Consider the following 144,179-nt stretch of genomic DNA (forward strand, 5'->3'; position numbering starts at 1 on the left):
AAGTTAATGTGTGGATGTTAGGTCTGATTATCTCTCCTTGTGGATTAATCAGACCTTACACATTCAGTGATATTGTTACTGGGCAGTTATCTGGAATTGTTAACGAATAATGCAGTTCCTACCACAAAAAATGTGTTTCTCGATACATTGGTATACTTTCAACAGGATGGTAGCATCTCTACATTTTTGCCCTCATGTCTGTGCCGGATGGTGAATTTCCCAAATGACTGATAGGTCACAGAGAAAATGCATTTGAATATTCCCAAAGGTGTCCAAGGACCACTCCGCTACTTTTTTTGGGTAGGGATAGTGAAAATTAATTTGTATGCTCAAAAACTACAAACACTGTAGGATTTGTAGAATATAAGAGAGAGCAGGCAAAATTATAGCTGATGTGCACTACTGTATGTCAAGCTGTTGAGAAATTACACTACTCATGTATGTGTGTTTGTAGTAAACATTTTGAACATCTGATGTAAATTCTGTTGTGGTACATTCCATGTCTATGTATCTAAAGTATTTGAAACCCTTTATGGTTCATGTTTACTCAGTAAACTTTCTGAGATATGTCATGCCAAAGTGTTTATACATAATTTTGACTCATCCTATAGTTTCTCACCTGTTTTCTTGGAATTGGACCTTTCTTCTAGTTATTTATCAAATCATGCACTCTTCTTTAGCTTGTTTTTGAGGATGATGTTGATTTACATCAAAAAGGGTTTGTTTTCTTTCAGATTTTTTTTTTTTTTTTCCTCCCACTATGTTTGGAAAAAAGATTATGCTTGCGGTTTTAGCTTTGTTGGCTTTTTAAATTACTTCATGTTTGGGGTTTTATATTCAAGAGTAAGTTTTAATTTAATTTTTTTCGTCAAGTTTTGAACCTTGTTGCTATCAATCCTAGTTCATTCCAACTTTGCTGTACTTAAATGTGACAAAATTAGATTGCAAAAAATTAAATAATGAAAATTTAAATAACCTGTACATGCTTTCAGTGCATTACAATTCCATTGCAACATATTTCTAACTTGCTGTTAATTGGAGTGGAATCTCAGCAATATTCTCACACAAAAGACCATGGGGTGTTTCCCAAAATGCAGAAATTTGTTGCTAAAAGATATCATGGAAGACCGTAAGGGATCTAAAAGAACTCCATACAACCTAGGAAGATAACCATTTACATCCATTCATATGGACAACCTTAGAGTTTGGCAACTAGAGAGTAATAACGGATTGTCTAATGTCAGCTGCAAAACTTCCTCTCTAATTTTTATATTTTAATTTTTTTTTATTATAAAAATTAATAGGAAAAATGCTTCAACAGGTACCAACATTTCATTTATCTATTCATGAAATTTACTGAAAGAAAATGTGCAAATATACACTAGCCACAAAAACATCGAGATATATATTTACAAAGTAATTAATAACTTAATTTTTGTTTTTAGACATCAAAACACATATGACTAGGAACTGCAATATATCAAGTACTGGATCTTTATCTCAGCTCTATTATGAACTTTCATTTCTCTACTAGTCTAGAAATATTAACATTAATGCACAAAAAAAACAAAGAAAAATCCTAAAACAGCCTTCAAACATTCAATGGTGTTTTGTGTGCTCATATCAAAAAATATTTTTGGACAGATTAACATGTGCCACATTTGTACTGGAGCTATGTAAAGGGAAACATGGGTCTGAAAGCGCTTTTTCAAAAATATTTATTAATAATTACCTTAATTATTAACAAATTAAAAAGAGAAGGGGTAACTTTCGTTCAATATTTACAGGGTAATAATACTATCAACAAAAAATATAGCATAAATTAGTAGACTTAAAAAATGAATAAAATGTTAGATATTTAATTTTTATTCTAAATTAACTTATCCAAAATACGATAATTATTGATAAATTACCATGACAATGATTTGTGCACAAATTTTTTAAAATTTAGCTATTACCTATTGCTAAATATTCTCACCCTTCTTTAAATACTAGTATAAATGCATATCAAAATGACAGTCATTTACAAGGACTTGAAATAAGTATATCTAATGAGTTCAATTAGGCCAAAGATAAATCTTATGGGAAGTGGCACCTTAATAAAAAGAAAATGCAAAATAAAATCTGCAATTAGTAACTATAAAAACAAAGGAGTAAACATACATTTCATTACACAAAAGTGATGTAACTTATGATGTAACAACCTAAACATTTCAATTTTTTTTTTTTAATAAAGGTTAAATAAACAAATATCTTATATTCTTAACTTTCTACTCCTAAGTGGTATAAACTCTGTTTGATCATGAATACTAATAATTATATATGTAGATTTTAAACCAAAAAGCGAGTGTAAACAAAAAGTATGTACAAAAAATTCTGGAACATTAAAGAATATGTTCCAGAATTTTTTGTACATACTTTTTTACATTCTTTAGGTCCAAAATAAGCGAAAAAAAAAAAAAAAAGAAAAAAGTTATATAAACATATGACTGATTCCAAGGAGATTCATATAATTTTTTTTTTGTTGTTTTTCATATAATTGATTATGAAAATCATTTGATTATGCCCATCACAACCTAGTATGAATCCACATTTTACTATTAGATCCTAAAATACATCCTAGAATTTTCTGAACATAATTTTTGAAACACACTTTATTATAGCTAAGAAATTAAATACAAAAAATCTCAAAATTTATAATGCAATTAACAATCATTAGAATAGTTAGAAAATCGATACATTCTCTAACACCAAAAGACTTACTTTTAATTAAAGCCATATGAATAGGTTATATATATATACAGGGTCATTATAAAGTCCTTGTGCAGTTTTAAATTTTCATAACTTCCATTCTATACATGATAAAATCAATCTGTAAAAAACGTTAGAAATGCAATTTAGTGACGTTTAGTATGTATTAAGAGTGATTCATTTATTTTATTGTAGTTTAGCAAAAATTTTATTATTATTTTTTTTTTTTTTGCAGAATTAAGCTTAGAGAAAGTAAATTGTGTGCTGTGGTTGGCCGAGTTAAAGTCTGTAATCGCAGTACAAAAAAGATTTAGAACCCATTACAACAAAGATGCAACCACACAGGAATTCCAAAATTAACTGGATGAAAAAGTTTAAAAAACAGGTTCCATCAATGATAAACCACGATCTGGAAGTGTAAGTGAGGAAAGTGTGGCATCTGTAGAACAATCTTTTACTGCAAGACTTGTTGAGAATTAACAATCCCAAGAATAAATGTATGTAAAACTGTAATAAATTCTTTCGCTTACCCTTTTTACAGATTGATTTTATCATGTATAGAACAGAAATTATGAAAATTTAAACCTGCAAAAGGACTTTATAATGACCCTGTACAGTTAATCATATTACTATTTCAATGTTGTTTCAAGGAAAAATAAAATTAAATAAAATTATTATACAACTGCCATTTAGTAAGTAACATTTTCACTATATATTAAAAAAAAAATGGTACATGTACAGGGTCGTTAAAATTAAAATATCCCTATGTGGAGGGCTCTGGAGCGAGTTCCAAGGCTCGTACTAAAAAAAAATTTGGACAACAGGTACAATAAAGAATGCGCTCGCCATTTATTGAAAAAAAAAAAAAAAAAATTAGTTACAAAATTTGTCACTGTATGGCGCATAACTATCTTAGTTACGATTATGCAAATAACTTAAGTTATTTGCATAATTGTAAGTTACTGCCACTACTCAGCTCTACTGTACTGTATAAAAGCAAAGCAGTCTTCAAAATCATATAGTAGATGTTTGCCTGCACTACAGCATCAATGCCAACAATGTTGCAGGAAAAGGTGCTATTAGTGAAGCTGTACTATCAGAACAGCAACAATGCAGCTGCAACTATCAGAGAATTCTGGTGTCAGAAGCGCATAAGGCACCTATGACTGTTTGCGCTGTCCACAAAATGATTGCAAACTTTGAAGCAACAGGACATCTTGGTGTTCAAGGTAGAGATCGAAAACGAGTGGACTCCTCTCGTGTTGAAGATGTGGCTATGGCTGTCATGGATTTATCAAGTCAATCTCCATGTGGTAGCGCAAGTGTGCCAGCTGTTTCTTGTGAAGTGGACATGCCGTATTCTATTGTAAGGCTAGTAATGCGTTAGGTGTTGCGGTACTATCCTTACAAGATGCACATTTTGTTATTTGTTATTTGTTTTTTTTTTTTTTAGGAGCATTAGCAACTAAGGCCATATTGCTCCGGGATATGCGGTGGTCATTCCCTGACCTTTCCACATCCTCCGTATTTGGTGGTGACGGGCTCGAACCCCGGTCTAATCAAGAAGTGTGTGCTATGCACTGCTGCTCCTTCCCACCTGGCTACGGAGGCGCCTACAAGATGCACATGCTACAGCAGCTAAAGCATGGTGATGCAGATATTCATTTCACATACGCACTTCAGTTTCTGGTGCGAATGACAGTGGATATCATTTGGCCTTGGAATATCCTTTGTAGTGATGAAGCCCACTTCTGCTTAAATGGACAAGTGAATGCGCACAACTGTTGCATTTGGGCAACAGAAAACCCTCGAGTTATCCAAGAGGTCCCATTGCATTCTCCAAAAGTGACATTGTGGTGTGGATTTACAGCCACATTCATGATTGGGCCATATTTTTTTTGAACAGGTAACACCGACTGGACCCTGCACCTGTTCTGTCAGCAATTTTGCAATACCAGAGCTGCAACGTGGGTGCCTTCAGGATACCATATTCATGCAAGATGGTGTGCCACCCCCACATCCACTGTTGTGTCCAAAGATTGCTAAGGCAACACTTTACAGATGAATGGGTCATCAGCCGTTGTTTCCAGACATCTTGGCCACTCTGATCACCGGACCTCACCCCATGCGACTTCTGTTTGTGGGTTTTTTGAAGAACCAGGTGTATCGGGAAGGATGTCAAACTCTGGCAGATCTGAAGGACAGCATTAGAGCCCTCTACATAGGGATACTTTAATTTTAATAATTTTAACAATCCTGTATTTACTTAAACTGGCATTTGCAAAAATATTCACTAATCTGTCGCTTTGTTTTATTTCTCCACTTAAGAACTTCAATAAAAATAAATATAAAACATAAAAATATTTTAACAAGAGTGCAAGTTGCTGAGATCAAAAATAAATATGCCTGATAAAACAAATAAGCATTTTCAATTTTAATGCCTTTTACATGGTTCATACCTTCTGGAATATTGAAATTCTGGGAAATTTTTTAAGCTATAACAGTCAGGAAAATGAAGAAAAAATTGGAAGCAGCTGCCACATAAATTAGTAAAACAAGATAAAGAAAAGTAGATAATGTTTATACCATTTTTCATAAAAGTTTGTCATATTTAGGTAGTTTTTCATTTTTTATTTAAACAAACACAAAAGATGGTTAATAATAATCATAACGTAACCCATCCCAAAATAAGGATTTTGTTGTAATTATTGCTGCCAGGCCCATAAGAATTTGGAATCATATTTACTTAAATTAACACTTGTTAAAATATTTATTAAGTGGAAAAAAACCTAAGAGCTGTAATAATATGTTGCACCCTATGTTTTTTAACTTTAATTTATTCATCAATTTAAATATAATGGTAATATTTATCAATTACACTACTAGAGCTAATCCAATGTTTAAAAGTGCAGCAGTTTTTCCTCATGAATTTTTTAAACTATATTGCAAAAAAATTTTTTCCTATATTCTATGAACATAAAAATGTTTATAGATTTTTTAAAATTATATATCAGTGACCTTGCAGCTAAAATGCAATGAGTGTCCTACATAGATCATCTGTCTATACTTTCTCTTGAAACGAAAAATTAATTCTCACATCATTAGAATAGAAATTACACTTTCTAAAAACAATATATAATTAAACTTACTAAAACTGTAGTCATTTGTCACCAACAAATTAAATAACTGTCCTGTTTAGCTGCAGTATATGTGACTGCTGCCATTATGTAAACACAGTTATATTCACATTATACATCTTTGTTCTCTGGATGAGTAAGACTCATGTTAGTGTTACAAATAACTATCTATACCTTCTGCATCTGTCATTATTTTATCTTTTTTTTACGTTGGCTTCATATGTAGGAGCAGAACTGTGCCTTACCAAGCCAAGCCTTAAAAAGACAGCAGAAATTTGCTGTATTTGTAACATGGTTTAGTGTTTCCTTTGTTCATAAGCTTCACACCACATCTGTCCCTACAGTAGTAAAGTCTATGACTTTAGATGAAAGTTACTAATTCTCCTTTTTTTCTCCCCCTTACAAAAAGACCTCCTTTTCTACAGCATGTATACAGCTGTGCATTTAACACTTGTTACACTTCAGAAATAACTGAATTACTCACTGGTATCAAGCTTTATCTCCTACCAAGGAGCAACATGATTTACCATCTACCAAAATAAAACATGTTGCTTTTGTTATCATTTCTGTAATCAGGCTAATGTATAACTGAATTTTTTCCTATATTCTATGAACATAAAAATGTTTATAGATTTTTTAAAATTATATATCAGTGACCTTGCAGCTAAAATGCAATGAGTGTCCTACATAGATCATCTGTCTATACTTTCTCTTGAAACGAAAAATTAATTCTCACATCATTAGAATAGAAATTACACTTTCTAAAAACAATATATAATTAAACTTACTAAAACTGTAGTCATTTGTCACCAACAAATTAAATAACTGTCCTGTTTAGCTGCAGTATATGTGACTGCTGCCATTATGTAAACACAGTTATATTCACATTATACATCTTTGTTCTCTGGATGAGTAAGACTCATGTTATTAGTGTTACAAATAACTATCTATACCTTCTGCATCTGTCATTATTTTATCTTTTTTTTACGTTGGCTTCATATGTAGGAGCAGAACTGTGCCTTACCAAGCCAAGCCTTAAAAAGACAGCAGAAATTTGCTGTATTTGTAACATGGTTTAGTGTTTCCTTTGTTCATAAGCTTCACACCACATCTGTCCCTACAGTAGTAAAGTCTATGACTTTAGATGAAAGTTACTAATTCTCCTTTTTTTCTCCCCCTTACAAAAAGACCTCCTTTTCTACAGCATGTATACAGCTGTGCATTTAACACTTGTTACACTTCAGAAATAACTGAATTACTCACTGGTATCAAGCTTTATCTCCTACCAAGGAGCAACATGATTTACCATCTACCAAAATAAAACATGTTGCTTTTGTTATCATTTCTGTAATCAGGCTAATGTATAACTGAACTGTGTGTTTTTAACCATATCTTGCATGAACCTACTTTAGCTATGCCAATTCTATTTGGGTAGAATAATTAAATTTGTTTTATATAAAAATGGTTAGATGTTTGTTTCTAGCCATTAGAAAACAAAGGCCAATATAACTTTCTGACAATAAAAAACCTGGAAATCGTGGTCAGAGAAAATAAGCTCAATAAGGCTAAATCGTGAAAAGTAAGAGAAATATTTCCGATTTCTGTATGAACCATGTATAAAAAATAAGGGCATATTTATCAATTTAAATGTATATAAAACTATCACATAACTATAAAATATAAATGTTATTTAGTATTATTTTTTTTATTATTATTATTTTATTTTAATAATTTTATTATATTTAGTATTATTTTTTATTATTATTATTTTATTTTAATAATTTTATTACATTTAGTATTATTTTTATTATTTAGTAAGCCAAATGATGCAAGGAAGCAAACTTTTTCTGCATCAGCCAAAAATAAATAAATAAAATAATAAATATTCATACTATTCCCATAAGGTAATCATCCAATTCTGCTTTAAACACTTAGTCAGACTTACTCCCTCCACTACACTGAGAGACCATGATTTATTTGTGCCATTTACTTACTATCTAAACATACTGTACAACTAATATTAAAACTGAGATGAACTTATGTTTACCAAATTTAAAAATTTCAGACAAAACAGATTAAAGTGTACATATGTTACTACTTGATTAAATATCATAGTCGTAGTTGGAAAGAAAAACAAACTGATGGTGCAGTATGGCTAAATGTGAAAAGGTTTCTGTAATGGAAAATTATCCAAAATGAGGCTGTCAGACGCCATGTTTCCCCTTTAGCTTTATTTAGGAATATATATGTATGTATACAATATTATACAAATACATATTACTTCTCACAGAAGTTTAATTCCCTGAAGATTTTGCCTTAAATTTTGCAGAACTTGCTTCTGCCTTTGTTCCTCTAATTTAAAAGCAATCTTGTTTGCTTTCTTCTCTATCCGTCGTTGCTGAAACACAATAAAAAACAAAAATAAGGTTAATTAAAACAAAATTATTTTAAACAAAGACAGGTTAAATTTCATGATCTAGATTAATGGTCTCTAACTTTATTAGGATTGAGATCTGATCTCAATCAGATCTATTTACAGCACAAGCTTTATGCTAAAGGTGTGGTGTGCTAATGAAAGAAAAAAGCTATAACAAATTTATATATGGAAATGGCATGATTAAAGAACTCTGGGAACTGCTGTGAAAGCCTTGCGCATTTTTGAACGAAAGCTGTGTATAAGTAAGAGACGACTTAAGTTTAATCAATTTAAATCTAAAAAGGGTTTAGGGCTGAAAGCCTCAGACGTGGAGAAATTTACTAGAGTGCAAAAACATCATTTTAGTTCATAGCAAATCACCAAAGTGGGTAAAATGGCAGCGTTTTTGTTACATCTCATATATTATGAGTTGTCTGTTATCAAACTACCTCAAATAAATAATGTTTCCCCAGTAGAGAAGGGAAGTGGTATCTGTCGAGAATAAGTAACATTAGTCCTTTCTACTGGGGAAGCGTTACTTAATCAAGGTAGTGCAATAATGGGCAACTCACTCTGAAGGCGTTCAACAATATGAGATTTAAAATTAATTATCTATAAATGGCAAATAAATAACAAAAATCCTATGTGCAAATAAAATTACAATTTAATTAACATCAGTAATTACGTGGCGTGTCAATTTAGATCCATATTTTTATACAGGGTGATTCTAAACAAGTGTGACAAAATTTAAAGGCATATTCTACACTTAAAATTTGAGAAAAAAGTCCTAATAAACATGGGTCCGCAAACTTCTTGTTTCTGAGATAAACTGATTTTAACGGCATGCATACATGTTGGCATAGGAAAAGGTGTTTCACAGTTCGTTGTATGGAGATTGTAAATGAAAACGGACTATATCCCTATCACTTGAAACGTGTACAAGCTTTTTTAGAACCTGATTATCAACGTAGACTATAATTTTGTCAATGGCGCTTGCATAAATGTGTAGAGAATCCTTACTTCCTTCATTATGTGTTCTTCACAGATGAGAAAATTTTCACAAGACATGGAATTATTAATTTCTATAACACTAATATTTGGAGTGAAGAGAATCTACATGCAATTATTGAAGCAAATCATCAGCATCAAATCTCCGTCAACATTCAGGCAGGCATCCTTGGAGATGCGTTGGTGGTTTCGTATGTTTTACCAAATAGGCTGACAAGATCTCTGTACTGAGAGTTGTTAGAAAATTTGGTAGAAAATGCACTTCCAAATTTATTAGAAGACATTCCACTCGAGAGAAGAATGCACGTGTGGTTCATGCAAGACAGAGCTCCACCACATCATTTCAGTCTTGTGGCCCGAGAATAACTAAACCATAACTTTCGTGAGAGGTGGATAGGTCGTGGTGGGCCAGTTGCATGGGCACCTCGATCATCTGATTTAAATCCCCTTGATTTTTATTTGCAGGGTCATTAGTGTACTCTAGTCCAGTAGGAAGCGTTGAAGAATTATGGGCACGCATTTTGAACATCTGTTTTGATTATTTGTGCAATTACAGTAAGCTATGTTCATACTAAAATAAAACTGATTTATATGCAAAACAAGAAGTTTGAAGACCCATGTTTATTAGGACTTTTTTTTCAAATTCGAGGTGTAGAATACGCCTGTAAATTTTGTGACACTTGTTTAGAATCACCCTATATAATGGTAGCTGTCGATGGATGCAAATTACAATTATCAGCCCACTTGAAGACAGTAAGTTAGTTGTAATATGTTATGATAAAACAAAATTCACCTAATACAACTTGATTTAAATGCTCTAAATGTTTCTGAGAAGTTCCTTTCTTTTTTCTCAAGGGAAGGGTGAAAAAAACAAAACAAAAGAGGAACACTACTTCAGTAATGGCTCAAACATCATCTAGCCATGGATGTTTTTTGCATATTTTAAAAAACACAAACTTGCTCGAAAATCATAAAAGACATGAATCCTGGAAATCTGGCAAAAAACTGCCAGGTATGCAATAAGAGTGCAAAACAAGTAACAATATAAATATAACATCAAGTGCCTGAAATTAATATGCTTACCTTTCTGTACTCTTTTACAGTAGCTTTCCTTGCACGCCTTTCCTCTGGAGTTTCATTTTTTGGCCTAATAGTACTTGCAACAGATCGTCGACTTGCCAGGCTCTTTCTTTCAGTTCCTGCTGCTTCATCTTCATCGCTACTCTGGTAGTTAGCTTCAGTTTCTTTCTCTAATTTCTTCAAATGTTGTTTTGTTAAACCTGTTTGATTAAGTGCATTGAGAGGTATTCCAGTCTTTGATGACACCTTGACTGCTTTGTCCTAAAGATTTTTAAATCATTATTCCTAAGTAACCAATAATAGTTTACACCAAGTAAAAATAACAGAAATTTGCGAGATCTAGACCCATTTTAACTACCTCGATATCTAACTACAGATTAAATAGGAAATTCATACATATGCAAGTCTCTTTAAATAACTTATTTTTTATTTACTAAATGCATACTTTTTTTTTTTTTTTTTTTTTGCACCTTACTGGACAAAAAAAAAAAAAAAAAAAAGGTATTTTCAAAAAAAAAAAAAAAAAACAATTAAAAATAATTAATTCAACTTCATCTAAATTTCACACCCACTTCACTCTGATACCACAAATCAGTCCTGCTGGACTATTTTCCTCCATGCCATCCCCCATCCTTTCTATATATCCACACCATCTTATGTTTGCTTTTGTCATATGGTCTTGCAAACTGCTGCCATCTATAAGTTCCAATTAGCTTTCTTAAAAATAATTTCTGAAGATTCTCATTTTTGATCAATTCCTTATTCAGTTGTAACTGCATATATTAAAACAGGCTTAAAAACTCCATTATAAACAAACAATAACACCCTTTAGCTAATTTCTTTTTGCTCCGAATAAGTTTAACTGGCTATTTTACACTTCCTGTTTTACCTCCTCTGTTGTTTATATCAAAGTCTAATTTTCTGTCTCCATTCTATCTCCTTGGTCCTGGATGCTGTCGCATACATTCTCTCAGATATGCCAAGCTATGCTTGCTATCTGGGAGTCAAAAATGCTAATGGAACTGATATTCGGGTGACACTCAAGTCAAGTGGATCTAATTTCAGCAAAGTCTGGTAGGTCTCTGACAGCCAAATCCTCTGCTTGTACCTTCACAATGGTGGGACCGTTAGTAACCCTGGATATAACCCCCATGTGCAAGTCCTGAAATACGCCACCTAGCACACTGTAGGTGACCACCCAAATGCAAACCAATGTAGGCAAGGGTTGAGGTGTGGAACCCACACCACATGGAGGAATGCTGCTCCTCTGTGTTACCAGACAATACTAGGTGGCAGATGACTCTCATCAACTGGTGCAATACCACCACTTTGCTTATTGGATGCTTGAAGTGGTGGTTGTTGTTGTTATTTGGTTTTTAGGAGCATTAGCAACTAAGGCCATATTGCTCCGGGGATATGCAGTGGTCATTCCCTGACCTTTCTGCATCCTCCGTATTTGGTGGTCATGGGCTCGAACCCCGGTCTAATCAAGAAGCGTGTGCTACGCACTGTTGCTCCTGCCCACCTGGCTACGGAGGCACCTTGAAGTGGTGGAACCCAGGTTTAGTCGCCACAGCAAAGCTCCAGCAAACACTCCCCCATCTCTTCATCATACAATGATTGATGTCTTTTGAGTTTATGATGGACATCACAGTGAGATCCAATCTTCCTTACATTTTGACGGTACAGCTCTAAAATGGTGTTTGCAGGCTGGCCAGTAGACAGTACACTGGACCAAACCTATTGGTTAAAAAACTCTCTAGGCGGCTACTATCAAAGTCTAAAAAAGTCTGCAGATAATGAAACAACTTTAGTATATCCACGCAACACCTCTATTGCTTATTGCTATGATACTGTAATATATAAGAACCTGCAGTATTCATATAAGTTTTTTTTTTGTTTTGTTTTGTTTTTTTGCAGTTTGTTATGGATTAACGAACTATGGATGTAATTCTGAAGACCAAAGAAGTCTTCAGAATTCTAATAAATAGGATAACCAGGATTCTTTTGTTCTTTTGAACAAAATGTTATTTTGTTACTTCTTATTGCTTTTTAAATTTTTTTTCTAAATTGAGAGAGGTTATTATCCCTGGGCCATACACATTGCATTGGAAATGAAAAATCTGCAGAATAAAGTTTACTTTTTTTATGGCTAACTATTCTCAGCTGTTTTTGTTAACAAACATAAGATACTTGCAGAATTTTAAAAAAAAAAATGCAGATTTTACTGTGAAAAGAAAAAGATATGAGAAAAACTGTTATTGAAAAAAAAAACTGCGTTAAATACTGTTACAATAGTGAGATAGTAAAAAAAAGTAAAGTGCAGCCATTATCAACCCACTGCAGGATGGAAGCCTCCTCAACAATTCATGCTGAGGGAAATGGACCATAATCTGCCACGCTGGTCCAGTGCGAGTTGGCAGATTGACCGTATTCAGCAGTCAGGGGCTTGAACCCCGGTCTACTCAAAGAGCGTGTGCTACTGCACTCGCGCTCCTGCCCACTCGGCTACGGAGGCCGTCAGTGAGATAGAGAAAGGATCAAATTGATGGATTTGCCATTGTAAACCCAGAGAGTTTGACAGTTATGCTATTCTTGCATGTGGTGCCTACATTTTTGTCTTGATCAGAATATTAACCATTTTTTGTATAGACCAACACCGATTTCCTCCGAAAACCGTGGCATACTGTAAAATTTGTGTCCATATTTGGAATTAACATAACAGAATTAATTTAAAAATTTACTTCCCTTTAATTTTACCAAAAACCTTATTGGCCAGTATAATCATACAATGCTTTACTCACACTCTCAAAATATTCATTAATAATTAGAGTAAGAATACTTACATTTTCTACGTAAATCATTCTTGGCAGATTCTTATGATTTGAATAGGAGCCTGCATCAAAATGAGAAAAAAGGTATATATTAGCATTTTTGAAAAAATAATGCAAAAATAATAACATTCTTGTAAAAACAGAAGGAAAAGGAATACGCAGTAAAAAATTTTAAATTAACACATATAAATTATACCATAATAATCTCAGAAGATCAACTGTATATCAAACTCTTCAATGATGTGCATACCATGACCAGCTTATTTTTAAGACAGTTCATATGATAACAAAAACTCAATACTCAATCATTATTGAATCTCTGGATCTTTATACAGGTATCATCCTGTTCTTTTGGTTCAATGAATAGAGAACTTTGAACAGTGAAATACAAATAATAAGATTTTAAGAAGCTGATAGAAGATTTTCATTTTGATTCTTGTGCAGTTTGTTTTAAATCTAGTTTTTATTGTCCACAATTCTGCTGTGAAGACAACACAAGTGAGAATAATGGCATAGGGGATGAAGCTGTAATATATAGACTAAAAGAAAGATGTACAAGATGGGACCAAAAGTTCTAGATTCATTACAGCAAGTTTGGTGATTCTGTCACTATTAGAAGCATTATAGTATATCCTGTGATTTTTCCTGGATCTCAAAAACATCATGAAATCACCCTTTCAGTAAAACTTTAGTTTTGAGAATAATAAGAAATCAGGGAGAGCTAAAACTGAAGAACATGAGGTGATGAGCCACAGTCATATTACTCTTGGAATGTCGAGAGCACGCCAACTTTTCTCTTCTTTTTTGATATTAATGGGGAACATACGTTAAGAATTTGTTTCACTGAGCTGACCAAATGCTGATTTCTACTTCTTTCCAAAAATATCAGCATTTATACGAAGAAGTTCTATAGATATTGGAAGATGTGATACAAAAATGTTTCAAAAGTGACAGAAGATAGTTATTAAATCATAATATTGCTCCTATTCTTGGCAATTGAATTATGTGTTGCAGTTTCTCCAAAAATAATGTAGTTGTAGTTTTAGTTCCTCCTGCCCCATCTTCAAAACCTAGCCCCCTGTGATTTCTTCTTTTCCCCGAAACAACTTTTACACTCAAAGAGTAGAGACTGCAGAGATTTAGGATAAACCACAGGCTGTACTGAAAGATATTACAAAACAGGTACTCTGGAAATGCCTCCAACGGTGGCAAATATATCAAGTCTAAATTACCTGGGGGGGGGGGTGATAACATGGAATACCCAGTAAGAAAGATTTCTTCTTTCAATTCAATCCAGGACCTTTTAAAATGCACTTTATACAATATTATAATTGGGGGGGGGGGGAATCTGCTCTGCTGGACATAATTCCATTAACAATGAAAATCAGAATATCCTGTAGTTCAAATATGCTATTCTGATCATCACCTTTTGGCAACCATGTAGCTTTTAATTTTCCATAACTTACCTAAAACCGGACTTAACTATGGTGTTAAATATAATGTAATCCCTGTATGCCAAGAAAAGTGATTACCAATCCACTCTCCTATTTAATTATATAGAATGATACTTAAGTTGTAACTTCTTGACAAAAGGTAATGTACGATAAAACTTACTCAAAACGGATTCGCAGTCCCATCTGTCTTCTTTTGACGCCACAGCAAATGTTGTAGGTACTAAGTCTCCTTCTTCCTCACTACTCTCTTCTTCTTCTGTCTCACCTTCTGCATCTATATCTTCAGCAGCATTTTTCGATTTTGGCTGGATTACATCCTTCAGGCATCTTAGGAAGCGATTAAAACAAAAACAGTAAAAAAGAAAAAAAAACGAGGCTTATCATGCTAAATTAAAAAAACACACACAACTCTAAGCTTGTTATGACCAGTACAGGAGGAATGGGGGAGGGGATCTAATGTACAGTGAAAAGGATGTTGCACGTGGAATCTAACTGATTTTTCATGATATAATACAGAGTACATGTGATATTCAAATTTTGTTTTTTTCATTAAGTAGAAGATATAGATCTCACTATCTAGCAGCAAAATTCTAAAACTGAATTGACAACATTTAGTTTTAGCTTGTTGGCTCATGAATTTGTTTTCAGACCAAGAAGTAGGTCAATAATAATTCACTACAGTTCTGGTGTCTACAAAATACTCTGTAGGAATATTTTCTGTTTTACTTTCATACCCTAAACAATCCCCACTGTTACCACATTAAGTGGCAACATTTCTAAATTCCTATTTGAAATTCTGTCACTGAATCGAAGGAAGGAAATGCTCTCTTTCTCTAAAAACCAGCATATGAATGCTAAAAATCCATTAAAAATCACATAGAAAGTAATACTGTAAAATCACAACATGTTACCATGGTTTAAATACGATCTGCAGAAATTTCCTGTTTTAGTCAGAGCAGTAACATGTTAGTGGGACACAAATGTACACTTTTTATTCTGACTGACCAATAAATTAATTCAGTTTAACAGAGTTAACATTTAATAATGTCCTTCAAGTTGCATTAAAACATATTATTTAAAGTTGTCAAAACATTTCATTTTATCTGTAATTTCTAACACATTATTAAATGTAAAATATTTTAGAACCTAACTACATACGGTATTTGTTGCTCCTTCTCATATTCCTCCAGTATCTGCTGCACAAGATGGCTATCCATAGTGAGACATCCCTGAATATCCTCCCCTTCAAGATTGCCAATCTGGTCATAATCATACTGTTCATACAACTGAAAATGCAATTACTGATATGTATCATGCTGTCCATAGATACAAATAAGATGCACACATATATATACATATACAGGTTTCATAGTATGTTAACTGTACTTTCAGGATCAATTCAGAGCCATAAAACAACGGAAAAAAGTTTATATAAGCATAAGCCAAAAATTTCTTTGTTTCATGAGTTAGAGCCTGATTTGTGTTCCAGCATTATCCACTTTACCTTTAAAGGCAGTGCTCAAAACAACCACCACTACATTTGAATACATGCCTGAACATGCCTTGTTGTGGGCTGCCTGATGGATTCAAAAATTCTAAGGCAATGTTTGGATTTGCTAGCAGCCTTGTTCTACACATTGGCAAAGCATTTCAGTGTTGTTAAATGGACATTGCATAAATGATGGATTTCAAAATACTACACATGGCTTAATATGGATTTCAAAATACTATATGGCTTGGCTTGCTCACTCCCTGGATGTGAATCCAATTGATTCCCATCCAGGGAGTGAGCAAACCAAGCAATAGAGTCTCCACACCCTATCATTTAAAGGAGAAATGTTTGTCAAAACAGTCTCTTGCTAACCAACTAAATAAAGCAGAGCACAGTCATACATACATTACATATGTCAGGCAGCAAGAGCAAGGTCATCTAATAAATTCCTTAAAAAATTGTAATAAGATTTTCTGGTTAAACCGAAAGACCAATTAAGCATTTGGCAATAATTCTTCCCAATATATTAATACAGGTAGTTCTCGACTTTACAAGTTAATTTGTTCCTAGCATGTGCTCTTAAAGCGAAAACTCATAAAGCGGGAATTTATTTCCCATAGACATAAGGTTAAAAATAGGGGTTACATTTGCAACAATGAAATTAGTTAGCTAATTAGTTTGTCTAAACAATGATTGATTTATCCAAAGAAATGAAAACGTAGCCTGTAAAATCAAGCAAATTATAATAATAGAGAAATTATTTACGACTTACAAATGTTAAAGAATGTTTTTTCTTCATCATCATCGACTAAATGCACACTCGTAGATCACTCATTATTGGCTTGGCACTCGTTGGTTTGTTGCACAAGGAGTCGTCTTCTTCAGAAATGTTTCAAGAGGTGGTTGTTTCCAAGATAATCTTCTCTTTAAATTATAAATTTCACGATTGCATACATAAGCATTTTTTAACGGCACACACAAATTGCAACTAACATGATTCATGCGGAGTAACAAATTTACGAAGCTTAAAAATAAGGAATGAAGAGAAGATTCTGAAAATTTGTTTTTTATATGATTGAAGATTTCAGTAAAGTTCCACATTTCACCGTAATAACGTAAAAAACCACAAAATTCCAGCTATTGGTATTTTCGCAAATGCAAGAAGATCGAGTTTACTACCGTTTATAATTGTTTGCTGTAACAGAAAAGCCCAATAAACGGGAAAGTGCAAACTGTTTTTATTGTTTTATGGTCGTGACCTCCAGAAATGTGCTTTAGAAAAATATCACAAAGGCATTCAAAAATTGATTCTTTTAACAGAACATATGGTAACAATGAAAGTGTAGTGCATTTTAATGATTTGAATTGGTAACTAATACAATTTACAAACCACACTCACGACCTTTTATATGACCTTAAGGTCATGCTCGTGACCTTAAAAATGACATTTTAAAGAGATAAATAGCTTAGTTATACGGTGAAAATTTCAACTTCCGAGATCTTGAAACAAATTACCAAAAAACAATGTGTTATTGGGTTCACATTACGATATTTTGACGATACGATGGGGTCTCTGGAACGATTAATATCGTAAAGCGGGGTACACTGTATTGTACAGCTATGCACATGGTTTGGAATGTGGTATTTATGAATGTTTAACATTCAATTTTTGCAATTAATGTTCATATTTTCGATTTTGTTGATACTTGATACTTGGGGGGGAAAAAAAACTCGTAAACTCGGGAACTTGTAAAGCAAGAACTGCCTGTACTACGTTATTGCTAGTGCTTGAATGGATGACTGTTCTGTCTAGTCAGGAGTGTTGTGAAAATTGATCACGCCACTGCACGTGAAGCCAGCCTTATCAAAAAAAAAAAAAAAAAAAAAAAAAATGGTGAGTAGAAAAGAGAACAGAGAGTACATTGTTGCAGGAACCAAGTACAAAAAGCATGTCGTGGTAGAAAATCAGCTTCAGTAAAGTCTGTAATATCTGAATGTGATACAGACAAAGGTGCTGACAAAGGTGTCAATCAGCTTTGTCACGACCTGCAGCAGTCAACGTGGGATGGAGTGTTTGCTACAAGTGATCCTGAATCTGTAAAATTCTCCATACAGTTGTGTTCTATGTCCCTTAATGTTGCTGTCATTCAAGTGGTGTCATCGCGATCGATTTTCTACAATATAATTCAGTAACTACTTCTCCAACCCAACAGTTCTAGTGCTGATTGGTCTACCACCATCTGAAACTCACTTGTTGAATGAGGCGCTTCCGTAGCCAGATGGGAAGGAGCAGCAGTGCTTAGCACACGCTTCTTGATTAGACCGGGGTTCGAGCCCGTCACCACCAAATACAGAAGATGCGGAAAGGTCAGGGAATGACCACCGCATATCCCGGAGCAATATGGCCTTAGTTGCTAATGCTCCTAAAAACCAAATAACAACAACAACAACTTGTTGAATGACCCTGTATCTCCAAGATCCTCTTCTGTGCTCTGAAAGGTCTTGTTATCTTTCAGAGAAATTTATTTTCTTGGTTTCAATAAGCCTTCATTCTTACTTCAAAGACACACTATCACTTAATACCACTAAAACTTTTTTTTGTTGCCTTCACCGAACTGTACTTGGAACTAATTTTACAGTAAGAAATTATGATTGCAAACACTAAAATACAGTTTCAAAATAAATTCAGCCTACATATGCCAGAATAGTAATTAACTTTCATACCTATGTACCTACTAATGCTGCTGCTATTGTAATGTGGTTTGCCTACCCAGAGAGTATCAGGCACTTTTTTACTGGATAATTTCAAGAACACAAAACTGGCTGTAAATTGGAAAGCTTTTTTCAAGAATACATTTATATGAACTGTTTTCACACCTTGAATCAATCCTGAAAGTATAGGACACCCCGTATATATGTTAAATATAGAATAAAAAGTGAATGAATGAATGTTAAAAACAGATTAAAAATTTATTGACTATTTATTACTAAAAATTTATTGACTATTTATTACTAAAAATTTATTGACTATCTATTACTAAAAATTTATTGACTATCTATTACTAATAAATCCTACTTAGTATTCTCAAATAAAAATGATTCTCAAATAAAACTCTCCATAATTCATTCCCTACTCCTGAAACACCATTTCAAGAAAAGTCCATTTCCCAAATTTATTTATTTACCAGCTAAGTTACCTGTTCTTCACCTACCTTTCTTAAATTTTTAATATATAATATCGGTGTAAAAACACCATAGACAACTCTTAAATGAAAACTACGATAGTAGTGTAAAAGGGCATCATTTCAACTGTATCTCATATTGTGCTAATCCTTCACGAGTTACCATGTATTGCACTGCCTCAAATAAGTAACACTTCACTAATAGAGATAGAGAAGACTATTGTTACTTATTCTCATTTGGCACCACCCAAATGGCACTGTTTCGAGGCTTGTTGGACTTTCATTGGTGGGTGGGCAGGCACCCTGGTATTTCAAACATGACAACCCAGTTATGAAGATAATCCCACAATATGAGAGATGCCAAAAGGTGTACATGATAATGTTTAAGGAAGACTAAATGCAGCGGGGCATAATATTTTTAAGAGTTATATTTATCTATATAATATCAGTGTAAAAGAATGTATTGTGAAGGATGAGCACAATATGAGATACAGTTGAAATGATGCCCTTTTACACTACTATCGTAGTTTTCATTTAAGAGCTGTCTATGGTATTTTTACACCGATATTATATAGATAAATATAACTCTTAAAAATATTATGCCCAGCTGCATTTAGTCTTACTTAAAACATTATGCAGCTTAGTCCTACAGATTTTAATTATTTCTTTGACACATACCACATTATGGGTATGGATACCGGATTATAAAATTTTAGTTACTATTGCTTATTACAATTTATTTCCAAATAATAAATAAATTTATTATTTATAGTTTTAAACAGTTTCCAAAACCATAAATTAGTAAGAAACACTGGAACAGGTGATCAGCTTTTTCTAAGATTTACATACAGTGACATTTTTCACTGTCTTCTGCTTGTTGAATTTAAAAAAAAAAAAAAAAAAATGAAAGATGTCTTGGATATTATAAAAATGCTAAATATAATTTTGTAAAATTACAAAATTATAAAAAACAGAACTTTTCTTCATATATCTGTGGCTAGCATTATTTACAATGCCTAGTAAATACAATGGTTTTAATGCCTACAGCAGAATAAACTTCACCTTTTACCCCAATTTCCCTTATTATGGCACTACTTTTAAACAAATGCCATTCATCAAAAGGTTCTTCTTCCATTTATTTAAAAGAACACAACTGTGATAGCTGTTTCAGGACTTACCAGACCTTCATCAGATAGCTTCTAGTGACGATTCCATGTAAACACACACATATATATATATATTTTTTTTTTCCAAAAGAAGATTTCCATAAATTCATTCAGAGTAAAATTAAAAATTTTTGGACATAAAATCTCAAGCTAGTGGTAACAGGTAATTGTGATATTATAATAAAAAAATCCACATTACCACCTCAGTCCAGTCAAGCTGAAGACTATTTTCCAACCAGTTTCAGCTATATTTTAGAACAGTGCAGAAAACAAACTCTTAAGATATTTTTTAAGTAAAAAAAAAAAACTATAGGAGTACCTTTTCAAATCTTTCATCAAGCAATTTCTGTGCATCAGTTCTTCTCAAAACAGATGATGTGAGTGAGTAATTTGTAAACCTGGATTTTGTTTCTTCTTCAGTGAATGAAAACTGAGTACCATTTAAGCTTTCAGCATCTTCTTCACCAGAAGGGAAGAAATCTGAATCATTTCCTAATCCCTCTGTGTCATCCATTTCATCATCTCTGAAATTAAAAAATATAATATAAAAAATGGACTCAAATTTTGACAGAATTTGATTTCAAATAAGAGAACTTTTGTTTCTTTATATATGGATTGATTTTTGTGTTAACATGTATGCTTTACTATTATAAATAAATAAGTTGTAAATAGTACACTTGCTTGGTTCTTAACTAATACCACACTTAAACAGACATTACATTCACAATTACATTAGCATTCATTATTTTTTTTTTTTTACTCCTTTTTAATGCCATGATATTAAGATTTATTAGATGTTTATTCATATAAAGTTTGTCAAGTGTAATTATCAAGATTTATTTTTATATATAAACATTTTTTAATGTATATCAATTGCATGAAGCTGCAAACTGTTATGCACTGGCAGCAACAATTTCTTATTTTTTTTGTCTTTCATTTTTTTATATTGTTATTGGATGTAATTAAGTTTTTATTTCATACCGTTCATTAGGAATGAATGGTAAAAAATAAAAACTTTACATATCTGTCCTACATGCCTTCTGAGCTACTTTGCTGATAAACAAAGTTAAAATATTCAAAGATATATAAAGTAGTAAACCTAATTACAAAACACTAGTTTCTCTTTGCAAAAGTTAAAACCTAAATATATTCTAAAATAACAAGTTAAATATATTATTTATGTTTAACATGTTATTTTAGAATATATTTAGATTTCAAAAGTAAAAATAATATAAATGACCATGCCATCTAGTTTCTTTTTGAAGTATGAAACCATGATAACAATAAAATCCATTTGCATTTGCTCAAATTTCTTAAATCTACACAAGTATTAAGACAACCCCCTGTCTCTCTATTGATGGGTGAAATAATTTATTCTTGTTAACAACTATATTAATACAATAATCTAAAATGATAATATGTCAAAGTTCATATATTGTCATTAAGCTACTGCTGAACATAAGCAATCGAGCAAAGAAAAGAGGAATTTTACTGCTTCTTATATTTAATTGTAGTTTCTCTTTGCAAAAGTTAAAACTTAAATCTATATATTAACGTCTTTCATCGTTTTGTTTTGTTTTTTTTTTAAATCTTTTCTTTTAGGCTTCTTTTGTTTTGTTAAACCCAAGGCAAGACAGCTATAATCCCATGAAGAAATGATGGCTTCTTGTAATGATGTTCAGTAATTCAGTGGTCAAACCTGAAAGTCTGTGAATGATGATGATGCAGAATGAGTGAATCAATTTTAGTTGGCACATGTATATTTGTTTCATATTCCTTCTGTAACTGTAGTTACTATTTTGTGTAATAAATGTTTTTGTTAATGATTGCTTCATGACATGCAGCTGATAATAGGTATTATCATAATTCATTCCAATAATAGGAGTACTTTGTCACAGATGAATGTAATAGTGTTATATAATTATTCTTTAAATTTAGGTTCATTTGTTCAGTGCACTACTGTTCATTTACTCTAAGTGACATTTCAGTGTTGCACAGATTACTACTTAAATTAGTTAAGAAGCTCCATAAGTGAATATTACTAGTCATCTGTAGAAAATTAATTTTAATTTTCCTTATATTGGTCTTATTATATTTGCATGATTTTTTTTTTTTTTAAGTTCTCATGATATAAATCACAAGGCCCATTTGATGGCTCATATTGATCTGTGATCAATATGAGCCACGTTTCACATATGAACAAGTGAAAACAAATGAAATTTTTACATACCCCTCTCTACCTTCAGTTATATCTTCATCACTTAGTGCTGCATTAGCTTTAATTACAAAATCATCTTCTAGGCAATTGTCTGGATCACTAAAATTAAAGTCATCATCCAAAGCTGCCACAACATCTGGATCCCAATCAACTAATGGCCCTACAAAAGTATAAATATGAATCAAACACTAATATTCCAAAACATTTAACAGATCATTCCATAACAGAAAATATATTTGCAAAGATTAACATGTGTAAAAATTCCTTACAATTACTGACAGACTGAATATAGTAATATTTCTTGCATGTTCTCTTGACTTAGGAAATAATCTCAAATTCATGAATTGGGATTTTAATTCAGAGAGCAAGCAATAAAGCTTAAATCTGTCAAAACAGAGAAGATACTGCCAATGATGCAATGTATAAATGAGCTATTGTGCCAAAAAGTTTATTCGCATTCTTAAAACATTTAACACATAGCTAAATGTGTATTTAACCATGGAAATAAAAACAGTGATCCATAGCAAACGATGAAAATAAAAGAGTAATCTACATTTCAATCAAGATAATAAAGATGTTATATGTAGAAGTTTATAAAATATTTTGATAAATGCACATATTTTTTCTTATTTTCTTCACCATGACCATCTATCCATCCCACATCTTGACTACCAATAGACAGATTTTTCATGAAAGTTTATATTTGGGCCTTTTAAAAAGATATGTCAAGCCATTTCAAATTTCATTAAAATCAGACCAAAAGAAAGCCAGCAATTATTATTATTATTTTTTTCTCCATCCTGATGTAATAACTCGACTCCCTGTGGATGGATTTTCATGAAATTTTATATCTGGCTCTTCTAGAATGACTAATCGATCCTATCCAACTTCATTAAAATGAGACCAACTGAAATCCAGCAGTTTGTGTGGGTTTTTTTTTTTTTTTTTTTCCATAAATAATGCATCAACTATCGATATATTGTAGCTGAAGCACTGGATATTATGTTTATTGCCATGTGCCATTTGCAGGAATTAAGGACAATGTGGCATATGTGCAGAAGCAAAATGTTTTCAGTTCATGCATAAAAGTCAGTGCTTTTTTTTTTTTTTTTATAAATCATGAATTATTACTATTTATTAATGTGTGCCTGAAATTTAATGCACTGTGTACATTAAGTAACTTGTTTTTTCTATATATAGTGTCCAATACTTATAATAATCAGTATATCCTTATAAAAATAAAACTTACAAGGTACAATTACCTCAACCAAAATTATATGTTTTGCATTTTACAAAACTTACAATGTTTTGAGTAAGCCACACAGGCTGAACTAGATGCAGTTTTCTGATGAAGCTCATCTTCATTTAAATGGTTTCATGAACAAATGCAATGTTTGTTATTAGGCTTTAAACTTCAACTTGTTGAAGGTATAGCCATTATTCCTAAAGTTTACCTCAGTGTTCCGAAGAATAACTTTATTCGTAGTGGAGGTTTCACCTAGACACCTCTGTCACTTTATTTAAACCATGTGACTATTTTATAAATAGAAATCAGTGCTTAACTTTCCATCACTCGTGCCCTCAATTTAACAAAAACACTTGTGTGGCATATGTTAGATGCCCCTTTTTGTTTTAATTATAAAAAAATAATTTTTATCTTTTTTACTGAACTGAAAATGAGGATATATTTAATTATGATATGCTAAACTCAATTTAAAAATATCAAAATAAAATAAATGAGAGCAATAGTAATAATAAAAAAAAGTTACCATATTTTTTAGAATTTAAGGTTACCCATCCCCCACTCCCATTTGAAACACAAACAACATTTGTATGGCAGACACAACATAACCATCTGTATTTTTGTAGGCTGTTCATGTTTAGACAGTGAAACCAAAGCTCTATAGAAAGACTAAACGCTTGTCGCTGGAATCTCACAGGCACCATGTGGGAATGGGAGTTGCCTAGAAGAAAGACGATGCTTTTGCTCACCTGGCATCTATTAAACACCAAACAAAAATTTAATGTCTCACAATTCATAGTATATTGAAATCAAAGCAGAAAACAGTGTATAACCAGCTAGAGAATATTGGTTGGCAAAGGTACGTGGAAGTATCTGATTTCATTTACAAATTTAAAAAAAAATAACGAAAATATTTAAAAAAGTGGCATATGTCAGGTGCCATATGAGCAGCAGAGGGTTAAAACGAATCTTTGCACAGTTGATGATTTGAAGGAAGCCATAAAGATATATTGTTAGAGTTTTCTTACGGAGGTGATATCACTAACACCTGATTCAAGATGGTATACAAAATTTTATTAATATACTTAAAGCTGAATATAACTTTTAAATGACCAAGTTCTACTTAAAAAAGTGAACCTCAACAAACTCTGAAAGCTCTGGCAATTAAAGGTGTAATGATGCTGTTTTTAAGGTGTATGTGAGGGGTAGAAGTAAATAAAATAAATGTGAAGGCGCCAGCACATTATGTATGTCAGTTACATACATAATGTATACATACATAACTGATATACATTATGTATATCAGTTACATACATGCACTAATAAGCCATAACATTATGGCCACCTATCTAATAGCATGCTGGGCTGCCTTTGGGCCATGTTAAGTCATTGTTGACTCTCCACAAGACTGCAGGTGTCCTCAAGTATACGGACCAGCTGGACAGAAGGATGTCACAGAGTTTGGCAATGAAGTGCAGCACTGACAAGGATAAGCAAATGCTGAGTTCCACCACATCCCACCAATCTTTGACAGGATTGATGTTGGCTCACAAGTGTATATATCATCAATTATGCAGAGCACTGTCTTGAAAGAGTTCAGTGCCATTTAGATACACAGTCACCACATATGGCAAAACTTGATCTAAAAAAAAATGCTGAGGTAGAATTTAGTAGTGAGGATGTGTTCAATGAGGATGAGAGGACTTGGTAATGTCCATGAAAACATGCCCATGAGAGCACAGCTGCTGGTCTATTTTCACCCAACCATCCGGTTGCAGCTAATCATCTGCTTGCCATTGAATATGCATCTGTCCATCGGCATGGTGGAGCTAGAACCTTGTTTCATTAGACCAGGCAACTCTCTTCCAATTGTCCAATGTCCAGGAACAGTACCCCTATGCCCACTGCAGGAGGAAGTGTCGATAACACTTGGCCATCATGGGAACACAAACAGGTCACCTACTCCATAGGCCTATCCACAAGAGCATCAGCTGGATGGTATCCTCAGAAACATTTCTGTGCTCCCTGGTTATAGTCTACCATTAATTGAGGAATTTTGAGCTGTCAGTTGTCTCAGACAGCACGTGTCAACCACCATTCACCTTGACTGTCAACCAGCGGTGGTTTCCCTGACCCGGCATGTTGGGTGGTTGAGTATCCCTCTTCAGACCATTACCACCACACCTTCACTGTGGTAGCCCTTCAACAGTCAACAATGCTTGCAGTTGCTAAGATGCTGGCTCCTGACTTCCTGGTGCCGCAAGTTATTCCCCATTCAAACTCTGTGCTGGTCCTTCCCTTTCCCCATTGCACAGGCTTCGTACTGACAAACTGACAGGCATTACCTGTGCTACCACTATATATATATATATAGTGCTGGTTGGTAATATTATTCTTCCTAAGTTCTGTGGGCTACCCCCACTGATGGAAACAGGTGTGGTCATGTTTTGGCTCACGAGTGTATATATCACCATTTTAAAAATAAGTGGTCTTGATTATACAAGCATGAGTAAAAGTAAGTTGGAATGCTGTTCAAGTTCCATATGAAACCTGATGCAAGGTTGAAACTGTTGATGAAAATGTGAAAATCGTAAAGAATATCCAATCTAATCTCCCAAAATCATAAGAACATCACAGTGAAACTTACCCAATGTTTATGAGAAAATCAAATAAGTTTTTCTTCCTTCTAAATTATTCATGATATGATCAGCTAAAGGGGAAGGGTGACACCATTCCTACTCCCAGCACATGAGCAGGTGATTCTCTGTCCATGTGCTGGGTCTGTGTAATCCTGTTAAATTCTAATTACCAAGAACTTGATTCGAGGCTGATATTGTCCTGGAGGGGAATCTGGTAAGCAATGAAATAACCAATTTTATAGGTCATATTTCTATACTGCCAAGTTTTTCAAGGTGTATGGAATTCTTGAGAGAGAAAATGTTAGGTGAGAAAAGTGGAGGCATCAGATACTTTAACAACTCATTTGGCTGCTTGTATTCAAGAGCGGTACATGCTTCTGACTACAGAATGAACAAGGAATCCTCCTTTATATGCTTTAATACTAACAAAAATATAAGACAGTTTGAAACTGTAATGATTTAAACCACTGAAAAAAAAAAAAAGTATTTCCTAATCTGTTTATTATCAAGGGCATTAACCATAGTGTATAAAATGCTACTACTGAAAATTCAAGTAAGAACACATCTTAATGCTTCTGTATATCTTTGTAACCTACATCATAATATTCTCTAATCCATTAAAAAATACCTGTTATAGGAGCTGCTTTATTTAGCAATCCCTCCGATTCTTCAACTGCAGATGGGAAAACAGAGGATGGAAGATTCATTTTAAGATCCTGTAAGGAAGGATATTATTAGTTTAATTATTAACACTTTTTTAAAATTATTAATTATAAAAAAATACACATAGTTGGCAATAAGTCACATACCACAGAAATGGCTGAATTATAATACCAAATATACTACTAAATCAATTTATTTCAAACTGATGAATGTCAACAAACAAACACCTGCAAATTCTATTGATGCAGGGTGCCTGAATCCTCTGTAATTTTTGTGCACTTCAATATAATAGTTTCCTTTAAATAGTTCTTAGGCATTCTTGGTAGACAAACTTAAAATGGCCCAATGGAAAAAACAGAGATGGTTGAAATGCTATAAAGGAGTGAGATCAAGATGACTATTTTGTCTTCTGATAATTTTTCTCATTATTTTATTATTTTAAATATTCCTTTAAAATAATGTTTTTTTTTGTTTTTTTAATTCTGTATGTATTAAAATAACCAAGATGGTGCCAGAGGCAAATGCATATATTAAATTTTGCTATAAGTATATCATTATAGGTGATAATTATAAAAGTTATTCAACCTGTAATAACAATGCCTGCAAGAATTGTTCCATCATCAAATCTGATGATGCACTTAGCTATAAAGTCAAAGACTGAAGTATATTCTGTGAATAAAACAATTAAAGACAAGATGATCACAAAGATAAATCTCTAGTGGAATTGTAAAAGAATACTAATGAGATTTGCATTAGATCATAGATGTCAAACTGTGGGGACTCAACAACTCTCTCACAGGGAGTGTTCACAATGAATCAGTGGGGGGATTGCAAGGTCAGGGATAGTTATAAAAGAAGTCAGCTGTGGTAAAAGTTTAAAAACTACGTTAAGGACTATACTAGAATAAGCTGGCATCGTGAATGCCTCCAAAACAGCAAACTACACACAGCACTCCTAACATCAGATCGTTTCAAACTAGACAGGGTGCTTCTAACATTTCACTGGATATCACCAGCGACTCACTTTTTTCTATTCCCGGTTTCAAGATGGATGTTGTTCAAGTTGGATGTATTGCATATTTATGTAAAAAAAAAAAAGGTAAAGTGCAGCCATTATCAACCCACTGCAGGATGGAAGCCTCCTCAACAATTCATGCTGAGGGAAATGGACCATAATCTGCCACGCTGGTCCAGTGCAGGTTGGCAGATCCCGCCAACGTATTTATGTAGTTGATTGCAAATAGAAAGAGAAAATGATGGTGGATTCATCCAGCAAATTCAAATAGGTTAAAAAAAAAGTTTTATATTATGTTTGAAACACACAGGAAGTCTTCCGAGAATTTTTTAAATTTTATTTTACAGAATGTTGATACAGAGTTCCTGTGTGTTTGAAACATACAGGAACTCTGTACCGATCTTTGCATCTATGCTTTATGTGCTGTACCGACAGGCCAACTCTCACTAATTGAAATATTACTCAAACGTTGTTTTCTTTGTTTGTAAAATTCTTTTATTTCTACCTGCTATTATTATTATTCGGAGAGATTAAGGTATTTGTAAGACTCTGTGTCTTACAGGATTACCTTCGGTAACATAAAGGGTAACTTCCTGTTTGATTTTATCGCACGGGACTTCTCAGAATAAAATACCCATGTTCCTGTCTTTCCACTACTCAACATTATTTCCAGATGGAATATTGACGAGTACTTTCTATCCTTTTGAAGCAGAAAACATTCTCCACTACCCACACTGTAACGGAGTACTTTTCATGCAGTAAAGGATTAGTGTTGTTTGATTTTACGAATGTTCATGAGAAGACACCAGTTTTCGAAGTTTGTAATGCCACTATCAATAAAAATATTTTCCTCAAATTTCGTTAGAAGATCAAATATACATCCAGAAAACGTACTGTACCGATATTTTGATTTTACGATTATTCCTTAAAAAAAATTACAATAAAGCAAACTTTTTTTTTTTCAAATGCACATCGTAGTGTTATCACTTTTACACCAGTTTCCAGTGTGCCTTCCGGTAGATGAATTTCCTTGATTTTGTGTTAATACACATTGAAGAAAGGAAGTACAATCTTTTCGTTTTTCAAAAACAATCCGTTGCAGTTCTTTCGGTCATGTTTTTTATGCCAAGAAACAGTTGTGTGCATTATTTTTTTATTATTATTATAATATATATTTTTTCCTGTATCATGCTGGCAACAACTCTGTACTTTTCGGCTTACTGCATGCTTTCATTGCTTTCACAATACTTTTCAAAAAAGAAAGACACCAAACGTATCTTTGAAACAAAAGGTTTTCAAAATTCATTTTGGAAGAAGACAGAGAGTGCACATGAGTCTCATTTGTTAACGCCGACATTAGTTGTACTGTTGCAGTGGATATTCTTCAACAGTGTTCCGATTACTGTTTTCATCTTATTTAATAATAGTAAGGTTCTTTATTAACTTAAATTATGTACATTTGTGATTCCGTACACAGATAACCCAGAATCTACCAATAAATTGTCTCTGCAGGTGAACAAACTTGTATTTCGTTAACTAATGAAACAGTACTAAAATAGAAGTAATATTTACAATAAATATAAGGTTCAGAACTGAGCTTTCTGATTATTCTCATCATTACAGAGTTCATCCCAGTTCGGAAATATTTCTTTTCCAGTTCCAATACAACACTTTGCCTTTATTTCTTTGTTGGAGTAGTCTTTTAATGATATGTTGTACAAGGGTGGCCTCCTCCTCACTTCACAAATAAACTCCTCTGTATCAAACATAGTTTCGCCAAAGTATAATAAACAAAGCAATTAAGGCCAACCACCCCTTACACAGGGAGAATGTCTCCTCAGGTTATGCAAACGCCAAGGTGTACGCACTTGTAACTCGTCCGAAAGCATTGGCAGGCATTTTACACCAGCTTATGTCGTCCTATGCACTGTTCGAAGTGCCCGTCTAGTTTGCATGCCTTTACCCTCTGCTTTCTGTAAAACTGGGCGTTGGAAAGCACCGTCAACACCACACTTCAAGCGCTCGTCTAGTATAGCCCTAAATGGCAATTTAATTAGATCCAAGAATCTGTCACTATTGATTACTTATTCGTAATTAAACTGAACAGATTAAAAATTTAACTAGCTACCATTTAATTTTCAGGTAGTGATGGACACAACTAAGAGTCATAATCGAAATAATCAATGAGATTTTCATAAATTATTATATGCAAATTAGTTTATTATGAAATTGACAAGAAAACAGGGGGGGGGGGAAGACAGTGGAGGGATTTTATCTGAAATTATCAAAACTAATGTTAAGAGGCTGTTACCACTTGGGTAATAGTTCCATGCTATATATATATATATATATATATATATATATATATATATATATACAGGCAACTCTCGGTTTACAAACAAGTTCCATTCCAAGACGTCGTTCGTTATATGTTTTGTTTGTTATGCATCCCTGAGCTTTTATGATACATATCGTATATGTTAGCAGCCATTTTAAAACCATGTACTAAACATCAAATGGTCTATACCAGTGGTGTGCAAACTATGGGGTGTGACCCCTAGAGGGGTCGCGGGATAAATTAAAGGGGTCGCGGCAATTTTTAAATAAAATTAGTTTTTGTGTACACAAAAAACAAAAAACCTGTTATTAAAATTACTTTTTCAATACTGTAAGTGTAGAGACCTTACTACTCGAACGAAGTCTGAGATACGAATGAACCCTATTGCCAGTCTTTATTTTTTAGGGTGGTTTCACGTGTGATGCAGGTGGCTTTCTTACTTATTGTCCTTGTGGATAATATGGCTTAATTTGCCCACTGGCTATGGACACACAGAAAGCAGCTGACTAGTGTGACTTCTCAGTATGTATTAATACTTCTCAGTACTACTCAATTGCTGAACCGTAATCCCTCTAGCTCTTAATTGGTGCTTCCTACAGCAAAAATTTCTGAAATTGCCTAAAGACCAGAGGAGAGAATATGCAGTGGCAGTAAATAGCAAGTCTGTTGCACGCACGCTTTATTCTTCTTCGTAATTTGGTGCTTTCACGTCAACTTGGATGTGTTTTTCATTCTTCTGCTACTTTTTATATTATCTTTGTTTTTAAGAAAACAAAAAAATATACACATTTTTATATATTTTACCATGGAAAATTGGGTAATCAGAACAAACAGTCGAAGAGTGACGACAATAATGTTGCTACAGATACATCAGAAACTGAAAGGGTAAGAAATGTATCATGTGAAATTTTGGACACTAACGTTATTTCAAGTGTAGTCAAACTCTTCAACGCGATTCCTATAACAACCACCAATTTCTGGTAGAGAGCCATCATATTCCAAATCAAAAAGAATGAAAATGAAAAGAAAATATCAAGAAAAATATATGAAGTACAGCTTTACTTTACTTAGTGTTGTTGATGATGAGCAACATCCTGCGTGCATAATATGTTACGAAAACTGGCTAATGAAAGCATGAAACCTATTAAATTAAAAAGACACTTACATACGAACCATCCAGAGATAATGAAAAAAACTGAATCCGTGTTCAAAAGACGACGACGACGCCATACAAGGTCTGAAATCTGTCATGAAGAAACACTGTAGTCCCTTGTAAAGCTTTTAGAGCATCGTTGGAAGTTTCATATTTAATAAGAAAAAAATTGAAATCACATACTATTGCTGAATCCCTTGTTCTCCCTGCTGCAATAAAAATGATTTCAATTATGGATGGAGAAAAGTATAGCAACGATTTAAATACCATTCTTCTATCCAGAGACAGTTATCACGAACAACATAAAATTCAGTTTGTTAAATCAATTGAGAGAAAGTCCAATTTTTGCAATACAGTTTAGATGAATTCACAGATATTTAAAACCTTGCTCAACTTATTGTATATGTCAGATACTGATATGAGGGAGATATTTTGGAGAATTTCTATTTTGCAAAGCTTTGGAAGGAAGAACGACGGGAGAGATTTTTGATGTTATAAACATTTTCTTTCAAACAAATATTGGCTAAAGTGGAACAACTGCTTTGCAATTTGTACTGATGGTGCAGCTGAATTAACAGGATAAAATAAAAGTTTGAAAGGCAAAGTAAAGGAAATTGCTCCAAATACAGTTTTGAATCATTGCGTTATACAGTACATAGGGAAGCATTAGTAGCAAACTAATTTGCACGAAGTTTTGAAAGATGCGATAAGGGTGATCAACTTTATTAAACAGTAGAAGCTTAAAAAGCAGACTTTTCACAATTCTTTGTAATGATGGAGAAAACACTTCTTTTAGATACGAAAGCAGGGTGGTTGTACAGTGGTAAAGTGTTGCGACATCAACTTTTGTTTTTATCTATCGGATAAAAATCAGAAACTTGCTCAATTGTTTACAAATCAAAAATGGCCTGGAAAACTTAGTTCTCTTGCTGATATATTTGAAAAACTTAATGATTTAATTTTAAGTCTTCAAGAACAGGGAACAAATATATTAATACTCAGTGATAAAATAGAAACTTTCAAAGGGAAACTTAATCTTTGGAAAACTGAATTTGAGCGTAATAATACTAAAATTGAAATGTTCCCATGCTTTTCTAATTTTGTTATAATATTCACATTTTACAATTTAGGGATATCATTGCCACCCAACTAACAATGCTAATTAAGAATCTGGTCATCCTACCTCGGGGTTTACACTGAGGAGTCGCATTAATTTTATATTTAATACAGGGGATCGGCAGCGAAATAAGTTTGGTGCCATTGGTCTATACAATACGTTTTATTGTAATGTATGTATGTGTTATGGTTTATTGTATACGATACGTAACGTAAAATAAAAGAACAAAAAAACAAGATATCGTACTTGTTAATTTTAATTAAAAACAAAGAGTTACAAAATAGAAATAAAGAAAACGAGTACAGCACTAACATAATATATGTACTGTACATATATATGTATTCAACTTTACTCGTCAGTATCTTCATCAGAGTTCAATATTTTCCACATAAGTGACACCAGGTGCTGATGAGATAGATGGAAGGGTGTCCGATAATGAAGAAACAGCTGGTTTCCACTTTTTTAAAATATGTTTTTATTGACGATTGCACAGTTAGTTCTTTTTTTAATTCAAAAATCTCACCATAGCATGCTAGACAGTCATAAATGCCTCTTTTCACTTTTGCAATTCTTTCCATATTTGCATCGTCTTCTTCAAAGATTGCCAACCCCTCAGAAATTGATTTAAAAGCTGCAGTCATTTTCTGCTTTGTAAATGTTCTGGGAGGCTGTGGAGTAACAGATTCTTCTGTTACTTCAGAATTTAGATGTGTCTCTATTTCAATTATTTCATCAGTTGTTAATTCCTAAAAATGCAAGTCCAAAAGCTCTCTCACATCAGTCACATCAAGGTCGAGGTCCATTTTATTGCCCAGTTCAACAATTTCTTCAGTCACGGGTTCTAATGGCTCCTCAAAATAACTTAAATTATTCACAAACTATGGACACAAGTTTTATTTTTTATTTTTTAGCTAATTTTATCAATTTTTATGATCCTTCCAGAAATTCCTTAAGTTCTTCTCCTCTCTGTCTATAAAAGCAATGGCTTGAGAAAATCTCCGCCTTAGGTAATATGCTGGAAGAGAAAGGGATGGGGAAACTTTCCTTTCCCAGATTCTAAGTGAACCAACGGTTGACTGTCTAAGATAACCTAGGCAAAGCAAGTGATGATCCTATTATATTATACTAGGGGGGAAATCACTGATTTCTTTCCCACGAGAAAACATTCTATGCTTGATTGATTTGATTTGGTAGTTGTTGGCGCATCGGCTTCTGTGGCCATATTGCACCTCCCAAGGTTTTTGCAGTACTTTGATCCAAGCCCGAGGCGGGAATCGAACCCGCGACCTTTGGGTTGCCGGGCAGGTACTTTACCCACTCGGCTACATTCTATGCAACGTGGCATGAAAACTAATGTTTTTTTACTGGCTAGATTAGTTTTATTAACCAAGAACAGTTCAGTATAATTATCATATAATAATTTTGTGATAATTATTGTAATAAATACATTTTTTAAAAGTTTATTTATTTAAATCTTACAGTTATGTTCACTATACATTTGGCATTTCATTTTATAAGGAACTCTATCGATTGGTGACTTTAAGAAATTTTGAATGATTTGTGACATTCATTATAGCAAATGTTCATAAATCGAACGTTCATAAACCGAGAGTTGCCTGTAGTATGGAATCAATTACTGAATGATTAATAATAATCGTGTTAAAAATAAATGATTATTAATCATTTGTTTTGCCTATAACCATACACTTAATACATTGCAGGTACCAAATATATTAGGTATATTAGCATCTCTCAATATAATATAAGATTTTTAATATAAGATTAAAAAGTAAACCTGACATAGCAAGATATTGGTAAATAAAAGGAAGACATCAGTACACTTTATGAAGAGAACTAAAATGCAATGCTATCACTAACATCAACTACTTTTATGATGTCACAACAGCTTGACAGATATGAAAGTGACAGCACTGGTTGCTATATGTTGTTGTTTGTTGTATGGTGCATTAACAACTTAGGTCATATTGCATCAGTGCATTGGCCCATGATGAACAAGTTCATAGGCCTATTTTTACATTGTGTGGGATGAAAAATTCAAATTCACTGGGAATTTCAGTTTTAACAAAGAAGATACCAATAATTGAGATTCTCTAAGAAAAAGTAAGTACGGTTCAGCAGATTTCACATTACACAACAATTTCTAATAACACACTAATGTAATTTGCGTATATCCACATCTTTGCTGCTCCAATCAAGTAAATCGACACTAGCTGGTCATTCTTCTTCTCTTTCTCCTAACTTACAAGAAATCAAATTATGTGCTAACATTCCACACATCTATACAAGTGTTGTTGTTGTTGTTGTTTGGTTTTTAGGAGCATTAGCAACTAAGGCCATATTGCACCGGGAATATGCGGTGGTCATTCCCTGACCTTTCTGCATCCTCCGTATTTGGTGGTGACGGGCTCGAACCCCGGTCTAATCAAGAAGCGTGTGCTACGCACTGCTGCTCCTTCCCACCTGGCTACGGAGGCGCCTCTATACAAGTGCAAATGAATATGCTATTTTTGTTTATCTCATTATATCAGGCTTCATCTCTTGAGCAGTGTAATGTTCTGGTGTGAGGCCAAACTAGCTTCATTTTTGCAATGCTGTAGATATAGCTTGTTGTTATGGTTTTTGAATGAGAGACAAATGAACAGCACAGTTTTCGACACATGGGTAAAACTTAAATTGAAGTAATTTTTTTTTTTACACTTTCTTTTCCCCCCTGTTTTTAATTATATTTATCAACAGATAAACTAATGGATAAAATTTTGTTTCACAAATCAATGCTAAGTAATATAAATTTGGTTACACTCTTCCATGCCTTGTATACACATTGTTAAACATATAAATCAGAAATAGTTTATACAATTTAAATTATCTTTTCTCACAACTCATGTAAATTCAAGTAACCTGATTATAATTTTGATACCAATTTTGATATTTAAAGTATTTATTTATTTAATAAGAGACAGAACCAAATTACCTCTGAATCTGGATCTTCCAGCTCCCCACCTGTTGCTGAATTCTTCTGACTAACAGGTTCCCAATCACAAACAACATTGACATCTTTTAAATGCTGAAGATAATCATAATCATCATCAAAGTAGATACCAAATTTTCTCTGTTCTGATTTTCTCTTTTCATCATTGCCCTTCTCCTTAAGAAAAAAAGTACATGCTAATTTTATCAATTTTTATGATTCAAATTGTAATAAAACAATACAATACATATTAAATCCTTGAAAAGCATCATACAAAAGCAAACTCATTAAAAGCAAAAGCTCTTTAACGGCAAATTCAGTTATTAGCAAATAAAGTTAATAAATTATATATTTATTGAAAATGCTTCCTTAATAATAAAAAAAAAAAAAAGTGAAAAAAAAAAAAAAATGAGTAGACATTCTCTCCCTAACAATGAGAACAAAAAGTAAATTACAATCAGTTATTTAAAGATCATTATTAACTAAACACCTCATTAACCAGCATCTAAGTATAGAAGTTGAAAAATGCAGTCTGTATTAAAATTAACTTCATCAGAGTTATTATTAATGACAATATACAGATGCCTTACTTCATATTTGTTAAGAATGTTGGAATGATCTAAATTAAGTAATTATAAAGTATATCAACTATACACAGAATCATATAAAGCCCATAATGTAACAAAGACAACGTAACAGATTGCTTCATATGTTGACATAATGGGAAAGGCAATGTCGGTTCTTAACATAAACAATTGTATATTAAAATCACTTATACACCATGTTTATGTAACTGGTTTACTCTGAACTAAATAGACAAAATATATATAACCTTTGTTCCAAATGTTCTAGGACTAGTAAAAAATTGTGAAAGATGCTTACAAACTAATTTCACTTTTCTTCTTTGAAGTAGTTCCCTCTACAACAATGCAATGTAGCTAACATCACTGGAGTTGAAGGAACTTTGGGAGTCATTTTTGGGAATGTCATGTTCAAATTCTCTGCCACAGCTTGTTTGAATGTCTTCATAGTGAGGCCTTTCACAGAATTTTTCAGTTATGGCAATAGAAAGAAGTCCAGTAGTGATAAATCCACTGAATACAGTGGAGGAGGTAAGAGAGTAACTTGTCTGTTAAACAAAAACTCTTGCACAGACAGTGGCATGTTTGAGTGTGCATTAACATGCAAGAGGAACTAATTTCTGGATTCCATAACTCAGAGTGACGGTAACACATGTTCATGAATAAGTGTTGTAGAGCAATCTTATACTCTTGATTAACTATTACACCTGCAGGGAAAAACTGCTTATACACAAGCCCACTGAATAAAAAGGACCCAGCAGAGATTTTAACTTTTGACTTCTGAGCACAAATTTTGTTCCCATCCACAAAAGTGGATGGGAACCCATCCACTTTTGACTCTGTCCTTTTGAAGGACCATGTTGAAAGCACCAACTTTCACCCCTCCACCAAAAATGGAAGTAATGAAGGCGCTTCATTAAGTGAAAAGAACTTTGCAGAAGGTCATCCATCTCAGCACAACACCAGACTAATACTGACCAGTGAAAAGATATCAATGGGATACTTTATGTATTATTGCTGGTGGCACCAGCTGTATGCTAGCTAAATTAGTGTGCTATTAAAATGAATTAATAAAGAAGGTTTTTGGGAGTGTTTCTCAAAAAGAAGTTATATTTTAGATAAAATAAGTGTGGGTGAGTGATAGGTTAAGATTTGGGACCTAAAAGTGGTTTTATTTTTTGGACTGTGAACCTTTTTAAAATGGCTATCATTATGTTCAGACATAGGAAAACAGGAAATTTCAAGGTCATTAAATTTTTAAGGAACTATAATCAGTCACTGGGAATTCTTAGTAGAATAGTTGTGCTACCTGATAGCTTTGATGTAGAAGTTTTCAGGATACCAAACTGTATTTAAAAATACTCACATGTTGCTGAGTTATACATTATTGTTATTTTCAAGGTCACAGTAATTCTACCGAGTCAGCCATTTGGATGTTTCCAGGAGATAAAAGAACTACAACAGTGCCACCTGCTTGTTCAGTGGTGACTAGAAATTCAGCATAAATTGTAAAATTATTAAATTGTGACATCACGAGGAAGCTTCATCACTGAATAAGAGCTACTCCATTTATATGGCTGCGGCAGGTTTAGTAGATTGGCAGCTTAAATCCCAAGCCCAGATAAATGGTGAGGGTTGACGTCAGGAAGGGCATCTGGTCGTAAAAACTATGCCAAAACCAATAGATGTGTTCCGGTTAAGAAGTTAATGCAACTAGAGGAGAAGAAGAGGATGTAAAGTGTGAATTGGGAACATTGAATGCCGACTCCATATAACGTGGGCAAAGACAGAAGACTTTATGTATCATGCCAGTTAAAAATGAAAGTGTAATAATTTGCAAGAAAGTAAGAAAATGAGCCTGTTTCACATATAAGTAAAAGAAATTCATGAATAGTTACCAATTAAAAAAAAAAAAAAAAAAAACACTTTGGATCTACCTTGTAACACAGTATAAATCAATAACTGACTGACTGTTAGGTTACATTTCAAAATACACTTTACAATTTAAATTTACACTTCAATCATTAAGCCATCAATTGGCCTGATAATAGGGTTTCAAACTATGATCACCTGAACCAGTCAACTCAAATGCATGTACTACTGTACCTATTGATTATTAGTATGGTGCAAGAAAATCTTATACGTCGGCCAAAAAACAAAACAAAAACTTCCCACTCCATTTGTCCACAGACATCTATTTCTTTCTTAAATTTATTTGTGGGTAAATAAATACAAATAGCATTTATTTGTATTTCCAAACTACACATTTCCACAACACTAGCTGGAAGTTTATTCCAACAATCAACTGTTATCTGGCAGAAAGCAGATTTTCTGCACATATAGCGTACACAATCCACTCAAAGCCTTAAACACCTCAATCAGATTTCCTCACAGGCGCCTAGTTTCCAGACATTAAAATTTGCAGAACTGAAGTCTTTCTTGGTAAGCATACCCTTTTGTTCCCCTCACTAATTTAATTACTCTTCTCCGTACCTATTCCAACAGATCCACATTTTTCCTAAAATGAGGCTTCCAGGCCTGTATGGAGTACTCAGGATGTGGACTAACTATTGCCTTATACAGTGGAATAATTACCTCTTTTATCTCTTCTGACAAAATGCCTGTATATCATTGACAAAACCCAATGAGCTATACTAGCAGCCTGTCTGCACTACTAAAGGAACTTCACATCTGACTGCATAATTACTTACCCCCAGATCTTTTTCATTCTTCAATACCCTCAGCGTGTTATACCACACAGTTTGTGTGGTATACTGGGATTACTGGTACCCATATGCAGTACCTTGTATTTGTTAATGTTAACTTCGCTTGCTACTTCCCAACCCAACCGGGCCACTTATATCATAAATGACTGGGACAGACCCATAGTGCTCCAGTCAATCAGAATTTACAATTCAGTTTGCTAATACAGGACCACAACTCTGAAGTCAGCCCTGTGACAAGGTTTATTGAGCAATTAAAATGCTACATTCCTTGTTTCTTTTATTCATCAAGGCCTTTTGAATTCTGATCAAATGGAGCTCAGGCAGATGAAATCCATCTTTATATAAATTTTTATGGATGTACATCTTGCATTTAATTTTATTAAATTTTATTAAGTTTAACTTTTAAACTAATTGAGATTTTCTAAATGACTGGCAAGGAAGATTATGTAATTCTTGCCAAGTTGGTGAAAACTTCTCTTAGCAGCTTTTTCATTTCATTTCATTGATTTTAGCATTTTATTTTATTTTACAAATTTTTACACTCTTTGAATACATTAGTTCTTAGCACAGACAGTCTTAGCAAGCATATATCATTTCATCTAAAATAGCAACACAATATAGTGTAAAATATGTACATAAATAATTAATTCAGTTAATCTGAAAATACTCAGTTCATTTTCCATGATCTGGATTCATTTCATTGTACAAGTGTCTGCATAAAAAAAAAAAAATATTAAAATACTTCAATCACTGAAGCTTACCTGATCTTTTGATGGACACTCAACCAAAACATGTCGAGGAGCTCTTTCATCTGCTTCTAAAGGATCTCTCTGACTTCGATGCACTAATCGAAAGGTTACAGCCTTTTTCTTATCAATAAACTTCTTTTTGGTTGGCTAAAATATAGAGGTTAAAAATATATTTATATATATATAAATAAACAACCCAAGAGAAGAAAGAGCTTTTAATAAAAATAACCTTTTTCTGTAAAACTAGAAGCTAGCCATGATTAGCATAGCTTAGCATTCAGGCAGAAAATGAACTACTGTGTTAACATTTTTTCCCAAAAATGTATACTTTTCTGTCCTTTTCATGGCTTCCTCAGAATTTAAACTACAAAATTTCTCAATTTTAAAAAGATTTTTTATTTATAAAAAGTGAAGCAAACAAGAAATTAATTCTAGTATGTAATAAATTAAAAAGTGTTTATTAAAGTTGTTATGGGCCTATATGAGAGCTTCAAAAACAGGGTGGATGCCATTGAAGGATCTAAATTGAGGGGCCCATCAAGCTCTTAGCCGCCCACATCAATGCCGGAGCTTGCACTTGATCATCACGCAACACAGCGGCAACCCCCAAGGCAGAATGCGCTGGTCCCACAGGAACTAGTAGTTGTTGGTGACTCTATTGTCAGGGAAACAGGGAACATGCTATGTAAAAAGGATAGGTGAAACAGGACCATGGTATGTCTGCCAGGGGCAAAGGGTGATGACGTTGTAGAGTGGATATCATCTTTTAAGGGCACAAAAGGTGATATTGTTGTACACGTTGGCACTAATGATATTAAGAGTAGGAGACCGGTGGAATTACTTAATAAGTACAGGTCACTGTTGAAAAAAAAGCTGAATTAGGGTTGAATTTGAAAGTGTCCGCAATTCTACCCAGACACGATAGGTGGGAGTATATGATGAGAGCCTTGTCAATCAATTCAGCCCTGGAAAGATTGTGCAAGGCTCAAGGGGTAGAATTTTTTTCAGCCTGGTCTGTACTTGTTAACAGGAGAGACTGCTTCTACAGGGATGGGATACACTTAAATAGAAAGGGTGCAAGAATATTTGCTGATGCTATTGAGGCAGTGTTAGGTGAGTCGGAAAACTGCTAGCTTGGAGGGGATACAAGGACTAATAGATTAACAGTAGCCACTGGTAGAGGTGGAAGTGATTCTTGCACTGCTTCTATTGGAATGAGCAGCAGCCTGGAAAACAAGATGCAGGGGATTTCAGAGACTGCTGGGAGTCATTGCGGTACAAGTAAACACATGGGTTGTGTTAGGGTAGCTAAGAATAGGAACAGGGGCATGTATATTTGCATGTACACCAATGCTAGGAGATTGGTAAATAAATTTGATGAATTTGAAGTATTGCTCAAAACATCAAAGGCAGATATAGTTGGGATATCAGAGATGTGGTGTCACACAGATATAAGGAATGCAGAACTGGAATTTGGGGAGTACAATGTGTACAGGAAGGACAGACAGGATAGGAAAAGAGGAGGGGTTATGCTATTAGTTAAGAAACACATAAAATGCAAGGAAGCAAAGCCAGTCGACATCACTGGACAGTGCAGTGTTGAGTCAGTTTGGTGTGACATAAGCATAGGGAGATCAAAATTGAGAGTAGGAGTGTGTTATAGGCCTAATGACTCTGATGAGTATAATAAGAAACTGTACAGGGAAATAGAGTGGGCTAGTAAATCAGAGAGTCTTATAATGGGGGATTTTAATTTCCCAGATATTGACTGGAATTTGTGAGTTGGTCACTCACACACTAGCAAGGCTTTTGTCGATTTATTGGATGATTGTTTTCTACATCAGCATGTTCCAGAGGCAACTAGAGGGAGTAATAATCTTGATCTGATTATGAGTAGTGATTCTTCATGCATTAAGAATCTGCAAATAAAGGAACCACTCTTGATCTGATTATCAGTACTGATTCTTCATGCATTAAGAAACTGCAAATAAAGGAACCACTAGGTGGCAGTGATCACAGTGTGCTGAAGTGGGATTTACTCAAAGAGATAACTACCATCAGGGTAAAGGGAAGGGTTTTTGCTTTCGTAAAGGCGACTAAGGTGGTCTGAGACAGTATTTAAATTCTATACGGTGGGACCAACTGATGATGTTACCAACAGCAAATTCAAAATGGGAAGCATTCAAAGAATTTATCTTGGAAGCTACTAGACTTTACATACCAAATAAGAAATATTGTTCAAGATTTAGGCCTAAATGGACATCAGATGAACTAATGAGACATATGGCAGAGAAAAAAATGCATGGGATACATATAAATTAATGGGTGACATGGAAGCCTATGATAGATATAAGCTGGTCTGTAACTAAGTCACAAAGGAGATTAGGCAGGCAAAGGCAGATTATGAGAAATCTTTGGCAAAGGATGCAAATAAAAACAACAAAGAGTTCTTTACCTATGTAAACTCTAGAAGAGAAGGGATGAATCAGATTGGTCCATTGGATATTGATGGTTCCACTGTTGATGATTCTGCTCAGGTGGCTAACGAACTAAATGAGTATTTTGTACCTACATTCACCCATGAGGAGTTATCCAGGGAGGGGAATGCCAGAGGTGAGTTAGATGATTTTGTAATAACTGAGAGCAAAGTGGAGGAGAAATTGTTGAAGATAAACATAAGAAAGGTATCTGGGGTGGATGGGATCTATCCAGTTATATTAAAGGAGGCAGCAAAGGAAGTAAGGAAACCCTTAGCCATACTTATCAGAGCTTCATTGGACTCCGGGGAGGTACCCATGGACTGGAGATGTGCAAATTTGACCCCAACTCACAAAGGAGGAGCCGACCGGGCTAGCCGGGTGGGTAAAGTGCCTGCCTGGCAACCCAAAGGTCGCGGGTTCGATTCCCGCCTTGGGCTTGGATCAAAGTACTGCAAAAACCTTGGGAGGTGCATTATGGCCACAGAAGCCTTTGCGCCAACAACTACTAAAAAAAAAAAAAAAAAACAAAGGAGGATCAAAGGGTGACACAAGTAATTACAGACCTGTTAGTTTAACTTCTGTTCCAGGGAAATTAATGGAGACACTGGTTAAAGAAGCACTGCAGGATCATCTAGACAAGACTTCAGTTATAGCTCAGACACAGCATGGTTTTGTTAAGGGGAAGTCTTGTTTGAACAATATGATTGGATACTATGATGTGGTCACAAAGGAACTGGATGCAGGGAATAACTTTGATATCATATATTTGGATCTTAGAAAGGCTTTTGATACTGTTGCACATGGAAGACTGCTGCACAAATTGGAGCAGTGTGGCATTGGAGGCAAATTGCTGCTATGGATAAAGGGATGGTTGAGTGGGAGAAGACAGAGAGTGGTAATCAATGGACACTGCTCATTCTGGAATAATGTTATTAGTGGAGTCCCTCAGGGTTCAGTGTTGGGCCCATTGTTGTTTTCTGTATTTATAAATGATACTGATGATGGTATATCAAGCTTAATGTCCAAGTTTGCAGACAATACGAAGGTTGGCAGGGTTGTTAAGGACACTAATGATAGTACACTGCTGCAACAGGATCTAGAAAAGTTGAGCAGATGGGCTGAGAGGTGGCAAATGAAGTTTAACATTGACAAATGTAAAGTACTACATATGGGAAGCAGTAACCCCAGAGTGACGTATCAACTCTGGTACAACACTGGCAGTGGTAGAAAATGAAAAGAACCTGGGAGTAATTGTGCAGGCAGATATGAAGTTTTCTGAGCAGTGCATATGGTCTGCAAGAGTACCTTATAGTGTCTTGTCAATGATATACAGGAATTTTTCTAGCAGGGATAAGGAGGTGATTATCCCCTTGTATAAGGCAATGGTCAGGCCACACATGAGTACTGTATACAGGTCTGGAGGCCTCATTTTAAGAAGGATGTAGAGCTGTTGGAACGAGTACAGAGAAGGGCAACAAGAATAGTGAATGGAACAAAGGGTTGCTCTTAAGAAGAAAGGCTTAAATTTTGCAAATTACAGTGCCTAGAGACTAGGCACCTGCAAGGTGATCTGATTGAGGTGTAGCATTAGCATTAGCATTAGTAGAGGCATACGATGCAAGAAAGCAAGCTTATTCAGCATCAGCCCAAAAAAAAAAAAAAAAAAAAAAAAAACCCTCTCCCATTTCACCCCTCCGTTCGTTCGAAATACCTGTCCAGTTGAGCTTTAAATTTGTTTAGGCTATCAACTTCAACAACAAGTGATGGAAGTCGGTTCCACCAACCAACCACCCGCTGGCCAAAGGCAAATTTCCGCACATCTATCCGACATCCGTCCTTCCTCAATTTGAATTTATGCCCTCTGAGGTGATTATTCTGAGAAAGATGAAGAATCCCATTGGCATTGAGCATGCTCAAACCATTCAAGGCCTTATACACCTCTATCAGATCACCTCGCCGGTGCCTAGTCTCCAGACTCTGTAATTTGCAAAACTTAAGCCTTTCTTCGTAAGAGCAACCCTTTGTTCCATTTACTAATCTTGTTGCCCTTCTCTGTACCCGTTCCAGCAGCTCTACATCCTTCTTGAAATGAGGCCTCCAGACCTGTATACAGTACTCAAGATGTGGCCTAACCATTGCCTTATACAAGGGAATAATCACCTCCTTATCCCTGCTAGAAAAATTCCTGTATATCATTGACAAGACACCATGAGCTACTCTTGCAGCTCGTCTGCACTGCTCAGAGAACTTCATATCTCCCTGCACAATTACCCCCAGGTCCTTTTCATTCTCCACCACTGTCAGTGTAGTACCGCAGAGTTGATACGTTGCTCTGGGGTTACTGTTTCCCATATGCAGTACTTTACATTTGTCAATGTTAAACTTCATTTGCCACCTCTCAGCCCATCTGTTCAACCTTTCCAGATCCTGTTGCAGCAGCATAGCGTCAGTAGTGTCCTTGACGACCCTGCCAACCTTTGTATCATCTGCAAACTTGGACATTAAACTTGATATCCCATCATCAATATCATTCATAAACACCGAAAACAACAACGGACCCAACACTGAACCTTGAGGAACTCCACTAATAACATTAGTCCACGTTGAGCAGTGTCCATTGATTACCACTCTCTGTCTTCTGCCACTCAACCATCCCCTTATCCATAGCAGCAATTTGCCTCCAATGCCACACTGCTCCAATTTGTGCAGCAGTCTTCCATGTGCAACAGTATCAAAAGCCTTTCTAAGATCCAAATATATAATATCAAAGTTATTCCCTGCATCCAGTTCTTTTGTGACTCCATCATAGTATCCAATCAAATTGGTCAGGCAAGACCTGCCCTTAACAAAACCATGCTGCGTCTGAGCTATAACTGAATTCTTGTCTAGATGATCCTGCAGTGCTTCTTTAACCAGTGCCTCCATTAATTTACCTGGAACAGAAGTTAAACTAACAGGTCTATAATTACTTGTGTCAGCCTTTGATCCTCCTTTGTGAATTGGGGTTACATTTGCACATCTCCAGTCTATGGGTACCTCCCCTGAGTCCAAAGAAGCTCTCATAATTATGGCTAGGGGTTTGCATACTTCCTTTGCTGCCTCCTTTAATATAACTGGATAGATCCCATCCACCCCAGGTGCCTTTTTTATGTTTATCCTCAACAATCTCTCCTCCACTTTCCTCTCAGTTATTACAAAATCATCCAGCTCACTGCCAATGTTTACTTTACCTACATCATTCTCCTTCCTGAATAACTCCTCATGCGTGAATGTAGATGCAAAATACTCGTTTAGATTGTTAGCCACCTGAGCAGGATCCTCAACTGTTGAACCATCAATATCCAGTGGACCAATCTGATTCATCCCTTTCCTTCTCGAGTTCAAGTATGTAAAGAACTCTTTTCTGTTTTTCTTTGCATCCTTTGCCAAGGATTTTTCGTAGTCTGCCTTTGCCTGCCTAATCTCCTTTGTGACTTGGTTACAGACCAACTTATATCTATCATAGGCTTCCATGTCACCCATTAATTTATATGTATCCCATGCATTTTTCTTCTCTGCCACATGTCTCATTAGTTCATCTGACAACCATTTAGGCCTAAACCTTGAACAATATTTCTTAGTTGGTATGTAAAGCCTGGTAGCCTCCAAGATTAGTTCCTTGAATGCTTCCCATTTTGAGTTTGCTGTTGGTAACATCATCAGTTGGTCCCACTGTATAGAATTTAAATACTGTCTCAGACCATCATAGTCGCCTTTACGAAAACAAAAACCCTTCCCTTTACCTCTGATGGTAGTTACCTCCTTGAGTAAATCCCACTTCAACACACTGTGATCACTGCCACCTAGTGGTTCATTTATCTGCAGGTTCTTAATGCATGAAGAGTCACTACTGATAATCAGATCAAGAGTATTGCTCCCTCTTGTTGCCTCACGAACATGCTGGTGTAGAAAACAATCATCCAATAAATCCACAAAAGCCTTGCTAGTGTGCGAGTGACCAACCCACAAATTCCAGTCAATATCTGGGAAATTAAAATCCCCCATTATAAGACTCTCTGATTTACTGGCCCACTCTATTTCCCTGTACAATATCTTATTATACTCATCAGAGTCATTAGGCCTATAGCACACTCCTACTCTCAATTTTGATTTCCCTATGCTTATGTCACACCAAACTGATTCGGCACTGCCCTGTCCATCGATGTCGACTGGCTTCACTTCCTTGGACTTTATGTGTTTCTTAATTAATAGCATAACCCCTCCTCCCCTCCTGTCCTGTCTATCCTTTCTATACACATTGTATTCCCCAAATTCCAGTTCCGCATTACTTATATCTGTGTGACACCACGTCTCTGATATCCCAACAATATCTGCCTTTGATGTTTTGAGCAATACCTCAAATTCATCAAGTGAAATGGGAGAGGTTTTTTTTGGCTGATGCTGCATAAGCTTGCTTTCTTGCATCGTATGCCTCTACTAATGCTAATGCAATCCAAATAAATAATGTCACCATTACAGGAATTGCGTTGCATTGTACACATTACATTATAAAAAGCAATATTAAAAATCTACTGATCTCTATCATAATACTCGGTTATACAAATTTTTACAAGTTTACGAATGCTGGGAATTCTGAAATAAACAACGGTCAAAAATTTCTATGATTAAAAGATATATTCTATAGTGAAACATGATTTTTTTTTAGTCAACATGTGTTTTCTTTATCTTTTCCCTTAAATTAATTATTTTAAAGCTTGAAGCTGCAACAATATCTTCTAATCCTTTTCTTTTTTGGATGTGTGAACTTGATACTCTTTAATCGTAGTCTCTCAGATTGCAAGACATTTAAAATTTTCACTTGTGCTAGTCTGGTCTTAACTTTATTCAGGGCTATGAGCATTTCAGTAGCTTTCAAACAATGTCCAACAGTATTCCTACAAATCTGTAACCTGCTAACACATTTTGTGTTTGCATAATAAATTTTTAAATTTTGTTTGCAGTATGACACACAACATGTACCATTTACATTTACAAAACATTTTTGAACGATATAATAATGTGTAATTAATTTGCAATTTTTTTTCTTATTACATGATTCCATTTCTTTAATTTTTAAGAAACTGGTAATATTTAAATCTTTTTTATGTTGTTGTTTGGTTTTTAGAAGCATTAGCAACTAAGGCCATATTCCTCCGGGGATATGTGGTGGTCATTCCCTGACCTTTCCACATCCTCCGTATTTGGTGGCTCACGGACTCGAACCCCAGTCTAATCAAGAAGTGTGTGCTACGCACTGCTGCTCCTGCCCACGGAGGCGCCATATTTTTATGTTCCAGTAAAACTGGTAAAATTTCAGAATGTTTAATTTTCAGGTTTTAATTAATACTTTCTGTAAAACAAAATAAAAAGAAAATTTTAAAAAGTTTTCTATTAAAAGTTATTTACTGTCATTTTATACAGTTCAAGATATATTCCTATTGTATTCCCAGAAAGGCAGTTTTAAAGATATAATGGTCATAAAATCCCAATCTATTTAATGAAAAATTCAGAACTTCTTTAAAATTATAAGTCCATATATTCTGCTTATTTCCATTTCAGGTGTGTAACTTTATGGAAAACAAACAAAAGGGCAAAAATAGTTTAATACAGGTCTAAGAATGAAGTTCATTCATTCTTAGACACGTGAAATGAAACTCATTTCTCATGTCTAAGAATAGATTGGACCTTTATGACTGCTCCGAACTGAAGTTATTAATATCTTGTTGATGAATGATATACAGGGTGACAATTGTATTAGTTTAGCTAGAGTTTGAAGTACAGTCAGTTCTGCTACAAAGCGGTACATGTGCTCCTAAAAATCTCAGTGTTATGGTATTTCACATATTAAAAACAATAGGGCTTATAGGAAAAATAGGGACAGGGGCAGAGCACTCAAAAAAAAAAAAAAAAAATGTTCAGTGTGGTAAGTAAAACACTAAAAAAAGTTAGAAACCTAATAAAATTGCTAACATAGGTTTAAACATCTTACATTTTTAATAAATAAATAAATATTACAGTAAATATAGCACTGTAGTATATACATACTAATTGATATTTCTGTTCACCCGACATTTTTTTTTTGGATTATAAAATTTAAAACAGTAAAAAAGATAAGCAATCAATAATGACAAAAACGGCATGCACAAATTGCACAAGTGAAATATGGAGCAAAAAGTATGAAGCTTAAAAATAGAAATGAAGAAAAGATTCTGAAAATTTATGTTTTTTATGACTGGAGATTTCATGGAAGGGAAAACACATTTCACCATGATAACAAAACACCCACAGAATTCCAGCTATCGGTATTACTGCAAATGCAATAAGATCGAGTTTACTACCTGTTTATAATAGACTGTGCCAACAGAAAAGCCCAATAAACCAGGAACTGCAAATTGTTTTTTGGTATTGACCTCCAGAAATGTGCTCCTTCACTCACGAAATTTCTGTTTGAACAAAAAAATGTGAGCTCCTGAAAACATGAGTCGGCCTACAACATCACCTATTATCTTGTGAATACAGCGAATGACAAGTGTGGCTCCGACCAATACACTACAATAAATGGGAAATATAGCTCTCACACATTTGACGTTTGATATTTTTTAAGCTGCATAAACTTGTATGTATTGCTGCGCAGCTCGCTACATTCTGCCTGGTGCTGGGTTTTGCATTCACCTGGTGTTACTCACGAACGAAATTGCATAAACACAAAAATCGCATTGTTCCCTAATATATCAGTAGCGTTGAACCAATTCGCATTGCTAAAATGCACGTTATAGCAGAACTGACTGTACTGTAAGTTTTTCATTAAATTATTTAACAATAGCTTATCACTACAGTACTCACATCTCTGTAATTAAAAAAGTGAACTCATAGAAGGTGAAAGGTGAAAAATAATTAAAACTAACTATTTAAAACATGCCCTAAGGAAAAAAGCACACAACTTTTTCCCAGGTTATAGTCTATAAAAATCAGAATTGTGTATTAAAAACCAAGAGCCTCAACATAAAACTTTTGACATCATCATCAGTTGGTTTTATGGAAAGAGAAGAAGGTGACAGACTTTATAGTGATCTCAACTCGGCATTACTGTATCGCATGTTGGAAATTTATGAGTTCTATGAATTCACTTTTTTAATTACGGAATTAGAGGTGAGTACTGTAGTGATAAACTACTGCTAAATAATTTAATAATAATACAGGGTGATTAAAAAAATAGTCTCAAAACATAATAAAAATGAAAATTGGCATATATTTATCCTTAGGATATATGCAAATGGACAGAAATCTTTGTCCTATGGACCCTATATGCCCTCAATATGAATCCTACGTCACACACTGATTCAATATTCTCTGATGTCCACATGAAAGTGAGGAGATACACTGTCTTGCTGGAAATGAAATGAGCAGAAGCCTGATGAAGTTTGAGCATGTTGAGGTAAATGTATCCCACTAATCGTCTCTTCCATAAAAAAATGCCATTTTTTTGGTTTAGATTCAGTGCATCACATCCAAACATTGTAGGATTGGCTTTGCTACTGAAAACAAGCTGTGCTGCAATGCCATTCACCTTTCCCCTTTCTGTTGAAAGTCACAGCAAACTCAGTATTGTATTCCTTGCATTAACTGCATCTTCAGTAGTGCATTTTCAAATCCTTGGCCCATTGGCTGCAGTTTAGATGAGGTATTCGGGAGGAAGAAAACAAGTTTCACACTTGTAAGTTTCAAAATTACCGAGTGAAGGTGAGCAGGGCAGTTATCGACAATCAATGCGATTTTTCTGTTTTCTTTCGTCATCTTTCTATTGAAATTTAAAATGCACTGCTCAAAAATTTCACTTGTCATCCAAGATTTTTTGTTGTAGTTGTAGTCCAACTCTAACGACTTTACTCCTTTGAAACATTGGGGTTACTTGCTTTTGCCTATTACCAAAAGCTTCAGTTTTTCATTACCAGCCATGTTTGCACCAACCAACACTAATTCTCTCCTTACTATTTTTTACCACCTAAACATTTATCACCTTTAAAAGTCAGTATCTTGTTCAGCAAACATTTAAAAAATTGACATGCTTCATCAACGCTGAATATGTCTTTGGGCTCGTAGCCCTCCATAAGTTTTTTCAAAACAGTTTCCAATGGGTATAGTTTTCTTCGATTGCAACTCCACTTTCATCAGAAATAACTTTTTCAAGTAAGCCATGGTGCTCTTTAAATTTGTCCAGTCAACCAGAACTGGCTTGGAATGTTTTATGCTAGAAAAGATGAGTACTCCATAGCCTTTTCTTTATTAATGGCCCTGATATTGGCACGTTTTCGTCTCGAATCAACTTCATTCACTTAAAAACTGCTTCATCTACATCTTCAAACAGGAATAATTTTGGACGCTTCCGAATGGATCCCTTTTCCTCAAACAGTTTGAAAATCGAAAGTTTTTCAGAATGGTTAACATACTACTGGCAGGAATACCAGATTTTAAAGTAATTTTTTTTTTACACCCCAATCTCCACTATTAAGCACTTCCACTTTTTCACACCACACTCAAGGATTTCCTCTTAGACACTCTAAGGTTACTTGCACAGCCGCTAAAACAAAACTGATTCAGGGACCACTTGTACCTGCCATGTAAACAGAGACAGATGAAATTTAGTGAAGTGTGGATGAGCCATTTTTTCGAAACAACAGATGAATTTCTGGAATAAAGGAAAATCACTCGCTCCTAATTCTCTAAGGGAATGCTTACAGTAGAAAACAGGTTGACTAGAGCCAATGTCTGCATCAGAAATATGCCTTAATCTTTGCCAATGGCTGTGGACACAGATAGCAGTTGATCAGTGCAATTTCTAGGTACAGTAGTGTATAGGTTTTACTTCTTTTTAGCCATTGCTGAACCACTGCTGGCCAAAGGTCTCTCCCAAAACCTTCCATTTTTTTCTATCCCGCACCATGGTTGGCCAGTTTCCTCCTCCAGGGTTTTATAGGTACCACTAAATTGTAGAATGTTTTAGCTCTTAATTTGTGTAATTAATCCCTTTAGCTCTTAAAAGCTAAAGGATTAATTCTTAATCCTTTTAGTTCTTAATTTGTGCTTTCTACAGCATCAGCTTTATTGCCTAAAGGCCAGAGTGAAAACAATGTGTACCTACCCAGGTCTCTCAAAATCAGTTCATTATATGGAAATTTTCTTCATTATAAGGAAACTATTTTCAATGTAATGACCAAGTGGAAATCAAAAAAGTTTGCAACATAGAAAATTTGTTTTTTGGAAGTTTGTTAAAGAGAGGTTTGTTGTTTGTTATTTGGTTTTTAGGAGCATTAGCAACTAAGGCCATATTGCTCCGGGATATGCGGTGGTCATTCCCTGACCTTTCCGCATCCTCCGTATTTGGTGGTGACGGGCTCAAACCCCGATCTAATCAAGAAGCGTGTGCTATGCACTGCTGCTCCTTCCCACCTGGCTATGGAGGCGCCTGTTAAAGAGAGGTCCAACTGTACTCATACTAATTGATTTAAATTGTGATGGTCCTTTCCGTAACATGTATGAAAGTCACAATAGTCTCTGCAAACTAGATGTCATAAAATGCTTTTTCTCAATGTGACAAGAATTACATTTCTGAAAAGGATTTTTAAAAAAATTTTCAGTTTATCTATCATTTGGTATTTCAGAATTTGCTGTCAAAAGCGGGGTTAATATTTCATGAACATCTATAGTGCTTACTTCTTTTTGATCCTGAATAATAAATGCCTATGGTTTTGTCAATTAGTTCATATATAAAACAAATTAGTTAAAGTACACAGTGCATTACATTTCAGGCTTGTTAGCAAATAGTAATTATGTGCAAACCAAGAATACCTCATTTCCACACATCCACCACATTGCCCCTTCATTCCTCCAACCATGGCAACAAACATGTTGCTATGGTTGGAGGAATGGCAACAGACAATATCCAGATCTGCATAGCAACAAACAATATCCAGATCTTTAGCTACAATATACAGTATACAGATAGCCTATGTGATATATATGAATATATAACAATTGCCAGATTTCTACTGGTCCTATTTTAATGAAATTGAGAAGGCTCAACAAATTGTTCTAACAGAGCAAAATATAAAATTTCACAAAAATCCATTCATTGCAAGTAGAGTTATTAGGTTGGTTGGCTGGATTGAGTTTTATTGGTGCATTAGCAACTAAGGCTATAACACACCAAACCCAGGCCATATGGAACAAAGCAGTTAAACTTTCAGTGACCTAATGAATTAGATCACCTTGTCAAAGATATACAGGGTGATTCACTACCAGTGCGACAAACTTGCAGGAGGTGTAGGGGGCACAAAGACGAATCGGAATCACATAGCATTGCATGGTCCGAAATGCCTTCGTCATGCGGTAGAGGACGTTGAATGGGAGGTCGTGTGAACAGTGATCCCGCTGGAAGTCAGCATTTGCGAACCGTTTCTGTTGAAGAAACCAAGTAGCAAAAGTCCTCCAGAGTGGATAATCTGAGGGGCTCCAATGATTGGACACGTTGCAGATGGTATGAACTCATTTGGTTTGTTGACAGTATCCTCCATACAGTGGATTGGGAAATACCCAATCGTTGGCCTATCGCTCGAGTACTCGTACTCGGATTGCCTTCTGCAAGACGTAGGACATCCTCCTCATTGTCTGGCGTCCTCGTCGTTCGCTCTCGATTCATGGTACCTCTAGTGAAACAACCAGTCTCACATAACCTTCTGTGCACATGTGCGAAAATCATATGATGAGGAGCACGCCTGTGCGGGAAACGTTCCTGGTACAAGCGCAGAGTGGCACGCCCGTTACAGTCTGCAGCTCCATACACGAGGTGCATGTCGGCCAGTTCAACGTTTGAATACGCGTCCATCCTACTGCCTCGGGAACCGGTTCGCAAATGCTGACTTCCAGCGGGATCGCTGTTCACGCGACCTCCCATTCAACGTCCTCTACCACATGACGAAGGCATTTCGGAATCACATAGCATTCCATGCAATGCTATGTGATTCCGATTCATCTTTGTGCCCCCCCTACATCTCCTGCAAGTTTGTCGCACTGGTAGTGAATCACCCTGTATAACAATACAGGAATAAAAAGGTATAAAATATATAACAAAAAAAGAAATAATAATTAAAAAGTATACTTTAAATGCAAGTAAACTGGTTTATTGATTTTATATACTGTGGCTAAAAACAGCAGACACAAGGTCATTATCAGACAATATCTGACTGTGTATAAGGCTCAGCCAAATGACTAAAAGTGGAAAAATATAAAACACATTTGTGTCTATAATGTGGACTCTCAATTAAAATGTGATGAATGGTTAAAAAGGTGCCACAGTTCTCACACATAGGAAATAACTATGTTCCATCCAGAGGCAAGCTAGAACAACTTCCTCTCTATGGTTTGTGTGCAGACTAGACTGCCAGTGTTGGATTACAGGCTTTACCTGATACAACTTGTTCATAATCTGCCCATGCCAAGGTTACTGCCAGTGGGAGAGTAATATAGAGAATATTAGCTGCCTGTAGTCTGATTGGCAGTCGGATTGACAGGCTACTGCTGTTATGGGGTTGCGGCAACCTGGCTGTAGCGTCAGCCAGTTCGTTATCCTTGATCCCAATGTGGCTTGGGATCCAGCAGAAACGGATGCCGAATGAACTTTCAGAAAGAGAATGTAATGTCTGCTGGATCTTGGTCAGAAATGGATGAGGATTATATCTCATCCCCAATAAAGCCTGTAGTATACTTAAAGAGTCAGTATACACCATACAACTTTAGTACTTGTGGGATTTAATGCGATCCAAGTCTAATTCTATAGCATACAACTTGGCCGCGTATATGCTGAATTTGTGAAGAAGCTTCCCAGATATAGTGTTATCTGGGAAGATGACAGTAGATCCATCAGATGACTCTGACTTCAAGCTATCAGTAAAGACACACAAGAAATCCAGAGTATTTGGCTCAGTAGGCAGCATAGAGTTGTCAGTAGAAGATGGGATGATGGCCTTACCCCACTTTTTAATGGGGAAGTTGCATGATGGTAAGCGAGCATGCCAGGGTGAAAGTAGTTGCCTTGGTGCCTGGGCAACATTGTCTACCATGATATTAAGCTCTCTGAGCAGCTCTTGGATATGGATACCAAAGGGACAGTTGGAAGTCTCACGAGTATTATAGTTTCCCATAGTGTCTCAAAAATGGATGTCCACATAGGGTTGTCTGGCAGAGATTTCAGTTTAAAAGTGACAACTGCTTTTACTGGAGGGATAGTGGTGGTTCACCTGCTTCGAAGTATAACCTCTGGACAGGGGAAGTTCTAAATGCTCCGGTAGCAATGTGGATGGATTGATAGTGAACTGCGTCTAGCCATCATAGTATGCTGTTTTCTTACTGATGCACACACTTCAGATAATCTAATTTAGACCAGACAAGTGCGCAACCATACAGGCAGAGTACAGTGCAGCGGTCTGCTCCCCAATTATTGGATGAGATGGCTCATAGGAGATTCAATCCCCTTGTACACTTCATCCACAGCTGACAGATATGTGGTAGAAATGTCAACTTATTATCAAATATAAGTCCCAAGAATTTTGTGTCAGGTACTACTGGAATGATGTTTTGTCCAAGTGTGAGTTCTGATTCAAGGTGGAGGTTCCATTTGCAACAGAAGTGTACACAGACGGACTTCTGAGGCAAGAACCTGAAACCATTAGCCATTGCCCAAGTGTTCATGTGGTCAATGGTATGCTGCAATTGCCTTTTGATAACCCTCATGTTGCATGACTGCAAAAAGATGTTAAAGTAATCAACGAAGAGGGCACTGTTTGTGGTTGGAGGAAGTTGTTCAATAACAGAATTAACTTTGATAGCAAAAAGCATAACGCTTAGAACTGAACCTTGGGGGACTCGCTACTGTTGGAAAAAAAGATCAAGAGAGAATGAATCCCATACAAACTTGGAATGATCGGTTCAATAAAAAATTTTTAATAAAAAAGGCTATATGATCCCTAAGACCAAGTTTATAGATATCTTTTAGAATTCTAAATTTCCAAGCCATGCCATACGCTTTTTCCATATAAAAAAAAACTGACACCAGGTGTTTGCATTTCAGGAAAGCATCTCAGACAGATGTTTCCATTTTTATTAAATGGTCAAGTGTTGATCTATTCCTTTGGAAGCCACAATGTACCTTGGAAAGGAGGTCATTTGTTTCTAGTTACCACACGAGCAATGACCATCCTTTCCAGGATCTTGCACAAGAAGCTTGTCAGAGCAATGGGACAGTAATTATTGGGAATTTTGGTCCTTTCCTTGCTTAGGGAAGACAAGAATGATTACTTTATGCCAGGAGTCTGGAAACTGGTCTTCAAGATATATTCTGTTGTAAAGACAGAACAGCCAATCCATAGATTCTGAGGAAAGATGTTTGATCATCTCATAATGGATGTCATCTGGCCCGACAGCACTCACTTGGGATAGAGATAGTGACGCTTTCATTTCATATTCAGTGAAAGGCTGGTTATATGCCTCACAGTTATTTGAAGATAATTTCAAATGCTGTTTTTCAGCTTTTTGTTTGAGGGCCAGAAACTGAAGGGCTTAAGACATTTCAGCAGACACTGGAAAATATCCCCCCCCCAGAGTGTTCACAATTGCAGTTGAGTGTGCACTTGCACGTCCATTATGTTCTAGGATTGATGTAGTGTGTGATGCATATCTGCCCTTCATCTTCTGGACTTTGTCCCAGGCGAGTTTAGGTGACATTATCCTGGTGATGGAAGAAGTGAAGCAGATCCAAAATTCCTTTTGATTCTCACATATAATGTAGCATGCTTTTGTGCATGCATATTTGAAGGCTATTAGATTATCTGTCTGTGGTGGGATAATGACAAAATACCCCCCCCCCCACGCCTTGTTTTTAGCTTTCCTTGCTGCTATACATTCAGCATTCCACCATGCTTTCGAATACAGCAGAAACCGTATCGACGTCTTCGGAATTGCAATTGCCGCTGCCATTGGGTTATTAATTGGCTCCTTGCTGACTATGGTGGTATTTAACAATGCCAGATGCTCGAAGACATTCCAGTCAGCATAATCAATCTTCAACCGTGGTATCTTGGATGAGTGACATGGTCTACCTTTACAAAGGGTGGATATCAGAGGGAAGTGATCACTACCATGAAATTGTCTTCTACCTCCCATGTAAAAACAGAGAGGAGAGAAGGAGAGCATATAGAGAGGTCAATCACAGTAAGTGTATGGGTAGGCATGTGGAAAAGAGTGCTAGTTCCCACATTTAGGAGGGCCAGGTCACTGATTTCCAGCATATTCTCAATAGGCTGACCCGTTTCACTGATGTCTGCACTATCCCCACAGAGTGTGTCTATTAAAATCCCCTACTAGAGGATTTTAATGGACACAATATGAACAGCAATTGCCTAATGAGATCATCAAGGTTTGCCTAGGGGATGTCGTTCCCAGGTAGCAAATAGATGGAATCAACAGTTAAGAGGAACTTACTGTTATTTGAATTGCTACTGCCTCTAAGTTGATGGTAATTGGAGTAGCATGAAAAAGTAGTATGGTTACCCACAAGGATGGTGATTCCTCCATGGGCAGGTCCAACTCCACCTCTGTCTTTATGAATAATTGAACAGTTGCACAAGTGTCCTCATTAGCCTATAAACAGGTCTCCTGTAAGCATAAGCAGGTTGGCCCATGCTTACAGAGAAGGGTCTTGATGTTACCACAATTCCGACGGCATCAACGGCAGTTCCATTGTAAGAATTTAAATGTGGTCTTTCTTAAGATTTGAGTCCGTCCAGTTGCTTCTGAAGGCTTTGTTTTCTAAGTCCTCGATTTATCTCTCTTTGAAAAGAATGAGCATTGGCCTGTATCCATTTCTTCTTCTTTCCCAAAGAGTTCCAGGAGAGACTGGTCCTGTACCTCATTAACTTCTACACCCATTTTTTCCTGGGTTGGTTGTAGTTCTTGTGGGGTTTTTTTGGCTTTCTTACTCACTTGGTTTCAGTAGTGGTGGAAGGCTAGGAGGTACTGATATTGGAAGCAGCTGACTGTATTTCTCGGGTTGGTTTATTGAGAACTCAATAAATAGCATGTAATAGGAGTGAATGACTCTTTTAGTGGGATAGTCATGTCAGTTTGCATTGCAATGGAATGTTTCTCTGCAACTTTCTCTGCATATGTAGGCTTTTTGCTATTTATTGGCTTGACTGCTTTCCATGCCTTCTGATAGGATATGCTCAGTTTTGCCTTGAGCATTAGTGTCTCTTTTTCCTCTTTCCGCCACTAGCATGCCCTTGAATATGCGGGGTACTCATCTTTGCAGATGACACAAGTGGGTTTAGTGGCTGTATATGCAGTGCCTTTCATGGCCTTTTGCACCACAGCAAGCACAGGCAGGCACTCCATGACATGTCACCTGCGAAGGCCCGTATTTTTGGCATATAAAACATTGAATCAGATTTGTGATATATGGTCTTATATTGCAGTTTATGCACCCAGCTTTTATCAACTTAGGAGATGTTGGAGAGTTAAACGTAAGGATGAGGTTTCCAGTTAATACTAACTTACCATCCTTAAGCATGGAAATTCTTTTAACTGCTACCACTCCCTGTGGCTTTAGTTTGGAATGGATTTTCTCCTCAGTAATCTCAAGTAGGTCCCACTCTGAGATGACATCTCTTGGATAGTTTAGTGTTCTATGAGGTATCACCGTAATTGGCATTGCTCCTACTGATGTGGCTTGGAGTAGCTGCTCTGAGTGTCGTTTTTGGCTTAAATTAAGAGGTCTCCAGAACGAAGCCTCTTAACTGATTTCAGGGAACCTGCTATCCCTCTAAACCCTTCTGTATAAAGAATGGTAACATTTTCCCAATGGATTTTCCAGTTTGTAAATGTATTATCAGGAATCTTGGAGTGGGACTTGATGGTACTTCAGTTCGGGGTCTCTGTCTTGCATTGACATTGTCTCATTCTAAGATTTGGTTTACAAAGAAGGACCAGGTTGGACTCCCAGAAGAAATAACTTTATCAGGATTCATAGTGATTTTTGCTTTTGTTCAGTGTCCAGTCTCCCCATCCACCACAGAGTCCAAGTGGGACACCTACTACCCAGCAAGCAATAAATGTGCTTGGGAGTGGGACACCAGGGCCACCCAGACAATATACTTGCACCACCACCAGCCCGAATCCTGTCCCTCACACCATGAGGGTAGAGGCATGGGGTTGACGGATGGATGGACAGGATGAAGACAACAGGCATATCATGCATATATGCCGAGGTGCCAAAAATAAGTCCATGATATATCTTGTATATTGTTACTATAAAATTCTGTGTTATTATGGTCAGTTTGTGTATCACTGCATTTTAAATGTCAGTAAGTCTGCACCACAAGAAGTTCTGGAAAAGGCAAAGTGCAACATATGGACAACTGATCCTTTCTATTTTTAATTGTTTAATCATAATTATTACTGAATTCCAAATTATCTAAACTATATTAAATGTAAGCTCAGTGGAACAGTTGCCTTATTTTAAATTAAAATTTTTGTTGCCTTTCATGCAGATGGTTTTCACTTCTAATAGCACTTGTGTTTAATCAGTCTATCACACGTCAGAAGTAAAAACAAATTTTTTTGCAGAACATCATACTCTGTTTTATTTTTGAATATAATATGCAAAAACTATATTGCATTTTTTATTATCACAGAACTGGCACCACAGTTTGCCAATTTTTTTAGTGCAATCTCAGAAAACAAAATCTTCCAGAAGTATTGAGAATACACAGCACAAGATGGCATTAGTTTATAAGTGGCAACAAACCACTAGAAGTGTCATTCTCTGTAATGTTTCAGTTTATATAGAACAATCCAAATAAAACCATGCTTATAAGTTTTGTAATGTAGTAATAGTAATCATGGCATGTGATGCAAGAAAGCAAGCATATGAGCTTATGTAGCATCAGCCAAAAAATAAAAAAATTCACACAACCATTCCCTCTAAATGTTTGTCTAGTTCCTCCTCAAATTTATTTAACCTATCAACTTCCACAATGACAGATGGAAGTTTGTTCCAGCAATTAACCACCCGCTGACTAAAGGAAAATTTCAGCACATCTATTCTACAGCTATCGTTCCTCAATTTGAATTTATGTCCCCTTAGGTTCATAATCTGAACAAGTGGAAGAATCCCATTAGAATTCAGCGTGCTCAACCCATTCAAGGCCTTATACACCTCAATCAGATCACCTCACAGATGCCTAGTCTCCAGCCACTGCAATTTGCAGAACTTAAGCTTCTCTTGGTAAGAGGATCCCTTCATTCCCCTCACCAATCTGTTGCCCTTCTCTGTACACGCTCAAGCAAATCTACATCCTTCCTAAAATGAGGTCTCCAGACCTGTATGCAGTACTCAAGGCGTGGCCTGACCATTGCCTTATACAGAGGGACAATCACTTCCTTTTCCCTGCTAGCAAAATTTCTGTATATCATTGACAAAACCCCATGAACTGCTCTGGCAGCCTGTCTGCATTGCTCAGAAAATTTCATATCTGACTGCACAATTACTCCCAGGTCTTTTTCATTTTCTACCTCCCTAAGTGTAGCAAGAAGCTTATTTAGCTTCTTGCTACACAAGAAGCTGTATAAATACACCTGATCAGATTTGGAACTAGGGTGGGATGAGCAGGGCGCCAGCCCCAGGTGCAGCGTTTTAAGGGTGCACTCGACCAGTTATACATTTTAATATTGCTTCATTTTTTATTTAATTACAGTCAGATCTGTATAACAAACTTCTTTATAGCGAATTTTTTTTGAATACCTTTCAGTAATTATATTTAAAATAGTTTCCGTAGAAAGACGAAAATTTCCATATAATGGACAGATTTCGAGAAACTTAACTTTGTAAGCATTGTTCCCACCTCCGGCCTTTAGGCAATTAGAAAGCGTGAATTAAGGGTAAGGGATTACCGTTCCACAATGTAAGTGGTGCCTATAAAATCCCACCAGCCACCTATTCTACATACTGAGAAGTCGCGCTAATCAATTCTTTCTACAGCCAGTCAGAAGATTAAGGCATATTTTGACATGGATAATAGCCTCTAGTCAACCTGTGTTCTTTGTTTACAATAAAAATAAAAGTTTTATTAAAGGAAATACTGAATTATCTTTGTACATGTTACATCTGATTCCACAAATATTTGTGAGAGGTGAAAAAATTTATAAATTCGAGATTTATAATCACTGAAAAAATATTAGGGAGGAACAGCGTTTTACAAATTTCGAAAATAACGAGAAACTCCAATTACAAATTTCTATAAAGTATGATACATTTTGTGACGTCATATTTCTGAGCTTTTTGGTTTGTCCTAAAGTGCTATTTAATCCTCCAGTGCAAGTACTGTATTTCACTTGAATCACAAGTGCTCGAAGTGTGAGTGCAGAAGCAGGTCTACAAGAAACGAAAGTGTTAATTCAAATTTTGTTGTTTCGTCTCCACATTAAAAAAGTAAGTTTCAATAAACTGTTATAAACAAACCTTTCTTTTATGTACTGTACTTACCGTATTTCCCCATGTTTAAGACGCACCTTTTTTCGAAAAATTTGGGGTCTAAAAACTGGGTGCGTCTTATACAGTTGTTGCAGATTTTTTTTTTTACTTGCATTTCCCGCTTTTTCACGCTTGTTGTCTTTGCGCTCATTGTTTCGCACTTGTTACCGGTATATTAGGTTATGTTTTGCCACGTTCTGCCCAGAAATGGCTCAGAAAAGATTTTCGTACAGTGCTGAATTCAAGTTAAAAGTGATCCAGTTTGCAAAAGTGAATGGAAATCGTGCTGCTGAACGTAAGTTTGGTCCTCCTCCAACTGAGAAAACAATCCAAGACTGGCTACGGGAAGAAGAAACCCTACTGAAAATGCCACGGCAGAAGAAGGCCATTAGAGGAAAGTCAGCAAAATGGCCTGATTTAGAGAGGGAATTGAAGATATGGATTGAGGAGCAAAGGGCAATTGGAATTCCTGTGTCCACAAAGATGGTTCAGCATGAGGCAAGAAGAATTGCTGATAAAAAAGAAGTTACTGATTTCAAAGGAAGACACAATTGGTGCTTCAGGTTCATAAAACAGAATGGACTAAGCATGCGTACATGCACTAGACTTGCCCAAAAGATGCCTGAAAGCTATGAGCAGAAGGTCCTTGAATTTCATTATTTTGTCATTCAATGTCGGAAGACATCAGTTTGAGTTGGGACAGATTGCAAATATGGACGAAGTCCCCCTTCAATTTGACGCCCCAAGTAACAGAACTGTTGATAAGAAGGGGGTGAAAACTGTAACTGTGAAGACAAGTGGACATGAAAAGAGCCATTATACAGTTGTTCTAGCTTGTTGTGCTGACGGAACCAAGCTGCCTCCTATGGTGATTTTCAAACGCAAAACAATGCCAAAAGAAGACATTCCTCGAGTAGTTTTTTTTTTTTTGGGAGCATTAGCAACTAAGGCCATATTGCTCCGGGATATGCGGTGGTCCTTCCCTGACCTTTCCGCATCCTCCGTATTTGGTGGTGATTGTCCACGTTCACGACAAGGGTTGGATGGATCAGGATGGGATGAAGATCTGGTTTGGGAAAATTTGGAGCAGGAGACCAGGTGGGCTCTTACGCAAACCTGCCCTATTGGTGCTTGATCAGTTCAGGGCACACATAACAAAAAACACAAAGAAGATTGCTGCAGAGCAAAAAACAAAACTTACCGTCATATCTGGAGGCTTGACATCCCAGCTCCAACCACTTGATGTCAGCATTAACAAACCCTTCAAAGCTGCCATGAGATGAATGGAACCAATGGATAAAGTCTTCTGGGGACAATTTGACACCAGCAGGAAGAGTGAAGAAACCAACTATAGGAGAAGTTTGTTCCTGGGTGAAAAGATTCTGGGATAATATCAAGATTGAGATCGTTGTCAAGTCATTTAAGAAGTGTGGCATTTCAAATGCCATAGATGGAACTGAGGACGAGGCAATATATGAAGACAGTGATTCGTCATCAGACACAGATGAGGACAAGCTAATGGATGGGAGTTTTGACACTGATGAGGAGTTGTATGAATTTTATGATGAATAAAACTTGAGTTCAATAACTTTATGTAATACATTTTTTTTTCAAATTTCGGACCCCAAAATTAAGGTGCATCTTATACATGGGAAAATACGGTAATTTCCTTTAGTTGAACTGTAGCCATATATTTTACTTTTATAGGTTATAAAATTATATATAATTATTAGTTATTTAAAATTATGTTTTAGAATTCGATTTTTGTCTTATTTTCAAAATGAGTTTTAGACAGTAATCGAATTGGGAGGGTGCAGTTCTCCCTGTTAAATTTTTTTGAGTAAAGAGTTCCCCTTGTTAATTTTTTGGGCAGAACATTTTCCTTGTTAAAATACTTTTTTATAATACAAAAATGCAGATTGTGAGCAAACTCCTATTTAAAACAATGTATTATCGAGTTTGTCTTTTTCTAATCATACGTGGCAGTTACATAAGCTCCAAAATGATCAATCAGCTACAATGAAGTGAGTTTTCGAATATACCGTTTCTTCGCAGCCAAAAAAAAAAAAAAGTGACCATAACCTTGTTTTTTTATTTGTACCTGTAAATTGTAATTATTTTCTAAAATATTACAATACTGTATGTGCAATTAAATCATGTGAGTAATATACTAACTTGTTAAAAATTTTTTAGCATTCCTATTGTAAAATTTTTCCAATTTGAGCACTAAGTATATCATGTAAAATAGTGGATATTTCCATAACGCATGAGACTATGAATTGAAAATTTAATAATGAACGGTCAGTGTCAATTCACCATACTTTGTTCTAGTGAACTCCGAAGTAATCAGAATGGCATCAATTTAATTGTATCTCATATTGTAAATATCTTGACAACAAGTTGTCATGGTATTGCACTGCATCGAATAAGTAACAGTTCACCAATGGAGAAGAGTCTTCTCCATTGGTGAAGCGTTAGACTCTTTTTGTGATATTTTGTAAATACCTTCTATTATTGTATCTCAATATTGGTAATAACTTCACAACGAGAGTTGTGAAGATATTCCCAATATGATATACAATTAAATCAATGTCATTCTAGCTACTTAAGAGTTCACTACGAACAAAATATGGTGAATTGCCACTGACCGTTCATTAGCCATTTGTGTAAAATAGTAAATGGTAGTTACAAAAATATCACTCTGTTTATATAATAAAATATATTTCAATTTGTGCATATGCCTCAATGAAACAATTTTTAAAAATGCTGTTCTACATGTCTACAATAAACGAAGTTATTTATTTAGCTGTGCTCCAAATTTAATTTAAATAAAAAATCTTTAAAAATTTATAAATTCCAGATAAGAATAAGATGTTCAAACGACCAAGTGGAGCAGAATTTCGAAAGAAGAAGAAATTGAGGGAGGAAGAAGCAAAGAAATTGTCAGATAATTTTCAAAAATGGTTTGCGCAGGTGGAGATCTCTGACAACAATAAAGAAAACCCAGTTAGCTGCAATTCAGTCATTCCTCAAGCTGAAGAAAACTGTAGCAAAACAGAGGCACATAATTCTGAAAATTACCAGAAAAGCAAGTCTGAGTATGAATCACCTCAGATTATAAAAAATGAAAATAATAATATTATGCTACACTTAAATAATCCCGCATCTCGGCCAGTGAATATTCTTGATAAAATAAGATGCTTTTTAATAGAAAATGGACCGTATCAAGGCAAAGATGCGGATTTTAGTTATTCTTTATCCTAGACCAGATGTCGATTTTCTATAGAGTGGTTTGAAAAAACAACTCATTAATGGTGAATTTGTAGACAGAAATTGGCTTATTTACTCCAAAGAAACTAAGTCATTGTATTGTTTTCCATGCATTTTATTTGGAACCAACAAAAATACTGGCAATGTGCCTTCACTAGTCAATTCAAAGAAAGGCTTTTCCTCTTGGAAACACTTATATCAACATATTCCAAATCATGAAAATTCATTAGGAAACCGTGAACACTTTCTAAAATGGAAATCAATGGAAAAAGAGTCTAAAAAATTCTGGACTTATTGATGATGCTCTACAAAAAGCAATTTTAACAGAGAAAGAAAAATGGAGATGAATTTTAAAAATTATTCTGGATACAATATTATTTTGTGCAAAAAATAATCTTGCATTGAGGTTCAAATGAGATAATTGAGAATCCAAACTGGAATATTCCTCAATATTATTGAACTTATAAGTCACTATAATAAAGAACTAGCAGAACAAATTTCAAACCATTGCAAAGGAACTGTGAATTATTTACTGTATAAAATTCAAGACGAATTTATATGTTTAATTGGAAATGAAATTCGGGTCAGTATTATTTCAAAAATTAAATTCATTGCACACCTGATTTATCACATCATGAACAAATGTCCCAAATAATCAGATATCTGCAAATTATTGATGGAAAAATATCAACTGAAGAAAGTTTCATTGATTTTATAGAAAGTAAAGAAAAGACTGCGATTGGATTGGCAACAGAAATTCTTATGAAATTAGAAAAGGAAGGACTTGACATTAATTATGGCATACAGGCAATAATTAAAAAGAAAAAATGAATTTGCCATGTTTGTACCATGTTCAGCACATAGTCTTAATTTAGCTGGTGTACATGCAGCATCAATAAAGTCTGGAATAATAAGTTTTTTTGGTGTTGTTCAAAGAATATTTACTTTTTTTTCTGGTTCCACTAGTCGCTGGGAAATTTTAATGAATACTTTGAAGATTTCACTTAAAAGACATAGAGACACAAGATGGTCGTCCAGAGAATGAGCTATAAAATCTTTGTTCTTACAAATAACTAAAGTTCATGAAGTCTTAATTATTATTGAAGATACGTCTGCAAATGCAGACACTATCAGTACTGCTCAAAGTCTGCTTTTACAAATAGACTATCCATTTTTATGCATTGGCTATATGGAATTTTTTTTTTGTTTATTTTGGTTTTTTTTTTTAGGAGCATTAGCTACTAAGGCCATATTGCTCCGGGGATATGCAGTGGTCATTCCCTGACCTTTCCGCATCCTCCGTATTTGGTGATCACGGGCTCGAACCCCGGTCTAATCAAGAAGCGTGTGCTACGCGCTGCTGCTCCTACCCACCTGGCTAAGGAGGTGGTGCCGCTATATGGAATAAAATTCTTCATAATACTGACTGTGTAAATAAAGCATTGCAAGCTAAAAAGCTTTGTATACATAATTCTTCCCCATTAATAAACTGACTGATAAAAAATTTCCAAGAAATACGGGAAAGTGAATTTAAAGACATTTTCGGATATGCTACTACCACAGCAGAAAAAAAATGGATATACCAGCTACATTTCCAGAAGAAAGAAAAAAAAAAATGACACTTTACGGATATTTGGACAATTTCAATTTATCTACCAAACAATTTTGTATTGAAATTAAATACATTTTGGATGTTCTTTGGAATGACTTGAGCACTAGATCTGAAAAACTGAATACTATTTCAGATTTTGATTTTCTCTTTGGAACTTCACTCGCATTAATTAATAAATTTGACTTTCAGAAGGCTGCTTTTGACCTTGCTTTAGCTGGTCATTAATTTTTCTAATACAACAAAGATTTAAATGTCTCAGATATTTCAACAGGAATTGAAAGTTTCAAAAATTGTGTTTTATCAATTCTACAGGTTATCAAATCTATTACTCCTTTACAATTTCTCCAATTCATTCACGACTATTGTCTAATAGAATCTTATCCAAATATAGAAATGGCATTATGAATTTTTCTTACTCTGCATGTAACAGTAGCTTCTTGTAAAAGGTCTTTCAGTAAACTTAAATTGATTAAAAATTACCTTAGATCAACAACTAGGCAAGAACGACTAATCAACATATCAACTATATCTATTGAAAATCAGGTTGCACAAAACAAATTATGATTAAATTATTGATGATTTTGCTTTGGCAAAAGCAAGAAAAATTCAATTAAATAATACATCTTCATTGTATATTTTTATTTTATGTTATAATGTTAAAAGTACTATATTTTGCAATATTTTGTTTCTATGATTTTATACTAGATATATAAACTATCTGTGATTTTTTTTTTTTTTTTAATATTTACGCAATATTTTGTTTCTAAGATTTTATACTAGATATATAAACATAAGCTACCTGTGATATCTGTGAATTTTTAATTTCTTTGTAGTTTATATGGAATTAAATTCTCTGTAGATACAAACGAATATTTGTAAGTTTCTTTTTCTTTGATATTTTTGTTTTGTTATGTTCATTGTATTGTTTAATTTATTTTATTAATAAATATATGCAAATCATAAATCGTTACAATAGTAATTTTTATAAATTCATAAAGATTGACTACCTGCATATAATGGGGGCGCACTTATATTACTTTTGCCCCAGGTGCAGGATTGTCTAGTTCCGGCTCTGCACCTGATACATTTTTCTAAATTTGTAATAGTTCTGTTTAAAACACAAAAGGGAAAACATTACACAATTTATTAATATGTTGTACAGTACTGTATAATCCTAAAACTGATATTACAGGATAAAACTTGGTGACAAAAATAAATCATAGACTACACACAGTTTTCCAAAATTACGGCGAACAATTGAGAAAATGGAGTCAAGGAAAGAGAAAAAACCTCTGCATCTTGTTTTTCTGTTTAAGGATTATTCCATTAGCAGGCACAGGAAGTGTTATTCACCTCCTAGGTTATTCAATCCCATTTTTTATTTTTTCCTGGCTCTTTTTGTGCTCTAAAACAATTCTGTCATTCAATAATGATTCCTGATACCTTTCAAGAAAAATTTTTGATATGATTTCTCTACTCTGGTAAACGGGCCAGGGTAGAGAAATGGTACCGTGCCTGCTCATGGATTAAGCTCGATGTGAACAGAAATCGATCAAATTATAAATGTTTCAAACCTAGCATAAAGCGTGTGACTTTGAACTAGTTTGGTCACCAATAAGGATGCAAGTTTTTAAGAGCTCTGAACATAGGTAAGCTCAGTTAAACTTTTTACTATTTGAGTTAAAATTCATACTATTATAACTTTTTGATGGAATAATGCCATATGTTTATCTTTGTTTTCTAGGATCCTACTTTATAAATATTATATTACATTAGTAACATATTTTATTCCTATTTATTCTCATTCAAATTATGATTTGAGTGAGACTAAATAGGTATAGAATATAATGCGTTCAATTTCTCGGGGTTGTGAGGTGTTTTGTATGGATCTGAGGTTAGATCGGGGGCCTTCGATTATGATCTTGGGGATGTCTAGGCAGTCATGAGCTTGGAGAGTTATGCATTTATTTGATTTTAAGTATAGTATATTTTTAATCGTTTTAATTCTCGAATCGTGCATAAAAAAGGAGAGTTTGGAAAAGAAGCAATCCTATGAAAGAAAATAGAGGTAATTCTTATGAATTTTTAATTAGATTTAGACACAGGAAATATTGAGCCATGACTGCTCTTGGTTCATAGTAAATATATATATTAGTAATTTCAATTTAATTTTATACAGCAGTAAATAAGGTTTCCACTATAAAAGTATAACTCAGAAGAGTATGACTCAAGAGGGAATTTCTACTTTCATTCACCAGTGAGCGACAACCTTACTGCATATATACAGTGCCATCTCTAGCTAACGGTAATGCACTGTTATTTGCTCGATGTAAAGAATGTATCCATCTTAAGTCAAACTTGGCATATTTTGGACAAGACTGAGTGTCTGAAAAAGTGGATAGATGTTTCTAGAAAGTGATAAACTTGAGCAGGAAGGGGGATTGCTGATCATTCAAATATCCAGCAATATTGCAGGTGATGCTCTGCAAAGAATTGATCTCCAAGGTTATCATCAGGAACTGGCTGCTCTGGTTCCAAGTGAGCGAAACTAACCAGCTATCAGTTCTAGGAGAACTAAATGGCCTATGGTAATTTATGTGGAGTTAATGACATAAAGGAAAGAAGGGTTGAGTATACATTATAAAAATAATTAAATATAAAATGTTATTGTGTCTGCAATTCTGTCCAGACATGATGGAAGAGATTTTAATGAGTAACAAATGGTTCTGTACAGCTGTTGAAAAGAACAGAGAACCAGTTAAGTACCTTGGTGGGGGGGGGAGTATTTCTGACAATATGTAGTTTTGCTTCTGGATATAAGTATCTCTATCAAAAAGGCAACAAGTAAAAGCATAAAACTGTTAATAACGTTAATATGATCATCATTAGACTCTGGGATGATATCCCCTTCGCACTCGAGAAGCTGCTTTCCCAGTACCTAAAGAAAAGTTGGCACACTACACTATGAGTTTAATTTCTATGGTAGACAAGGTCATAGAGTCTATGGTTAAGGACACAATACATAATCATCTCAATAAGAAGGAATCCTAAAAGGATCACAGCACTTATTTGTGAAAGGTAGGTCCTGTCTGATGAATCTAGTTAAATACTACAATGAAGTCATAAAACATTTGGAAAACAGTTTTATATATATACCTAGTTTTATAATTTATATACCTAGACTTTAGCAAAAATTCTGATATATTCTCCACAGTAGGTTATTGGGGAAGGGATGTAAGGATAGGGGCTAAAGATGGTCATAAATGGATACTCTTCAAAGTGGTCTACTAAATATAAGGTTTTACAACACCTGGGAGAACAAAACTCCAGCAGTAACCTTTTGCATTTACTCTTTCATTAACAAGGAAGCAAAATGCCTTGCTTACATTCATATTCGAAACAGTACAATTTTTAAAGTGTTACTGCAAGATAATAGGAACAACAATTTTTTATAGCATAACAGAAATCGCGTATTCTCAATTTTGAATGAAAAGAAAAATAGCAATAAATACTATAAATAAGTAATTACTAATATATATAATTATAACGAAAACAAATTTTTACCATGTTGGCAAGTAGCTCGCTTTCAACGAATGTAATTAATAACAAAAAATTCTATTTCACACTACTGGTTGAAGTTCCTTACAAGAATTCGATGTAAATAAATAAAAAAACAAACAGTAAAACTACTCTTCTAAAAACAAATAACCATATCTTTTCATCAAAACACCAACTTCCACGAACCATCAATGTTATGGCATACTGTACGGTAGCGCCACCTATTTTATTTAAAACCCATCCATAACAAGCAGACAATTTTGAACTACAATATGAACTTTTTATATACAGTACTGTATATTATTATTATATTTAGCCATACGTACAAGAAAGCCTGAGGCTTTTTTTGCACCAACCAAAAAAAAAAAAAATTCTGGGTTACCCTGAGAGAGAAGAGTAAAAGTAGAAGAGAATCACCAAGAAAGAGAAGAATTATGATATCGTACGATCGTATCATGACATTGTTTAGTACAAATCCATCATTACTACATACGTACTTGAATTTTAAGAGGAACTGAAATTTGTACGTTAGGCATCATTATTATAACATCGCATGTTATGAACTTCACAATCAGTTGCCTTCCTCTTATATTTCAAATAAGAAGCACAGTCCCCGTCTAGTGTTGCGTATTCTCAGTTGAGTATCATCACCCAAAATAACGATTCAAAGTTATTTAGCCTCTCGTCGGATGACAGGACAGTCTTTTGGTGTTCCTAGACTCTACTCTAGATACTCTTTATTCCGAGGACTCATTACATGATACCACACATTTTAAAATGCTCTTGAGTTAAATGTAATTTTTCTTGTTTTTGTTTTTAAAGAAATTTATTTAACTTTTTTAAAAATTAAAGAATATTACAGTATTTAGATTTTTAATACAATTAAAGCAACAAGAACATCAAATACAGTTTGGAGCTCAGATATAGAACGTAGCAATCAACAACTTTAACTTCATTCAGTCAGAGTTGTTGTGGACCATTCAGTAATGCCCGCATGGGTCGCACAGTTGGTATGATTGCCGTCCTCCCCATACCACGTAGAAAATACCCGAGTTCGAGTCCCTTCGATGACGGAAGGAATTTTTATGGGCCATTTTCACAACGTGGCTGAGTTAGTCGGTTTCAATCAAGGGTAGCGTGGTTTTTTATCCCGGAAACACGGGTTTTTCATCCAGTAACCAGAAAATCTACCTCAGAACACGTGCAATTTACAGACAATATACACGGACCGATATAGCCTTAGTCGCTGTTTCTCCTAAAACCCGACCACAACAACCATTCAATAACTCAGACTTAATGGAATTGTGTGAACCAACCTATAGCACTTCTGTTACTTTCTTCATTGAGAATGGACATCTACACTTAAAAAGTATAGAGCATTGTTGAGAAAAAGTAGCGAGTTAAGCTTAAATTTGATTTGAAAGTATCTACAATTCTGTCTAGATACGATAGGAGGGAATATATGATGACAGTCTTGTCAATCAATTCGGTCCTGAAGAGATTGTGCAAGGCTCACGGAGGGTAAAAATTTTTCAGTGTGGTTTGTACTGCTTCTGATTTCAAGAAGAGACTGATTTCAAGGCCTGCTGTGAGTTCTCATGGAACAAGAAAATACATGGGCTGTATTGGGCAAGGACAGGTGCATATATACTTACATATACACCAATGCTAGGAGCATAGTAAATACTTTTTTATGAATTTGAGGTGGTGCTCAAGTCATAAAACGCAGACATTGTGGGTATATCAGAGATTAACCCCAGGGGCTCACATCTGGTGAGTATGGGCTTGGCACACCTAGGGTCCTGAGCTGGATATCATCATTCTCCTCTTTCTTGGTGATTAACTTCTACTTTTGACTCTCTCTCTCTCTCTCTCTCTCAGGGTGACTCGGGAATTTTTTTTTTTTTTTTTTTTTTGGCTGGTGCAGCATACGCCTCAGGCTTCCTTGCACCATATAGCTAATAATAATAATAATAATAATAATAATAATAATAATAATGTAGTGTCAATTAGATATAAGGGATGCAGATTTGAATCTGGGGAGTACAATGTATACAGATAGCACAAGTTTACTCTTAGTTAACAATCATATAAAATCTAAGGCAATGCATGCAGTTAACATTGGTGGCCAGCGCGATGTTGAGGCAGTTTGGTGTGACGTAAGCACTGGAAAAACAAAAATGAGATAGTTGCGTGTTATAGGCTGAATGACTGTGGTGAGCACAAAGAACAACTGTACAGAAAAATAGAGTGGCCAATAAATCAGAATGTATTATAATGGGAAATTTTAGATTTCGGGATATTGACTGGAACTAGTGAGATGATCAATCACACACTAGCAAGATTTCTGTGTATTTATTTGATGACTGTTTTATACAGCAGCACGTCAACAAGAGAGAGAGCAATAATCTTGATCTGATTATGGGGCAGTGATTGCATTAAGAATCTGCAGATAAAAGTACCACTAGGTGGCAGTGTTCACAGTACATTGATGTAGTATTTATTTAAGATGTAACTACCATCAAGGGTAACAGGAAGGGCTTTGCTTTTGCAAAGGAGACTACAGTGGTCTCAGACAGTTCTTAAAATCTATAAAGTGGGACTAAATAATGTTACTAACGACAAAATCTAAACAGGAAGCATTCGGGGAAGTAATTGTAGAAGTTACTAGGCTTTTCATACCAACTAAGACATACCTTTCCAGACTTAGACTTAAATGGATGCCAGATAAACTCATGAGACTTGAGGTAAAGAAGAAAAATGCATGGGTGGCGCAGAAATCATTAGGTGAAGCCTACAGTAGATATAAACTAGTCTGCAAACAAGTCGCAAAGGAGGTCAGGGAAATTAAGGTAGATTATGAGATGTCTCTGGCAAACATTGTCAATAAAAGCAGCAACGACTTCTTTACTGTATATCATTGACATGAGGCGCTCTCAATGATATACAAGAATTTTGCTAGTAAGGAAAAGAAGGTGATTATCCATTTGATTAAGGCAATGGTCAGGCCTCGCCTTGAGTGCTGCGTACAGAGCTAGAGGCCTCGTTTTAGAAAAGATGTAGAGTTGCTTGAGCTAGTACGGACAAGGGCTACAAGATTGGTAAGGGGAACGAAATGGTTCTCTTACCAAGAAAGACTTAATTTCTGCAAATTGCGTCTGGAGACTAGGCACCTGCGAAGTGATCTGATCGAGGTGTATAAGACCTTGGTGGGTTGAGCAGGCTCAATTCTGATGGGATTCTACCTCTTGCTCAGATTACGAACCTGAGGGGGCACAAATTCAAATCGAGGAAAGACAGTTGCAGAATAGATGTGCGGAAGTTTGCCTTTAGCCAGCGTGTGATTGCTGGAACAATTTCCATCTGTCATTGATAGCTTAAATAAATTCAAGGAGGAACTGGACAAATTTTAGAGGGAATGGATGTTTTTTATTTATTATTATTTTTTTTTCAATGGAGGTGTGCGAATGTACATCCAATTCACAAAAGGGGAGCAAGGGTGACGAGTAATGACTTGTTAGCTTAGCTTCTGTGCAGCGAAAATAATGGAGACACTCGTTAATGAAGTAATGCAGTACCACCTACACAGGAGTGCAGTTCCATTTCAGCCACAGCATAGGTTTGTTGAGATCTTCTCCAACCAATTTGATTGAGTACTACTCTGATGCTGCAACAAAGGAAATGGGGCAAGAAATAATTTTATCATATACTTGAATTTCAGGAAAGCTTTTGATACCATTGCAGATGAAGGACTGTGGTAGAAACTGGAGCAGTGTAGCATTAAGGGAAAGTTACTGCCATGGATAAAGGGATGGTTGTGAGAGAGACAGATAGTTATCAATGGACACTGCCCTTCGTGGACTAATGGTGTCTCACACAGTTCGGTGCTAGGCCCATTGTTGTTTTCTGTATTTATTAATGATACTGATGACGGTATATCAGGCTTAATGTCTAAGTTTGCAGATGATACAAAGTTTGGCATAGTGGTTACTGACAGTAATGAAGGTATGCTGCTGCAACAAGATCTAGCAAAATTTGGGCAGATGGACTGAATGCGGCAATTAAAGTTTAACAGTGACCAATGCAAGGTACTACGGCTACATACGGGTAGCTGCAATCTCAGAGTAACCCCAACAAGGGATACAAAAAATAGTTGGCAACTGCTGGTTTAGAGTATCAACAACTCGTATCTTACATAGCCCCCATTCATTTGCAAAATCTTTATCAATTTATAATATTGGTTGTTTACATTGTTAGCAAACATAAACAACCAATAGTTCTTAGCATCGAGATCATAACACTAAAATCAAATCTTACCTTGACTCAATGAGCAATAAAATTAGCTTATTTACAAAATAAAATACTACAAATATTATGGAACATAATGGAAACTCAGGTTTTCCCTCCAATAAACAGTAAATTGCCCACATAACACACAGTTTACAGCCATATTATATGTGGGGCAAAATAGCCAAAATTTCGGATGCACCCGAAAACCTTACAACTATTATCATCGATGATAATAGTAGCAGAAGAATCCTTTTTGCGAGATATACCTGGAATCATTTAAGGAATTGGTAGTGGATGTTCGAATTTAAGCTGTTTGTTCGGGACAAAATTTCTCAAACTGGAAGGTGGAATGCAATGCGCTATTATCAGCTAAACTATGGATAGGATTTCCAGTCAATGGAAGAATGTCATTAATATAGAAGAGGAAGTGTGGGATGTTAGGAGACATAGCCACCTACCATCACCTGAAGTAGTAATCAGAGAGAAAACTGGATACCCAATTAAGAAAAAGTTAACAATCCATACGATATAAGCTTTTTTTTTTTTTAGAATACCAACCACAATCAAAAGCTTTGAAATGTTAGGAGCAGTTGTTTGAGTTTTGCCACTTTTCCATTGAATTTGTCCACAGATTGGTAAAAAGCCAGTTTATCACCAGTGGATTGACACTGACAGAATCTGTATTGGCAATCCTTGATCAGATGGAAGGTTTCTAGATACTTTAACAGTGGCAGTTAATGAATTTCTCCATTACTTTAGAAAGAGTAGAAGTGCAATGGGATGATAATTGGATGTCACCCTTTTTAGGAACTTGATGGATATGAGCACATTTTCAAGCATAAGGAAAAACACCGGTGGAAAAGAAAGTTTAAGAAAAGCAAAAGAACAGGAGTAAGCTCAGAAGCATAAGTTTTGAGAATGAGGGATGATATAATGAAAACCTAAAGCTTTCTTGGTATCAAGTGTTCAAAATTATTGACATCTTTTTTAACAGGACCACAGGAGGCATTGAGTAGTGTACTGGGGATGACAGGAAGTGGTTTAACACTATATGTTAGAAATGTAGAATGCTAGTAAGTCAGTTTTATCTTTAGCTGTTGTGATAAAACCATCAGGTTTTAAAAAAAGGTGGAAGTACAGATGGGCAAAAGTTGCTGCCACACATCATTGGCAAGACCAAAATGCTCAACCACCTTTTCAACAATAAGCAAGTGTTCTATTTAGCCTGTTCAAAATCTAGTCTGCCCTCACATGTAGCACAGTTGGTAGGATTGCCGTCCTCCTCACATCAGGTAGAAAAGACCAGAGTTCGGATGTTGCCAATGATGGGAAGAATTTTTATGGGTCTTTTTCACGCGGTTGAGTTAGTCAGTCTCTCACATCATCTCATTTTGTATTCTTGTAATGCCAAACAAGGCTGAGAATGGCAATGAAGAGCTCCATTGGAGAAGAGACCATCACCAAGTTGCAGTCTTAGGTGGCTAGAGGGCCAATCACCTTGACCGTGTACTTGGAAGGATTGTTCATAAGAAAAATATCGAGTGTTGACTGTGTAGTTAAGACTGTATGGTATTCTGGTGGGTGTGGGATTTTGTGCACATAAGCACATATAGGAGAGTAGACCCAGGCCAATTTCATCTTGCCTGGGGACGGGCACCAAGCAGCAGCTGCTGCCCAGGTGTTTGCTCCCGGGTGGCAAAGTGGCCTAGAGTTTCTACACCAACACAGAGAACAAAGGTGGAGATGGGTTACTGCCTTGGAGCCAGCATGATACCCATGCACACAAAAGCCCATGGTGATGAAAATGTATATATAATTGTATATATATATATGAATGTATGTAAACTGCATGTATTAATAAATGGAAAAAAAATGGAAATGGTATTCTGGTAGGTAAATTAATAATCGGTGCAAGGTCATTAGTAATTGCAAAAGCTTCAGCATCTAAACAGCTTGGTCCCATTCAGTAGAAAACTGAAGCGAGCTGGAGTTTTAAACATTAAAGTTTCCAAGGAAAATTACCTCACCGTTAGGAAAGTTGGACTGGAGAAAGTTGGGTTTCAAAGAAAGAAGTCAGAGTTCCAAGTTGTTAGTGGAACTGGGAGATCAGTAAAGGCAAAAAATGAATATGATCGAATGGGGTAGGGAGATTTTAAGTCAGAGAAGATCAAAAACTGGACTTTCCAAATTACTGTCTGTGACAGGGAATATCAGAGTGGACAAAAGCGCAAGTACAGCCTTTGAAATGAAAGGAATCGTGGTAAATAATTAAGACAACTGAGATGAGTTGTTGAATCAACTGATAACTGGGATTCTGTCATAAAAAAGTAAGTGGCAGACTAAGCAGAAATGAGCATCATTGAGATTGGAACTGAGACATATATTTGTAAAATGAATGAAGTGTTTGGGAGGTCAAGATTTTTTTTGCAAATTAGTTTGTTCTGTTAGTTTGACTATTCATGGTGTATTCAGTAGTAAATGCAGGGCAAATACAGAATCGTTCAGCTAATCATCAGAATGTCAATCTCATTGTTACAGAGCTCCTTAAAATGTTCCAAATCTGTACTTACTAATTCCACATTTGCACATGACCAGAACAAAATTGCATGACAGTGTGCAGAGAAATGATAACAGTTTGAGACACATGGTGAAAAATTTCTTAAGTCATGTAACTTAAGGCTCCAGCTCCCAAAACAATTCACTTATGACATATAAATTAAGTCCCTTTGCATCTACTACTTGTCAGAACTTTAAACCATGTCAGCATGTTCTCGAGCATACACTCACTTGCCATCTACTGGCAAATCACAAAAATTTCTGTGGTTGTATGGTGGCACTGCCATTCTGCAATTAAATGATCAGCTTGTGTACATAATGAAAATTAAATTGTTCTTCTACCAAGAGAACAGTCTAAAAGTAGAGGCAAGTGCCCCACCTCTTCTTTTTGTTACTATAACATCTGTTTTAGCAAAAAAAAGATCATTTGTCGACAAAATTATCAAAAAAGATGGCTTTAACCCTATCTTCTTTATTTCTTACTGTGACTCAGAGTCCATTTGACTGCTTCACAATACACTCCAAGCACTTGTGCTATACCCTCCTGCTTAACAAACCTCTAACACAATGGTTCCCAATCTTTTATCACTCAAGGCACGCTTTAAGTTAAAAAATGCATATTAACGGTAATAGCAATTGCCATCAAACTCAATGGAATTTTTCCTAATCTTGCGGCATGCTTGAAAAGAGTATGTCGATATGCCAAGGCACACCAGTTGGGAACCACTGCTCTAACATCTCAATTCAGCCAAATCACATTCTGGCATTTTTCAACAAAAATTTTAAAATTTTAAAAACTGCCCATTTCCCATTAGATTTATGGATGGCATTGGGTGGGTTCTGCTTCCTGTGTGCATAGCTAATCATGCAGATTTTGTGTACTTATTTTTGCTGCAACCACTTGCATACAGCAATTATCAGTATTACATCTGTTTTGAGAAGCACATTATTCTATTATTCATAATTATGTTACTCAAGACATGCAAATATCAAAAAACAAAAAGATCTTATTTGACTTCATATATAATTTTATGTTTATTCATATATTTAGAAGGAATTGTCAATAAGGAAATCTTAAAAATTAGACACCAAATATCTCTGAATGCTCTGTGCCTGATATTTCACATACTTACATACTGAAGTATTAGAAACACATGAGAAAATGTTAACCATTTTTAATGCAAAGCTTAATGGTATCAAATATGTTTTTATATTAGTCTAATTGATTATACCATGTAATAAAGTATTTCCAGCTTTCTACAATAAACGCAAGAGAGAGAGGGAAAGGAAAACAAAATCTTGAGCTTCTCAATTTTGTATTTGTCAGAGGACAGTCCTTCAAGTTATTAACCTAGGCAAGTAATCAGCAACAAGTTGGGTCAGAGTACCCTAAATGTAATCACCTGGACATTACATTATTGTGTTCAGATTGAAAAGGTGCAGTCCATAACCTAATCTTTTAGCATTTAAATAAATATTTAAATATAAGCTCTTAATTTCTGATAAATAGTAATAAATCACTAGTTACACTTAATAAAAAGAAAAATACGTACCAAATAGCCAGCAAATCCAGGCATTTTCGAGCATAGCTAATGAAATTTTTTTGGTACAATTAAGTGAAATTACACTTTACACCAATTTAATTAACAATAAATATAAATTAAGAAATTTTGTTACCTATAGCTAATTTTTGTCTTAAAAGAAAATAAATGCAATTTTTGTTTTCTATTTTTGATGAAAAGTTCATTACATGGCATTCCAATTTAAATTGTAGTTATGGATCCTCATTAAAAAAAAAACACTAAGAATAATGAATTTGTAAGAAGCCTACAGTTAGAAATCAATTTTCCTAAATGAGTTTTGAAATGTAATATTACTTGAACCTGGAAACAAACAGATATCATTTGTAATGCCATAATGTATATAAAATTGTTATATGAATCAAAATATATATAACTGCCACACATTAAGCAATCAAATGCTTTCTAGCCAGACTGAGTAACATTATGAGAAGATACTAACACAAAGATGGAAGGTAAAATGTAATGGTACTTCATTGTGCAAAAACTAAAATTCAGTGATATTTAACTAAGTGGAATTTAATTAAGGCATTTAGAAATTTATGGTTCAGAAGAATTTCAAAAAACATTAAATAATCCCCACATAAGGATTATAGTAAGGTAACGGCAACATTTCTTTTAATAATAAAACTGCACATAGGATATAATTAATGCTAAACTGCCTCAATGTCAACATAGAAATCTGGAAACAAAACTAATGAAAACTACTGCAAAGATGGCTGGTTAGTGCTCAAGTGATTCTAAACATTGTATCTGAATCTGCTCACCACCACAAATATTCATTTCAGGAATGTGATACCGATTCCTTTCCAGTATGTATTAAAATGTGAACCTTGACTCTTCTGTGGCTGTTTTAGAATATAAAATGAAAATTCATTTACAGTAAACATTTATTTATCCAGTGCCCATAGAGTTATCAGATAATCAAATATCCTAGACATTTCAGAGTAGTGCTGAACCTATGGCTCAGCATTGCAGCTGAGCCATAGCGTAATCACTACCAAAAAAATTAACAGCAATGCTTCAAAATTCAGTAACTTAAACACCAAGCAAAAACCATAAGAATAGTGTTACAGTGCAACTTCAAACAATACAGGTGTCAGGAGAAAACTTGAACACCTGGGTTAAAAGCAAAGCACATTATAGCTGAAAATAAAATTTAACTAGATTTTTTCTCAATTTCTTTTTTTTGATCCCACTCTTTTACTATTTTGTTGAAAACCAGTTTTGAAAATAATTTTCCATAGAATATAGTGTAATACTGCTGGGTTGAATTCTAGATTAGACTATGGGATTCCCCCCCCCAGAGGATGTATTACTTTAGGTTATAAACAACAGAAATTAATTTTGCAGTACTGCAGTCAGTAGAAGCAATTTATTTATGCACACTTTGCATTGTCTTTGGCAGTTTCTGCCATTCTAAATGTTACTTTATCCTTGAAAAGAATGTCATGTGCTATTGTTTAAAAAAAATTTATAACTGAATATAGTGCAACCGACAAATATTTTAGCTGGATACCCATAGTGCAACCGACAAATATTTTAGCTGGATACCCTCTCAAAGGAAAATGTTCAGTTTTGCAAGTTTGTTTGTTTGTTGTTTGTTATTTGGTTTTTTAGGAGCATTAGCAACTAAGGCCATATTGCTCCGGGATATGCGGTGGTCATTCCCTGACCTTTCCGCATCCTCCATATTTGGTGGTGACGGGCTCGAACCCTGGTCTAATCAAGAAGCGTGTGCTACGCACTGCTGCTCCTTCCCACCTGGCTATGGAGGCGCCAGTTTTGCAAGTGTCCCATGTGCAATTAATGTTGCACTCTTGGATAACTAATGTTGTTTATAAAAATTTAATCACCTAATTGAGGGAATACACCACAGAAAACAATACAATAGCTCAGTGGTCGATGCTTTGGAAACCACTGCAACAGCTGGTTCCACTCCATGAGGTACTGAGTTTGCTTGTGCTAGCACCTATTATGAAATTCATGTTTTGCCACAAATCATATTTTTTGATGTCCCCATGAGGGAAATGATCTGACTCTCATTATATCCGAAACTGATATAACTAGGCATGGTATATCAAGGTGTTGTATTTCAATTAAATCACTTCCCTATTTTGAGAATAATAGATGGAATAAATGTACTACATGTCTGTGCATTTAAAATTTTTATAGGCATTTATTTGCACGTGTGATATTTTCTGAAGTGCCTACTACTGGAAAGCTATATGACAATTATTCAAATTTTATTGGGATTGAAATAAGAGCTGCCGATTTAAGAAATTTGAACAATAAAAAGTTAGATAAAGAACAGTTTACTGTAATTATATGCAGATATTTTAGAACAGTAATCATATTTCCTAAATAAATTTTATTCCACACATTAAACTAAGGTGTTTGATGCATTTGTAGCAAATTCAGTTTGGTCTTCCGCTACATACAAAAACATGCTTTTTGCACTATACATATATTAGTATTAAAATGAAGACAGTTTGATCAACTTTAAATTTAGAGAAAATTTTATATTTCTTTCAATGGCCACTTTAAGAATGATAGTTCAACAATTAGCTGAATGTACATTCTGTGCCACCACTCAAATAATACTTTTCTTTTTTTAACGGCTCATGTCAAAAAAGCATTTAGTACATAAATTATTTTTAAATGTAATCAATAAAATCAGTTGAAAAATGGACAGTTCAATTCCTCATCGAAAGATGGGGCTCACAATACAATCACTGAATAATACAATAAAGTGGAAATTATCTGTTTAAAAATATGACTTTCGTTATGTTACAAAATAAAGACATTATTTTTGGATAAAAAAATTGTTTTCTTGAGTAAAAAAATAAATACATTTTCTTGAATTCTTTTCAAATCCCTTAATTTTTTAGCACACTTGTTGAAGCAATTTTAATAAAATTCTGGGATGAACTCTTACCAGAAAAAATTAATTCTAAAAAAATTTCAATTATGTTTTTAAATCAATAATGCTGTTATTACAAGGTATGATCAAAAATGTTTCTGACTAGCCACAAAATAACACTACCAAAACTAGAACAAAATTTGTCAGCGAGATGGCATTAAAATACAATATGCTGAATCATTTGCAGTTTATTTCAAAGCCACTCGACAGTCACTCAAAAGTGATATGTTGTTAATGCCACAAAATAACACTACCAAAACTAGTACAAAATGCATCAGCTAGATAGCAGTAGATTGAAATCTGCCAAATCATTTGCAGTTTATTTTAAAGCCACTGGTTACTCAAAAGTGATATGTTGTTAAGGGCATCATGTGCAATGCTCTCTGCAATACAATTAATGAGGTAGGGTTGCCATTTGGATCATGTCAAAGTTCTGATGCAAAATTTGAATATGCAGTAGATTGTGATAAAACGTGCTTTGGCTGCTGAGCAATATCAGCACTAGAGCAACATATGTCAAGACTTTCCAGTAACACTTGAGACTTACAGTTACTTCCATAAAACCACACAAATTAAACATGCCTGACTTTCTATTAGTGGTACAACCCTAAAAACAAAGCAACAATCTTCACAATGACCACAAAATCTTTACCTTCAACAAAGGCCGGATAAGTTTTTTTCAATATGAAGAGCATGCGGACTGTTTTTCAATGTTGATGAAAATGTGCATCAAGAATTCATCCCAAATGGGCAATCTGTGAATCAAAATTTTTACAAAAATGTGTGGAATCCACAGAAAGATATGCGAGGGAAACATTCCTAGAAATAGCACACTGGAGATTGTTTTTTCCATCACATGACATTATGACAATGCTCCTTGGCTATGCAGAAATTTCTGACCAAAAACCATATTACTGCTGTCCCCATCACTAAACCTGACAGGGAGGGGATTTGTTGACAGGACTGCGACCCAAGAACAACAGCAGAATTCAAAAACCTAGGACTTTCAAAATGCTTTCCACAATGGGAAGCATTTGTGCACTTCCCTTGTGACATTTGTTCCCTTGTGACCTGTGTCACAAGGGAACTTCTTTTTGAAGGTTACAGTGTAGAAAGCCAATAAATACAGAAAGTACAAATAAAAAAGATTTTTGATCACACCTTGTATAAATAGGAATTATAAAAAAAAAAAAAAAAAACTCAGAGGATGAAACTTTATTATCTATAAACTATGCAGAAACACAGTAATACTATTTTTCATCTTGAAAATCTTTACCTGATGAAATTTTTTATAAACAGGCTTCTTAGAACTGCCAACTGGATACCAGATACCAGAATGGTTAAGTATGCATTCAAAATCATAAAAATGTTCACATCTAGTGCCATATTACTGTCCTATGCTACTACTTTTGAATTCACCCATCTTTACAAATAGGAATAACAAGAAAATAAATATTAATTTATGATACTAATATAAATATGTACACAAAACAGATACATGTTTAAAGATAATCATCTTTATTGCCCTCTCCTAATACTGTGGCACATTTAATCAAATGATTTGTGGCAATGATCTAATGAACGTGATAAGTGGAGGAAATGGGAGGTATAAGTCTATGCAACAATCACATCTGAGATTTACATTAAAAAAAAAAAAAAAAAAAAAACATTCATAATAGATAAAATGAAAACTTATTTGGCATAGACAATGTGACACAGTTTGTTAGGTATTAACCCAAATGAATGCACAGTTATGGAGAAATGGTAATGAGCAACAGAATAATGCTACTTTAAGAGCAAATACTGTCACAGTCTGTTTCTCCTTTCTAAAATCAGGATTAGCCTCCATCATTAACAAAAAATGTTCATTCAGCAACACGTAGAGGAGGAAAGAAGTAGTATGATTTATCATGTTCTCCTTCGTTTTGCTGGTTGTGCACCTGCTGAAACATTAGAAACCTTTTTATTACCGCTACCATCATCAGATCCTCTTCCTTGTCGCTTTCTCTTCAAAGAATTTTCAGGAGTTTCTTCTTTGGATTGATTCTTAGAAGTTTTTGGCGTAGTTACTAGATAAGATAAAAAAATTGGCATCATTATATACACTAAAATCATATTATAACTGAAGTAAAAAAAAATTTATGTGTTTATTAACATACAAATGTATACTATATACATAGCCAGAAGTAGATCCATACAGTGTCTTCCTATTCGATCTTATCTCACTGACTTTAGAGCCCTACTTTGAATTCCTTGTTTGTCCTTTTGCAGGTGGGCAGAAAATTACATAAACATTCTTGAAAAATTTAATTCTGTCTGTCCACTCTTCAGATCAATATTTATTTATGTCAGTTTTTTCATTTAGTTCCATGTTGATAACTCCAAAAACCTCCCTTAGTTCATTTAGTCAAATCAACCCCCTCAATTTCGCCATCAGAAAGCCCTTTACTAGATCTTAAGGGCATGTCTATATACTTCACTCTAACATAGAGTATTAGTTACTTTGTGACTTCTACACTGAAAAAAAAATAAAAAATAAAAATAAAAACCACAATGTTGCCTGCTGTTAACAATTGAATATGAACATCAATAACCATCCGGATCATTTCACATTATGTATAAAATGGATGATTGTTTATATGAATTATAAAATTTCATTTCAGATTCTGAAGTATAAAATGGATGGCAGTATAAAGAGAAAACAAATTTTTTAATCAGACACACTGACAGTTGCGCCAGTTTCTGTATTGTACTTGAAAAGGCCAGGAGGGGGAGGGGGGAAACTGCCTGCCATTAAAATATTGAATATAAACATCAGTTTAGTTTTTCAGATTTTTTATATGAAGAATAAATAGATGGCAGTACAATAATTGAGCCAGTACAGCAGGAAAACAAATTTCATAATCAGAAATGCTGACAAGCAGGGCAACAGCTAACTGCAAGAGCTAAAAAAAAGCAAAAAAAAAAAAAAAAACCACCATACCTGTGCTTATCGATAAACATGAATTTAGCTTTTCAGATTGCTTATATGAAATGTAAATAGATGATAATGCAATAATTGCACCAGCACAGATAGAAAACAAATTTATAATTGCTGGGTGTGCTGGACACAACCTTGGACTGGAAGTGGAATTTCTCGATGTTGCAGTGGCTACAACATTGAAGGCCAACATCGACTGCAAAGAGTTAAGACTACAAAAGAAAAAAACCCAATGGTGACATTTTGACTTATGTTACCCATCTACAGACAAATTCAATGGAAAAGTTTGGTGAAACTTAAGCAGTTGCTATTGAAATTTCTAAGACTTTTGACAGTTTGGCAAAAAGGTCATTTTAAAAAATTTCTATCTTATGGGTTGCCGACTTTTTTTTTTTGCAATTGGTTATTATTATTATTATTAGCCCTATAGTGCAAGGAAGCCTGAGGCTTGTGCTGCATTGGTCAAAAAATTTCCAAGTTACCCTGAGAGAGAGAGAGAGAGAGAGAGAGGGGGGGGGAAGAAAGGAATCACCAAGAAAGAAAAGAATGATGATATCCAGCCCAGGACCCTTGGTGTGCCAAGCCCATACTCACCAGATGTGAGCCCCTGGGGTTAATTTTTATCCATTTTTCTCTCTGATCACTCTCTGTGAGTGATGGTAGATGGCACTCTGTCTTCTAGCTTCTCTATTAATGCTGATGTTCCCCAAGGCTCAGTTCTTTCTCCCTCCCACTCTCTAACTATTGTATATCAATGTTCTTCTTCCATTAACTGAAAATCCTACTCATAGTTTTCTTGATGATAACAAATTGCATTCCACCTTCCATTTTGAGACACCTTGCCCTGCATAAAGAGCTAAATTTCTTGAATATCCATTAACAATTCCTTAGATGCTGATATCCAGGGAATTCTTCAATTGTGCAAAATTAACTAAGTTATCTTTGCGAGATATACAACAGTACTGAGTTTTAGAGAGATTGAAATTAAATCTCGCAAAAAGGAGTCTACAGCTCCTATGCTTATCTTTGTTGACATTCAGATTTCTAGACAAATATTGCTTCCTCTGCATCTAAGCAACTGAAGTTTCTCTTTTGCTCTTGGTGTTACTTTTCTTCTAAACAGCTGCTCACTCAGAAAGAAAAGAATGATGATATCCAGCCCAGGACCCTTGGTGTGCCAAGCCCATACTCACCAGATGTGAGCCCCTGGGGTTAATTTTTATCCATTTTTCTCTCTGATCACTCTCTGTGAGTGATGGTAGATGGCACTCTGTCTTCTAGCTTCTCTATTAATGCTGATGTTCCCCAAGGCTCAGTTCTTTCTCCCTCCCACTCTCTAACTATTGTATATCAATGTTCTTCTTCCATTAACTGAAAATCCTACTCATAGTTTTCTTGATGATAACAAATTGCATTCCACCTTCCATTTTGAGACACCTTGCCCTGCATAAAGAGCTAAATTTCTTGAATATCCATTAACAATTCCTTAGATGCTGATATCCAGGGAATTCTTCAATTGTGCAAAATTAACTAAGTTATCTTTGCGAGATATACAACAGTACTGAGTTTTAGAGAGATTGAAATTAAATCTCGCAAAAAGGAGTCTACAGCTCCTATGCTTATCTTTGTTGACATTCAGATTTCTAGACAAATATTGCTTCCTCTGCATCTAAGCAACTGAAGTTTCTCTTTTGCTCTTGGTGTTACTTTTCTTCTAAACAGCTGCTCACTCAGAAAGAAAAGAATGATGATATCCAGCCCAGGACCCTTGGTGTGCCAAGCCCATACTCACCAGATGTGAGCCCCTGGGGTTAATTTTTATCCATTTTTCTCTCTGATCACTCTCTGTGAGTGATGGTAGATGGCACTCTGTCTTCTAGCTTCTCTATTAATGCTGATGTTCCCCAAGGCTCAGTTCTTTCTCCCTCCCACTCTCTAACTATTGTATATCAATGTTCTTCTTCCATTAACTGAAAATCCTACTCATAGTTTTCTTGATGATAACAAATTGCATTCCACCTTCCATTTTGAGACACCTTGCCCTGCATAAAGAGCTAAATTTCTTGAATATCCATTAACAATTCCTTAGATGCTGATATCCAGGGAATTCTTCAATTGTGCAAAATTAACTAAGTTATCTTTGCGAGATATACAACAGTACTGAGTTTTAGAGAGATTGAAATTAAATCTCGCAAAAAGGAGTCTACAGCTCCTATGCTTATCTTTGTTGACATTCAGATTTCTAGACAAATATTGCTTCCTCTGCATCTAAGCAACTGAAGTTTCTCTTTTGCTCTTGGTGTTACTTTTCTTCTAAACAGCTGCTCACTCTTTAAGAATCTCAAATCCAACCTGCTATGAAATATTGTTCTCACATCTACAATGGTGCCCCCGAAACCTCTCTCAAACTTCTAGACTCCATTCAAAAGAGGACCATTGGGTTAATTAATTACCCACTCTTCCAGTCTCTTCACTCCCTGTCTCATATACATTGTGTCTGCTGCATGCCTTTTCTATAGGTACTTCCACTGGCACTGTTTTTCTGAATTGGCTTCAGCAGTTCCCCTTCTCTTTCAAAACTGTCCAGTCCAGACATGTGATGCAACCAGTCAACTTTTTTTTTTTTTTTTTTTTAAATGAAAACACCAAACAAGAGGTATTAGAACCTATAGTACTTAGTACCATGCATGGGCTGAAGGTTGAGAAGATGAAAGAAGATACTTCTTGACATTAGACTTGAACTTCTGCAGATTGTAATTTTCATGTAAAAAAGTATTAAGGAAGGCCATTCCAGAAAACAGAAGTCGAAAGAATAATTGAGGAAGAAGAAAAGTTGGCTCTGAGTTTTACGTTGGACAATAAAAGGATGTTCACTGGTTGTGGCATGTGTTCGAACTGCTTTGGAAGAGGGAGCGGGAATTACAGAAGCCAATTCAGACAAACAGTGCCCATGGAAGTATCTACAGAAAAGGCATGCAGCAGGAACAGAACATCTATGAGACAGAGTGGAGAGACTCTGTTAGATATGAGTCATTAATTAGTCTAATTTTCATCTTTTGAATGGAATCTGAGAGAGGTTTTGGAGGCACCACCCAGATGTGGAACAATATTCCATGGTATGGTGGATTTGCAATTAATATAGAGTTAACAGCTGTTAGGAAGAAAAGTAATGGCAAGAGCGAAAGAGAAAATCTAGTTTATTAGATGCAGAGGAAGCAATATTTGAAATATGCTTATGCTAAGTGAATTTAGGAGTCAAGGTAATCCCCAATAGAGATATATGACCTTGCATAGAAATCTGAGTATCATCGAAGATAAGCATAGGAGCAGAATAATTCTCTTTGCAAGGTATAAGGACTGAGTTTTAGAAGGATTTAAATCAACTAAGTTATCTTTATTCCACTGGAGAATTACCCAGAGATCAGCATTTAAGGAATTGGTAGTGGATATTCAAGAAGTTGCAGCTGTTTGTGCAGGGCAAGGTTTCTCAAATTGGAAGGTGGAATGCAATGTACTATCATCAGCAAAACTATGGACAGAATTTCTGGTCAGTGGAAGGTCATTAATATACAAGAGGAAAAGAGTGGGAGAAAGAACTGAACATTACAGAACACCAGCATTAGTGGAGAAGTAAGACGACAGAGAGCCATCTACCATCACATGCAGTGAGTGCTCAGAGAGAAAATTGGATACCCAATTACAAAAAACAGATGGAAAGCCATAAGATGGAAGCTTATTTAGAAGACCTTTATGCCAAACATGATTAAAAGCCCTTGAAATATCAAGAGCAACTGTTTGAGTTTCACCATACTTTTCCATTGAATTTGTCCATTGATGGATGGATGGATAAAATAAATGAGAATATCACTGCTGACGGAATCCATACTGCTGATCATTGATCAGATGGAAGGTTTCTAGATAGTTGAAGAGTTGACATTTAATTGATTTCTCCCTTACTTCAGAAGGAGTAGAAGTAAGTGCAATGGGACAATACTTGGATGGAAGGGATTTGTCACCCTTTGCAGGAATTGGCTGGATATGAGCAAATTTCCAAGCAGAAGAGAAAACACCTTTGGAATAAGAAAGTGAAAAAAGGCAACACAGAGCAAGGTTAAGTTCAGAAGCACAAGTTTTGTGAACAAGTGGAGAAATTCCATCAGGACCTGGTGCTTTCTTAGCATTGTTCAAAATCCTTTTGAAGGAAGATCACAGGAGTGTACTGGGAATGGTAGGAGGTGGTTTACCAAGATCATCAATACAAAAGATGAAAGAAAATTGGAATGCTAGCAGGCCAGCTTTATCTTTGGCTGAAGTGGCAATAGAACCATCTAGTTTTCACAGAGGTGGAAATAGATGGGCAAAATATTCAATTACCATTTTGACAAGAAGCAAGTTTTCTACTCTTAGCCTGTTTGAAATCTAGTTTGGACTGATTAATAGCTGCTTTACAATTGTTGCGAACTCTGGTGTAGCAGAAAATAAACATGGAGATTTGGATACAAGCCAATTGCGATATGCAATGTTCTTAGCACATTTATTGGAAAACCAAAGTTTAGATAAAGGACGAGATTTTAAGATGGAGTGTAGAATAAAGGATTTCATCCCTACAAGAATAATTTCACTGACACGATCTAGGCAAACGTTGACATCAGAACATTTGAAACAGTAATCTGACCAAGGAAAGGAAGAAAAGGAATCTTGAAGATCATCCCATTTTGCATTCTTGTAATGCCAAACAACAGAAGGTTGAGAATGACCATGAGAGAAAGGCTCCATTGGAGTAGAGACCATCACTAAGTTGTGATCTGAGGTGGTGCCTAGAGGACTACTCACCTCAACTGTGTATTTAGAAGGGTTGTTTTGAGAAAAAGGTTGAGCATGTTGGCTGTGTGTGTAGGATTGTCTGGTATTCTGGTTGGTAAATGAACAATCTGTGCAGGGTCATTAGCAATTGCAAAATCCTCGGCATCTTGACCGGTTGAGTCCATGTAACTAGAAAACGGAAGCCAGCTGGAGTTGTGAACATTAAAATTACATAGAAAAATTACCTCACTGTTAGGAAAGTTGGACTGGAGAAAGGTCAAGTTTCAAAGAGAGGAAGTCAAAGGATTCAAAGTGATTAGTGGAGTTGGAAGAATGATAGCATCATCAGATGAATGTGACAGAATGTGGTAGAGAGATTTTAAGCCAGAGAAGAGAAGATCAAAAAGGGGAGATTTCAAATTACTATGTCTCTGACAGAGAATATCAGAACGGGCATATGCACAAGTACTTCAAAGCAAAAGGAATCATACAGCGAATAATTTGGACAACTGAGATGAGCAGTGGTTGAATCAACCGACAGCTGGGATTCTGTCAGAAAAAGGACATGGGGTTTGGCAGAGTGTAAGTGGAAACGGATATCATCGAGATTAGAAGTGAGATCACGTATATTTGTGAAATGAACAAGGAATGTTTGGGAGGCATAGGATCTTTTTGCAGATAAGTTTGTTCTATTAGTTTGACAATTCATGACATATTCATGAATAAGAAAATGTGGGGAGGACATTTTCTTATTCATGAATGACAGCAATATGGAGCAATGAAATTTTTGGATATGGCATACACATGGTAAGAATATACCCAGATCCTTGACATAACGTGGCTTCGACAATGCCCTCCGCATACACACTACTCAGACTCCCTCCAGTCACTATCTGGCAGAGAGAGGTAGCAAGATTATACACTAGCTGAACTGGAAATCTCTTAGAGAGTTACCAATAGGTTTGGTCTGGTGGACTATCTAGCAGCCAGCCTGCGAACACTGTTTTAGAGCTGTACTCTCGAAATGTAAAGAAGATTGGATCCTGCCACATCCATCATAACCTCAAAAGAGATCATACTGCATGGTGGATGAGATGGGGGGTTGCCGGTGCTCTGCTCTGGAGACTAAACTTGGGATCCACCACAAGCTTCAGCTAAGCAGTGGTGGTATTGCAGGGATTGATGAGGGTCGTCTACCACCTGGTATTGCCTGGTAACAAGAGGATCGGCATTCTTCCATGTGGTGCAGGTACCACACCTCCAGTATGCTAGGTGTCGTATTTCAGGACATGCACATGGGGGTTATACCTAGGGTTACTGATGGTCCCACCACTGTGAAGGTGCAAACAGAGGATTTGGCTGCCACACACCGACCAGACTTCGCTGAAATTAGGTCCACTTGACTTTACTGTCACCCGAATATCAGTTAAATCAGCATTTTAGACTCCGAAGTAGCAAACTCAGCTTGGCATACCTGAGAGAATGTCTGTGACAGCCTCAACATCCATTTACTGTCCAACTTCAAACTCACAGAACCAACTTTTCATGTTACTTCTTAATGATATGCATATATGCTAAGTGGGAAAAACAGTATATAGAAAACAGAATACTATTTTCTCAAAGCAAAAAAAGAAGCTAGAGAATTCTACATATTCAAAAGCATTACTCCAAAAGAATAATAATAATTTAGCATAATTTAAAGTAATCACCTAATGATTGCACTTTAGGAATGAGAGAAACAAAAGTAAGTCATTGAGAAGCATTAATTAATTTATTCAGGGGAATTTATGTTTAGTTTGCTGGCAGGTATAGAAAAACTGAGGCATGTGGAGGGCATTTTGATCCTATTCACAGGAAAATCTGAATTTTTAATAAAAAACCCACATAAGAAATTATTCCTTAAAGGTATTATAGTGCTGTGGTTAGGTAAACAGAGTTGAAAAAGGCTATTTTGGATTACGAAAGAGTTAAAAAAAAAAAAAAAAAAGTGACAGCAATCAAAATAACCCCCATTCGCTCTGCCTGTCAGCAATTAACAAGTGACATAAAAATAAGATTTAAATCAAATTACCTTTTTAAAACTGCAAATCAGACTTGAATGTGGAAAGGTGAACCATGGCTACATGTTATGTATCACAGACATTGGTAACTTAATAACTTAAAGGGAGTTACTAAAACTCAACAAAAGCACAGGGAGAAAGGTAGATGGGTTGATTTATTAGGAAATTATACTGAATATGGATTTGGTAATACAATGTAGTGCATGTTAATTCATCACTACATTAATATTAAGTGTGTTATTATCACATCAGCTTGTGGAAAGAGTAAAAGGGAATTTATATAAGGAGAAGTCAGTGATGCCTTTACGAAATTATGGAAGTAACGATATTTTACAATAATTAACACACACACAGGCAAAACTCAGAACTGCAAATGTTTAAAATTTCAATCTGGAAGGAATGCTGTCATCTTATTCTTTTTAATTTTTTACACAATGTTATATATTTAGAAAACAGAAAAATTTACATGCAAAGCCTAACAACACTAATCCATATGAGAGTGATAGCAATAAAAAATTACTTATGAAAAACTAGTAATAACAGACGAGTGATGGTTTCACTGTCTTAATGATTTTACATATTTACAGATTTTTCACTAAACTATCCTGTTTACTTTTATATAATGAGCCACTGTCATTGAAAGTAATGTTGAAACCTACTGGTTACAGATTTCTCTGAAACAACTGTGACATACATGTTCTTGAACAATGCTAGATTTCTCACTAGGGAAGTATGGCATGAATTCAAGAACAACACTGATCGAGAGGCTCTCAATCAGCTGCAAGGTGCTTCAGATCATACTAAAACTTACAAATAATGCACTTCTATATACAGTATACATATACATGGTTGACAAGCTGTGTGGATGTGTAATTTCTATACAATACTTTTGCAAAAGCACTCACATATTTTTCTTTTTGTGACTATAGGAACAAGATGTTACATAACTGGACTGGAGAGATCAGACATTTTTCTATATTTGTGGTAAATCAGTTATAAAGAAAAAAGGCAAAAAGTAGAGAATTAATGAAAAAAAAAAAAAAAACACGTTACAGTTGAGTGTCAATAATCCGAACTAATCAAAAATACTGTTCTGGCAACTAAGAAAAAAAAAGTTTAGTAAGTTTAGAAATAAAAACACTAAGTTGTACTTATGTATTTTTATTCATAGGTAACAAAACAAATGGAACTTTCAGCCACAATAACATATCTATAGGCTGTATGAGAGTAAATGGGCCTGTAGTACTGGGATCCACTGCTCAAATAAATAAATACGTTATGTCCAGTAAAAATTTTTTAATACACATTTAATTACAAATGGTTTGTAGCTTTCGAGGCTAAATGAGCCTCTTCGTCAGCAGCAAATACTAACAGAATGGAGACAATAGAGACAAATTTTCTTGAATTACGTGATATATTAATTATTAGAACTATGAACTGCAGCAAGGGAATGAGACTACACTATCTTGGAGGCAACTCTTTTGAGACTAGATAAGCGCTGGAAGCATAACCACACACGTCCATGCAGCAACAATGAACACCAATCTAGTGGTTGAATGGTCAACCTCGTGCCCACGCATGCCTCATTGTGCACACAACTGTATCCTTTAAAATTTGTCTCTAACGTCTCCATTCTGTATTTGCTGATGAAGAGGCCCGCTTAGCCTCAAAAACTACAAACCATTTGTAATTAAATGTGTATTAAAATTTTTTTACTGGACATACGTATTTATTTATTTATATCTATAGGCCTTTAACAAAAAAAATTACCTATTTTATGCTGCACCATTTTCAAACTTCGTTTCTTTGCTGCCAGATCTCTCTCTCTTTTCAGCAAAAGCAGTTGAGAATTGGATAGCTTTTGCTGATTTTGCTGATTTGCTAGCATTTGTTGATCGTTCGTCGATTCAGTTTGTTTGTCAATTTTCATGTATCATTTAATTTTGTTAATTGGTAAGGTAATAAAAGTATAAATTTGTGCTTTATATCTTCATTTTTATAGCCTGTGGATAATATTCCTCTGAGTTTTGCTTATTAGAATTGTCTTTTAATAGAATCAAAATTCAATTCGCAAATGTGATCACAATAACTGGCACTTACTGTAATTATTTTATGGCACCAGCATAAAAAAATAAATAAATGCTGGCTCGTTCGGATTATTGATGTTCGGATTTTTGATGCTCTACTGTATATATTACAGTAGAGCATCAAAAATCCGAACTTTGGAATTAAACTTGGGGATGAACTTTGGAATTAAACTTGGGGATGAAAACAAAGAAATCGTGATAAGAAAATATAAAAAAACTTCACTACCTCTCAATTCCAAAAGGTAATGAAGTTATCCAGGCATTACCCTGAAACCATAGTTAACTACTATTTTTAGTCATGCAATATAAAAGGGCTACAATAATAAAAACAAAACAGAAATCATATCCACACCTTCAATCTGGAATAAGATCTGTTACTCAAGGACCATATATACCTATTATTACTCCAACAATGAATCTTGATACAGTTTCATCTGCTTCTGAATCTGATGGTAACAGAAATGATGATATGGATTTTAAACCTGAAACATCTAATGAATCCCAACCTTTGTTACAAAGTGAACTTCATCATTTGGTAGGTAATTTCAAAGCAGCAAGCTCAATACTCATTGGATTCTTCCTCTTGCCCAGATTAATCGCCTGAGGGGACAAATTCAAATTGAGGAAAGACAGTTGTAGAATAGATGTGTGGAAATTTGTGGTTGATTGCTGGAAAAAACTTCTGTCTGTTGTGGACGTTGACAGCTTAAATAAATTCAAGGCAGAACTAGACAAACATCTAGAGTGAATAGATAGGTGAAATGGGAAGGTCTTTTTTTTTTTTTTTTTTTTTTTTTTTTTGGATGATGCTGTATAAGCTTGTTTCTTGCAACATATGCTTCTACTAATGCTAATGCTAACTTGAGTCTCCCCATTCTGGACCTCAGAATCTCAAATTCAGGGATCCAGGCATCAGATTAAGAACTTACTTTTCAACAAGACTATCATTTTACTGGTACAGAAATCATGAGAAAGAGTTTATCCCATATTTATTTTCAAAATGATTCACTGCTTTACTGAAACAATATTTCTGAATTAAAACTAAGTTGGATGCTGCAATCTATAAAGCAAGTGAATGGAAATTGCTCATCAATTCCTTTAAAGTAATCTAAAAGGAGGAATCCGTCATGAAGATAATTTGCATCTATTCCCACCTGAATAAGTATATACCAAATACAAAGAACATGGTTGGTAACACTGTAGACTTAAGTCTTGGGTATGTTCCTTAGTCAATGATTTAGTTATATAAAGTTTCCATGATTTTTGTAAAAATGGACAGCAGAGCACAAAGTGAACACTGGATACAGCAGCAATGACCATGCTGAATCAGCCTAATGCCAAGTACCAAACACACTCAATGTGAAAGTCAGGTGGACTTGAAAAAAAGTCAAATTACATTCACTTCATATAAAACTGAATGAAGGTTCAACAAATAAGAGGTCTCCTAGTCTTTTTTTACCTCTTATTTGTTGAACCTTTCTTCAACCTCATATATTCTGTAATTCTTTTTTAAAACACAACCATTTAATATTCATTTGGGTTTATCTTTTACCAGTTCCACGATACTACATGGACAGTAATAACAGGCATTCAGGCTCTATACTTTAGGTAAGATTTTTCCAATAAATTTTTAATAATTGTTTGAATTAAATAAAAATAGCATAATGTTAATGTATCCAACTTTTAATATTTGTTTTCAGTTCTCCATTTATAACTAAATTGTAAATAACAGCCAGTTACAGTAGTTCTAGTTTCCATTTCTCTGACAAGTCAAATTCTAGGTGGTAGATGACTCTCATCAACCGGTGAAATACCACCACTTTGCTTATTGGAGGCTTGAAATGGTGGAACCCATGTTTAGTCTCTAGAGCTAAGTTCCGGCCAACCCTTCCCTATCTCTTCCATCATGCAGTATGATTGATGATTTTTGAGGTTATGATGAATGTCGTGGCGAGATCCAATATTCCTTACATTTCGAGGGTACAGCTCTAAAACGGTGTTCGCAGGCCGGCCGCTAGATAGTACACCGGACCAAACCTATTGGTAACTCTCTAGGAGGCTTCCGGATCAGCTAGTGTATAATCTTGCTACCTCTACTCTGCCAGATAGTGACTGGAGGGAGTCCGAGTAGTGTGTATGCGGGGAGCATTGTCGAGGCCACGTTATGTCAAGGATCTGGGTATATTCTTACCACATGTACGCCATATCCAAAAATTTCATTATTCATACAGCATGTCCCACCCACTTTTTCTTACTATTGAATACACCATGAATTGTCAAAATAATAGAGCAAGCTTATCTGCGAAAAGATCTAAACCTCCCAAGGACTTCCTAATTCATTTCACAAATATACGTGGTCTTAATTCCAATCTCAACGATGTCCATTTCCACTTGCAGTCTTCCAAACCCCATGTACTTTTTCTGACTGAATCTCAGTTATCAGTTAATTCAACTACTTCTCATCTCAGATGTCCAAATTATTTGCTGTATGATTCCTTTCGCCTCAAAGGTGGTACTTGTGCATATGTCCGTTCTGATATTCCCTGTCAGAGACTTGGCAATTTGGAATCTCCTCTCTTTGATCTTCTCTGGCTTAAAATCTCTCTACCTCATTGTGTCAAATTCATCTGTTGTCTCTACCGTTCTCCCAACTCCACTAATCACTTGGAGCTCTTTGACTTCCTCTCTTTGCAACTTTACTTTCTCCAGTCCAACTTTCCTAACTGTGAGGTAATTTTCCTTGGTGATTTTAACGTTCACAACTCCAGCTGGCTTCCATTTTCTAGTCACACCGACCCAGCAGGTCGAGATGCTGAGGCTTTTGCAATTACTAATGACCTAGCACAGATTGTTCATTTACCTACAAGAATACCGGACAATCCTAATCATACAGCCAATACGCTTGATCTTTTTCTCACAAACAACCCTTCTAAGTACAAGGTCGAAGTGAGAGGTCCTTTAGGCACTTCAGATCACAACTTGGTGATTGTCTCTTCTCCAATGGAACCTTTATCTCATGGCTATTCCCAACCTCGTATTGTTTGGCATTACAAGAATGCAAAATGGGATGACCTGCGAGACTTCTTTTCTTCTTTTCCTTGGTCTGATTACTGTTTCAAAACTTCTGATGTCAACGTTTGCTCAGATCGTGTCAGTGAAATTATTCTTGCAGGAATGGAATCCTTTATCCCACACTCCACTTTAAAATCTCGTCCTTTATCTGAACCTTGTTTTTCCAATAAATGTGCTAAGGCTGTCCAAGAGAAGAATGTTGCATATCGTAATTGGCTTGTTTCTAATTCTTCAGTTTCATTTTCTGCCTACACCAAAGCTCGCAACAATTGTAAAGCAGTTATTAATCAGTCCAAACTAGAGTTTGAACAGGCTAAGAGTAGAAAACTTGCTTCTTGCCCTAATGGTAGCCGAGCATTCTGGTCTCTTGCCAAAGCTATTGGCCGCAACTTTTGCCCATCTCTGCTCCCACCTCTGTCCAAACCAGATGGTTCTGTTGTCACTTCAGCCAAGGATAAAGCTGACCTGCTAGCATCCCATTTTTCTTCCAGCTCATGTATTAATGATCTTGGTAAAACACCTCCCACCATTCCTAACACGCTCCATTCAATGCCTCCTGTGGTCTTCCGTCAAAAGGAGATCAGAAGGATTTTGATGAATCTTGATGCTAAGAAAGCTCCAGGTCCTGATGGTATTTCTCCACTTGTTCTCAAAACTTGTGCTCCTGAACTTACTCCTATTCTTTGCCGCCTTTTTTCACTTTCTTATTCCAAAGGTGTTTTTCCTTCTGCTTGGAAATTTGCTCATATCCAGCCAGTTCCTAAAAAGGGTGACAAATCCCTCCCATCCAATTATCGTCCCATTGCAATTACTTCTACTCTTTCTAAAGTAATGGAGAAATCAATTAACCGCCAACTCAACTACCTAGAAACCTTCCGTCTGATCAACGATCGCCAGTATGGATTCCGTCAGTGTCGATCCACTGGTGATATTCTGGCTTATGTTACCCATTTATGGACTAATTCAATGGAAAGGTTTGGTGAAACACAAGTAGTTGCTCTTGACATCTCAAAGGCTTTTGATCGTGTTTGGCATAAAGGTCTTCTAAACAAGCTTCCATCTTATGGTTTGCCAACTGTTTTTAGTAATTGGTTATCCAGTTTTCTCTCTGATCGCTCACTGAGGGTGATGGTAGATGGCTCTCTGTCTTCTAACTTCTCCACTAATGCCGGTGTCCCCCAAGGTTCAGTTCTTTCCCCCACTCTTTTCCTCTTGTATATCAATGACCTTCTTCCATTGACTGGAAATCCTATCCATAGTTTTGCCGATGATAGCACATTGCATTCAACTTTCCATTTTGAGAAACCTTGTCCTGCTCAATCAGCTTCAAGTTCTCGAAAATCTGCTGCCAATTCCTTAAATGCCGATCTTCAGGTAATTCTCCAGTGGGGCAAAGACAACTTAGTCGATTTCAAACCTTCTAAAACTCAGTCTTGTCTTATATCTCGCAAAAAGGATTCTTCTGCTCCTATGCTTATCTTTAGTGACACTCCGATTTCTAGGCAAAATGATATATCTCTTTTGGGGATTACCCTGACTTCTAATCTCTCTTGGCACAAGCACATTACAAATATTGCTTCCTCTGCATCTAAAAAACTTGGTTTTCTCTTTCGCTCTCGGCGTTACTTTTCTTCCAAACAGCTGCTCACTCTGTATAAATCGCAAATCCGCCCTGCCATGGAATATTGTTCCCACATCTGGGGTGGTGCCCCCAAAACCTCTCTCAGGCTTCTTGATTCCATTCAGAAGAGGGCAGTTAGGTTAATTAATGATTCATCTCTAACAGAGTCTCTCCACTCACTTTCTCATAGACGTACTGTTTCTGCTGCATGCCTCTTCTACAGATACTTCCATGGGCACTGTTCTTCTGAATTGGCTTCTATAATTCCTGCTCTCTCTTTCAAAACAGTCCGAACACGTGCCGCCACCAGCCATCATCCATTTACTGTCCAACTTCAAACCCACAGAACCAACTTTTCATCTTCCTCATTTATTCATTCAACTGCCGTTTTCTGGAACAACCTTCCTTCATACGTATTTCCTGAAAATTACAATCTACAGAAGTTCAAGTCCAATGTCAACAAATATCTTCTTTCGTCTTCTCAACCTCCAACCCAAGCACGGTACTAAGTACTATAGGTTCTAATACCTCTCGTGTTTGGGGTTCTCATAAAAAAAAAAAAAAAAAAAACTATGTGGCATTTAATGTGTCTAAGCCTTTAAATCACATGCGCAGTTACTAATGGTCATCTCCATAATCTTGACAGTTTCTCAGAATCATTTTATTAATTTCAATAGCACTTAATCCACACAATTTGTTCCTGAATAAATAAATAATGTGCGGCATTCTTGTTACTAGTGTTCTTTTGTAATTCATTTAATTTCTTTAGCACATAGATTTTAAGTTTAAATTATTAATTCTTTAATTTTTCCTCATGATTCACACAATTTCTTTAATTTTAAAAATAGTACAGCATTTTATGTAACCATTTCTTACAATCACCTTATTTTTCCTTCCTCTAAACTTGAAAACCACATCTACAAGGATTTCGAAACATTGTCAAAATTGGCCTCTAAATGGTTGTGTCATTGGAATGTTTTCTGTAAAGTTTTATTTCCAGCTTGTTTCAATAAGCTCAATCAATTTTTTGCCTTTAAAATTTATGCAGAGTGCAGCGTTGTTTAATCTCTTATTAAAATTATGCAACTTCTTTACTCCCAAGGTTCTAACAAAAAGTCAGATGGAAGGGCTGAACTTTCAAAAGAACTGGTTTAAATTTGTGATCATTATCCAGAATTTCTAAAAACAATAGTGACAAGAGATAAAATGTGGTATTATCTTTATGCCCAAGGGTAAAACATCAATCCACTCAATGAAAGTTGCCCATGCTACCCAGGGGGAAAAAAAAGGTTCGAGAGATCTAAATGCAAAACTATGCTAAAGTTATTTTTTGATGACAAAGAATTCATTAAGGAGTTATACTAGAAGATTACACCACTAATAAGACAATGTACTTAGAAACCATTCTATGTATACAAGACTTTCAATTATTCAGGATGCTTCAGAAAAATTTTATAACTGAATTACCAAATAATTCTTTCATGTAAGAAACACGTGGAAAAAAAAATTCATTTACAGAAATACTGCATTCATATTTATAAAAGTATACTCCAATGTGAGAAGATCTGACATGAAATTTAGTCTATTTTTTTTTTTTTTTGAAAAAGGAAAAACAAAGTTCGCTTATTTTCTGGATTTACCTTCCTGAGAATGGTATCTGAGATCAAACGTTGAGAGGGATGGAGGATTGAGTGCAGAAATACAGCACAGAGTACAATGTGGATGGCTGAACTGGAGAAAGATGTTGTTATTTGGTTTTTAGGAGCATTAGCAACTAAGACCATATTGCTCCGGGGATATGCGGTGGTCATTCCCTGACATTTCCGCATCCTCCGTATTTGGTGGTCACGGGCTCGAACCCCAGTCTAATCAAGAAGTATGTGCTACGCACTGCTGCTCCTGCCCACCTCGCTATGGAGGTGCCTGGAGAAAGATGAGTGGGGTGCTGGGTGATAAGAAAGTTAATTGTAGAATGAAGGGAAGAGTGTATAAAACTGTGGTTAGACCCGCATTGATGTATGGTGCTGAGACATGGGCGATTACAAGGGCCCAGGAGAAGAAGATGGAAGTGGCAGAGATGAGGATGCTAAGATGGATATGTGGTGTGACGAGGAAGGACAGGTTAAGAAATGACTACATTAGAGGTACGGTTAAGGTGGGCCTCTGAGTAAAAAAATACAGGAATCTAGGTTGAGGTGGCTTGGTCATGTGGAACGAAGAAGTGAGGAGTATGTAGGGAAGAGGTGTGAAAAGCTGGAGGTGATAGGGAAGAGGAAGAGGGGGAGACCTAAGCTGAGATGCAAGGACAAGGTGGCAGATGATTTGAAAGAGAGAGGATGGAGAAGAGAGGAAGCCCTGGTTAGAAAGGAATGGAGGAAGAGAATTAAGGAAGGGAGTGCCGACCCCATATAAACGTGGGAAGAAGGCAAGGACAAAGAAGAAGAAGACCTTCCTGCGAATGGTACTACATAATTTTAGAAGCAAAATCATGTCCACATGAGTTGAGTCTCTTTGTTGTTCCATGTAATCCAGTAGAGACTCAATGAACTAACACTTCATCATTTTCATTTACTGATGAACTGAAGTTTTCATTCAATAGAAATAACAATATTTTCTGTTTTAATATATGAGGGATGCATATAACTCGAACAAAACATATGAAGAATGTTAAAATTAGCTGCACAGTAAAAAAAAGAATATTACAAAATGTATACAAAAAACACCTATAATGGATTTTGCGTATCTCATTGTTTTATCTTAAAGAGACAAGAGGCTGATTTACATTTCTGTGGACTGTAGAATCCCTGGTTAATCTTCAAACTTGGATAGTCAAAAGTCTCTAATGGAAGAGGCTCAGCTACAGGCAAGGAATAATTGGAAATTATTCCATTACAATGTCTCCACTCGTGCAACAATTTCTACATACCTTTCAAAACACAAACTCGTTACAACATCCTCCTTATTTTTTTTACCAGACTAACACAAACTCACTAAAAGTACAATTTTCTGGGAAAGCAGAAGTTATGGGAGTTAAACAAACACAATCAAGAAACTTTCAAAAGGGACTTCAAAGAAACTTTTTTTCTGTAATTATATATATGGTGGAAAAAAATTTATAAACAGCAAGGTTATTATTTTGAAAATTCAATTTGTAATTATCTATAAATTTTATATTTGTGTAAATAAGAATCCAGACCTAACTTTTTTTATTCCATTTTTTTATTCTACAGAATCATGCTAAAGATCCAGCTGCACTCTACAAATATTTGAATAATTCAAGGTTCCTAACAGCGCAGTGTTTTCTGGCAACTTTTTTATTTTTAATGAACCTCATAAAATAATTATTATTATTATTATTATTATTAGTCATATGGTGCAAGAAAGCCTGAGGCTAAGGCTGCACCAGTCAAAAAAAAAAATTTTCTGAATTACCCTGAGAGAGAGAGAGAGAGAGAGAGAGAGAGAGAGATGTGTGGATCTGTTTACATGTACCAAGTTGCATGTTATGCAAGCTGAAAGACAGAATAACTAATACTTTGAACCCTAATCCTCTGCTGGTGGTTCACAAACCAGTTATTTGGTGAGTGTGTATCTCATTCACTTTTGTTTCACAGTTGGAAATTGTGTAGTTGATATCAGTCATGAACACAGAAGGAGAACCTACAAAAGAGTGGGTAAAAGAGTGGTGAAACCAGACATAATTTGAGTGTTGGGCTATCTGACAGGAGTAAGAGGCACTGAGAGGGGAGGGAAGAATAGTAAAATAAACTGAGGAATTCTCCACAGTGAAATAAGACACAAAAAACAGGGGACATAATAAAATACTGAGGATAACTAATAGATTGAATCCATTAGTTTTCCTTGGTAATTTACATTCACATCATTGAGTGGTCAAAGTTCACAGTCTGGTTTAAACTTAAGGAAAATTTGAATCTTGTTCTAGAGGTGGGAAGAGTATGGGTGTAGTTATATGGATAATTTTTTTTTTTCAGCCTTTACTAACGTCAGTTCAAAAGAAAAGAGTGCTAACGTCCAATCAACAGCAAGTTTGCATAAATTGAGCAGCTATTCTTGAAGATGTTCACCAGAACTTTCATCATGAAGGTATAAAAGAGCTTGCTTAGGTCACAGCCATTTAAGAATCAACTGACTTCTTCAAAACAATGCAACTTAAGATTTCAAGTTGAAACCAACCCTTATTTACAACTATGAGAATACAAGAGCTCTGAAAGACTTCTGATGGCCAATCCCTCTTCCTTTTTAAGGAAGTTAAAAAGCTTGGATTACCAGGGCCTTGTTCCAGGAATGGTTCTGTAATGCGTTTACCTCAGGAAAAACAACTTCGTACAGAAGGCACTGCAGATCATTAACAATGCTCCAGGTCACACATTGAACACCGAAGAGTTGAACTAGTGATTATTTTATGGAGGTTGAATTACAAAGTCCAGATTCTTTCCCCAACATTAAATAAACATATCTCTGAAAAACAGACTAAAATGTAACTGCTAATTTCAAATAATACTACAGTATGATCACATTTGCTAATGCCTGGAGTATGGGTATGGAGTATAGAGAAAAGAGTCCATTTTAAAGGAATCTGGAAATTCTTCAGCCTAAATTATTAGCTATATGGTGCAAGGAAGCCTGAGGCTTATGCTGCACCAGCCAAAAAAAAATTCCCGAGTTATCCTAAGAGAGAGAGAGAGAGAGAGAGAGAGAGAGAGAGAGAGAGAGAGAGAGAGAGAAGTAAAAGGGAATCACCAAGAAAGAGAAGAATGATGATATCCAGCTCAGGACCCTGGGTGTGCCAAGCCAATACTCACCAGATGTGAACCCCTGGGGTGCAAACAACATTGCAATCACTTGTGATGAAGTCAGTTCCCATTGTATAAATGCTACAAGTATATGAAAAAAAAAAAATTCTAAGAAGAAACATGTTAAAATGCAGGAAAGGATTGTTAAGCTGGGTAATTGGTTAAATTTGTAATTAGAGCCCTGTAATATTGAAGATCTGTTGGTGGCAAATGTTGAAAAGCTCAACTCAGCAAATATGTCTCATTACTTTCCTGATGAAGCATTGGATAAGAAGAAATTAGCAACTCAATGCTGACATATTTCTTTAAGCATTGATAAGCAGGAAAGAGCTTCCTTGCATTATATCTCCTCATGCTTATAACTGTTTTTTTTTTTTTTTTTTTTTGCTCTTTTCTTCAAATAAAATTGGTTTATATTTGTTTCAGGAGCAAGTCAATAATGCATCTGAGCCAAACTGAAACCGAGGAACAACTTTCCTTTCTTGTTGAGAAAAAAAAAACCAGTTAATCATGCAAATATGCAAATTTCGAAATTGCAAAATCTAAACTGTAATACTCAGTCCAACTCCAACACCTCATAGTAGATAAAGGATCATTCATCTTTCAATGAGTAACGTGATATGCATAATGTATGTTTTTATTTTAAAAATTAATTCCATTCCCAGGTTTATAACTTTTCTAGAACCAATTATCATTATGATTAAAGAGGCCTGTGCGCTCTGGATTCATTATTAACATCGAATTATAGTGGACACAGAGCAAAACGGAGACAGAATAAATTATGACAAGTTTAATAATAGGAAAAACACATGCACATACTAGATTAGATACATACAAAAAACTTTCGGTTATTTTTTTTGTTAACCTTCCTCAGTCAAACTGACAGTTAAGAGTGGAATGCGAGGGCATGTACTGCCAATCATGTACACGAACTGGGTGATTAATTGTTGGAGGTTGAAGCCTGTGGCTGTGATGTATGTGGACGTTGCCAACGTTTGTCATTAATCAAAATGGTTGTTTCGATGATAGGGTGAACACGACATCCACTGCTCCTGTTGACCGAGGTATTGGAGCATGTGATGTTCAATGACTCCAAACCAGGTGCATCGTTTGTTTGTTATTGTTTGTTATTTGGTTTTTAGGAGCATTAGCAACTAAGGCCATATTGCTCCGGGATATGCGGTGGTCATTCCCTGACCTTTCCGCATCCTCCGTATTTGGTGGTGAGGGGCTCGAACCCCAGTCTAATCAAGAAGCCTGTGCTACGCACTGCTGCTCCTTCCCACCTGGCTATGGAGGCGCCCAGGTGCATCGTCGATAGTGGCAGGACCTATACACAATCACGACATTGCGGTGTGGGTCAATGTCGTGGTGGGTTGCCCAAACGTGTTTGGCAATGGCCAAGTGTTCTACATCCGCTAAGTGGATGTCATGTCCACCCTATCATCGAAACAACCATTTTGATTAATGACAAACGTTGGCAACGTCCACATGCATCACAGCCACAAGCTTCAACATCCAACAATTAATCACGCAGTTCATGTACATGATTGGCAGTACACGCCCTCATGTTCCACTCTTAACTGTCAGTTTGACTGAGGAAGGTTAATAAAAAAATAACCGAAAGCTTTTTTGTATGTATCTAATCTAATATATGCATGTGTTTTTCCTATTATTAATCATAATTTCTTCTGTCTCCGTTTCACTCTTTGTCCACAGTAATTCGATATTAACAATTATCATTATTATTATAACATATGAATCTAATGCTCTGTATCCACTGTTTCCTTATCCATCACACTTTCTAGGAATCAATTAAAGATCAATATCAAAGGTTTACTGTACTATCACTGAGTCAGGAACTGAAGCAGGAAACTATAACAGTTAATTGATAGTGATACATACTAAGCCACTACTACGTTTGGCCAAAGTCACATTATCTCTCTGAACTCACAAGTTCCCATATCCTTGTAACTCCAGGACTCCTAGCCGCCTGATACCTATCTGTGAGTGCATGTGTGTGTGTGTGTGTGTGTGTGTGTGAGAGAGAGAGAGAAAAATTCCTAATTAATCTTATTTTAAAAAAGAACATGCAGAAATAGTTTTGTATATTTTCAGAAATCAACTGTATTTGAAAAAAAAAAAAAAAAAAGCTTTTTTAAATCAAAATTTTTACTAACCGATACAAATTCTCGTCAATATCTGAAAAGTTAAAATTCCCCATTATAAGATGTTCTGATATCTTAATATCCTAAATGGATATTAAGATATTTAGAGGTGGTAGATGACTTTCATCAACCGGTGAAATACCACCACTTTGCTTATTGGAGACTTGAAGTGGTGAAACCCATGTTTAGTCTCTAGAGCAAAGTTTCCGGCATCCCCCTTCCCCCATACTTCTCCTTCAACCCATGCACGGTACTAACTACTATAGGTTTTGATACCTTTCGTGTTTGATGAAAACTCGTGGCAGAGAAGTCTATATTATCGGGCGATAGAGGAACCTATGGTGGATATAAACTAGTCTGCAATCAAGTTGCAAAAAAAAGGTCAGGCAAGCGAAGGCAGATTACAAGAAATCTTTGGCATAGGATGCAAAAACTTCTTTACTTATGTAAACTCTAGAAGGAAGGGGATGAATCAAATTGGTCCACTTGATAGTTTGACTGTTGATGATCCTGTTCAGGTTACTGACAAACTGAATGAGTATTTTACATCTACATTTAAACATGTGGAATTCTTTAGGGAAGGGGATGCCAGAAGTTTATCAAACTATAACAGGGAGCTCAATGATCTGGTAATAACTAAGAGGAAAGTGGAGAAGAAATAGTTGAAATTAAACAAAAGAAAGGCACCCGGAGTGGATGAGATCAATCCAGTTATATTAAGGGAAGCAGTTAAGGAAGTAAACAAACCCAGCCATTTATGAGCATTCTTGGAATCAGAAGGGGGGGGGGAATTCCAACTGACTGGAGATATACAAATGTATCACCAATTCACAAAGGAGGATCAAAGGGTGACATGAGTAATTATAGACCAGTTAGTTTAACTTCTGTTCCAGGGAAGATAATAGAGCTACTGGTAAAAGAAATAATGCTGAATCATCCACACAAGGCTGCAATTATACCTCAAACACAGCATGAGTTTGTTAAGGGGAAATCTTGTTTGACCAATCTGATCGGTTACCGTGATGTGGTCAAAGAGAACCATATGCAAAAATAATTTTGATACCACATACTTGGATTTCAGGAAAGCTTCTGATACTGTTGCATATAAAAGACTGATGTACAAATTGGTGCAGAGTGGCATTAAGGGCAAGTTGCTGCTGCTATGGATAAAGGGATGGTTGAGTGGAAGAAGACAGAGTGGTAATCAATGGACACTGCTCTTCATGGACTAATGTTATTAGTGGATGACCCCAGGGTTCAGTGTTGGGCCCATTGTTATTTTCTATATTTATCAATAATATTGATGAAGATCAGGCTTAATGACCAAGTTTGCAAATGATACAAAGGTCAGTACATTGGCTAATGACAGTAATGAGAGTATGCTACTGCAACAGGATCTAGAAAAGTTAGGTAGGTGTGCTGAGAAATAGCAATTGAAGTTTAACATTGATAAATGCAAAGTACTGCATATGGGTAGCAGTAACCCAGAGTAATGTACTAACTCAGGACAGGACAGCTCATGGGGTGTTGTTAATGACATACAGGAATTTTGCTGGCAGGGATGAAAAGGTGATTATCCTATTTCATAAGGCAATTGTCAGGCCACTTCTTGAGTACTGCACACAGGTCCGTAGGCTTCATTTTAGGAAGGATGTGGAGCAGATGGAACAAGTAAAGGAAGGGCAATGAGACTGGTGAGTGGAACAAAGGGATGCTCTTACTAAAAAAGCTTCAGTTCTGCAAATTGCAGCATCTGGAGACTAGATACCTGTGAGGTGATCTCATTGAGGTGTTTAAGGTTTTGAATGGATTGAGCAAGCTCAATGCTGATGGGATTCTTCCTCTTGCTGAGATCACAATACACAAGGGGGGGGGGCAAAAATTCAAATTGAGGAAGGATGGTTGCAGAATAGATGTGCAGAAGTTTGTCTTTAGCCAATTTGTGGTTGATTGTTGGAATCAAGTTACATTTGTTGTTGTGGAAGTTGATAATTTAAATAAATTCAAGGAAGAACTGCACAAACTATTGGAGGGAATGAATAGGTAAATGGGAGGTGCTGCAGGTTTTTTTTTTTTTTTCTCTCTTTTTGCTGATGCTGAATAAGCTTGCTTTCTTGCATCATTTGCCAATGCTAATGCTAAATGCAACAGAACTGTTCCAAAATTGTTTAACAATTCAAAAATAATATTTATCTTTAAAGGTTTGAAATTGATTGGTCAATTTTAGAGCTGAAAACATAACCATCTGGCAGTCAGTATGAGACAGGAGACCATTATGCATCGCTGAGTGACCACACATACATATGGTGTGAAACATTACTTATTTAAAATAGCCCATTCATAAGATATGGGATAGCTATATATATATATACACACACACCATGATAAGAGAAATGTCACTAGGCTATATCAAATATGTTAAATTATATAACTATTGCACTTGTTTGTTTATATTATTATTATTATATTATTTGTCTAGAGTTGTATTAGGGGACCTCCTAAACTTAAAACATGTTGTCATATTTACTTTTCACCTAATTATATTCATAAGGTGGTCATAGTTTAACATACACTGATGGCAGGTTATAAGATCCTGAAAACTACTATTATCTTTGAGTTTCAATAAGAAATTCAAACAAAAATTTAGCAAAAATATTCACAATGACTCTGGAGGAAGGAATTCATTTAATGGATTCTGAAAATAGATTCTGTTCAAATATATTATTATTACGTTTTTGTCACTATTCTTACTTAGCCTTCCTTGATGCATTTTTTTTCCATAACAAAGAAACTAAATAAAATTTACTGCCAAAAGTACTGTTTTCACTTTTTTTTCATTAATTTATCTATAATAAATACTGATTCAATATTTAAACTATTTTTCTTGTCTCTTAATAATAACACCAGAGGCATTCCTTCACAGAACTTAAGTAAATCTATCCCTTAACTAAACTACTGCTCCAGACACCATTACTAATCTGAATTTATTAAAGATTTAGTCTCTGTTATATGTTTTAATAAGTCAGAAAATCAAAATAAACTAGTTAAGGGAGTCACACATAAAGGGAGAGCCATATAAAAGAAAGGGACTGTCTATATATTTATTCTAACATAATTTAGGAGTTAACTGATTGCTGTTAGTAAGTATAGAGAATTAACAGGAATACAATAATCTATTATGTGAACATAATAGATTATCATAAACTTGCAATGCACATGCATTTAATTTATCTAAAGAAATTAAATTTGTTAATCTGCCTAGCCAATTTTGGTGAACTGTAGATCTTCTAGTTGCAATCTGGTAACAGTAAAATTAAAATCATTATAAATTTCTTTCAACATATTTAATATATAATCCTAAGAAAAATCTCAATGAAACTAATTAAAGTGCTTTGATCCATGTTACGAGCACAAACTCTAACAAAAATCAAAGAAAAAGAAAGGAATTATTTAAGGTAAAATTTCCAACTTAACTTAAATATTACATAAAAGTCAATATAAGCATTGCTATTAAAAAAATACACACACATTCTTTTTTTAATACAGTGGAAAAATTTTACTCTTAAAATATTAAAAATTTATTATTTTTCATTATCATATTGATGAAATTTGAATGTATACACACACAGCAAATAGGATGTTTCAATTAAAAGACATTGGGGTCTACCTCAATTATTTTAAGGTCTAGGCCATTCATTGTCTAGATTTTGTCATATTTTTCTGAAAGTTTTGAATTTGGTGTTAAAGCTGGACTAAGTATTATTGTTCAGATTTTGGGATTTCTAGATTTAAAACTTGCATACTCAACTGCTTAAAAATTCAGATAATATATAGTTCATAATAAAACACACTTCACTGCATGCTAACCAATTAAAATAAATAAATTAATTAAATCACCACATGTTTCAACTGTTCTCTTATTCTTAACTGGTATATTCACTGGAATTCGTAAAATTTCTCTTATTCTTCTACAAATATTGATATCAACATAGAATGTATTGAGTACCATAACTCTGTTATATACTTTCAATTTCACTAGAATATATGCAGTAAAGGTATATAAAATACCAAAGCACACTACAATATTTGTAACTTCACTTACTATCGTATCAAGGATAAACACAAAAAATATATATACAGTATATAAATTAAATAATAACAATACAAATAATAAAGCATAAAGCTTAATATTGTTTGCATTTTCTCCTAGATGAAGCAAAATGACCACACAATTTTGCTTATTCAGCAAGCAGCAAAAACAACAAACACTAGCCGAGGATGGGAGGGTGGTTAACCAGAACCAGAACTACTGTGGGGCGAGCGGGGCTCCAGTCCAAGGCAACATACTCGACCGGTTATGTATTTTAATATTGCCTCATTTTTGATTTAATTACTATCAGACCCCTATTTAACAAACATCTTTATAGTGAATTTTTTTGAATTCCTTTAGGTAATTACATTTAAAATAGTTTCCGCAGAATGTAGAAAATTTCCATAAAATGAACGGATTATGAGAGACGTTAGGGTTGAATTTGAAACTGGCTGCAATTCTGCCCAGACACGATAAGAGGGCGTATATGATGAGAGCCTTGTCGATCAATTCGGCTCTGGAGAGATTGTGCAAGGCTGAAGGGGTAGAATTTTTCTCAACCTGGTCAGTGCTTGTTATCAGGAGAGACTGCTACTACAGGGATGGGATACACTTAAATAGAAAGGCTGCAAGGATATTTGCTGATGCTATCGAGGCAGTGTTAAGTGGTTCAGAAAACTGCTAGCTTGGGGGGATACATGGACTAATTGATTAACAGTAGCTGCTGGAAGAGTTGAAAGTGATTCATGCACTGCTTTTATTGGAATGAGCAGCAGCCTGGAAAACAAGGTGCAGGGGATTTCAGAGACTGCTGGGAGTCATTGTGGAACAAGTAAATACATGGGCTGTGTTAGGGTAGCTAAGAGTAGGAACAGGTACATGTATACTTGCGTGTACACCAATGGAAAATAAATTTGATGAATTTGAGGTGTTGGTCAAAACATCAAAGGCAGATATTGTTGGGATATCAGAGACATGGTGTCAAACAGATAGAAGGAATGCAGAAATGGAATTTGGGGAGTACAATGTGTACAGGAAGGATAGACAGGATAGGAAATGAGGAGGGGTTATGCTATTAGTTAAGAAACACAAATTCCAAGGAAGTACAGCCAGTCGACTTGGCTGGACAGTGGAGTGTTGAGTCAGTTTTGTGTGACACAAGTGTTGGGAAATCAAAATTGAGAGTAGGAGTCTGTTATAGGCCTAATGACTCTGATGAGTATAATAAACAACTGTACAGGGAAATAGAGTGGGCCAGTAAATCAGAGAGTCTTATAATGGGGGATTTTAATTTCCCAGATATTGACTGGAATTTGTGGGTTGGTCATTCACACACTAGCAAGGCATTTGTGGATTTATTGGATGATTGTTCTCTACAGCAGCATGTTTGGGGAGGGGGCAACTAGAGGGAATAATATTCTTGATCTTATTATCAGTAGTGATTCTTCATGCATTAAGAATGCAGTTACTCAAAGAGGTAACTACCATCAAGAGTAAAGGGAAGGGTTTTTGCTTTTGTAAAGACAACTATGGAGGTCTGAGACAGTATTTAACTTCTATACGGTGGAACCAACTGATGATGTTACCAATGACAAACATTCAAAGAATTAATTTTCGAAGCTACTAGGTTTTTCATACCAACTAAGAAATACTGTTCAAGGTTTAGGCCTAAATGGATGTCAGATGAACTAATGAGACATGTGACAGAGAAGAAAAATGCATGGGATACATATGAATTAATGGGTGACATGGAAGCCTATGATAGATATAAGCTAGACTGTAACCAAGTCAGAAAGGAGGTTAGGCAAGCAAAGGAAGATTACGAGAAATCTTTGGCAAAGGATGCAAAGAAAAACAGCAAAGAGTTCTTTACTTATGTAAACTTTAGGAGGAAGGGGATGAATCAGATTGGTCCACTGGATATCGACGGTTGAACTGTTGATGATCCTGCTCAGGTAGCTAACAAACTAAAGGAATATTTTGCATCTACATTCACACATGAGGAATTATTCAGGGAGGGGAATGCCAGAGGCAAATTAAACTCTGGCAGTGAGCTAGATGATTTTGTAATAACTGAGAGCAAAGTGGAGGAGATATTGTTGAAGATAAAAATAAGAAAGGCACCTGGGGTGGATGAGATCTATCCAGTTATATTAAAGGAGGGAGCAAAGGAAGTAAGCAAACCCTTAGCCATAATTATAAGAGCTTCCTTGGACTCAGGGGAGGTACCAAATGTGACCCCAAATCACAAAGGAGGAACAAAAGGCGACAAGTAATTACAGACCTGTTAGTTTAACTTATGTTCCAGGGAAATTAATGCAGGCATGGGTTAAAGAAGCACTGCAGGATCATCTAGACAAACTAGCTTGGACACAGCATGGTATTGTTAAGGGGAAGTCTTGTCTGACCAATTTGATTGGATACTATGATGTGGTCACAAAGGAACTGGATGCAGGGGATAACTTTAATATCATATATTTGGATCTTAGAAAGGCTTTTGATACTGTTGCACATGGAAGACTGCTGAACAAATTGGAGCGGTGTGGCACTGGAGGCAAATTGCTGCTATGGATAAAAAGGGATGGTTGAGTAGGAGAAGTCAGAGTGGTAATCAATGGACACTGCTCTTCGTGGACTAATGTTATTAATGGATTCCCCCAAGGTTCAGTGTTGGGTCCACTGTTGTTTTCTGTATTTATAAATGATATTGATGATAGTATATCAAGTTTAATGTCCAAGTTTGCAGACGATACAAAGGTTGGCATGGTTGTTAAGGACACTACTGACAGTATACTGCGGCAACAGGATCTGGAAAGGTTGAGCAGATGGGCTGAGAGGTGGCAAATGAAGTTTAACATTGACAAATGTAAAGTACTGCATATGGGAAGCAGTAACCCCAGAATAACGTAGCAACTGTGTGGTACTACACTGACAGTGGTAGAGAATGAAAAGGACCTAGGGGTAATTATGCAGGCAGATATGAAGTTTCCTAAGTAGTGCAGACGGTCTGCAAGAGTAGCTCATGGTGTCTTGTCAATGATATACAGGAATTTTTCTAGTAGGGATAAGGTGGTGATTATCCCCTTGTATAAGGCAATGGTCAGGCCACACCTTGAGTACTGTATACAGGTCTAGAGACCTCATTTTAGGAAGGATGTAGAGCTGCTGGAGCGAGTGCAGAGAAAGGCAACAAAATTAGTGAATGGAACTAAGGGTTGCTCTTATGAAGAAAGGCTTAAGTTTTGCAAATTACAGTGTCTGGAAACTAGGCACCTGTGAGGTGATCTGATTGTAGTGTATAAAGCCTTGAATAGTTTGAGCATGCTCAATGCTGATGGGATTTTCCTCTTGCTCAGAATAATTACCTGAGAGGACATAAATTCAAATTGAGGAAAGACAGTTGTAGGATAGATGTGCGGAAGTTTGCCTTTAGCCAGCATGTGGTCGATCACTGGAACAAACTTCCATCTGTTATGAACTAGACAAACACTTGGAGAACTAGACAAACACTTGGAGCGAGTGGATGGGTGAAATTAGATTTTTTTTTTTTTTTTTTTGCCTGATGCTATATAAGCTTGCTTTCTTGCATCATGTGCCTTTGCTAATAACTTTGTAAGCAGTGTTCCTACCTCTGCCTTTAGACAATTAGAAAGTGCAAATTAAGGGTTAAAGGATTACCATTTCGCAATGTAAATGGTGCCAATAAAACTATGCAGCCACATACAGAGGAGTCACGCTAGTCAACTGCTTTCTACAGCTAGTCAGAAGATTAAGGCATATTCCTGACATGGATAATAGCTAGCCTCTGGTCGATTTGTGTTCTTTGTTTATAATAAAAATTTTATTAAAGGAAATACTGCATTATCCTTGTACGTGCTACATCTGATTCCAGAAATTTTTGTGATTTTATGAGTGAAAAAAAAATTATAAATTTGTGATTTATAATCACTTATAAGAAAAAATATTAGGGATGAACAGTATTTTACAAATTTCGAAAATAACAGAGAAACTCCAATTACAAGTTTCTATAAAGTACGGCCTGTTTTGTGACGTCACACTTCTGAGGTTTTTGGTTTGTCCTTCAGTGCTATCTAATCCTCCAGTGTTAGCCAGTTGGTGAGTACAGTCCCTTCCGGTTATTCGGGACACATCGGGACTAGTGCATTTTGGCCTGATTAAGCAGCTGCCCCAATTATCCGAAGTTTCATGTAAATAGTTAAAAATACAATGTACCCCCCACCCCACTTTACAATTGATTCACTGTACAATCAAATCACGTTACAATGAACTGACCATAGTAAAGTACCGTTCACACTATATGATGTGTAGTAAGCACCGGTCATTGTGATCACGTTTGTGAATTGAATTTTAATTCAATTAAACAGCGATTCTAATTAGCGAAAACAGGAGGAATATTATCCACAGGCAATAAAAACAAAAATATATTAAGCACAAATTTACCCTTTATTACCTTACCAATTAAAAAATTAAATGATTCGTGATAATTGGAAGAATATACGTGATAATCGGAATAATTAATACGTACTGTAATATGTACATACTAACTAGTTGACATTTCTGTTCACTGACATTTGTGGGTGAGGGTTAAAATTTAAAACAGTAAAAAGATAAGCAATCAATAACAAAGAACACGGCACACACACAAATTGCAAGTAACACGATATGCGCAAGTGAGAACGGAGTAATGAGTTACAAATTTTTAAAAATAGGAATGAAGAGAAGATCTGAAAATTAATTTTTTTATATGATTGAAGATTTCATGGAAGTGTAAACACATTTCACCATAATAACTCACAGAATTCCAGCTGTCGGTATTATTGCAAATTCAGTAAGATCGAGTTTACTGTCCATTTATGATAGATTTCACTAACAGAAAAGTCCAATAAACAGGTGAATGCTAATTGTTTTTATTGTTTTATGGTTGTGACCTCCAGAATTTCGACCAAACCACATGGTACCATCGGAGACAATTGTAGGGTAATCTCCAGTGCTGCGGTCTCCTGCCCCAATTAAACAGCATGCTGTCCCAATTAAGCGAAGTAAACCCTGGCTATTTTCTCCATTGGTTTCTGTTTTTTAAGATTTGCCCCAAATAAACGGCTGCCCCGATTAACCTGTGGCCCAAATAACCGGAATCCACTGTATTTCACTTTAATCGACAAGTGTTCAAGTGTGAGTTTAGTCGCAGATTAAAAGAAACTAAAGTGTTAATTCAAATTTTGTTGTTATTGTTGTTTCATCCCCACGTTAAAAAAGTAAGTTTTAATAAATTGTTATAAACAAACCTTTCTTTTATGTACTTAATTTCCTTTAGTTGAACTGTAACCATACATTTTATTTTTATGGGTTACAAAATTATATATAATTATTAGTTATTTAAAATATATGTTTTATAATTCGATTTTTGTCTCATTTCCAAAATGAGTTTTAGACCCAGCAATCAAATTAGGAGGGTGCAGTTCTCCTTGTTAAATTTTTTTGAGTAAAGGGTTCCCCTTGTTTAGGGTTACCAGATCTAGAATTCAAAAACTAGGACAAAGTAGGAAAAAACTGGAACATTTTTAGTTTTAAAAATGAGGACAAAGCAAGGACATTTTAAAAATTATATTTATTACTAAAAAATTTCAATACATATTTATCATTACTGCCAATCATTTTCAGTAAGTTTGGATTACAAAATAAGTAATTATAAAATGTTTTACAATCCATCAAATTATAATTAACCAACAAAATACTATTCACAGTATTTGTTTCCATTTTATTTCTAATGTTGTCATTGATTGCTAATTAATGAAAATACATGCTCTACATTCCCATTGTGGGCAAAAATAGAAAATGTATACTGAGCAATTTTTAAAAGCTCAGAACTCTTGCATTAATCGCACAATCTTGATTATAAAATATTCAGCCCACTTTCAATGGGCTAATAAGTTTTCCCAATTATCATCTTTCTTTTTCTCAGAAACAAATTCCTTAAAATTCATAAATTAGTTAAATAATCTACTATCTGATATTCAATTAGACAAATAATGATGATACAGTCCACTTAATGCAAACTGTTGTTTTTATTTATTCTGTTGTCGATCAACGGTGCAGCGCACAGATTATTTAATGAAAATTCATTTTACGATGAGATTTTAAATTACAAAAAACTAGGATGCAAGTGTAAATGCCCGAGAATGCCCTAAAAACTAGGACATGTCCTCGGAAACGAGGACACCTTGTAATCCTACCCTTGTTAATTTTTTCAGTAGAACATTTTCCTTGTTAAAATACTTTTTTATACTACAAAAATGCAGATTGCAAGCAAACTCTTATTTAAAATAACATACTATCGAGTTATCTGGAGCTATGCGCCTGCCATGTATGATCAGTATCTTTTATTGATCATACATGGCAGGCGCATAGCTCCAGATTGAACAATCAACTACAATAAAGCGGGTTTCGAATGCCGCACATACAGTTTTTTTGCAGACAAAAAAAGTGACCATTATCTAATTTTTTTTTTTTTTTTTTTTTTTTTATTTGTACCTGTAAATTGTAATTATTTTCTAAACAATTACAATACTGTATGTGCAATAAAATATAAAATGCTAAAAAAATTTTTAGCATTCCCCTTGTTAAATTTTTTCCTTTCCAGCACTAAGTATATCGTGTAAAATAGTAAATGGTAGTTACTAAAATATCACTGTGTTTATATAATAAAATTTAAAAATGCTGTTCTAGAATTCTAGTCTACATGTCTACAATAAATAATTTTATTTATTTAGCTGTGCTCCAAATTTAATTAAAATAAAAAATCTTTAAAAATATAAAATTTATAAATTATAGGTAAGAATAAAGATGTCCAAATGAACAAGTGGAGCAGAATATTGAAAGATGTTGAGGAAGGAAGAAACAAAGAAATTGTCAGATAATTTTCAAAAATGGTTTGTGCCATTGGAGATCACTGACCACAATAAAGAAAACCCTGTTAGCTGCAATTCAGCCATTCCTGAAGCTGAAGTTGTTGTGGTGTTTTCTGGCACAAGGGCTACTTAGGCCATATTGTGCCTCCCAAATTAATTGAGTTACTTATTATAACTGCACGGTGAGCAGTTAGAAACGGTCATACATTTTTATTTGTTTTATATAGAAAACAAATTCAGAGAGATTTGCTTTTTTACCTATTATGCTATTCAGAGAGAGAGGTTGCTGTAGATCTGAAATGAAATTAAAAGACATTTGTCGGGCATTGCTGAACAAGTTGCATTCAAGGAGTATTTTACTGTAAGTGGTTGTGAGCAGTGCGCACACTGCAGAGGATCGTTTCCTGTAAGCAGATAGAGATGTGTGAGGTGAGTGTGACCTATACGAGTTCTGGCTAAGATTACTTCTTTCTTATTTTTACGAAGGCTAGAAGTCCATAATTGTGGTTCAGGTTTTATTTGGAATAGTTTGTTATTTGTTTGCATTTTCCACAGAAGTGTCCATTGTTCCATAGATGTTCTTCGTATATTATGTCTATAACCAGGATATGGGACTAGGTCATTTGTTGAGGATATGATGGAAGGATACTTAGCAGCACTGTCTGCACATTCGTTTCCTGGAATACCAATGTGGCCAGGGATCTATGAAAAGATAAGTTTTCTGATGCTCATGAAGATGCATCAACTTATGTCTTATGAGCTTTAATAAAGGATTTTTACATGGGGAAGTCCTTTTCAAAGCTAAAAGAGCACTCTGTGAATCGGTATATATTATACTTATTTATTGACATTAGCAAGATGTTTTCCAGAGCAAGCTTAATGGCATGGAGCTCAGCAGTGTAGCTGCTGCATTTGGTTGGAAGTGAAATAGAAACAGTTGTATTAGGGAAGACAGCAGCTGCACCCACTCGATTGTCAGACTTTGAACCATCAGTATAGATCTTGGTAAAGTGGGGGTACTTTTGTGAGTGAGCAATATGTAGTTGTTGGATGTTAATATTTGCTATAGACCCTTCACCCCACTGCATTAGCATAGGCATATGATGCAAGAAAGCAAGCTTATGCAGCATCAGCCAAAAAAAAAAAAAAACCACTCCCATTTCACCCCTCCGTTCGTTCAGCTGTCCAGCTGAGCCTTAAATTTATTTAGGCTATCAATTTCCACAACAAGGGATGGAAGTCTGTTCCACCAACCAACTACCCGCTGGCTAAAGGCAAATTTCCGCACATCTATCCTACATCTGTCTTTCCTCAATTTGAATTTATGCCCTCTCAGGTGATTATTCTGAGCAAGAGGAAGAATTCCATTAGCATTGAGCATGCTCAAACCATTCAAGGTATACCTCTATCAGATCACCTTGCCAGTGCCTAGTCTCCAGACACTGTAATTTGCAAAACTTAAGCCTTTCTTCGTAAGAGCAACAATTTGTTCCATTCACTAATCTTGTTGCCCTTCTCTGTACTCGTTCCAGGAGCTCTGCATCCTTCTTGAAATGAGGCCTCCAGACCTGTATACAGTACTCAAGGTGTGGCTTGACCATTGCTTTATACAAGGGAATAATCACCTTCTTATCCCAGCTAGAAAAATTCCTGTATATCATTGACAAGACACAATGAGCTACTCTTGCAGCCTGTCTGCACTGATCAGAGAACATCATATCTTCCTGCACAATTACCCCCAGGTCCTTTTCATTCTCTACCACTGTCAGTGTAGTACCACAGAGTTGATACGTTGCTCTGGGGTTACTGTTTCCCATACGTAGTACTTTACATTTGTCAATGTTAAACTTCATTTGCCACCTCTCAGCCCATCTGCTCAACCTTTCCAGATCTTGTTGCAGCAGCATAGCGTCAGTAGTGTCCTTAACAATACTGCCAACCTTTGTATCATCTGCAAACTTGGACATTAAGCTTGATATACTATCATCAATATCATTTATAAATACAGAAAACAATAATGGACCCAACACTGAACCCTGAGGGACTACACTAATAACATTGGTCCACGATTAGCAGTGTCCATTGATTACCACTCTTGTCTTCTCCCCCTCAACCATCCCTTTATCCATAGCAGCAATTTGCCTCCAATGCCACACTGCTCCAATTTGTGCAGCAGTCTTCCATGTGCAACAGTATCAAAAGCCTTTCTAAAATCCAAATACATAATATCAAAGTTATTCCTTGCATCCAGTTCTTTTGTAACTGCATCATAGTATCCGATCAAATTGGTCAGGCAAGACTTTCCCTTAACAAAACCATGCTCAAAACCAACCAAACCATTCCCTTAATAAAACCATACACCTTAACAAAACCACTGCTCAAAGTATTCATCAGAAGAAAGTGTGAAGTTAGTTCACGGGGGATTCGAATCTTTTGTTTCTCTGATGATATTATCAAGCTGAATATTCCAGCTTTCTGTTAGATTCTGCAGTCTGATACCAGAATGCTGAATTGTTCTAGGTTTATTTGCATAATGGATTGTCAATTGAGGATTATGCAACAGTGGCCAAACCGGATGAGTAGGCAGGCTTTTAATTTTAGCTGAGTAGCAACATCTTTCTTCTGATACTAAGTGGAGGTTCGTGAGCCTCAACATAAAGACTTTGAACTGGTTATGTTCTATATGCACCTAGGTCTATCCTAAGAGAAGAATGTTGGATGGGTGCAAGACGGGCCAAGGTGCTCTCCCTAGCTGAGTCATAAACAGGTGCTCCGTAGTCTAGTCAAGATCTAATTAGAGATTTATATAAGTGGAGCAGGGTATAACGATCGGCATCCCAAGATGTACTAGAGATGACCCGGAATATATTCATTTTCTTTGTGCAAGTGGTTCTTAGATACTTGATGTGCTCCTGGAAGTTTAACTTCTTATCAAAAATTAGCTCTAGGAGGCAAATACTGTTCACAATTGGTAGTGGATGATCGGCCAAGTGCAACTCAGGTTCAGGATGCATTGTGTGCTTGGTGCAGAAATGTATAGCAGTAGATTTGTTGCTTGACAGTTTGTATCTATTTTGCGCCATCCATAATTCAATGTTATTAATAGATATTTGTAGATGTCTCTCAATATAGTTCATATTCTGGGAATGGCAGGATATGGTAAGATCATCTGCATAGAGATATGAGTCAACGGTATTTGGAATGCTGTTTGTGATGTTGTTTATTCGTATTGCAAACAGAGTGGCACTAAGAACAGAGCCTTGTGGGACTCCTTCTTGAATGTATGTTTGAGATAAAACCTGACGGTACCTCACTTGGACTGAAGCTGAAGAAAAATTGTAGTGAAACAAAGCCACATAATTCTGAAAATGACCAGAAAACAGAGTCTAAGTAACCTCAGGTTGTAAAAAATGAAAATAATAATAATATTATGCTGAACTTAAATAACCCTGCATCTTGGCCAGCAAATATTTCTAATAAAATAAATGCTTTTTAATAGAAAATGGACAAGATCAAGGCAAAGATGCAGATTTCAGTTATTCTTTATCCTAGAACGGATGTCGATTTTCTGTAGAGTGGTTTGAAAAAAAAACAACTCGTTAATGGTGAATTTGTAGAGAGAAATTGGCTGATTTACTATAAAGAAACTAAATCTTTGTATTATTTTCCTTGCATTTTATTTAGAACCAACAAAAATACTGGCAATGTGCCTTCACTAGTCAATTCAAAGAAAGGCTTTTCCTCTTGAAACACTTATATCGACATATTCCAAATCATGAAAATTCGTTAGGAAACCGTGAACACTTTCTAAAATGTAAATCAATGGAAAAGAGTCTAAAAAATTCTGGACTTAATGATGATGCTCTACAAAAAGCAATTTTAACAAAGAAATAAAAATGGAGACGAATTTTTAAAATTATTCTGGATGCAATATTATTTTGTGCAAAAAATAATCTTGCATTAAGAGGTTCAAATGAGATGAGTGGGAATCCAAAAGCTGGAATATTCCTCAATATTATTGAACTTATAAGTCATTATAATAAAGAACTAGCAGAATAAATTTCAAATCATCAAAAAGGAACTGCAAATTATTTATCGCATAAAATTCAAGACTAATTTATATGTTTAATTGGAAATGAAATTCGGACCAGTATTATTTCAAAAATTAAAAAAAGCTAAGTACTTTTCCTTGATTGCACACCCGATTTATCATATCATGAACAAATGTCCCAAATAATCAGATATGTGTAAATTATTGATGATAAAGTATCAACAGAAGAGAGTTTCACTGATTTTATAGAAAGTGAAGAAAAGACCAAACTAGAAAAGGATGGACTTGACATTAAAAATATAAGGGAACAAGGATACGATAATGGGGCCAACATGGTGGGAAAATATAAGGGCATACAGGCAATAATTTAAAAAAAAAAATTAATTTTCCACATTTGTATCATGTTCGACACAGTCTTAATTTAGTTGGTGTACATATAGCATCAATAACGTTTGGAATATAAGTTTTTATGGCATTGTTCAAAGAATATTTACTTTTTTTTTCTGGTTCCACTAGTCACTGGGAAATTTTAATAAATACTTTGAAGATTTCACTTAAGGGACATACAGACACAAGATGGTCATCCAAAAAACGAGCTATAAAGTCTTTGTTCTTACAAATAACAAAAGTTCATGAAGTCATTATTGAAAATACATCTGCAAATGCAGAAACTATCAGTATTGCTTAAAGTCTGCTTTTACAAATAGACTATCAATTTTTATGCAGATTGGCTGGCTATATGAAATAAAATTCTTCATAATATTAACTGTATAAATAAAGCACTGCAAGCTAAAAAGCTTTGCATACCTAACTCTTCTCAATTAATAAGCGGATTGATAAAAAATCTCCAAGAAATATGGGAAAGTGAATTTGAAGATATTTTCGGATATACTACTACCACAGCAGAAAGAAAGAAAACAAAAAAAGAATGACACTTTACGAATCTTCGGATGATTTCAATTTATCTGCCGAACAACAATTTTGTATTGAAATTAAATACGTTTCAGATGTTCTTATCAATGACTAGAATAGAAAAACTGAATACTATTTTTTTAAATTTTGATTTTCTATTTGGAACTTCGCTCACATTAATTAATAAATTTTACTTGCAGAAGGCTGCTTCCAACCTTGCATTAAGATACAAAGATTTAAATGAGTGTGATATTTCAACAGAAATTAAAAATTTCAAAAATCATGTTTTATCAATTCTACAGATATAAAACTGTAAGCCCTTTACAACTTCTCCAATTCATTCATGAGTATTGTCTAATAGAATCTTATCCAAATATAGAAATAGCATTACGAATTTTTCTTACTCTGCCTGTAACAGTAGCTTTTTATGAAAGGTCCTTCAGTAAATTTAAATTGATTAAAAATTACCCGAGATCAACAACTAGACAAGAACGACTAGCCAATATATCAATTATATCCATTGAAAATCAGCTAGCACAAAACATAAATTATGATAAAATTATTGACTATTTTGCTTTGGCAAAAGCGAGAAAAATCCAATTAAAATAATACACCTTCACTGCATATTTTTAGTTCATGTTATAATGTTAAAAGTACTATATTTCGCAATATTTTGTTCTACGATTTTATGCTAGATATATAAACATAAGCTACCTGTGAATTTTTAATTTCTTTGCAGTTATATGTATTTTCTTTGTAGTTTATATAGAAACAGTCTCTGTAGATATAAACAAATATTTGTCAGTTTATTTTTCTTTGATATTTTTGTTTTGTTATATTCATTGTATTGTTTAAATTATTTTATTAATAAATACATGCAAATCATAGATCGTTGCAATAGTAATTTTTATAAATTCATAAAGATTGACTACCTGCATATAATGGGGGCATACTTATATTGCTTTTGCCCTAGGCATTGGATTGCCTAGTTCCGGCACTGTGGTTAATGACAGTAAGCAAAGCATACACCTCTGTAACCAGACCTAAAAAAATTACACACAAGCTGGGAAGTGGCATGGAGGTTTAACATTGATAAATGCAAGGTACTACATACAAGCAGCAGTAAGCCCAGAATAACATACCAATTGGATTATACCACACTCAAGGTGTTTTCTATATTTATTAATGGTATTGATGAAGGTACAGAATATCAGGCTTAATGTTTAAGTTTGCAGATGGTGCAAAGGTTGGCAGGGTGGTTAATGACAGTAATCAGAATAAACTACTACAACAAGATTAAAAAAATTAGACAGAGGAGCTGAGAAGTGGCAGTTGAAGTTTAACATCGATAAAGGATGTTTAACATTACAAGGTACTGTATATGGGTAGCAGTAATGGCTCCAGGGTAACGTATTAACTGTGGTACTACACTTAGGGTAGTGGAAAATAAAAAACACCTGCGTGGTACTATACTCAGGGGAGTGGAAAATGAACAAGTAATATAAAAAAAAATTTTTTAAAGTCAATTCCTACTTAGGTCAACAAAGAAAAATTTTATTTTAGTTACTTTTTATTAAATAATTACAATTAATATAAATATGTATATACATATGACAGAATCACAATATTAAGTGGCAAAATAGAAAGCGAATTTCCTTGCAATTTTCCATTTTCCTTTCTATATATGGTGTTGGACTATTATTGTTATTCACATGTTTCATTTTCCATTTTATTCCCTCCTTGACTCAGACTAGAACCCAGAATGAAAAAAGAATCTGAAAAAGAAATTTTTTTCCGGCGATCTACACGCTTCGCCACTGACGGTATTTATTCCTAAATTTATATCCTGCTAAATATCTTATATAAGAGAAATTTTTTTCTCCCATATGAAACTAAAATTAATTAATTAAATTTAATTAATGAATTAATATTTGAAAAAACTGTATTAACATCAAGTGTCATCCACTACAAGTTTAAAAAAATTTATTTGAACTTGAGTGGATGAATAAAAAGTATTTTATTAACGATTGAAAATTTGAACAAGATATATAAATATATATAGGGAGAGTGTGAACTAATAGTAGGAATTGAAAAAGAGGGGTAATTGTGCAGTCAGATATGAAGTTCTCTGAGCAATGCAATGAGGCTGTCAGAGCAGCTCCTGGGGTTGTGTCTATGATATACAGGAACTTTGTTAGAAGGGATAAAGAGGTTATTATCCCATTGTGTAAGGCAATGGTTAGGCTGTATCTTAAATACTGCATACAGGTCTGGAAGCCTCATCTTAGGATGTAGACTGAAAGGGCAGAATTCATGGGATACCTGGTTCCTGGGCAACATGACACTGTCACTCCTCTCACTAGTGGACGAACCATGCACTTGACAGGTATATAGGCACATTGCATTCATGTAGACAGTAATTCGACATCAGTATGGATAAATGTCGTGAATTAACCGACTTTGAAAGAGGGATGATAGTGGGTGCCTGACACATGGGTCACTATCGCAGGTGGTACAGAAATTGCACTATTCCTGTTTGACAGTATCAAGAGTGTATCAGAAATAAACCATTTCCGGAATAACATCTCATTATGGACAGCACTGTGGGTGAGAAAGGTGGAGGATGAATATGGCTGTCGACGTCTGTCTCACACAGTTTCAGCCAACCAGAGAGTGACAGTGACACAAATCACTGCTGATTTCAACAAGGGAGGTGCTAGAAATGTCTCCACCAAGACCATCAGGTGATAATTAGCCTAAATGGGAGCCGCCGACCCAACAGAATCCCATTCCTAACACCATGATATGGGAATCTATGCCTCAACTGGGCAAAAGAACATCAAAACTGGACCTTGGATGATTGGAGACAGGTCTCCTGGTCCGATGAGCCCCATTTCCAGTTATTTCGAATGGATGGGAGGGTGCATATCTGGCAGAAACCGCACAAAGCTATGCACCTGTCATGTCAACAAGAAACTGTTCAGGCAGGTGGACGGTTGGTAATGGTCTGGAGCATGTTCAACTGGCACACGTTGGGACCTCTGGTACATCTAGATGCATCTCTGAACGGTCCAGGTTATGTGTCCATCCTTGCAGGCCATCTGCATCCCTTCATGGTCATCATGCACCCACAGGGCAATGCACCTCCCCACAGAGCAGTGGTGACTAGAACATGGTTCAAAGAGATTTTACCACCATGGAATGGACTCCCCATTCACCAGATATGAACTCCATGGAACATCTTTGGGATGCTGTGGAAAGGTCCGTTTGAGCTATGGATCCTCCACCCAGGAATGCAACGGAAATATGGACATAGGCGCAGCAAGCATGGATGGAAATACCTGTGGAACACTTTCATGAATTCAGTGCCTCGCTGTGTGCTGCCCGTATCTGGGCAAAAGGTGGGCCTACCCATTACTAGCTAGGTATCCCATGATTTCTGTCCAATCAGTGTAATCTGCTGGAACAGGTGCAGAGAAGAGCAATACGACTGGTGAGGGGAACAAAAGGGTGCTTTTACCAGTTCTGCAAATTGCAGTGTCTAGAGGCTGGCGAGGTGATCTGAATGGACTGTTTAAGGCTTTGACTAGATTTTCTTCCTTCTTACTCAGACACCATACGAGGGGGACATAAATTCAAATTGTGAAAGGATGGTTGTGGGACAGATGTGCAGTGTCGCCTTCAGCAGCAGGTGGTTGATTGTTGTGTGGAAGTTAGTATGTTGAATAAATTCAGGGAAGAACTAGACCAATTATTTGAGGGGATGGACAGGTGATGTGGGAAAGTTTTTTTTTTTTTTGGCATATGCTTTATAAGTTTGCTTTCTTGCATCACATGCCACTACTTATAATAATAATAATAAAATAAGACAAAGGAGAATGAAAAAAAGACCTACAGGTAACTGTATAGTCCAACAAACTGCATAAGTATATATAACAGTACTGCATACAGGTCTGGAAGCCTCATTTTAGGAAGGATGTGGATCTGTTGGAACAGGTGCAGAGAAGTGCAATTAGTTGATGGACAAAAGGATACTCTTAACAAGAAGCCTTCAGTGCTGAAAACTGCAGCATCTGGAAACTAGGCACCTGCAAGGAGACCTGACTGAGATGTTTAAAGCTCTAAATGGATTTAGTAAACTACATACCTATTGTACTGTTACTCTTTCTCAGTTATCACACAAAAGTGGACATAAATTTAAATTGAGGAAGGATGGTTACAGGACAGATGTGTGAAAATTTGCTTTCAGCCAGGGAGTAATTTTTTTGTCGGAAGAAATTTTCATCTGGTGTTGTGGAAGTGGGTAGTTTGAATAAATTTAAGGAAGGACTAGACAACTGTAGGGGTATAAAAAGAGGTGTTTTTTTTTTTTTTTTTTTGGCTGATGCTGTATAACAGGAGTGGCCAACTTAATTTGTGATGCGATCTACTTTTTTCCTTCAAAATGTGCCACGATCTACCATCTCAAAAATTTCATTGCACAAGGTGCACAAATCGAGGGATGACTATATTTAAAATTTGTCGTGATCAACTGAAATTAAATCTGTGATCAACTGGTAGATCACGATCGACTCGTTGGCCACCCCTGCTGTATAAGATTGCTTTCTTGCATAATTTTCCACTAGTAATACTAAAATTTATGTCACTTAAAAGAGCACAAAAACAATACTTATCTTAAAATTATATTTTTGAAATATGTTAAATTTAAATACAGTACCTAATGGTAAAGAACTGTCATCCGATGGAACTTCAACTTTATTTCCTCTGCCACCACTTCCAGGTGTAATTGTCTTCCCTCCTTCACTTTTGTGAGTCTTTGAAGTAATATTACCACTTTCGGTTTTCATCTTCTTGTTCCCAGTATCACCATCCACTTTCTGAGCCTTTTTACCTGTTCCATCTGAGCTTTCAGTTTTACTGTGTTTCTTAGATGTGGCCTCTTCTGTTTTCTGAGCTTTTTTACTGATTCTTTCACCACTTTCAGCCTTGTTCACTTTTTTATTTGTCCCTTCACTACTATTTTCTGTTTTATGAACTTTTTTAGCCATTCCATCCATACTGTCTGATTTTGACTTTTTGCCAGGTCCTTCAGCTGAACTATCTTTATTAGTTTTTTTAGAAGAATTCTCCCCATTACTTTCACTTTTATTTGACTTTTTGCTAATATCTATGGAATTTTCAGCTTTGTTTGCTTTTTTACTACTTCCTTCTGAAGTAGTATGTTCTCCTTTATTAGACTTTTTCACAGGTGTTTCACTACTTGCAGTGTCAGTTTTAGGAGACTTTTTGTTGCTTCCATCACTGTTTAATTCCATTTTAATTTTAGTTCCACCATCTGCTTTATTGCCTTTAGGAGTATTACCACTGATATCATTCTTGGAAGATTTGGAAGAAGATATACTATCTCTTGTCTTTCCTTTGCCACCTTCAGATTTAAGACCCTTTATTCCAGAGAGCTGTGATGATCCATCTTTTATTGAAGGGGTATCACCTTTTGAAGTTTTACCAGATGCAGAAATATTAGATGTTCCTGTTTTTGCAGGTGTACCATCTTTAACAGCTTTAGAAGAAATCTGGCTGGGATTAGATGATTTGATAGGAGTTGTGTCACCTTTAGAACTCTTTGAAGGCGTATTAGATGGTGCTGTTCCTTCATCACGTTTTGCAAGCATGTCTCCAAAATCCAAATCAGGAAGACTAAAATCCACCTCTCCATTGGGAAAAGGTAAAATCTCCGATTCATGCTGAAAACAAAATAAAAAGGAATGAATTTAAAGTAATAACTAAGCATTAGACAAGTTTAAATAAGATTATGTTTCACAGTGTAAATGTGAAAGATATAATCTTTAAAACAATGCAGGGACTGGTCAAAAGGAATAAATGATTTCTATATAAAATGATTAATTAAAAATAATGGAAACAGATAGGCAGATGACAAACTCGTGTTCTACATATGGAGATATTCAGATAAAAAGAAAAGTAGCCTTTCAAAAATACCCTCCTGTTCATATGATCAGTCTGAAAATAAATGGTTAATCAGGTATTCTGTACTTGTACAAAATAGCAGATACAAAATAGTAGAAAAATTCCCCAGTATCATTCAAAAAAATGGGTCTGACTGGCATCCAACTGTTGAAGCATGTGGGTTTTTCAATTGAATTTTGCTCACGTCAGTCAAGGTAACAAGGGAAATTTATATTTCAAATATCCAAATAGGGGACCGTTTGCCGCGCATTGCAAACTGTCCCGAATTGGACCTGTAGCCTCCATACTTAATGGCAAGCAAAATGCAAATCATTTGCATTATGTTTGCCGGGAATCAATGGTACAACGGACAGTTTTTTCTGTAGTAAATAAGTTGTGGACGTCAACAAAAAGCAACTGACCATAGAAACGCCAAAAGCAATACTACAAGTTAATATATTATTTAATTTCTCTTGTTTTTATTGTTAAAAGAAGTGTGTATTTTTATTATTGGTATTATTTCACAGAAAAAAAAACCTAACCCTTTTTCACTAAACAAAAATGAAAGTCGATTAAAACCATGACCCTTCTAATAGGAATTTTTTGTTTCTTTCTAATAACAACTATTTTTCTAAGTTCATGTCCTTCACACAACCTTCTGTTCATCATGTAGCATAACACGAAGAGTACCTTTCCTGACTTGTTGTTGTTGTTATTTTGGTTTTTAGGAGCATTAGTAACCAAGGCCATATTGCTCCGGGATATGCGGTGGTCAATCCCTGACCTTTCCGCATCCTCCGTATTTGGTGGTGACAGGCTCGAACCCCGGTCTAATCAAGAAGCATGTGCTACGCACTGCTGCTCCTTCCCACCTGGCTACGGAGGCACCTTTCCTGACTTAAAATATAATATTTCAAAATTTTAATATTTCTTAATATCCTATACATTATATTTATTATCCTATTTTTATTTGGTCTAAATTCAAAATATCATTTTAAATTCAAAATGAAGACAGATTCTCTACAAGAGAAAATCACAATGAGTTAGCATTTGTCCGATTTTAAGAATATTAGCAGGTCTCGATCACGAGTTGTCTATCCAACATGAGGGGTACCTGTACTGAATTTCAGCCTTTCTGTGAAAAAAAAAAAAAAAAAATAGGCTGCATTTGTTTTTTGTTTATTTTTTTAAGAAGTGTGATATTTTATTTGATAAATTTAGTTCAAAGAAGTATATGTATTTAATTTATATTTTGTATGTGAATATTTTTTTATAAAAAGAAAAAAGTGTATATTGTTTCTAGGGGAGTTGTAAAATTCTACCCCCCAGATGTCCCACATTGGAGTACTAAAGATCTGGTCACTTTACATATAAAGCACTGCAGTTTTAATTTAAGAAAATAATTAAAAATGTTTTTAATATAAAAATGGATTTTTCATAGTTCTGTCCATAACCAGGCTCATAATAAAGGTGACTTAAAAAAGTGATAATTTTGGATAACTTCTTGCCAGTTCTTAAGATCATAAATGTGATTACTTCTCAGTGCATGTGTGATCTTCAATAAACAATGGCATTGTCAATTATGGATTAAATAATTAACCTAAAACAATAACTGTTGCCACAAAATGTCATTAAGAAACTCTCAGAAAGTCTTCTTGCTTTATGCTGTTGCAGCACTAGCATCAGTAAGATAGCAACTATAAAAGAGAAAGCTCGGTGCATGTTACAGTATGGGGAACATATTTTTTGTCGTGGATACAGAATAGATCCTCCAAACCACAAAGCCATCTCTTGTTGGTATAATCAACTTAGGGAAACTGGCAGTGTTGAGAAGAGAAAAACATCAGAAAGACCACATGTTGTAGAGGAAGTAGCTCAACAAATCAGACAATTGTGTGTATGAAGCTGCAGAAACAAATAGTCTGGAGCTTGAAGTATAAAAATCTATCATCCAAAAGTGTTACATAAGTGACTGAAACTTCATGCTTATGAAATTCAGCTGAAATATGAAATTAAACCAGCTGATTATTCTAGATGATCAGAATGTGCAGCACTGTTTCTCAAAACAATTGATAATTGATGATCATCCTAATTTCTTCAATTAGATTTCATTTTCAGATAAAGCCACATTTTGTGTGACTGGTGCCGTAAATTGGTGCAACTTCTGCATTTCACATTCTGAAAATCCTCATGTTGTAATAGAACATGTACAATAGTCCAAAAATTAATGTTTAGTGTGGAACAATATGTGATTGGGTTATTAGACCTTTCTTTTTTGTCAAAAATACAGTAACTGGCCTGACTTATCCATTGGATATGTTGGACAATTTTGCCTTTACTCAAGTTTTCTTTCAATAAAATAAAATGGGGTGCCACCACAGTGATCTGATCCCTCTGGATTTTTTTTTTTTTTTTGGGATACATTAAAAAATTGCTTATTGTAAAAGTCCATGATTTACAGTTTAAAGAAAAGAATCATTGAAACCATAACAACTGTTACACTAGACATGCTGGGCCAAGTATAGAATTATTTGCCAAGTTGGTTGGTTGGTTGTTGGGTTTTATTGACGCATTAGCAACTAAGGCTATAATGCACCAATATTTGCATAAAGTCTACTGTATATGTTGAAGTTTACTGAATAAAAAAGGAAACTGAGACGTTCTTGAATTTTGTGACAACAGCACTTTAAAATGTAGGTATTCTTTTATAATTAACCTGTATTTTATGCCGATTTATCACTGTTTTTACCAGGTGCAACTAAGTAGATCTAGACATTCTCTGGTTGTAGAATTTCTGTTATATATTTACTTTGTACACACACAGACACCATAAACAACAAAGTTAAACACTACACTTTTTTTTGTGGCAGTAAGAACATCTGACACCATGTTGCATTTGGTCACTGTCCCTGAATATAGGAATGAAAGTTAAATACATAAAAATATAAAGGCCTTTTTGTTTTGTACACAATTCACAGCTACAAATCGGTGTTTTCTATCGACAAGAATGGCTGTACAGCCATTTGCAGATTTTGATTTTAGACGCAGTGGAAAAGAACTAGGACATCAGATAACATTTTCATTTTGTTTGTTTCAGTAATTTGTGATTTAAAAATTTATAATTTATCATCACCAGTGATATTCATTAATAGAACCCTTTCCTGCAGAGTCAAAATCTAACCTCTCAGACATCATAATAGCAAATAAGATTGTGTGTTGATCTGACTGATTGACAGATGGCATTACTAAGCAATAAAATCACAAGGAAAAGGAGACTGTTTAACATATGTTTCCTGTCCACATTACTATGGCAGTTTCCCATGGATGCATATAACCAAAAATTTCCAAGCAAGGTTAGATTTGGTGAACAATCAAGCACTTAGCTAATGATCAGTAAACTATGATAAAAGTGTGAACCCCAAGCAGCCAAAGTGGTCCACAATCCAGAAAGCAGTCTAAAAAACTTAGTCGTGAATAAGAATATCAGTGGACAGCAAAGCCATAAAACTTCAAGATTTTCCTGTATGGCTAAATTTTCATAAAATTTTGTACAATAATTTGTTTTTGTGACAACAACAATATAGCATTACAGTTAATAATACTAGGGATGATTTTATAACGCTGTAGGTGCTTCAAAAACGGTAGTGAAAAATGATTCTACAATAAATATTCATGGAAAACTTCCAAATACAAATGAAGGAACTGCAAAACTAACTAACTTTAATGGTTTCTTTGTTAAAGTAATATTCTCATTTTAAAAGTAAATAATTAAAAATCATATACAAAATACTGCCAACTTTATAACCCCTTATCTTGGAAAGTGCAGCAAGTTACTCCAGAGTTTTAGTTGTCAAACTAAAAAAAAAAAGCAACCACCAACAGGCTAATAGAATACTATATAAAATTTAGCTGGTTCTGATATAACTGTTATCTATATAAAAATAAGCTATAAGAAACATGATAAAGAAATCAGCCATGCATTTTAAAATTATACCAAAGGTTGTAGGTTTTTAGGTGACTTGGGCCATATTGCATGGTATATATTACATCTGTAAACTGCATATGTTCTGTGGTTTGATTTGCCTATGAGTTGCTTATTTTCTGGATGAAAAACCCGATTTACTGGGAGAAAAAAACTATGCTACCCTTGCCTCAGACCAACTAACTTAGCCAACATGTGAAAAAACCCACAAAAATTCCTCACTGCATCAACAAGGTTTGAGCTCAGGTCTTTTCCACCCATTGTGGGGAGGACAATGATTCTACCAACTGTGCTACCCATAAGGTTATACCAAAGGATCCATATAAGCACAAATTATGAATATACGGCAGACTCTCGATTAACCGGGATCGGATTAACCGGGCTTCAAGACTCCAAATTAAAAAAAAAAAAAAAATCAACCAGAAATCACAAAAAATTCAAGTAATAACTAGAATAGTTATAAACAGATATTTTGAAAGTCATAAATAAGCAACAAGCGGCATTATAAGTCATTATTGGGAGATTAGTGTACCTATTATCTTGCAATCCCCGCTGTCTTCACACCTGCCGCTCAAAAAAAAAAGAAAAAAAAAAAAAAGACCAAATGTTTAGTTTGGTTTAGTGCGTTGTGACGATTGTTTTGTTCCGTTGCAGCTCGAAAGCACAAATTTTGTTTTGTTATTTATGTCAGGGGTGTCAGAACTTTTTTTATAGTATTTTTTTTTTTTTTTTTTTTGTTTAGAAATCATGAAAATGATGGGTAAACGCAAAAGAGTTGCGTTTTCTGTTAAAAAAAAACTTGAAATTATTCAAAAGTTTGAAAACGGTACATCTGTTAAATCTCTAATAAACCATTATAATGTTGGTGACCAAACCATACGCAGCATCGAAAAAATAAAGGGAAGCTATTAGACTTAAAATCAACATTGCAAAAAATAAAGGGAAGTATTGTATTGGACACGCGAGTAGTGCGTGGTAAGTTTTTTATCTATCGCCATATTTTTTATATAGGTTGCTGAACATTTTTCGATACAGTAAGTCCCCGGCTTATGCAAATATGGTTTTACGTAAATTTTTTTTCACTCAATTTTTTTTTTTTTTTATTATTTTAGGATTGTAAAATTTAAAACAAACAAAAATAATAAATAAATAAAATAAGCAATCAATAACGACAATCATGGCACGTACAAGTTGCACAAGTGAGATACGGAGTAACAAGCAAAAAAAAATAGGAAAGAAGAGAAGATTCTTACAATTTATTTACGTTTTTTTTTTTTTTTTTTTTTATGTGACTGAAGATTTCAGTGAAGGGGACACATTTCACCACAATAACATAAAAACCCACACAATTCCAGCTATCGGTATTATCACAAATACAATAAGATTGAGTTTACTACCCGTTTATAATTAGATGCAAGAGCAGAAATGTCCAGTAACCTGGAAGGTTCAAATTGTTTAATGGCAGTGACCTCTAGAAATGTGCTTTAGTAAAATGTGAGTTCGCGTGAGGTGATAATAGTGTGTTTCCCCCTTTACCATGTGAAGTTCTTTTCAGAAAATTTCAGTTTCACCGTTATCATGGTGCGGACTAAGAGAATAAGTGACAGCACTACTAGTAAATCAATCAACAAAAGGAAAGCCATCGATTTGGATCAGAAAATTAAACTAATAAGGATGTATGAAAATGGCCAAACATTAACATGTATCGCGCGGAATTCAGATTTGTCAATAACAATATAGTAGCAATATGTTATTAGTCATTCCTGAATTATGTAAAACTCGACCAAGTAAGAAGTCCTGGAACGTATCTTTTACGTATGTCTCTGAATTTTGTATTTTTGGATTAACCAGGAAATCGATTATCCGGTATCTGTTGTTTACCATCTATCCCGGAAAATCGAAAGTCTACTGTATATGAAATATTGGTTTTAACAAGATTGAAACAAAAAAAAAAAAAAAAGAAGAAAAAAATGTGTACCCATACGCACAAAAGATGTTTTATGTGTAAACATATACCATTTTAAAATTGAACAGCTAGAACGGAAATCATGAATTATGTAACGTTTTATGCTCGTGCCTGCTACTTACTCTACTGAATCAATGTTCGTGACATTAGTGTCATACTATACTTCAGTCCAAAATATTCAGTATGAACAATGTAATGTTTTATGCACACGCCCACTGCTTACTCTACTAAATCAACGTTTGGAAGAGGTTAGGCCAATAGCCTAATTACCCATTTGATTGTAGCCATTTTTTGAATAGTATGATTGCAACAATACAAGTATTTGTATTATTACAATCCACATTTTCATTACATTTCATCGTTAGTTGCCTAGATGTTTTCACATCAACAATTTTCTGAGTAGCTGTTGTTGTTGTTATGGGAGTTTAAAGGCGCATAAGCTACTATGGCTATAATGTTCTGAGTAGTGAAAGGGACTGAATGCCACACTATTTAACCTTTGTGTTCAACGATGCTGAAGTCAAGTACAGAACATTGTCAAGAGTATCGAGCAAGCCAACCTAAGAAAATAAAGATAGAGGTAGCAATGAGTGTGCGAGAACGACAAAGGCTATCGAGATTGCGTAAAAGACAAACAGAAAATCAAGCATTGGATTTAGCAGTGCCTTCAACTAGTAATGCTACTCCATCTAACAACAATGTACCCGAAGTGAGTATTAATTATGTACAGCAGAACAGTTCTCCAATTGCGGAGCAGATGAGTTTAATTGATCAAGCTCCTTTTCTTTACATAGACTACTATTTACATAAGAACACCCATTGAGAGTTTGAAAGGATATTTATGAGAAATGATTTGTTCTGTATGCTACATTTGTGATAGTCTGTGGTTCGAAAACAATGCAAAGAAAACAGCTGCCAAAGATATACCATTCATATGCAGTGCATTTCCCAATGTTAACATTGATCGGATTCTTGTGTGCCATAGTTGCAGAGGATCACTGAAGAACAACACTATTCCAGCACTATGCAAAGTTGAGCGGCTTTGTCTACCCAGAAATTTTATCACATTTACCGAAGTTGGATTTAGTGACAGAGAGGCTTATTTCTCTTCACTTACCGTTCATGCAAATAAGGTGCCTGAGACATGCATACGGTCAATACAGCATTCTGAGCCAAGTGACCAATGTGCCTGTTTCAGTCAACACGATGGTCCATCCCTTGCCAAGGGAGATTGACAACGATCATTGTACAGTCAGTCCTCGTATAGCACGATAGTTGTGTTCCTAGAAACCCTCGTGCAATGCAAAATCGTGCAATATAAACAACAGGCCTTATGGGAAAAACAGGGTTAGGTGCCAGCCACCCAAGATTGAACACACATTTGTAACTAAAACATTACCAAACACAATAAATAATTGTAATAAAATACTTACGTATTTTATTATGACTATTATGTAATAAAATATTGCTAATGCTTTTGCTTCTATTGTAAGCAAACTTGTTTTTTGTTTGATTTACTATCCAAACAGATGACAGTCGTTCCATTTCTTCCAATTCTTTGTGTCTTAATCTAATGGATTTTAATTACACTTTGAGTTGTTCCTGCTATGAAAGTTGTTTTTATTTTCTCTGCATTCTTTGTAATTCTCGGCGTTGCCTCATTTAGGTCTGTAGCACGTGCAATATCACATGGTCTTTCATTTTGCTCAAAGCGTTTCACAACTTCATATTTTTTCTCTATCGACAGAGGCGGACTGGCCATAAGCCTTACCGGGGGAACCCCGGTGGGCCGGAGGCCAGTGTGATTTTGGCCATAAACCATAGTATGAGGCCACTACAAATTTTCCCGGGTAAGAATTTTTGATCCGCCTCTGTTTATCGATATTGCTTTTCTTTTTTCTCTCTGAATCTGCAGTGTCATCACCAGGACGCTTCCTTTTCACACCTTTTAAGTATTTTACTCATTTTTAGGGAATAAAGCACAATTACAAAACGAGGAGGCACGCTTGATACACATAAACAAAGCTGCGAGCATAACAACTGAATAAACAACACCGTAAAGGCAGAGATACACTATTAACACCTCACATTTTACTAAAGCACATTTCTAGGGGTTACTACCATAAAAAAATAAAATCAATTTCCAGTTGCGTTTCTGCTAGTGGAATCTGTTATAAACTGGTAGTAAACTTGATCTAATTGCATTTGCGATTATACCGATTGCTGGAATTGTGTTGGTTTTTATGTTATTATGGTGAAATGTGTTTCCCCTTCACTGATATAAAAAACATAAATACATTTTCAGAATCTTCTCTTCATTCCTATCGTGTTGCGTTCAGTTGGGGTGATTCTGCGTTTGACTGCCATTTCTTGTAAACACAAAGGCGAATCATGCATAAGCGAATTCGGTTTGTGTTATATAAGATATCGTTCTCCTATTTATAAATCATGTATGATCGAATTCATGTAGTGTGCACACGTGTTATACGAGGACTAACTGTATAAACATGCATATAAAATGAAAGAAAATACAGCCAGGTGGGCAGGAGCAGAAATGCGTACCACACGCTTCTTGATTAGACCGGGGTTCGAGCCCGTGACAACCAAATACAGAGAGGTCAGGGAATGACCACCGCATATTCCCGGAGCAATATGGCCTTAGTTGTGCTCCTAAAAACCAAATAACAACAAGTCCAGCTATTTGATCGGGTTAATAAGAAAGCGAGTGGTTAAAGCATGGCTTCAATATTTGGTCGACATGCCTCTCTATCGACTGTATCAAATCACAATAGATCAATCATTCTTTGAAGACAGTCACATGAAATTAATTTGGTTAAAGACGGCATAAGCAAAGCGGTTCCGATCAAGGGGCTCACGTCTGGTGAGTATGGGTTTGGCAAACCTAGGGTCCTGAGCTGGATATCATCATTCTTCTCTTTCTTGGTGATTCCTTTCTACTTCTCTCTCTCTCTCTCTCTCTCTCTCTCTCTCTCTCTCTCTCTCTCTCTCTCTCTCTCTCTCTCTCTCTCTCTCAGGGTAATTTAAGAATTTTTTTTTGGCTGGTGCAGCATAAGCCTCAGGCTTCCTTGCACCATATGGCTAATAATAATAATAATAATAATAATAATAATAATAAAGGAGTCTCTTCGCCCAACAGCAAACGTTGTTGTGGAGTGACGATAAATATCTTAGAATAGCCCCAGGAGAAATTTATGTACAGCAGAGCTTACTGTTTGATGAGCGTGCAGAGGAGCTGTCCTTTCCCAGCATTTATCTTGGACAATTCAGAACGTTCAGAGAAAATTTATGCATGACTCCGTTCATGATGGCAATGAGTGAGTTCAGAAGTCTGACCGACATGGTGTTACTCCATATCATCTTCTTTACATAGCAATGAAGATGAGACTTTTTGACGGTGGCTTTCAAATATATAGGTAAAGATATAAAACTGACCCGTGAGCAAGTTCAAACCAAAGAATACATTAACAGATGTATTGAAAACAATTTGGCCTTCCTAAAGGCAATTCCAAACTTGACCTATTACTGGGCTCAACATAAGCACAATCTATTCACTATGATTAGACAGCTTGGTAAACCTACAATGTTCTCGACTCTGAGTGCCAATAAAATCAGTTGGCCTCACTTGCTTCAGCTATTGTACAAGTTACAAAATAAGGGGTGCGATATTAGTAAGGACGATGCGAGTGACATGGACTTCATGCAGAAAGCGATACTAGTGAACGAAGATGCTGTAACTTGTGCAATATATTTCAAGAAGATTGTGGATGTAATTATGAACATATTGCAGTCGAAACGTTATAGCCCGTTTGGTCAATTCTACGTGGTCAACTTTTTCAAGCGCATAGAATTTCAACATCATGGTAGTCCACACATGCACATTTTGCTGTGGCTAAATAATGCTCCCAAAGATCCTTTGGGCAAGGACAAAGAAGGTGCCATCACAACGATCAACAAGATAGTATCTGTCTCTGCTAGTGAGGCTTCAGGGAGCATTAAGCTTCAAACTTTAAATTCACGTGTTACAAGAAAATAATGCCAGATGAATGACAGATGTGTCGATTTGAAGCACCATTCATGCCTTGTTGCTCGACTGCTACATCAGTACCCATGCCTAAGACAGACGGATGCAAAGTAAAATACACTGCTCACTACAAGATGTAGCAAAATTTAGAGGATAATGATTATGCCGACACTGGTGCCTTCTTCAGATTGAACAATGTAAACTCCTACTCCTATGACTATTACTTGGATGTGATCAGAGCTGGCATAAATCAGCCCAAGATATTTCTCAAAGTTCAACCGAGTTAGAAGTGGCACAGTCCGTTCAACCCATTCGTCTGTAACATTTTGAAATCAAACACCGACATCCAATTCATTACGGAGGAATACTCTTGTGCTGTGTATGTGAATAAGATGAACTGAGGGATCAGCAATTTGCAGCGACAGATCATTACAATCATGAACGAGCACCCAGAGTTCGACATTGTCAAAATCACGAGAAAACTATCCATTGACATACTCAACAGTGACGAGATCACGAGTCAAGAAGCTGCTGTTGTTATTTGGTTTTTAGGAGCATTAGCAACTAAGGCCATATTGCTCCGGGAATATGCAGTGGTCATTCCCTGACCTTTCAGCATCCTCCGTATTTGGTGGTGACGGGCTCGAACCCCGGTCTAATCGAGAAGCGTGTGCTACGCAGTGCTGCTCCTTCCCACCTGGCTAAGGAGGCGCCATCAAGAAGCTGCCTGGTACTTGCTACGTCAGCCCATGCCGTAGCAAGTAACAGTCACTATTCGGCCCGTTGATGATATATGTACAGCGGAGTGCTTTTTACCCAATGGCCAAGTGATACTTACAACGGTTGTCTGTATTTCTCTTAACAGTGATATACAGAATATAACTGACTTCATTCATTTTGCTTTGCTCCCATACTCAATTCAAGGTGCAGCACTGTTAAACAAAGATTTACATAAAATACCCATGATCATGAGCGGTGATTTCGACATTAACTTTGGATTGGAAGAAACTTAACTGTTAATTACTTTCCTGCAAGAAACATTTGGTCTCACAACAAACACTAATTCCTCAATCTCAACTACGAGGTCGGGTACATCAATCAGTGCTGTTTTTAAGAGGTTTTTAGATACATTGCAGTCGCAAGTATACGTCTCTTACTTCAGTTATCATAAATCCATTGTATTTTGTCTCCACTTGAAATGATTGAAATTTGTGAATGATCAATTAAATATTTACAATACAAAAGCTCTTATTTCGTAATCAATATATACTTTCCGGAAATTACGCCACTGATGTCACTTCTGAAAAGTAACTGAGTTAGTGTCAGACCCTATCCGGAAAGTAACTGCCGCTATTTCCAGAAATGACATCAACGTCATTTCCGTTTCATAAAATTGTGACAAATTGGTTTTACTATAATCCGAGATTTAGTAGGTGCCTCCAAAGATGTTTACACATCAAAAAGTAATTCATATCTAAATTATGTAGTAGCTGAGGCACATACAAAGGCACATACAGCCATATAAGTTATTTCTCAAGGGAAAAGTTAATGACATCATCAGGACAGGCTAGTGGTGAGTAGTTATCTTTACAAGCAAGCCAGATGGGAAATTTTATAGGTTGAAAAGTATTCATACATATATATAATCAATATATACCAGCAAAACTCATTTGAAAGAAAACACAATAAAAATGAAATAACAAATTAAAGTAATGAAGCACAGCTCAGCTTCACTTAACTGCAATTAAAATAATCAGTAAATCATAAAATTACTAGGTGCTATCATACAAAATATTCACATTAGTCCATTAGCATAAAGAACTAGACTAGACTATACTAAATACAGCACAAATTTGCAGAAGTGTGAAGGGCTTGGTTATTCATAATATCTGAACAATACAACAGGCCAGATTTTGCCTACCTTTGGCTAACTGAAAACAAGGCTGTAGATTTGTATAAATGTGGTGAATTAGTAAACTCTGGTCTCTGATTTTCTGGAGTAGTTTTAGAAATATTATTTCTTCTAAGCACCGTTATCTCTGTATATGTCTACATTGATCAAGAAAGCTTGTTTTAATCTGTAAACCTTTCTTTTCTTTGGCTTTTAATTTTTGTCAATGAGGTTAAATATGTGAACATAATCCTAACTGTCAGCTATGGACACCAGATTAGTTTTAACAAATTTAATATTGATAAATATTTGACAAGGAAAAGAGATTTCTGCAATAAGGCTGAATGTGTTCAGCAATTTTAAAATCTAAATAAAAAAAAAAAAGTCCAGCTGAACTCTGGTATTATGTATCTATCTTAACTGATTCATATATGTCATAGTAACCCTGTTTAAAACTAAAATAATGATGATTATACACACATTCAATTCACTTACCAAAGCAGCCATGTCATACATTGTGTCAAGGTGGGTCCATATTTGTTTGGAATAAATTTCTTTGTTTATGGAATTACTGAATTTTTCATGAATACAGGCCATCTGAAAGTAGCGATTTACACCTATAAAAGTAAATATGAATTTATTATTATTGCATAATTCCCTCATATCAGCTCTTCATAGCATTTATTAATCAACACTAACTGTTAACCCAGAGAACTATGAATGATTCCCAATTTAAATTATCCATATTATTATTAACGTTCTCCAAAACATAATTCATTCACATATATATAATTAATGTTAATAAATCACATTATAATAATGAAACCAGACGTTTCTTTTAAAATGAAAATAACTCAAACAGAAAATAAACTTTCCTCTGAACAATTTGTCTGAGATAAAAAATTAAGAATAGAAGTGTTTATTTAGGAAAATTTTAGAAAATATACTTTTATTTTGAATACACCACATTTCTCACATAATGCTAGTTTTGCACAATACTCAGTTTTATTAATTCATATTACTCATATACAGATTTTTGCATAATACTGGTACTTTGCATTTCTCCTGCTCAAATGCTCATTATAATCAGCAAAATCTCCACTTTTTGGTATTTTTTATATATAGTATCATGTTATTTAACCCTAGGTCTGTTTCATCTGTAAAAGGAACATAAATGCTCATCCACAGCAATTATTAGATTTCATTTTTGTCATAACAATTTTTCAGCTTCTTTCGTTGAACTGAAACTGATCTTTGAAACTGATATGTTACAAATGGCAACATATATCAAAACAATATAAACATGTCTTTTTACATATGTACATTTATATTATAAAACAGAGATGTATTCTCTTGATTAAATTTTTGGACTAGTCAACTTAATTTAAAATTCACTTAGCTACTCAATTTTTAGAAAAAATTAAAATATTAAAAGTGGTAATCAATAAAAACACATATATTGTATTGTATTTTATACAAACATTTATTTAAAAAACTGTATTAGCCATACCAAATTATTCACATTTTAATAAAACAAGGATAGATATCTATAGGGATCTTTTTGATCACTGAATTCTTGATTGAACTTGTGGCTCTGTTCCATATTCGGGTCATGCTCAATTAGAATGCTATCCCTTTCTCAAACAAACTGAAGGCTTATTCATCCTTTTGTTGTGAACTATTTTACTTGTGATCCTGGCTCCAATTCCTCTCCCTTCTCTCACTCTTACTCTTTGCTGCTCCAGCTCAATCAGTTCCTTGTGGGTCAACTAAACATCATGTAATTCCAGGGTCTCCACCACATTACTTATGTCCACTTCTTCAATACAAATTATTTGCCTATTCCAGAATCTGTAACTGAATTTCAGAAACACTGGAAAGTTCTTCAATAACACAGAATACACTGGGGCTATATAATCCACTACATATCATCCACTGTACTCCCAGTGCCTTCCTCCCACAATGCTGAAACATTAACCTGTAGAGTTCTTAATATTTATTTCCACTAGAACTCCTGAAATGATGACCGATCCTTGCCATTTGGCTCAGTGATCAGTTCTTGCACAGCTCACAGGAGCTAACAAGCTTTGAATATCATTATTACCCTTTGGTTCATCAGTTGCAACAAACAGGTTGTACTTGTGGGAACAATAATAATATGTTTATCATCATCATCCAGGTCTTCAGTTTTATTAACAGTTCATACAATTGAAATTATAAAATGCTATTGGTTCAGATACATTAATTGTAATTCATCACCCTTCCCATCTTGAAGATGAATAGGGAAATGAATTACTGTTGTTGGATGAGAGGTATTCATAAACTGCAGCTATTCAAAAATAGGTAAATGTGATAAAAATAGTTAAACCTCTCATAACTCTAGTAAATTAAAACATAAAATACTGTATCATCATTTGGAGAAAACTGGTGGGAGTAAGGAGCACAGGAGGATATAATTTCATTCCCAAATTTAAAAAAAAAATAGCAAAATTTAAAAAAAGATGTGGCCCCTGTTGGGTGCCACACAACCAATGAAAGGGTAAATATATTTAAAATAGTTGTCTATCATTTTGACTCTATTATGGTTGAATAAGTTCAGTGGCCACTAGAGTAAAAAATAATAACAGAATTCAAGAAATAGTGATTTACATAGTACTGATTTATATAATGTAGAATTTCACCACTCGCATCACACTCCTAATGTATATTAGCTGATACATTAGGAGTGTGATGTGAGTGGTGTATTATATTTGTCTTTTTGTACTAATATACCAGATATAGCTTTGGCAATGAAGAGGGTTATTGATAGATCTTGTGATTCCGTGGCTGTACTGAGCTCCTGTTATTTCAAATGATTTAGGTCCAATTCCTGCCTATCCTAATCCACTGCCAAGCTAGTGGTGGAGTAAGTCAGGGGTCAGAAACCTATAGTACTGGTACCAAAGGCAGCCCCCAATACTACAATGAATAGCACCATGAAATTATTTCATTTAATGATCCCAACATACCTGCCTTTCTACTTTATTTCAAAATGAAGTGTCATAAATGCATTTAATACCTTGCATCCTCTTTGCCCCATTTTTGCAAATAAAACTGGCAGTTTCCTTAATATGGACCTTCTGATTCTAAAATTTCACCACTAGCAACCATGATAAAGTGTAGTAGACTGAGACTATAAAAAAAAAGGTGCATGTGGTGAACACGCATGGTAGATGGTTTTATGTGAAACATCCTTGGCTTGTAAAGATGCTTAGGTAACGTTGATTCAGTTGAGTAAGTAGTGGACTCACACTCGCTACTTACTCTACCAAATCAATGTTAGTGACTGCATTAGTCTCATTTAGGAAGTAACGTAATTTGTATCATTTCCGTTTCACATTTTTGCGACAAATTCGGTAGAGTAAGTAGCGGGGTCATACCCGCTACTTACTCTACCAAATCAACATTAGTCAAATGGCAGCTGCAAGAAGTATGATTGCAACAAAACAAGTCATGATAATTCCCCTCTGGTGGAAGCTGCAGATGATGTCACTTCCACATTGAGTTTTCGTGACCGATCAAGCCTAAGGTGCCCCCCAAGGATGTTTCACATAAAAAAAAAAATATATATATATATATATATATATATATATATATACAGTAAACCCCCGCTATTCGCGGTATCTGTATTCGCGGTTTCGCGTATTCGCGATCGCTGATTTAATATAAAATGAAACCTAAAAAAATGTGAATTTTAAAGCGCCGTGAATATTTTCTGCCATAAAAAAACATGGGCGTGGCTAAAATTATCTTTCCCAGTCAAAACAGCGCTCAGTGGGTGGGGGGAGAGGGGTGACAAAATCGCAAGCGTGAATGTTTCTCGCTAATCCTTGTTCAGTATGTGTTATGAGCTTGTCATGGAAGGTTTCGTCGTTTGCTTTTAATTTATATGCTTATAAATTGAATAAATTTATCAATTTATAAATTGATATGCTTACAAAAGTGATAAATCTACCGTTTTACAGTGTAAAACAGACTTTTTCGAGTGTTTTAACGGAAGAAAGTGACTTTATTGTGGACAAGTTCTTTCTAACCCGTACAAAAATATGGCTACGAATAACAAGAGAAATGTGAAAATATCAAAGAAGGTGATGACATTAGCGAATAAAATTGAGTTATTAGACAAAATTTCTAATGGTGAAAGTGACTCCTCAGTGGCAAAACATTATAAAATCAATGAGTCAACGGTACGGTCTATCAAACAATCTGAAAAAAAAATCCACCGTAGTGTCTGTGAAAACGCGCTAATTGCTTCAAAAATTTCCTCTGTAACTCGTGATGTTAAATTAGAAAAAACGGAAAAGGCTTTAAATCTGTGGATAGAACACCAAACTCAAAATAAAATTCCATTAAGTTCACTCATCATTCATGAAACGGCAAAACTCCTTTAGCAACACTTTACCAAAACTGGTGATAGCACTGGCGGGATAAGTTTTTTGCTACAAAGGCGCTGGTTTGAAAGATTTGTTTGAAATTTCTATAAATATTACATTTAATATTAAATTGTTTCTTATTTTCATTTCGATGCCATATGCTTGCATTTCACTATGTACTGTCTATGTACATAGTCATATTATGAAGGTACATATAATACATACATAGACAATTTTAGACTAGTTTTTCTTATATATTTCATACTTTGGAACGGAACCCCTTTATTACTATGGGAGCCATAACTCAGTATTCGCGTTTTCGGTATTCACGACATTTCTCAGGAATGTAACCCCCGCGAATAGCAGGGGTTTACTGTATATATATATAAATATATATAAAATTTATATACATTAAACTCTGAGATATGGTTGTTGCCAGGGATTTTTTTGGCACATCTACTATTTATTGTGGTCATAATGCTGTTCACATGGCTGACTGTGTATTATGTACAGGTGTGTGTTCATAGGCAGATTTGCACTTTTAAGTCGGCTTCTGTGGCCATAATGCACCTCCAAAAGTTTTTGCATTTTACTCTGATCCAAGCCTGAGGCGGGATTTGAACCCGCGACCTTTGGGTTGTCAGGCAGGCACTTTATCCACCTGGCTAGCCTGGTCGGCGCAGATGGGCTGTGAAATGGAAAAAATGGTTTAACATTGATAAATGTAAGGTACTTCATATGGGTAGCAGCAATCCCTAATAATATAACAACTAGGTGGTCCCATACTTAAGGTAGAGAACAAAAAAACAAGGAGTAATCGTACAGTTCAACACGAAGTTCTCTGAGCAGTGCAGACAGGTAGCTAGGGCAGCTCATGTGGATTAATAAGTCAATGAATGATGTACAGGAATTTTACCAGCAGGGACAAGAAAGTGATTATCTCAATGTAAAAGGCAATAGTTAGATTGCACCTTGAGTACTGAATGTTACAAGGCTGGCAGCCTTATTGTAGGAATATGTGGATCTGTTGGAATGGGTGCAGAGAATAGCTACAAGAGATTAGTCAAGGGCACAGAAGGAGTACTCATACCAAGAAAGACTTCAGTTTCACAAATTGCAGCATCCTGAAAATTGCAGCATCCTCAAGGAGACCTGACTGAAGTGTTTAAGACTTTAAATGGATTGAGTAAACTAAATCCTTACTCTGGAACCCTTACTCTTTCTCAGAGACACAAAAAAGGATCATAAATTTAAATGGAGAAAAAAAAAAATGGTTGCAGGATAGATGAGTGAAAATTTGATTTTAGCCAGAGAGTCATTGATTGCCAGAACAGACTTCCATCTGGTACTGTGGAAGTAGGTAATTAGAATAAAATTAAAGAAAGATTTTGTAGTTAGCATTTGCAACTACAAATACTAAGCTGAAGGAAATGCACACATGTAATGCTTAAGTTTTGTGCACTTATTCTTATAAACTATAAAATAGAGGAGCCTAA

The 144,179-nt window shown here is 35.3% G+C and overlaps 2 protein-coding genes across 3 annotated transcripts in view; both read right to left on the reverse strand.

The window, feature by feature from the left end:
• Window positions 1-8,034: 8,034 nt before the first annotated feature.
• Window positions 8,035-69,616, reverse strand: LTV1 (LTV1 ribosome biogenesis factor). The gene is made up of 11 exons (XM_090371478.1): window positions 69,497-69,616; window positions 39,964-40,098; window positions 35,899-36,072; window positions 27,249-27,336; window positions 22,751-22,898; window positions 20,840-21,044; window positions 15,839-15,966; window positions 14,841-15,007; window positions 13,239-13,288; window positions 10,396-10,653; window positions 8,035-8,286 (listed from the first exon to the last, which is right to left on the reverse strand). Exons 1-11 carry the CDS (start codon window positions 69,497-69,499, stop codon window positions 8,173-8,175), a joined length of 1,470 nt encoding a protein of 489 aa, XP_090227604.1. The 5' UTR covers window positions 69,500-69,616; the 3' UTR covers window positions 8,035-8,172.
• Window positions 69,617-82,545: 12,929 nt separating this feature from the next.
• The window catches only part of LOC150086616 (uncharacterized), a 72,683-nt gene continuing 11,049 nt past the window's right edge, over window positions 82,546-144,179 (reverse strand). For both annotated transcript variants that reach the window (XM_090371479.1, XM_090371480.1), the window contains 3 exons: window positions 138,767-138,888; window positions 125,144-126,170; window positions 82,546-82,908 (listed from right to left, as the gene is read on the reverse strand). In XM_090371479.1, the coding sequence (XP_090227605.1) occupies window positions 82,748-82,908; window positions 125,144-126,170; window positions 138,767-138,888 (1,310 nt within the window). In that variant the 3' untranslated portion in view covers window positions 82,546-82,747. The remainder of the gene's footprint in view (window positions 82,909-125,143; window positions 126,171-138,766; window positions 138,889-144,179) is intronic.

Source organism: Mastigoproctus giganteus, chromosome 4, assembly GCF_048544385.1.
Source record: "Mastigoproctus giganteus isolate SK-2022 chromosome 4, ASM4854438v1, whole genome shotgun sequence".
Classification (NCBI taxonomy): Eukaryota; Metazoa; Arthropoda; class Arachnida; order Uropygi; family Thelyphonidae; genus Mastigoproctus; species Mastigoproctus giganteus.

Bases quoted from the DNA above. Each gene is read 5' to 3' on its own strand.
- LTV1 (XM_090371478.1), bottom strand. The intron at 27,337-35,898 runs GTAATTTGGTTC...CCTTCCTTACAG, and splicing joins TGGAAGATCCAGATTCAGAG to GATCTTAAAATGAATCTTCC. The intron at 15,967-20,839 runs GTACTCCTATAG...TTGCATTTTCAG, and splicing joins TTGATGAAAGATTTGAAAAG to TTGTATGAACAGTATGATTA.